Genomic DNA, 143,530 nt, shown 5'->3' on the forward strand with positions numbered 1-143,530 from the left:
TAGTACTTAGAAGTAACTAAGTCCACTTTCACTTTACAAATCAAATCCTTTGAAATTAAATATTTGAGATATCTAACACCGATTACTTTTAAGAGTAAACGACTTTTTCCCACCTAAGGTTTGCCTTAATTAATGACACTTTTCCTATCCAAAAAGTTTTAAAATATCACTTTCTCACCCAAAATTTATATTCCGTTAATACCTAAAATACGCTTCACTTTCTCAGCCGACGTTCAATGAGTTACCAGGAGCTAAAGTAAGAGGGTTTTTATAGAGTAGAGACTGGTGGATCAAATGATGGTGACCAATCGGATATTCGCCGTATAAAATCAGCTATGAACAGGAAACTCTAACTTTGCGGTGACCAGCAACCGACAAGAAATCAAGTGTCAGAATGAGAAAAGTTTTGTAAAGAGGAGATAGGAGGTTTAAATTGTGGTGACGAATAGAATTTTTGCCATCGAAATCAGCCAGAATCAGCTTTAAGTAGTAACAGAATATTAACTTTGGGTGAGAAAGTAATATTTTGAAACTTATTGGGTGGGAAAGAAATTGTTTACTCTTACTTTTAATATTTAAGAAAAAATTATCTTGACGGCTTAACAATAATATTTAAATTCCAACACTACGTACATAATTTATAAAAGCATGTAGAGATCTCAGCTGTATTGATTAAAGTTATATTTTATTTCTTCAATTTAGAGTCTAAATTAGTATATCACTTTTATGAAATATAATTAAAGTTTTTAATTCATTGCATTTTCAATGCACGTTTTGTCTTTATTTTAGTTTCAAAAAACTAATTTGATGACACATCTTTGAAATACAACCATCTCAAAATAACCAAAATTTTTTTTCTTTTAAAATTTATATTACAATATCTACACTAAATGATAAAAATACCATTGAAAAGATGGATTGCTGGCACATCAGTTCCATGAAATTAATTAGCATTTTTTGACTTCCTCTAGTGATGTATCCAACTTGCTGGACAAGTTGCATTCACACAGTTGTTTTTGTTAGAAGACTTTGACCAAGTTTTAGCGAGCAGTCCACTAATTTTTTGTGGTGTCTGCTGTATAGATTGAGACTTTGGATTTGTTTCTACTACTTTGGCATGTAAATGTCATAGTGTAGATTTTATGGTACTTAATAAAATGATTTGAGAAAACTTCAGAAAACTTTGAGGCAAAACTACTGTTTTTCTTATTCAATTTCAGATTACAGTATTTCTTTTATATACAATACAAATATGCCAGGTTGGCAATCCTTGCCAAATTTAGATCAACAAACACAAATTACTTAAAAGAAACACAAATCAATAAGTTTCTAGACGTTGATTCTAAACCCAGAATGATGAACACTAATGTCTTAAAGAAAGGACACCCTTCCTATTGATCTGAAAGTGTGGAACGTTTCATTTCAATTGTGTAGAATGAAACGCTCTCGTTCTACTTAAGTGACTAACGGAATAATAAGAGAAACTACATTTCCGTCTTCTTATAACTGAAAGTTAACTACACTCATTTTCCAGTTATAAGACTTCTTCAAACTTCTACATTTCTTCATTTCTTTCTTCTGCAAAATTAATCTTTTCCTCTTAATTTGAATTCATCCACAATATTCATTTTATGAAAGTAAAAACATGGTTTGAAAAACTCCAATGACGATCTTTTATTTGTAAATAATATTCACGTTAATTTAATCCTATCTCTTGTAAATTTATCATTTCAAATACCATATTCATATGTGTGTTCTAAGTAACATATATATAGTACTAGAGAAATTTATCAAAATTTAATTGGAAATTGCTTACTAATGATTTTAATAAATAGAAAATAGAAATTTAAGGTACATATAAAACAACTACATATTTTGATCACAAAATTGTCAAAGAAATAGTCTATAATAAAATATGGAGGAAGTTATCAAGTGAGGATTTATAAGAGGACTACAAAAAACTAACTAAATTAGTTAAATCATGGTAAAACTAATATAAAAGATGCCTATGTCAATGAAGTTACTATCTTCATGGTCATTACTATTGAAGTTGTAGAAAAAATCCAAGCTCTCAACTTGCACAGGTTTGATACTGTTAATTTAATCTCATTAAAACGCTTAAACTTGTATGAGGTTTCACATATATTAGACCCAATAGGCCCCTCACAACAAACTTGGATTTTTTATTTTTTTTTTATTTTCTTTATCCAGTTTGTATTTGGGGATTCGAACGTGAGACTTTGGCTTTGATACCATGTTAAATTGCCTTCCCACATAAAAGCTCAAGCTTTATTCTTCAATTTAATAGGACTAAGTTGTATCAATTAAAATTATATTTTATCTCTTCAATTTATTCTAAATTGTGTACCACTTTTATGAAGAAAATCCAAACTTTTATTGTAAAAATATGTAGTGATTTCTCTTTTTATATTTGTCATAAGTATAACATAATTTTTCACAAATTCAAGAGTTAATTAATGTAGCTAGCTTATTATTTTGTTCTTGATACACATCATATCAATACTCCTCCCTTTATTCGATTCATTTGTGTTAATAAATGATTATTAATCATAGTTTACCATTAAAGTAACTATTGTAACTATTAAAATTAAATTTTGCGTAAATAAATGATTTATCATCACAGTTTAGCATTAAAATAACTATTAAAAAAAAATTTGTGTAAACAAATGATTTATCAATTACAATTTAATACAACCTATAACACGGCTTGATCTCTTAGTGATCTATCCATCTCACGTAACCAAAATTTATTTTCTTTTGAAAGTTTTATTACAATTTTCACACTTATTAATAATATATATGAAAAAACAATGGAGAATTGTTGGCTCATTAGTTTCATAGATCAATTAACACGCTTGCCCCTCCTCTTATTACAATTTCCACACTTATTTTCTTTTGGAAGTTTTATAAAATTTCCAACTTGTTTTTATTACAATTTGCACACTTATTTTTTTATGGAGACTTTGAATAACTTCAGTCATAGTCTATTAACTTTTGCAAGTGATTTTTGTTTCAATGTTCTTGTAGTATTATCTAAAATGTTATCAAAACTCTAACTATAATCGAACATGTTGATCTAGATAAAGCAAAGTTTTTGTACAAATTCTTCTCTTTATTTTTGAAACCAGTATAAGTACCAGATAGCCACAGAGAAGTCTGTGAAAATATATACATACTAGACATTTAAGAGTTTTTTGGCTACCCAGCAATCCTTGAAGGATTGCCATTGCCTTTGGAGAGAAGGAGAAATGGAAATGGCAAGTCGTCACGATGTTGAAGACGCTTCTGTTCCTCATAGTAAGTATTCTCAAACTCATAAAACTGACATCATTGTCAGAGGAATTGCGCTTTCATGTCTTCGCTTGTGAAGGATTCGGTAAACAGTTTCAGCTTCCCTGGTGACTCACACTAGCCTGTTTCATACCATTCTCTTCATATCCTGTTGGGGTGATTCAGGCAACCCAAACATGGTATTTTCCATAATTTATCTAATTTTACGCTTATTTGACACAACAACTCAGAAGCTAATATTTCTCAATGAAATTGTGTATTAATCTGCAGCAACTAGGGCTAAATGTGATTACAGAGGTAATCATTGGGTACATGTATCCTGGTAGGCCTATAGCCAATGAGTTTTCAGACTTACGGCTATATAGGTGGACGCAAGCTCTCAGTTTTATTGGAGATTTCAAATTAGGCCACTATATGAAAATCCCTCCCAAATCCATGTTCGTTGTACAGGTAAATGTAATTCACTAAGTTTTCAGATTTTTTTTTAATGCTATAATTTCTGTCCTTTTACCTTTGTCATATGTATTTTCAGTTAGTAGGAACTAAGTTGCTTCAACTGTCTACTTTGGCACATCCTGGTGGCTTCTCAAACCATTCCCAACATTGTGACACAATTTGCTGCCAGAGGGAGTCCCTGGACATGTCCTGCAATGATGTTTTCTACAATGCTTCACTCATCTGGGGCGTTGTAGGACCTCCAAATGTTCACGAACCGAGGCGTCTACCCGGACTCAACTGGTTCTTCCTAATAGGCCTCCTCGCCCCAGTTCCCGGGTGGCTCCTCTCACGAAATACCCAGAAAAAATGGATCAAGACCATCCACACACCGATCATCCTGGCAGGGAGACTCTACATGCCATTCGCTAAAGCTGTGCATTACCTTAGCTGGGGAGCTGTTGGAATCTTCTTCAACTACTACATTTTCAAAAGGTATAAAATGTGTGGGCTAGATATAATTACATTTTATCAGCTGCTTTGGATGCCGGGCTTGCCTTCATGGTGTTTTGGTCTATTTCACCCTTCAATCACATGACATTTTTGGCCCAGAATGGTGGGGTTTGGATACACTGACCATTGCCCTCTGGCTAAGTCCCCATCGCTCCAGGATTGAAGTCCATGGTTGCCCTGTGCTTTGACATTTCTTAAATGCCTGAGAAAGCTTGAGAAATTCTCCTCTCAATCTCCAAGGATGACACAGATTGTGCATATTATTCGCATGTAATTTGTCAATAGTTTAGGTTGTCTTGGACGGTAACCAAAATCCAAGTGTTTGATAAATGGATTTGCTTGATCAAATATCAAAACTTTATAATGTATACATCTATTGCATGTATATAGAGTTATATTGAGTATGTTTATAGTCACATGATAAGATTATTAAAAAGAGTTAACAACTTTTTCCTACCCAAATAATGGTTAGACAATTTCCTACTCACAGACTTTTAAACTACCACTTCAATATCCAAATCTTATATACGGTGGCAAACGCGGTCTAACCTATTGGGGTTTTTTAAGAGGAAGGTTGATGAATCTTTCAATGGTAGAAGATTAGATTTTACTGGTTGGGATCGATCGGAATTTGATTTGGAAGTGGGTGGTTGCACAAACTCTAATTGCTTGATTGTCGATAATTAGCCGGGTCGACGAGATAGGGTTTGAGGTCAGTGTGTATTGCACGAATTGAAATCAGAAAAAATATAAATCGGGATAATAAAGTGGTATTTTAAATTCTGTAAATGGAAAAATGTCATTAAACCATTATTTAGGTGGGAAAAAGATGGTTTTACTCCATTAAAAAATAAATAATAAAAATGAGTTACATCAACATATTACGGACCTGTGAGTCTGTGACACCTGCCAAAATGGACCGATGACTAGTTTTGAGAATTATTCGAGGCCTTTGGATCAGGCAGTGTCATGGAATCTAAGGCAAGTGACAGACAACCAATGTTCAAGAAAGTGACAAATGGTTCTAGCCTCTTGTTTCAACATCCAAGCCCACCTAGATTGCTTCCCTTTCACCATTATTAAACTTGCCTAACAGTAGCATTAGATATCTATTAATAATCTATTAGCTAATGGTCTTCATCATTTATAAAAGATCAGTGCACACAACTGGTAAGATTTTGGATATCTTTAACGATAGAAAATAGATACCAACTCGTAAGATCGACATTATCTCAACTAAATAGACATGTTTAAAGTGGAATTAAGAGAATCAAGATTAGGAGTTAAATCAATATGTACAATTGGACTTTTGGCGCATCCTTATCTCAACCACTACACATTCTAGGCCATGAGAGAGCTTCTTTTAGTACTTAGAAGTAACTAAGTCCACTTTCACTTGATAAATCAAATCCTTTGAAATTAAATAATTGAGATATCTAAGACCGATTACTTTCAAGAGTAAACGACTTTTTCCCACCTCAGGTTTGCCTTAATTAATGACACTTTCCCTACCCAAAAAGTTTTAAAATATCACTTTCTCACTCAAAGTTTATATTTCATTAATACTCAAAATATACTTCACTTTCTCAGCCAGCGTTGGGCAAGTTACTAGGAGCTAAGGTAAGAGGGTTTTTGTAGAGTGGAGACCGATGGATCGAATAGTGGTAACCGATTGAATATTCGCAATAGAAAATCAGCTAAGAATAAGAAACCCTAACTTTATAATAACCAGTAATCAATGAGAAATCAGGTGTTAAGGTTAGAGAAGTTTTGTAGAAAAGAGACCGAAGATTCAAATGGTGGTTACGGAGAGAATTTTTATTGCCAAAATCGACTTTGGGTAGTAACGGAATATTAACTTTGGGTGAAAAATGGTATTTTAAAATTTTTTGGATGAAAAGTGTCATTAAGGCAAACCTTGGGTGGGAAAAAGTGGTTTACTCTTACTTTTAATATTTAATATAAAAGTACCCATCACCTATCATAAATCCTGCATATGCTATGTTCTCTATACAACTGTCATGTTGAAAACCATTTTCAAAGCTACCATTCACATTGATGGTTAAGATTTGGAGTTTTATTGACATAACACAAATAACGTGATACGGTTGATGACTTGATATACAATAGACCTTTCACTATCTAAAATGAATTAAAATATGGTACGTCCGATATACAATAGATTTTTCAGTTGCATAGTAGGCTTTTGCAACCTGCTACATATGATGTAAGGAAGATTTTTCTATGGTTTCCAACCCTCACCCTCACGGTTAAAGACTTATGTAGATCTCCAACACTCTCTTTCATGGTCAAGCCCATACGAGGGTCATGCATACGATTAGAGATAGTTTGACAATCCACCGTTGGTAGCTAATTCCTTACCCAACAAGACCTTATTGAATGGAATGATTATTTTCTTTTATAAACAAGTTGGTTTAAGCGTGTTTAGTCGATGTGAGATCTTCAACAAGATTATCCCGGCCGTGATACTTCCTATGTATAATGGGATTATTATTTTTCTCTTTTTTCGGCTGTCTGAGGTGGGCAATGAGGCCACACCTGCAGCCGCTTATGCGGCTGTATTCTTTTTTGTCTTCAAGCTTTTGCCCCTTACCTTAATGAACAATCACATACTCCTGATCTAGCCACAAGACTAAGGATGAGGTCAAATACAAGAAGCTAAAAGCAATCAATCTATGTAACTCTGATTAAAAGAATCAAACAGAACCTAAAGCTACCCAGCCTCAGACACCACCCGTGCTGCAAATATTCCACACACTGTGGTACCAAAACCTGTGGGTACCATTTCAGTCAAAGAACAGTAATTTGAACGTCTAAAATTGCGGGCTTTTCAGATTTAAAACGTTTCTCAACTCTTTCATTATCTCCTTTCACTCCAAAGATGACCAAGACTTTTAAAAGTATAAAATTGTTGAAAAATGCTATCCTTACAAAGACAATACAAAGAGGGTTACAAAGTGACATCAACAGGAAGGAAAAAACAAAGAAAAAACGAAAAAAGAGGGAGAGAGAGAGAGAGAGAAATCATGAAGATGAAGGGTGAAAATTGTCTTTGTATGTCCTCTTTGTTTTTGTCTTTGTAAGATTAGTATTGCTGAAAATTGTTTTTCGACAAATAACCTTTATCATAATTATCCGGATCCAACCAAGTATATATTGTCTATATCCTAGCATCAGGGACATCTGTAATGACTTCACAACTCACAAGGGAGCGAAATCTAAGAGTTGGGGGATTTGTCACATTGCTAGCAAAATTTCAGGAATTAGTAGACGCGTTTTGAGTAAAAGATGTTTGTGTGAAACTCAAAAGCAAATCCGTGTAAGCTTGGACTCAAAGCTGACAATATCTTCTTGGTTGAACCTTGATTTAACATTAACCCATACAAGTTTAATTTTTGGTTTCATGCCATCCACCCAAAAACAGATGAACAAAAACTTCCCCACCTTTCATGAGATAATCCTTTTATATAAAGAAAATATTTTATACAGTATGGGCTAGCTGATTTATGTCAGCCAAAGATCACAGTAGAATACAAAATTTCTGACAAAATTTTGAGAAACTGTCATCTCATTTCTATAAAAATTTATACATTATGGCAGATTTCAAGCATGAAAACTGGCTTCTCACCATAAAAGGCTCCATATTTCTACAGTCTGTAACATGGCAACTTGCAGGATTGTGAACAAGAGAACAAGAAAGGATTGAGATGGACCAGCTTATCAGTCAACATAGTGGGAAATAATATAATTCAGGATATTAATTATTATATCTATCTTGATAATTCAGTCACACAAACTCATATTCAAGGCCTACAATTGTTTATTAACATAATTAATCACCATCTTAGTTAGTACAAATTCATCGAAATCAACGTGCCCGTCACGCGATTAAGAGATTAAACACCAGTTAAACATCTCTTAATCAAGAACACTATCATTACAAATCAAATTCAATGGTACGCCATCCCTGCATTCAGAAAACTATAAAAAAAAAAAAAAAAAATTAATTAAAACTTTCTGTTTTCTTCAGCTTATTCACATTGGAACCATCTTTTGCAACAAGAAATGAGACAAGTAAAACATCTTATCAAACTTGTAAACTTCACCAACAGTTTTCTAAAGACAAGGATTTCACATCTTTCTCACCATTTTCTTTGATTATTATTATTATTTTTTTTTTTTTTTTTAAGTTTTTAACTCCATTCTTTCCGGACAGATCAGATTTCCAGAGAAGACAATGCTATAAAGAACAAACAGTCAACAGCAACCAGAATCTACACTGGCTAATATGCCGGCCATCTGGTATTTGCTATTCCCCAAGGGGAAAGGATTTCATCCCGTCTATATATTCATGTGTATTTCCGAAGTATAATAATAATAACCAAAAATTCAAACTAAAACATAAAATATATTATTTACGAAAAGGTTAGCCGAACAGTCAGCTCTGTGGTTTGCTCTTACAAAAAGACTTATAGATAATATATCGAAAATCTCAATTATTTTAAACAAGGGATATATTCAAAGCTCTGCAAGTTTCAGAAGAGGACTAACATATTAGGCAGGCATTACATATGTGAAAAGGCTTCCTAGATAGAATAGAATGGTCCTATCCTACCCTTTATCATGTGAGTGGGGACAATTGTCCCCATGGCATTTAGATAGAAGTGTGGTGGGGTTCAGTTGATATATCTAAGATTTCTTGGGGCTTTTTTTAACTGCCCCTCATAAGAGAAAGACAAAAAAATTGCAAGTTTGAATGCAGAAAATGAAAATGTGATAAGATCAGCATTATTGCTAGAAATAAATGCATGAAAACAAGATTTTTCCATCACGAATCTTTAGAAATAAATGCATGGAAAGGGATTTTTTGTGGAAATGTTTCCAGCTAATATATGAAACTTCTTTCAGTGGCTTACAACTTGAAATATATAATTGAAAATATTTTACTCTTTGCCAACTACATCAAGAAATATAGGATGAATATTTAATGAATGAAGTTAATGTTTGGCGTACTAACTTAGAAAACGATATAATAGCTTTAAAACAAGAAACTATAGTGAAGACAAGTACTTGCATCTATAAATGTGTATCCCTACAGGCATTTGTAAATCTAATAAGCATTGCCATCTTTGTCCCCGAAGAGAAGGGGAGAGATGGGAAGCTTTGTTGAAAATGGAGTCCCTGATGACAAGTCACTTGAGACTGAGAAGAAACGACAAACTGATATTTATGTAGATGGTAAATTTTTTTTTCACTCTCCCTCAAAACTGGACTTTCATGCATGATTTTGATGAATGCTGCATATATATATATATAAGAAATGTATTTTGCAGACTTTGGCCTACGTTTTAGTCACTCTTTAGAAGTGTGAAAGCAGGCAGTTTGTTGCACAATGTTGTAATTACATTTAGCAAGTCATGTTATTGTCAATTTGTTGATGCAGGAGATGAGAAAGATGAGAACTTTAATGACAACCCAATTGAGGAAGTGAGGCTTACGGTTCCTATCACTGATGATCCTTCGATGCCAGCGTTAACCTTTCGAACATGGGTTTTGGGGATAATATCATGTGCCTTGCTTGCCTTTGTGAACCAATTCTTTCAATATCGCCAGAATATTCTAAATGTTGGCCCAGTTTCAGCGCAAATTCTTGTGCTCCCAGCAGGAAAACTAATGGCTGCAACGCTTCCAACAAAACCAATTCGAGTTCCATTCACACCGTGGTCCTTTTCATTGAATCCAGGGCCCTTCAATATCAAAGAACATGTGTTGATCACAATTTTTGCCAGCTGTGGATCGAATGGTGTTTATGCAGTAAACATAATTACAATTGTCAAGGCTCTGTATCTCAGACCTCTGAATGCAGTAGCAGCCATGTTGCTTGTACAAACTACTCAGGTGGGTTTAAATAATTTTGTTGCAATACTTTCAGCTGCCATTGAATTTTCTCCAACAGATACCAAAAATAATAACTGTACAATAACATGTTATTAAGAGGTTTTTTTTTTTTTTTGTTAGGGCTCGATATAATTACATTTTATCGCTGCTTTGGATGCCGGGCTTGCCTTCATGTGTGTTTTGGTCTATTTCACCCTTCAATCACATGACATTTTTGGCCCAGAATGGTGGGGTTTGGATACACTGACCATTGCCCTCTGGCTAAGTCCCCATCGCTCCAGGAATTGAAGTCCATGGTTGCCCTGTGCTTTGACATTTCTTAAATGCCTGAGAAAGCTTGAGAAATTCTCCTTCTCAATCTCCAAGGATGACACAGATTGTGCATATTATTCGCATGTAATTTGTCAATAGTTTAGGTTGTCTTGGACGGTAACCAAAATCCAAGTGTTTGATAAATGGATTTGCTTGATCAAATATCAAAACTTTATAATTAACATCTATTGCATGTATAATAGAGTTATATTGAGTATGTTTATAGTCACATGATAAGATTATTAAAAAGAGTTAACAACTTTTTCCTACCCAAATAATGATTAGACAATTTCCTACTCACAGACTTTTAAACTACCACTTCAATATCCAAATCTTATTACGGTGGCAAACGCGGTCTAACCTATTGGGGTTTTTTAAGAGGAGAGGTTGATGAATCTTTCAATGGTAGAAGATTAGATTTACTGGTTGGGATCGATCGGAATTTGATTTGAAGTGGGTGGTTGCACAAACTCTAATTGCTTGATTGTCGATAATTAGCCGGGTCGACGAGAGTAGGGTTTGAGGTCAGTGTGTATTGCACGAATTGAAATCAGAAAAAATATAAATCGGATAATAAAGTGGTATTTTAAATTCTGTAAATGAAAAATGTCATTAAACCATTATTTAGGTGGGAAAAAGATGGTTTACTCCATTAAAAAATAAATAATAAAAATGAGTTACATCAACATATTACGGACCTGTGAGTCTGTGACACCTGCCAAAATGGACCGTGACTAGTTTTGAGAATTATTCGAGGCCTTTGGATCAGGCAGTGTCATGGAATCTAAGGCAAGTGACAGACAACCAATGTTCAAGAAAGTGACAAATGGTTCTAGCCTCTTGTTTCAACATCCAAGGCCCACCTAGATTGCTTCCCTTTCACCATTATTAAACTTCCCTAACATAGCATTATATCTATTTAATCTATTAGCTAATGGTCTTCATCATTTATAAAAGATCAGTGCACACAACTGGTAAGATTTTGGATATCTTTAATGATAGAAAATAGATACCACTCGTAAGATCGACATTATCTCAACTAAATAGCCGTTTAAAATGGAATTAAGAGAATCAAGATTAGGAGTTAAATCAAGATGTACAATTGGACTTTTGGCGCATCCTTATCTCAACCCCTACACATTCTAGGCCATGAGAGAGCTCTTTTAGTACTTAGAAGTAACTAAGTCCACTTTCACTTGATAAATCAAATCCTTTGAAATTAAATATTGAGATATCAAGACCGATTACTTTTCAAGAGTAAACGACTTTTTCCCACCTCAGTTTGCCTAATTAATGACACTTTCCCTACCCAAAAGTTTTAAAATATCACTTTCTCACTCAAAGTTTATATTTCATTAATACTCAAATATACTTCACTTTCTCAGCCAGCTTTGGGCAAGTTACTAGGAGCTAAGGTAAGAGGGTTTTTGTAGTGAGACCGATGGATCGAATGTGGTAACCTGAATATTCGCAATAGAAAATCCTAAGAATAGAAACCTAACTTTATAACCAGTAATCAATGAGAAATCAGTGTAAGGTTAGAGAATTTTTGTAGAAAAGAGACCGAAGATTCAAATGGTGGTTACGGAGAGAATTTTATTGCCAAAATCGACTTTGGGTAGTAACGAATATTAACTTTGGGTAAAAATGGTATTTTAAAATTTTTTGGATGAAAAGTGTCATTAAGGCAAACCTTGGGAAAAAGTGGTTTACTCTTACTTTTAATATTTAATATAAAAGTACCCATCACCTATCATAAATCCTGCATATGCTATGTTCTCTATACAACTGTCATGTTGAAACCATTTTCAAAGCTACCATTCACATTGATGGTTAAGATTTGGAGTTTTATTGACATAACACAAATAACGTGATACGTTGATGACTTGTATCAATAGACTTTTTCACTATCTAAAATGAATTAAAATATGGTAGTCCGATATACAATAGATTTTTCAGTTGCATAGTAGACTTTTGCAACTGCTACATATGATGTAAGGAAGATTTTTCTATGGTTTCCACCCTCACCCTACGGTTAAGACTTAGTAGATCTCCAACACTCTCTTTCATGCAAGCCCATACGAGGTCATGCATACGTATGAGGTAGTTTGACAATCCACCGTTGGTAGCTAATTCCTTACCCAACAAACCTTATTGAATGGAATGATTATTTTCTTTTTAACAGTTGGTTTAAGCGTGTTTAGTCGATGTGAGATCTTCAACAAGATTATCCCGGCCGTGATACTTCCTATGTATAATGGTTATTATTTTTCTCTTTTTTTCGGCTGTCTGAGGTGGGCAATGAGGCCACACCTGCAGCCGCTTATGCGGCTGTATTCTTTTTGTCTTCAAGCTTTTGCCCCTTACCTTAATGAACAATCACATACCCTGATCTAGCCACAAGACTAAGGATGAGGTCAAATACAAGAAGCTAAACAATCAATCTATGTAACTCTGATTAAAAGAATCTAACAGAACCTAAGCTACCCAGCCGCACACCACCGTGCTGCAAATATTCCACACACTGTGTACCAAAACCTGTGGGTACCATTTCAGTCAAAGAACGTAATTGAACGTCTAAATTGCGGCTTTTCAGATTTAAACGTTTCTCAACTCTTTCATTATCTCCTTTCACTCCAAAGATGACCAACTTTTAAAAGTATAAAATTTTGAAAAATGTCTACCTTACAAAGACAAATACAAGAGGGTTACAAAGTGACATCAACAAGAAGGAAAAACAAAGAAAAAACGAAAAAAAGGGAAGAGAGAGAGAGAGAAATCAGAAGATGAAGGGTGAAATTGTCTTTGTATGTCCTCTTTGTTTTTGTCTTTGTAAATTAGTATTGCTGAAAATTGTTTTTCGACAAATAACCTTTATCATAATTATCCGGATCCACCAGTATAATGCTATATCCTAGTATTAGGGACATCTGTGATACTTCACAACTCACAAGGGAGCGAAATCTAAGAGTTGGGGGATTTGTCACATTGCTAGCAAAATTTCAGGAATTAGTAGACGCGTTTTGAGTAAAGATGTTTGTGTGAAACTCAAAGCAAATCCTGTAAGCTTGGACTCAAAGCTGACAATATCTTCTTGGTTGAACCTTGATTTACATTAACCCATACAAGTTTAATTTTGGTTTCATGCCATCCACCCAAAAACAGATGAACAAAAAACTTCCCCACCTTTCATGAGATAATCCTTTTATATAAAGAAAATATTTTATACAGTATGGGCTAGCTGATTTATGTCAGCCAAAGATCACAGTAGAATCCCCTATAATAAAATAATAGGAGGAAGTTATCAAGTGAGGATTTATATAGAGGACTACAAAAAAACTAACATAATTATGTAAATCATGGTAAAACTAATATAAAAGATGCCTATGTCAATGAAGTTACTATCTTCATGGTCATTAACTATTGAAGTTGTAGAAAAAATCCAAGCTCTCAACTTGCACGAGGTTTGATACTGTTAATTTATAATCTCACTTAAAAGCTTAAACTTGTAAGTGAGGATTCAACATATATTAAGACCAATAGGCCCCTCACAACAAACTTGGATTTTTTATTTTTTTTTATTTTCTTTATCCAGTTTGTATGTGGGGATTCGAACGTGAGACTTTTGGCTTTGATACCATGTTAAATTGCCTTCCCACATAAAAGCTCAAGCTTTTATCTCTTCAATTTAATAGGATCTAAGTTGTATCAATTAAAATTATATTTTATCTCTTCAATTTATAGTCTAAATTAGTGTACCACTTTTATGAAAGAAAATCCAAACTTTTATTGTAAAAATATGTAGTGATTTCTCTTTTTATATTTGTCATAAGTGATAACATAATTTTTCACAAATTCAAGAGTTATATTAATGTAGCTAGCTTATTATTTTGTTCTTAGATCACATCATATCAATACATCTCCACTTTATTCGATTCATTTTGTGTAAATAAATGATTTATTAATCATAGTTTACCATTAAAAGTAACTATTGTAACTATTAAAAATTAAATTTTGCGTAAATAAATGATTTATCAATCACAGTTTAGCATTAAAAATAACTATTAAAAATAAAATTTTGTGTAAACAAATGATTTATCAATTACAATTTAATACAACCATATAACACGGCTTGATCTCTTAGTGATCTATCCATCTCACAGTAACCAAAATTTATTTTCTTTTGAAAGTTTTATTACAATTTTCACACTTATTAATAAGATATATATGAAAGAAACAATGGAGAATTGTTGGCTCATTAGTTTCATAGAATCAATTAACACGACTTGACCTCCTCTTATTACAATTTCCACACTTATTTTCTTTTGGAAGTTTTATTAAAATTTCCAACTTGTTTTTATTACAATTTGCACACTTATTTTTATTAGGAGACTTTGAATAAGCTTCAGTCAATAGTCTATTAACTTTTGCAAGTGATTTTTTGTTCAATAATGTTCTTGTAGTATTATCTAAAAATGTTATCAAAACTCTAACTATAATCGAACATGTTGATCTAGATAAAGCAAAGTTTTTGTACAAATTCTTCTCTTTATTTTTGAAACCAGTATAAAGTATCCAGATAGCCACAGAGAAGTCTGTGAAAATATATACATACTAGACATTTAGAGAGTTTTTTGGCTAGCCCAGCAATCCTTGAAGGATTGCCATTGCCTTTGGAGAGAAGGAGAAATGGAAATGGCAAGTCGTCACGATGTTGAAGACGCTTCTGTTCCTCATAGTAAGTATTCTCAAACTCATAAAACTGACATCATTGTCAGAGGAATTGCGCTTTCAGTCTTCGCTTGTGAAGGATTCGGTAAACAGTTTCAGCTTCCCTGGTGGGGACTCACACTAGCCTGTTTCATACCATTCCTCTTCATATTACCTGTTGGGGTGATTCAGGCAACCACAAACATGGTATTTTCCATAATTTATCTAATTTTACGCTTATTTGACACAACAACTCAGAAGCTAATATTTCTCAATGAAAATTGTGTAATTAATCTGCAGCAACTAGGGCTAAATGTGATTACAGAGGTAATCATTGGGTACATGTATCCTGGTAGGCCTATAGCCAATGTAGTTTTCAAGACTTACGGCTATATGAGGATGACGCAAGCTCTCAGTTTTATTGGAGATTTCAAATTAGGCCACTATATGAAAATCCCTCCCAAATCCATGTTCGTTGTACAGGTAAATGTAATTCACTAAGTTTTCAGATTTTTTTTTAATGCTATAATTTCTGTCCTTTTACCTTTGTCAATATGTATTTTCAGTTAGTAGGAACTATAGTTGCTTCAACTGTCTACTTTGGCACATCCTGGTGGCTTCTCACAACCATTCCCAACATTTGTGACACAAATTTGCTGCCAGAGGGGAGTCCCTGGACATGTCCTGCAGATGATGTTTTCTACAATGCTTCACTCATCTGGGGCGTTGTAGGACCTCTCAGAATGTTCACGAACCGAGGCGTCTACCCGGGACTCAACTGGTTCTTCCTAATAGGCCTCCTCGCCCCAGTTCCCGGGTGGCTCCTCTCACGAAAATACCCAGAAAAGAAATGGATCAAGAACATCCACACACCGATCATCCTGGCAGGGAGACTCTACATGCCATTCGCTAAAGCTGTGCATTACCTTAGCTGGGGAGCTGTTGGAATCTTCTTCAACTACTACATTTTCAGAAGGTATAAAATGTGGTGGGCTAGATATAATTACATTTTATCAGCTGCTTTGGATGCCGGGCTTGCCTTCATGGGTGTGTTGGTCTATTTCACCCTTCAATCACATGACATTTTTGGCCCAGAATGGTGGGGTTTGGATAACACTGACCATTGCCCTCTGGCTAAGTGCCCCATCGCTCCAGGAATTGAAGTCCATGGTTGCCCTGTGCTTTGACATTTCTTAAATGCCTGAGAAAGCTTGAGAAATTCTCCTTCTCAATCTCCAAGGATGACACAGATTGTGCATATTATTCGCATGTAATTTGTCAATAAGTTTAGGTTGTCTTGGACGGTAACCAAAATCCGAGTGATTTGAATAAATGGATTTGCTTGATCAAATATCAAAAACTTTTATAAGTAATAACATCTATTGCATGTATAATAGAGTTATATTGAGTATGTTTTATAGTCACATGATAAGATTATTAAAAAGAGTTAACAACTTTTTCCTACCCAAATAATGGATTAATGACAATTTCCTACTCACAGACTTTTAAACTACCACTTCAATATCCAAATCTATATTACGGTGGCAAACGCGGTCTAACCTATTGGGGTTTTTTAAGAGGAGAGGTTGATGAATCTTTCAATGGTAGAAGATTAGATTTTACTGGTTGGGATCGATCGGAATTTGATTTGGAAGTGGGTGGTTGCACAAACTCTAATTGCTTGATTGTCGATAATTAGCCGGGTCGACGAGAGTAGGGTTTGAGGGGTCAGGTGTGTAATTGCAACGAGATTGAAATCAGAAAAGAATATAAATCTGGATAATAAAGTGGTATTTTAAATATCTGTAAATGGAAAAATGTCATTAAACCATTATTTAGGTGGGAAAAAGATGGTTTACTCCATTAAAAAATAAATAATAAAAATGAGTTACATCAACATATTACGGACCTGTGAGTCTGTGACACCTGCCAAAATGGACCGATGACCTAGTTTTGAGAATTATTCGAGGGCCTTTGGATCAGGCAGTGTCATGGAATCTAAGAGCAAGTGACAGACAACCAAATGTTCAAGAAAGTGACAAATGGTTCTAGCCTCTTGTTTCAACATCCAAGGCCCACCTAGATTGCTTCCCTTTCACCATTATTAAACTTGCCTAACATTAGCATTAGATATCTATTAATAATCTATTAGCTAATGGTCTTCATCATTTATAAAAGATCAGTGCACACAACTGGTAAGATTTTGGATATCTTTAATGATAGAAAATAGATACCAACTCGTAAGATCGACATTATCTCAACTAAATAGCCGTTTAAAATGGAATTAAGAGAATCAAGATTAGGAGTTAAATCAAGATGTACAATTGGACTTTTGGCGCATCCTTATCTCAACCACTACACATTCTAGGCCATGAGAGAGCTTCTTTTAGTACTTAGAAGTAACTAAGTCCACTTTCACTTGATAAATCAAATCCTTTGAAATTAAATAATTGAGATATCTAAGACCGATTACTTTCAAGAGTAAACGACTTTTTCCCACCTCAGGTTTGCCTTAATTAATGACACTTTCCCTACCCAAAAAGTTTTAAAATATCACTTTCTCACTCAAAGTTTATATTTCATTAATACTCAAAATATACTTCACTTTCTCAGCCAGCGTTGGGCAAGTTACTAGGAGCTAAGGTAAGAGGGTTTTTGTAGAGTGGAGACCGATGGATCGAATAGTGGTAACCGATTGAATATTCGCAATAGAAAATCAGCTAAGAATAAGAAACCCTAACTTTATAATAACCAGTAATCAATGAGAAATCAGGTGTTAAGGTTAGAGAAGTTTTGTAGAAAAGAGACCGAAGATTCAAATGGTGGTTACGGAGAGAATTTTTATTGCCAAAATCGACTTTGGGTAGTAACGGAATATTAACTTTGGGTGAAAAATGGTATTTTAAAATTTTTTGGATGAAAAGTGTCATTAAGGCAAACCTTGGGTGGGAAAAAGTGGTTTACTCTTACTTTTAATATTTAATATAAAAGTACCCATCACCTATCATAAATCCTGCATATGCTATGTTCTCTATACAACTGTCATGTTGAAAACCATTTTCAAAGCTACCATTCACATTGATGGTTAAGATTTTGGGGTTTTATGACATAACACAAATAACGTGATACGGTGTGACTGTGTATACAATAGACTTTTTCACTATCTAAAATGAATTAAAAAATGGTAGTCCGATATACAATAGATTTTTCAGTTGCATAGTAGACTTTTGAACAGCTACATATGATGTAAGGAAGATTTTCTATGGTTTCCAACCCTACCCTCACGGTTAAAACTTATGTAGATCTCCAACACTCTCTTTCACTGTCAAGCCCATACGAGGGTCATGCATACGATTAGAGGTAGTTTGACAATCACCGTTGTAGCTAATTCTACCCAACAAGACCTTATTGAATGGAATGATTATTTCTTTTATAAACAAGTTGGTTTAAGCGTGTTTAGTCGAGTGAGATCTCAACAAGATTATCCCGGCCGTGATACTTCCTATGTATAATGGGATTATTATTTTTCTTTTTTTCGGCTGTCTGAGGTGGGCAATGAGGCCACACCTGCAGCCGCTTATGCGGCTGTATTCTTTTTTGTCTTCAAGCTTTTGCCCCTAACCTTAATGAACAATCACATACTCCTATCTAGCCACAAGACTAAGGATGAGGTCAAATACAAGAAGCTAAAAGCAATCATCTATGTAACTCTGATTAAAGATCAACAGAACCTAAAGCTACCCAGCCTCAGGCACCACCGTGCTGCAAATATTCCACACACTGTGGTACCAAAACCTGTGGGTACCATTTCAGTCAAAGAACAGTAATTTGAACGTCTAAAATTGCAGGCTTTTCAGATTTAAAACGTTTCTCAACTCTTTCATTATCTCCTTTCACTCCAAGATGACCAAGACTTTTAAAAGATATAAAATTGTTGAAAAATGTATCCTTACAAAGACAATACAAAGAGGTAAAAGTGACATCAACAGGAAGGAAAAAACAAAGAAAAAACGAAAAAAAGGGAGAGAGAGAGAGAGAGAAATCATGAAGATGAAGGGTGAAAATTGTCTTTGTGTCCCTTTGTTTTTGTCTTTGTAAGATTAGTATTGCTGAAAATGTTTTTTCGACAATAACTTATCTAATTATGGATCCAACCAGTATATATTGTCTATATCCTAGTATTAGGGACATCTGTGATGACTTCACAACTCCAAAGGAGGCGAAATCTAAGAGTGGGGGATTTGTCACATTGCTAGCAAAATTTCAGGAAATAGTAGACGCGTTTTGAGTAAAAGATGTTTGTGTGAAACTCAAAGCAATCCGTGTAAGCTTGGACTCAAAGCGACAATTCTTCTTGGTTGAACCTTGATTTAACATTAACCCATACAGTTTAATTTTTGGTTTCAGCCATCCACCCAAAAACAGATGAACAAAAACTTCCCCACCTTTCATGAGATAATCCTTTTATAAAGAAAAAATTTTTATACCAGTATGGGCTAGCTGATTTATGTCAGCCAAAGATCACAGTAGAATACAAAATTCTGACAAAATTTTGAGAAACTGTCATCTCATTTCTATAAAAATTTATACATATGGCAGATTTCAAGCATGAAAACTGGCTCTCACCTAAAAGGCCACTATTTCTACATCAGTCTGTAACATGGCAACTTGCAGGATTGTGAACAACGGAACAAGAAAGGATTGAGATGGACCAACTTATCAGTCAACATAGTGGAAATAATATAATTCAGGATATTAATTATTATTCTATCTTGATAATTCAGTCACACAAAATCATTCAAGGCCTACAATTGTTTATTAAACATAATTAATCACATCTTAATTAGTACAAATTCATCGAAATCACGTGCCGTCACGCGATTAAGAGATAAACACCAGTTAAACTCTCTAATCAAAACACTAATATACAAATCAAATTCAATGGTACGCCACCCTGCATTCAGAAAACTATAAAAAAAAAAAAAAAATAATTAAAACTTTCTGTTTTTTCAGGTATTCACATTGGAAACCATCTTTGAACAAGAAATGAGACAAGTAAAAATCTTATCAAACTTGTAAACTCACCAACGTTTTCTAAAGACAAGGATTTCACATCTTTCTCACCATTTTCTTTATTATTTTTTTTTTTTTTTTTTTTAAGTTTTAAACTCATTCTTTCCGGACAGATCAGATTTCCAGAGAAGACAATGCTATAAAGAAACAAACAGTCAACAGCAACCAGAATCTACACTGGCTAATATGCCGGCCATTGGTATTGCTATTCCCCAAGGGGAAGGATTTCATCCGTCTTATATATCATGTGTATTTCCGAAGTATAATAATAATAACAAAAATTCACAAACTAAAACATAAATATATTATTACGAAAAGGTTAGCGAACAGTCAGCTCTGTGGTTTGCTCTTACAAAAAAGACTTATAGATAATATATCGAAAATCTCAATTATTTAAACAAGGGATATATTCAAAGCTCTGCAAGTTTCAGAAAGAGGACTAACATATTAGGCAGGCATTACATATGTGAAAAGGTCCTAGATAGAATAGAATGGTCCTACCCCTTATCATGTGAGTGGGGACAATTGTCCCATGGCATTTAGATAGAAGTGGTGGGGGGTTCAGTTGATAATCTAAGATTTCTTGGGGCTTTTTTAACTGCCCCTCATAAGAGAAAGACAAAAAAATTGAAGTTTGAATGCAGAAAATGAAAATGTGATAAGATCAGCATTATTGCTAGAAATAATGCATGAAACAAGATTTTCCATCACGAATCTTAGAAATAAAATGCATGGAAAGGGATTTTTGTGGAAATGTTTCCAGTAATATAAAACTTCTTTCAGTGGCTTACAACTTGAAATATTAATTGAAATATTTTACTCTTTGCCAAACATCAAGAAATATAGGTGAATATTTAATGAATGGAGTTAATGTTGGCGTACTAACTTAGAAAACGATATAATAGCTTTAAAACAAAACTATAGTGAAGACAAGTACTTGCATCTATAAATGTGTTCCCTACAGCATTTGTAAATCTAATAAGCATTGCCATCTTTGTCCCGAAGAGAAGGGGAGATGGGAAGCTTTGTTGAAAATGGAGTCCTGATGCAAGTCACTTGAGACTGAGAAGAAACACAAACTGAATTTATGTAGATGGAAATTTTTTTTCACTCTCCCAAAAACGGACTTTCATGCATGATTTTGTGAATGCTGCATATGTTATAATAAGAAATGTCTTTGCAGACTTTGGCCTACGTTTAATCACTCTTTGAAGTGTAAAGCAGGCAGTTTGTTGCACCAATGTTGTAAATTACATTTAGCAAGTCAGTTATTGTCAATTTGTTGATGCAGGAGATGAGAAAGATGAGAACTTTAATGACAACCCAATTGAGGAAGTGAGGCTTACGGTTCCTATCACTGATGATCCTTCGATGCCCGTTAACCTTTCGAACATGGGTTTGGGGATAATATCATGTGCCTTGCTTGCCTTTGTGAAACACATTCTTTCAATATCGCCAGAAATTATATGTGTGGCCCAGTTAGCGCAAATTCTTGTGCTCCCAGCAGGAAACTAATGGCTGCAAGCCTTCCAACAAAACCAATTCGCAGTTCCATTCACACCGTGGTCTTTTCATTGAATCCAGGGCCCTTCAATATCAAAGAACATGTTTGATCACATTTTTGCCAGCTGTGGATCGAATGGTGTTTATGCAGAACATAATTACAATTGTCAAGGCTCTGTATCTCAGACCTCTGAATGCAGTAGCAGCTATGTTGCTTGTACAAAATACTCAGGTTGGTTTAAATAATTTTTTTGAATACTTTCAGCTGCCATTGAATTTTCTCCAACAGATACCAAAAATAAAACTGTACAATAACATCTTATTAAGAGTTTTTTTTTTTTTTTAATGGAATCAGCTGCTAGGATCGGGTGGGTGGTTTATTCAGAAAATACCTTGTTGACTCCCTTACAGTGGTGGCCTTCAAACCTGGTTCAAGTCTCCCTGTTCAGGTACTCATGCTCTCTCCATATTTTACAAAATCATATGGCAGATGATGAAGTTCAATGAAGAGCTACTTTCTGGTATTGAGAAACTGATAAACATGCAAACTGCAGAGCATTACATGAGACAGAAAAAGAGATCAAGGGAGGACTAAGTAGACTACAGTTCTTCCTTCTTGTTTTCATATCAAGCTTCGCGTACTACACTGTGCCAGGCTATCTTTTCCTCCACAGTCAGCTCTCCTTTGTATGTTGGATATGGAAGAATTCAGTAACAGACAACATATTGGTTCAGGCCTCCAAGGCTTCGGCATTGGCTCCTTTGGCCTTGCTGGTCTACTGTCGCTACATGGGAAGTCCCCTAGCCTCACCCTTCTTCGCCATTGCCAATATCTTTGGTGGTTGTTTGTTCTCTATGTTCTTTTCCCATTGCTTATTATACAATCTTTATGAAGGCAGCGATTTCCCATAGTTCTCCATCACCTATGACTCTGTGGCCAACTTTACAATTTACCCGGTCCCAATCAAAAAGATTTGTCTTATCACTTTGGCTATAAAATTATAGCAAAGTCACCTCGGTGTTGTGTTTGCCTTCACTCGGATTGAGCTTTGCAACACTATGGCTTGTTTGTCACAATTGTGCACTCTTGAAGGAAAGTGAATGTCAGTACTCCAATACTCATTTATCATCTTCTTTCTTTCTCGGAAGAATTTTCTTGTAGTATGTTGTGTAATAATGATTTTTTTCCTTGTAAAACAATGAGCAGAAAAATTTGGGGATGTGGAAAAAAAACAACTTCTGCAGTTAAAGATCAGTTTGTGATGTGCACACAAGATGATGAAGAAAAACTACAAAGAGTACTCATGGGGGTTCCACATTGATTAATAGTGACATTGCTCTTTCAATCTTCTGTGAAGGTTTGAAAAGCTTCAACTTCCAGGGGGAATTGTGCTAGGTTGTGCCTGGCATTCTTTCCATTACCTTTGTGTGATTCAAGCCACACTAACATGGTATACTTCCCAATTACGTTATTCTATATAATATAAAAAATAAACCATTAGGGTATAAATTATTTTCAATATGCTAAAAACTGTTTCTAATGGTGTTAATCTGCAGCAACCAGGGCTAAACGTGATTACAGAGCTGATTATCGGGTATATGTATCCCGGTAAGCCCTTGCAAAGTGGCTTTCAAGACCTTGGTACATCGACATGACACAGGCCTCATTTTTTTGGCGATTCAAATAGGTCACTATATGAAAATCCCTCCCAGATCCATGTTCTTTGTTCAGGTAATTCAACTATTCCAGAGCTTATGTAATTGCTTCTCTGTATATATATAATTTATTTTAATTTTTTATATGTACTTTAGTTAGTGGGAAATCTAGTTGCTCAACTGTCTGCTACGGCACAGCAGGTGGCTTCTTACATCTATTCCTTCACTAATGTAACAAACATTTACTACCAAAGGGAAGTCCATGGACAGCCTGCGATGTTCTTTTCTTCACAATGCTTCGATCATCTGGGGAGTTGTTGACCTTAGAATGTTCACAAACCAGGTATTACCCACAGATAATGGTTCTCTTGATTGGTGTACTTCCCCAGTTCCGTATGGCTGCTTTCGCGCAAAGTTCCTGAAAAGAAATGGATCAAGTATATCCAATGCCCCTAATCTTGGAGGAGCAGGGGTTGCCATTTAATAAACCTGTCATTATTGGGTGGGCAGCTGTTGGAATTTTCTTCAACTATTTCTTTTCAAACAGTACAAGGGATGGTGGGCTAGACATAACTATATCTACGCTGCTTGTGATGCAGGACTTGCATTCATGGGTGTACTGTCTATTTCGCCGTTCAATCCCATGATGCTTTGGTCCAGACTGGTGGGGTCCGATAACGGTGACCATTGTCATTGGCAGGCTGGCCTAGTGCTCCAGGGATTGAGTTGAAGGATGCCCTGTGGTTTGAGGTGAAAAGTCCCGTTACTGAAGTTATAGCTAAGGCTGCGTGTGCATGAAGTTTGAAAATAACTGCAGCCCGGGCTTTACACGAGGAAGTGAATGGAGAAGACAAAGCTGTAAAATCTCAATAACAAAAGATATCGTAGATTCACATACGACATCATGTTGTACATTAACATGTGATCATTTAGTTATTGAAGTTTCAAATCATCAAAATGCTATGAGAAAAAATTTGCTTTTTAAGCGAAGGGTCATGAAATATTAGAATGATACAGTGATATAGATTTTAATTAACAGTGCAGATGTCAATACATTACCAATAATCCTTGCAGAACAAGAGCCATCTTTGAAACAGGGAATTGGTTCCGATCACGCCCAACTATCTCACGATTAACAATTTCTGATATCTTTTGTTATAACCGAAACTAATTAGATCTATACCCAACACAAAACAATCACACCAAGAAACAAGAAACACCACAAGATCAAACACACAGACAAGCCACGATTTACGTGGTTCATTATCCTTTATAGATAAGCTAAATCCACGTTGAGCTCAAGAACGGTATGAGCTCGCTGCACTTGATTATCAGAAAAAGTCAAATTACACAGATTCAACACTCACCAGATCTACCGATTACAACAGCAACCAGCCTTACAAGATAGTCTGAATATCCCTAACCGAGAGAACAACACTCTCACCTGAATGATTAAACCCCCTAATCACTCGACTGATTAACTGACAATCTGGAAGAAATAATCTCAACCCTAACACAGAGAAGTGCAAACCCAGAGAACCCTAACGTTTGTTCTCTCTCTCCCCAATCTGAACGAAAGTGCACTTATATATGTTGTGACTTGTGGTTGATCCTGGCCGTTAGATCTGGAGTGCATCCTGTGGTCTGAATTTGTCTGTTAATATGCCTAAAACGACGTCGTAATGTTACTTAAACGACGCTGTTCAGGCTTCCATATTAAAAAGTTTTAATGCAGCATGACAGTCGTCATAAAACACAAGATTCTTCATGATCGACTTGGTGTTCCAGGAATTCTGTTATCAATCCAATCTAGAGCCAATTTTTCACTGTGCTGTTTTCTGTGTTAAGCACATATCCTGTAAAACTCCTACAGAAAATTTATCATACTTGTAAACTTCACCAACAGTTTCTAATGGCAAAGATTTCACATGTTTCTCACTATCTTTTTCTAGTTTATTTTAAAGTTTTTACTCATTTTTTGCAGACAGATCACATTTCTAAGAAGAGGCCATGTATACAGAGCAAACAGTTACTAGCAACCGAATCTACACTGTCTAATATGCCAGCCATCTGGTATACCCCAAAACTGTGAGCCTAGTGGTTTGCTTCAAACAGAAAAATTGTAGGGTTCGATTAAGACTCCAATTTCAAACTCAAGTTTGAGTTTTTTATAGATTAATTGGACTTGAGCCTAACTCCTCATCCAACAAGGCATTATTGAGACCTTATTGAAGGATAATTATTCTCTCTTATAGACCAATGGCTTAAGCATTAAACCAGTTACTAGTTGGTTTGAGCGTGTCTAGTTAAATGGTCTTATTGAATGAGAAGATTATCCCCTCTTATAATCAATTGGTTTGAGCATGCTAGTCGAATGACCTTATTAAATGAGAGGATTACCCCCTCTTATAAAACTATTGGATTGAGCATGCTTATGCTAGTCGAATGATCTTATTGAATAGAAGAATTATCCAATCTATTAATGTTGATGTAGTGATGCTGTGCGGAAATATTGCAAGTGGTCAAGTCTGCAAGCTTGGGAGTGGAAGATGCAGAAGGTTACATGCAGCAGTGGTCTTTAACGTGCATGGGAGTGCTTTTGTGTAATAAAGTGTTTAGAGAATTAAGGGTATTTAAGTAAAGTGTATTAGAAGTAACATGTGTGGTGATTTTTGAATTTTGAAAGTTGTAATGTCTGCTGTAGTTGGTGTAATTAGCAGAGAGTTGTTAAGTGCTGTATATCGTCCATGATCAATGAATATGCAGTAAGCAGTTTTTTCGTCTTATGGTGCTCTGTTTTTCTCTTCATTCTCATATATCATCTCTGGCTGAAACCAACAATGGTATCAGAGCCAACGCAAAAAAAAACCAGAAACTTAGTACTCTAAACCTTTCGTTATTACAATACACTCCATACTTGTCAAAGATTTTTAACTGCGTCTGCTTTCTTTCTCCTCTGCATCAGACGTAAAAAACAGAGCATGACAACTCAATCTGCATTGATGGCTCCACCGGTTTTCAATGGAGAACATTATCACATCTGGGCAGTAAAGATGAAAGCCTTCCTTCGTGGACAGGGACTGTGGCAGTATGTGGAAAAAAACCGGCAGCCACCACCACTTGGACAGAATCCCACGTTGAACAGTTGAGGGATGCATGAGGAAGAAAACAGCCAAAGCTCCGAGAGCTCTTTCTACACACACATGCTGCTGTGACTGATCTTGTTTTACAGAAATCATGGCATACGAAAATCCAAAGAAGCATGGGATAAATTGAGAGAAGAGTACATGGGAGCACTACCACAAGGAACATGCAGATTCTTAATTTAAGGAGGGAATTTGAGATGCAAGAATGCGGAAACTGAAAAAGTAAAGGATTATTTGATAGACTAATGAATGTTGTCAAACAAAATCAGGCTCATGGGAGTGGAGTTGGCTGAACCGAAGGGTTGTGGAAAAGGTTTGGTAAGTCTTCCAGAAAGATTTGAGGCCAAAAATTTTCCCTGGAGGACTCTAGGACATGACTAGATCACATTGACTGAGCTTGTTCTTCTCTTCAAGCGCAAGAACACAAGGAGACTAATGAGGCAAGAAGACATTAGTGAAGGTGCATGGTGTCAAGCTTCAAAGGCAAACCTGCCAAGACACAACAAGGAAGTATGCTGGAGATAGAAAGGGGAAGAGAAGAGTAGTAATCAGTGGGAAAGGGCTGGTGGAGTGAAAGAATTTCCAGCCTGTACTCATTGTAAAAGGAAAGGGCATCCGGAGAGAAGATGCTGGTTCAGGCCTGGCATACAGTGCAGAAGTTGCAAACAATTCGGGCATATTGAAAAGGTGTGTAAGAACAAAGGAAACCAGCAAACGCAGCAAGCAGCAGTTGGAGAGGACAGCAACAATGTAAAGAGGCTAACAACTGTTGTGGCCACTTGTTACACGGCACAAACAGCAGTGAATCTTGGTTAATTGACAGCGGCTGCACAAATCATATGGCAGCAGACCTGCAAAACTTTGTGAACCTGGATAGTTCATTGTTCCAAAGTAAAGATTGGAAATGGTGAGCTCATGGAGGTCAAAGGCATGGGGGATGTTGCTGTCCAACTGGTCAGGTACAAGTTAATCTCTCATGTGTTAATGTTCCTAAACTTAGCCAAAATTTATTGAGTGTGGGGCAGAGTTAGAGAAGGGTTATCATTACATTTTGAGAATCAAGCATGCACTGTACTTGATCTAAGAGTGAGTGAATGATGAGGGTTAAAATGCTAAGGAAAAGTTTTGGTTGAGTGGAAAACTAGACAAGAATCTGCCTTGCTAACTAGAAATGAGGAGTCAGAAATGTGGCACAAACGACTTGGACATACATTTAATGCTCTTAAAGAGTTGAGAAAGGGAACATGGTCCAGGACTTACGAAATTAAAGAAAAGAGTACCCTCTGTAGTGTTTGTCAAATTGGCAAATTAAGTAGACCTTCATTCCTTCGGATCAGTCTTGGAGAGCAACAACAAAACTTCAGCTAACCATTCAGATGTTTGTGGTCCTATGCAGACAGCATCATTGAGGGAAGCAGGTATTTTATACTTTCATAGTGATATACACGGAGGACATGGGTGTATTTTTTGAAGCTGAAAAGTGAGGTTCCTGCAGTGTTTAGAAAGTATAAACTGATGGTTGAAAATGAGGCTGAAGTAAGAATCAAAATGTTTAGAAGTGACAATGGAACTGAATTTACTTCAAAGAATTCAGTTCTATTGCCTTGAAGCAGGGATTAGGCATCAATTACTACAACCATACACCCACCAGCAAAATGGGTTAGTGAAAGAAGAAATAGGACCATCATGGAATGGCAAGGTTCATGTTGGCAAAAAACAACTTCCTAAGTGTTTTTGGGCTGAAGCTGTTAACACTGGAGTTCATCTTCTGAATAGGCTGCCAACAAAGTCAGTTAAGGGACAAACTCCAGTTGAAGCGTGGACTGATATAAACCTGCAGGGGGTATTTGAAAGTGTTTGGAAGTGTAAGTTATGTCATGGTTCGGAGTGAAAAGAACTAAACTTGATGATAAAGTGAAGTTGGTATTCTCATGGCTACAGCAGTAAATCAAAAGGTTACGAGTGTACATTCCTGAAACAAAGAATATTGTGATAACAAGGGATGTTAGGATTGATGAAAATGCAATGTGAATTGGGAGAGTAAACAGATTGAGGTTGACAGGTACCTGCAGCCGATCGAAAATGTGTTGATGAAGGTGAAATTGAAGTTGATCAGGAATCATCAGTTCGGGGAACTAGAACCTTGGCTGATGTTTATGCAAGGTGCAATGTGGCTGCCTTGGAGCCAAGAACATATACTGAAGCGCTGGATCAGATGCTTGGAAGAAGCTATGCAAGAAGAGATCTCTATGATTGAGAGAACAATACAGGAGACTAGTTGAAAGACCTGAAAACAGAAGAATAATTAGGTAAAGTGGATTTACAAACTAAAGTTAAATCCTGATGGCACAATCCACAAACACAAAGCAAGACTTGTGGCAAGGATTTGCGCAACAACAAAGGGTAGATTACACTGACACATTTGCTCCAGTAGCTAGACATGATACTATAAGGTGTGATTCTTGCCATGGCAGCCCAATTTGGTTGGAAAATTTTCCAACTTGATGTCAAATCTGCCTTCCTAAATGGCTGCCTGGAGGAGGAAATTTATGTGGATCAACCTGAAGGCTACCAGTGAAGGGTGAAGAAGGGAAAGTGTACCTGTTAGAGAAGGCTCTGTATGGCCTGAAAAGGCTCTGTATGGCCTGAAACAGGCACCTAGGGCCTGGTTAGCCGCATAAATGAGCATCTTAACAGTCTAGGTTATGTACGAAGTCCAAACGAACAACCTTTATGTTAAAGAAGCTGAAGGTGAACTAATGGTGGTGTCTTTGTACGTGGATGACCTTCTGGTGATAGGGAGAAATTCAGACCAGTTGAAGATGTCTAAACAATCCATGCAATCTGAATTTGAGATGACGATTTGGGGGAGATGACATATTTCTTGGATGCAAATTTTCAGTCCAAAAGTGGAATATTGTGCATCAAGAAAAGTATGCAAATGAAATTCTCACAAAGTTTGGAATGGAGAATTGTAAACCTACAGATACACCCTTGTTTCTAACCTGAAGAGTAAAAATGATGTGAAAAGGAGTGGATGAGAGTGTGTTTAGAGGCCTGGTAGGCTGTTTGTTGTACTGACAGCCACACGGCCAGACCTGATGTTTGCAGCAAGTTATCTCTCTAGATTCATGAGCTGTCCAAGTGAATACATCAGAGAGCAGCAAGAGGGTGTTAAGGTATGGGAAGGAACTTCAAATGGGAATTTGGTTTAGAACAGCAGGAAAATTATTTTTGCAGGGGTACACAGACAGTGACTGGGGAGGCTCCGTTGATGACATGAAAAGTACCTCTGGGTATGTGTTTACATCAATAAAGGAGCCATTGGTTGGTTGTCAAGAAAACAAGACTCAGTGGCTCAGTCCACTGCAGAGGCAGAATACATTTCTGCGCCAGAGCAGTGAATCAAGCTGCATGGTTTAGAAAAATTTTGGCTGATTGAAGCAAGATCAAGTGAGCCACCTTATATGGTGTGATAATCAATCGGCAGTGGCAATGGCAAAGAATCCAGTTCTCTATGGCAGGACCAAGCATATTAAGATTAAATTTCATGCAGGTAGGGAGGCTGAATGAGGGGGAAGTGACCTTGCTACCCTGCCGGGGTGTGGACCAGATTGAGACATTATGACTAAGAGTCTGCCTAAAGCAAGTTTGAGGAACTAAGACCAAACTTGGTGTTTCCAGCATGTGCATCAAGGGGGAGTGTTGATGTAGTGATGCTGTGCTGGAAATATTGCAAGTGGTCAAGTCTGCAAGCTTGGGAGTGGAAGATGCAGAAGGTTACATGCAGCAGTGGTTTAACGTGCATGGGAGTGCTTTTGTGTAATAACGTGTTTAGAGAATTAAGGGTATTTAAGTAAAGTGTATTAGAAGTAACATGTGTGGTGATTTTTGAATTTTGAAGTTGTAATGCTGCTGTAGTTGGTGTAATTAGCAGAGAGTTGTTAAGTGCTGTATATGTCCATGATCAATGATATGCAGTAAGCAGTTTTTTCGTCTTATGGTGCTCGTTTTCTCTTCATTTCTCTATATCATCTCTGGCTGAAACCAACAATTATCTGTTGGCTCAAGTGTACTAGTTAATGTGGGATCTCCAACAATTATTATAAATAAAGACAAAAAATGTTTCAAGATTTTGACAAGTCAAGGATGTAAAAACGCACCCAAGTTATGTGATAATATATCGTAAATCTCAAACATTGTAACAATGCATGCAAGCTCTGCAAGTTCAGACAGGACTAGCATAGGCAGCGTACATTGTCAAGAGGCTTCCTAGATAAAAAAGAACGGTCTTTCCCTCCATCATGTGAATGGGGTCGATTGCCCCCATGAAATTTAGATACAAGTGGGGAAGCGTTCAGTTGATATATCTGAGATATTTGGGGGCCTTTTAGCTGTCATAAGAAAAGAAAGAATTTGCAGGTTTTCAGCAAAACTCCACAAGATAAAATAAAAAGTTGATTGGAGAGCATTATTGCTAGAAAATTGCATGAGAGCAAGATTTTTCAATGACAAATTTGTGGAAATAAATGCATGGAGAAAAAGATTTTTTTGTGGATAAATACCAGCAAATAAATGAAACGACTTTTCAGTGGCTTACAAATTGGACTATTTATTGACTTGGCCAATACGTGAAGCAATTATATAATGTTAAATATTTTAATGGAATAAGGTAACGTTTGGCGCACTGACTTAGAAAAAGATAAATAGCTTTAAAACAAGAACTATAGCAAGGCGAGGACTGGCATCTGTAACTGTTAAAATGTAGGCATTTGTAAATCTAATAAGCACGTTTCTCCGTCCAAGAAGAGAAGGAGAGAGATGGGAAGCTTTGTTGAAGATGGAATCCATGATGCCAAGTCACTTGAGACTGAGAAGAAGCAACAAACTGATACATGTAGAAGGTAATTCTCTGTCACTCTTCCTCTAAACTGGTCAATTTTGCTGTTTTATCGACATGAAACAAATAGGCCTGAATTTCAAGCTCTGGAAGCTAAGTTTTGATACTATCTCTGGCATGATTGATGCATGCGCATATATATATATATAAGAAATGCTTTTGTGCGGACTTTGGCCTAGTTTTAGTTAACTGTTTGGAGGGTTGAAAGCTGCAAGATTGTTCCATAATGTGAATTTACATTTAAAAGTCATGACATTCAATTTGTTGATGCAGGAGATGAGAAAGATGAGAAATTTAATGATAACCCGATTGAGGAAGTGAGGCTTACAGTTCCGACCATGATGATCCTTGCTGCCAGCTTTAACCTTTCGAACATGGGTTCTGGGGATAATATCATGTTCCTTGCTTGCCTTTGTGAACCAATTCTTTCAATATCGCCAGAATCTGCTATATGTGGCCCAGTTTCAGCTCAAATCTTGTGCTTCCAGCAGGAAAGCTAATGGCTGCAACACTTCCATCAAAACCAGTTAAAGTTCCACTCACACCATGGTCGTTTTCATGAATCCAGGGCCTCAATATCAAAGAACATGTGTTGATCACCATTTTTGCGGCTGTGGATCCAGTGGTGTTTATGCAGTAGGCATAATTACAATGTCAAGGCTTTTTACGAAAGACCTATGAGTGCAGTAGCAGCTATGTTGCTAGTACAACAACACAGGTAGGTTGAATAATTTTGTTGGAATATTTCAGCCGCCATTGAAATTTCTCCAACAGCTGTCAAAAATAGTAATACGTATAATAAAATCTATTATGTTTCTTTTTTTTTTTTTTTTTTTTTTAAATGGAATCCAGCTGCTAGGATACGGGTGGGCTGGTTTATTCAGAAAATACCTTGTGACTCCCCTTACATGTGGTGGCCAAGACCATGGTTCAGGTCTCCCGTTCAGGTACTTATCTCTTCCCATATTGAACAAATCATATGCCAAATGATGAAGAGCGCGCGAGCTACTTTCTGAGATTGAGAAACTGATAAACTGCAAACTGCGGCATTACATGAAGTGGAAAAGGACTAAGGGAGGATTAAGTAGACTACAATTCTTCCTTCTGTTTTCATATCAAGTTCGTGTATATACAGTGCCAGGCTATCTTTTCCCTACACTGTCAGCTCTCTCCTTTGTCTGTTGATATGGAAGGATTCAATTACAGCACAAAGATTGGTTCAGGTTCAAGGCCTTGGCATTGGCTCCTTTGGCCTTGACTGTCCACTGTTGTACTGGGAGCCCCTAGCCTCACCCTTCTTTGCTATTGCAAATTACTTAGTTGGGTTTGTTTTGTTTCTCTATGTTCTTGTTCCCATTGCTTATTGGAATAATCTTTATGAAGCCCGTCGATTTCCCATAATGTCTCCATACACCTATGACTCTGCTGGCCAACTTTACAATATTACCCGTGTCCTCAATCAAAAAGAATTTGATCTTAATCACGTTGGCTATGAAAATTATAGCAAAGTCTACCTCAGTATCGTGTTTGCCTTCCTCTACGGATTGAGCTTTGCAACACTAATGGCTAGTTTATCACATGTTGCACTCTTTGAAGGAAAGTAAGCATCTTCAATAATATCTTTCTTTCTTTCATCATAAAGAATTTTCTGTTGTATGTCCTATTGACAATTTTACTTTCCTCGTTAAAACAATGAGCAGAAAAATTTGGGAAATGTGGAAACAAACAACTTCTGCAGTTAAAGATCAGTTTGGTGATGTGCACACAAGATTGATGAAGAACAACTACAAAGCAGTACCTCAATGGTGGTTCCAAATTGTATTAATAGTGACATTTGCTCTTTCAATCTTTGCTTGTGAAGGCTTCAATAGACAGCTTCAACTTCCATGGTGGGGAATTGTACTAGCTTGTGGCATGGCATTCTTTTTCACATTACCTGTTGGGGTGATTCAAGCCACAACTAACATGGTACTTCCTTTCCCAATTAAATATTGTTTCTGTATATTAAACAATAATAAAACCATAAGGGATGTTTCTTAATGGTATGTGTTAATCTGCAGCAACCAGGGCTAAACGTGATTACAGAGCTGATTATCGGGTATATGTATCCTGGTAAGCCCCTTGCCAATGTGGCTTTCAGGACTTACGGCTACATCAGCATGACACAAGCCCTCAGTTTTCTTAGCGATTTCAAACTAGGTCACTATATGAAAATCCCTCCCAGATCCATGTTCATTGTTCAGGTAATTCAACTATTCACAGAGCTTATGTTAATTGCTGTCTCTGTAAATAAATAATTTATTTTAATTTTATCAATATGTATCTTTAGTTAGTGGGAACTGTAATTGCCTCAACTGTCTGCTACGGCACAGCATGGTGGCTTCTCACATCTGTTGATCACATATGTAACAAACATTTACTACCAAAGGGAAGTCCATGGACCTGTCCAAACGATGTTGTCTTCTACAATGCTTCGATCATCTGGGGAGTTGTTGGACCACTCAGAATGTTCACGAGCCACGGTATCTACCCGCAGATGAACTGGTTCTTCTTGATTGGTGTAGTTGCCCCAGTTCCAGTATGGCTGCTCTCGCGCAAGTTCCCTGAAAAGAAATGGATCAAGTATATCCACATGCCCCTTATCTTGGCAGGACCAGGGGGCTTGCCATCAGCCAAAGCTGTGCATTATTGGAGTTGGGCAGCTGTTGGAATTTTCTTCAACTACTACATTTTCAAGAGGTACAAGGGATGGTGGGCTAGACATAACTATATTTTATCAGCTGCTCTGGATGCAGGACTTGCATTCATGGGTGTACTGCTTTATTTCGCCCTTCAATCTCATGATGTTGATGGTCCAGAATGGTGGGGTCTTGATAACAGTGACCATTGTCCATTGGCAATCTGCCCTACAGCACCAGGGATTGAAGTCGATGGATGCCCTGTGTTTTGAGGTGGGCAAGAAATTGCCCTCACCAAAGTTATAGCTGAGGCTGTGTATGGAGAAGACAAAAGCTGTAAAATTTCAGTAGCAAAAGCTATTTTATAGATTCACATACAACAAAAATGTTGTACATTAAGAAGCTATAACTTGTTGTTGATGTTTCAAAATGCTGCAAAAGAAAAAATTCCGATCACACACAACGATCTCACAATTAAAACAATGGAATCAAATTACCAGTAATCCCTACAAGAACAAGAACCATCTTTAAAACAATGGAATCGGTTCCGATCACGCACAACGATTTCACGATTAACAATTTCTGATATCAATTTAAATGCAGCATGACAGTCCTCGCAAACACGAAGATTCTTCATGATCCTAATTGGTGTTCCAGGAATTGTGTTTATCAATCCAAATGCCAGAGCCAATTTCTCACTGTGCTTGTACAAAAATTTCTCCTTCTCTTTCTCTTCCAAATCCAACAGAACAACTGATGTGTTAGGCACATATCCTTTTAGCTTCATGTCTCCTAGTAGTTTTTCCCACATTCTGAATATCTCCTCAGCTTGAGGATGTGTCTCATCCCCAGCCACAAACTCATGAATCACACCATCAACTGAGATTGAACTCCAGCCAGGCGTCTTCTTCACCCCTTGATTTCTCATCAACTTTCTAACTCTTGCAACATCTTCCCAACGCTCCGCTTCTGCATAAATGTTCGATAATACCACATAGTATCCATCATTAAGTGGGTCTAACTGACCGAGGTGTCTGGTAGCTTCCTCAGCTAGATCAATATTTTTGTGAACTCTGCATCCACCAAGAAGAGCTCCCCAGACGACCCCATTCGGTTCTATAGGCATGTTTATGATGAACTCATAAGCTTCTTGAAGGAGTCCTGCCCGGCTTAAAAGATCAACCATACAACCATAATGCTCAATCTGGGGAACAATCCCATAATCTTTAGTCATGCTGGCAAAAAATCTGCGCCCGTCCTCAACTAACCCCATGTGGCTACAAGCATGCAAGAGTCCAACAAAGGTTACCCCATTCGGCTTCATGCCTATTTTAATCATTTTATCAAAGATCCTCAGAGCTTCCTCACCCCGACCATGAATTGCAAGACCTTGAATCATAGCCGACCATGAAAAAATTGTTCGTTCTGCCATCTCATCAAACACTCGCTTAGCATCCTCCAAGCACCCACACTTCACATACATGTCAATCAACGTGTTACAAACTGTAACATTTCTCCTGAACCCACTTCGATTCGAGTACTCATGAACCCTTCTACCTAAATCTAAGGCACCCAAATCCGCACAAGCAGCAAGAACAGCCACTACAGTCACTTCATTTGCCCTAACACCCACGTCCTCCATTTCTACAAACAACTCTACCGCCTCCTTCGGCTTCCCACACTGAACATAACCCGAAATCATTGCTGTCCACGACCTAATACTTCTCTCAGGCATCCTTCTAAATAAACCACACGCCTCAGCAATTTCCCCCCTCTTTATCAACTGGGTTATCATTATATTCCACGTCACAACATCTCTCTGCGACATTTTATCGAACAACAACCTAGAATCACCCATTTCTCCACACAAAGCATACAAGTTCAAGATCACATTTTGCAAATACAAGCTCCATCCAAACCCTAGTTTCTCCACATACCCATGTACAATTCTCCCATTTTTAACATCCAACATAGCCGTACACGCTTTCAACACAAAAGAACAAGTGAAATTATCAGGCAAAACATCAAATTCACGCAACTGATAAAACAAAAATATTGCCTTAATGGGGTCATCACTTTCAGCAAAAACTTTCAAACAAGAATTCCACACAACAATCTCGGGTTCATTAACGTGTTTAAATATTTGTTGAGCATAACTGAAACTGGGAGTGAGAGCAGAGACCAAAGCAACACGGGTTAAGGGGAGGACAAAGAGAGGACTGCTGGTTTTGATGAGGTGGGCATGAGCTTGTTTGAGCTCAAATGGGGAGTTGAAGTCGTGGAGAAGATGAGTTTTGAGGTTGTGTGAAGTGGGTGATGAGTGTAAGTAAGAGTTCGTTAATGGGGCTGGGGAGTTGAGTGAAGAAAGAGAGGGAAGCATTTTAACGGTTCTTTGAAAAGAAGGGGCTGGAGGTGTTTGCGAGGGTTTAGGAGAAATAAGATTGCACAATGTCAAACTCTATTCATGGTGCTTAAGGGTAACGATACCACTATCATGTATCATTGGACTAGCTACGCGTACACGTAATACATGAACATAAGTGTATAAAATACGTGAAACATTGTATCATATCATATGTACGTTTATCTAATTAAATTGTGGTAGAAAGCCAATAGATGAATATATGGATAACGTATTACATTCTTTCACATATCCTTTTGTCAAACACCTAATGACCCAAAAGTGAAATCTTGAAATTGGACAACCAAAGAGAATATATATATATATCTAGAAACAGAAGGGGTTTCCATCCCACTTGTGAAAAAATAAACATCTGGGAACTTCAGTAATTTTTAACACAGAATGGATGATAGTTTAAGAGAATATTTTCACTACAAAATCTTCTTCTCAGAAAAATAATAAAACTCCACAACTCCATGATCCCACAAATTTTTTGTTATGTTCGTCGTTTCTCGAGCATAAGTAAATGCATCATGGGTTGACATCAACCATTAACAGTCTGGAAATAATGGCAAAAATACTGACATCCATAGCCATTCTTTACTTGAAGAGTTCCGGGTTCAGCCAGTCCCTGCAATAGTAAAAACAAGGCCAGGTTATATTTTCCGTCTAAGAAATTTGATACTGATGGCATAGCCATCGAGATCAATTTAAAAAAATAAGTAGACATTTAGTACGAATGCTTACTTGCTAAGGTCATCAAGGTGATCATCGAAATCAACAATACCCTGCCATTTCTCAGTGGTAATATAATCTAATAGAAGTGTATTTGCTGCTGGCTCCTTAGTTACCAATCGGCTGCCACTATCTGATCCAACGAGCTTCCAGTTCTTGGATGCATCCCTTATATAAAGCTAGTCCATGAAATATAATAAATTTAGGTGAAGCAAAATAGAAAGAATATTGAGGAGGAAAAATGACTTAGAACTCTAACAGAAGTTTGGATCCAGCATAACAGCAAATGTAGCACGCAACAAACAGAACAATAACAGACATGATGACTCTACAAATCATCTTAAGGATATTATCATACATTCTAATTGTGATAGTAACATAAAGAAACACAAACTTTTGGAAAGTCTAAAATCAAGTAGAACCATTGATAAAGCAATGTGCAAGAATGACTAACCCTTAGCTTTCTTAACATTAAATTAATTAACAACCAGCTATTCTTTTCATTTTGAAAGGTATGTAATTAGAGGGTAGAGTTCTTGAAAAGCAGTAGAACTAGTGCATCTTTTACAATTAGAGACATAAGAGTGAAGTACACTTAAGCACTATACAAGAAGCATGCTGAAATTGCATTAAATGCCATGCTATGGGAAATTTTGAAGAAACATAAAATTTCAGTTGGAAACCTATTGATTACAGGATTCAAAATTTTGGAAACTAGAATCACATGACAATCAGATAAAAAAAAAATCTACAAAATCGAAGGAAACCATGTAACAGCACAAACCAATCTCCAAAACAAACAATCATGCAATACAGGGACAACGGTGTGTCAACCAAAAATAATATAACATTTTGATAAATGTTGCAAGTCTATATTTCTCCTCAACAGGTTCAATGTAATTCAATCAATCTGAGCCCAGATCCAGGAATTCAAGTTTGCAGAAAAAGAAACACCAAAACTTTAAAGCTACTACAAAAGCATTTGAATGGTATAACCAAATAAAATGTTCAACACATTAATAGCTTAATTCAGATCATTTTGGCAAATCAGATACACAAAATGATCAGAACCACAAGAGACACTTAAATATCAGCAACTCAATCACTGAAACCTTGTCATAACCTAAAATCAATTAACACCATTATACCATATGTCAGCACAAATAGCAATAATACTAACCTGCATTACAGGTCTTTGGTCAATCTTCTTGGGCAATACTTCAAGCTTTTTGCTATCCAACTGTAGCAGTATAATATAAGAGGTTAAAAACCACCAAGAATGTCGAGCAATAAACAGAAGCCACAGTAACATCAAAATGCACAATGCTTACCAAAAGTACAGCAGCTTGGGGAAAGTAACGACAGATGTGATCACCAATATTCTTAGCCACACCATTAAGCTCCGCATCATCATATCTTTCATTAGCATGAAAATACCCAACAATGAAGAGACCTTGAGCACTATAATGCTCTTCTATCTGATCAAACCAAAACAACCTACATGTCTCAGACTCCACTAATTTTGAATTTCAATGCAAAACAAATCCATAAAAATCTGCCAAACAAAAGCACCAAACACCACTACCAACAATCCAAAAACATAACAGTTTCCATGAAACCACACTCACAGAGGAAAAAAAAAACACCTAGAAAACTCTCTCAAAAACATAACTCTCCGAGGAATCAAACCTAACCCAGATCACAAAACAAAACAAAAATATTCTCCGAAACACGAATTAACATTTCAAGAAAACAAATAGGCTCCAAATCATAAAACCTAGAAACAAAACTTCTCAGCTAAATCTCAAAAACACAAGCCAGATCATAAATCTTCATATACTTAATTCACGTGAATTAAAAAAAAAAAAAAAAAAACTGTCAAACCACATATAATTAAGAAAAGGGCATGTACGTAAACATACCAAGATAAGGGAGATCTCGAGATTGGGGAGGAGACCAAGGTGGGAGTGAAAGAGAGGGACGGAGTCAGTGACCTCCACAACGTCGTCGTTTCGAGGAGAGACTCGTCCAATTAAAACACCGTTGACCGCAGCTGCCTTGTGCTTCTGTGCGTGTAACACGAGCTTAATGTAAGCGTCTTGAGAAATTTCATATCTCAACTCGCCCATCTCTCACTCACTGAGGTAAGTGTGAATACTGTGAGTGTTGCTGTAGAAATTCAACAAATAAATAAATACATAAAAATTGAATCACGAGATACATTAATAAATAAACAGACAAAGAGAGAGACGGAGATGGTTTACCAGAATGAATCAACGATGGGCGTCAACTTCAACCTGAAAACGAAGCACGAAAACAACAAAAACCAATATAAAAGGAGCTGGTTAGAAGACGGTGGCTGATGTTGGATTGTTTGAGTATTGGGCTATTCGGATACTTTTCAGCCCGGCCCAGACCGGCCCATAATATAAAATCGAATACCTTTAGGGTGCGTTTGGTTTAGTATTTTGGATAGGATTTTAGGGATAGTATTGGGTTATTGGATATGGGAGTATTACGAGGTAAATTTTAAAAATTTATAAAAAAGCCCTTAGGTTTACTAATTTAACTAAAGACCCTAACATGTAAAATGACAAAAACACCCCCACCATCTGCAGTGTCAGATTCCGGCCACCACCGCCGGAATCTGGCCGGAAAATTTCGTTACGGCACAGACTTGTCGGATCTGTGCCGTAACACGTCGTTATGGCCTTTTCCGGCTAGATCCATGGTGGATCTGGCCGGAAAAGGCCAGATCTACGGTTTGTTTTGGCCGTCGACGGCCGGAAAAGGCCAAACGACGGCCATCTTTGGCCGTCAGCGACGGCCAAAGATGTGGCCGTCGTTTTCGGTCAACGACGGCCAAGATTTGGCCGTCGTTGACCGTCAACGACAGCCATTTCTTTGGCCGTCGCTGACGGCCAGATCTGGCCTTTTCCGGCCAGATCCGTGGTGGATCTGGCCGGAAAAGGCCACAGCGGTGAACTTCCGGCCATTTCTGGTCGGAAGTTTGGCCGTTGTACAGATTCCGGCTATCACCGACGGTGGTTGCCGGAATCTGACAAGTTGGGTTGATGGGGGTGTTTTTGTTAATTTTTAAACTTTTTTTTCAGGGGGTATTTAGTGAAATTAATAACCTTATGGGGTTAAAATGTAATTAAAAAAAATAGGGTAATATTTTGAGAATATTGTACCAAACGCTATTTGAAAAATAGGATCCAGAATAGGGATAAAAATATTAAACCAAACGCATACATAATTGCCCACATATCAAAGGGCCATATTAAAACTTAAAAGAGCTAAAACTATACATTGTTTTGAATGTGATTTTGTTACCTTGAATGTTTTAGTTATCATCAATGATTTTTCGAAACAACAATATTATTATATTTCTTTTATTTTATAGAGACTTGATCATGGTTGAAGCTTTACGAAGAAAACTGCAATTACTCAAAAGCCCTTCTCGAACTCTACAATCTTAAAGAAGTGAGAAACACAACTTTTGAGTTTTGATCATATAAATGCCTACCTAATACGGGATCGTTCAACTATGACTCTCCCACTCTAAAAACCATATTGTTACAATGTTTCTATACACAAACCGGATTGTTCCTGTCAATTCAACTCCGAGTTAATTCAATTTAATAGCTACAACAAATTTTAGTCATTCAATAGACAAGATTAAGGATTTGTTCTCGATAGGTCCAGGTTTTAAAACCATGTGAACCCCTTTTGTGGTTTAAGAGTTTCATGAGTGTATTTGTTTTAGTATTTTAAGTAATATTTTTAAAATATTATTGATAGATAAAGTTTATTATGAGATAGAATTTAAAAATAAACAAAAAAAAACCCCCTAAGTTTGCTAATTTAACCAAACACCCCAATATATAAAAATTTTACAAAATGACAAAAACACCTCCACCCACCCACACTTGCTTTATTCCAACCACCACTGCCAAAATCTAACGTTACGATACACAACTAGTTCCAACCAGACCCACCATGGATTTGATCAAAAAAGACCAAATCGACGATCAAATCTAACATTTTCCAACCAAATCTATTGACCAATTCCGACCGATAGTGCACCGTTGTGATAGATTTCAACCACCACCAACGATAGTTGCTGAAATCTGACAATTATGGGTGGATGGAAATGTTTTTGTCAATTTATAAATTTGTTTGTTGGAGGTGTTTTCGTCAATTAACAAACCTAAAGGGTTTAAATAATTCCTTAATTTAAGATATAATTTTGAAAATAGATAGACATTCGCATATTTGTATCCGGAATAGGTACAGGATAATGGTGAACTAATAAAACAAATGCAGCAATCACAATCTAAGATGTTGGATCATTATCTCCAATGTGTGTGATTAAGCTTAATACTTCAATGTCAACTGTTCTATAATGCATTATAGGTATTTCATCATGCCCCTTTCTGGTTTGAATGTGGCTATGTTGGGAATAAGTTTCAGCAAGTTGTGCTTCAAGACTCTAAACAAGTTATCATAATGTCCAGAAACATCTCAATAAGAGTCATAATCATAAATTCACCATAAATACTTGCATCTTTTATCGCAATGAAACAGTTAACTCACTGTGGAATTACAAGGATCAATTGTCAAATGATCATAAATAACATTAATCTATCTGATTCTTGGTGCCACAAACTCAATGTTCGAATGCATTTTTAGCTGTAAATACGGATACCATCATCATTGAATGAAGTATACTATTTTGTGCAGGGAACACATGAAACAATGGGACAATCTCCAAAGCAAAAAATGTGGAAGAATCGAAAATGTACCCAAGAATTGCACAAACTTTATTATTATTATTATTATTATTTCTCATTGCAACAGAAACTATATGAGATATGATATCCATTACAATGTGAATGAAACCTAAGTCAGAAATCTACAGGCTACAAATAGGAAGCAACCACCGCCTGTGTTTCCTCGCCACAGCATATAATCAAGAAATCACAGATTGTGTTAAGGAATGCATGAAAAAAGATTAAAATCCCAGTCACTTCATGAACCCTTTGTAAGCCAAAAAGATTGGTGTCAAATCCATAAATAAAAATGACAGTAATGTTAGAAATGCAAAACGAATCCGCGCAAATCTTACGCCATTTAGACCAAATTGAAACCCAGTCAATCATCAAACTTGGTAAAGGAAACCCAACATAAAAGACGTTAGAATAGCAAAGCAAATGCATGTAAAGGGAAAGGGAATAAGGCAACCACATTCACTTTACACCCCGATGAAAAACTTTCAAAAACATGAAAAGAAATTTGAAGTGAAATGCTCACGAGCAACCCAAACAAAAAATGAACTCTGCTTTACAAAATAGTAACCTTAGAAGAATTCACTGAACTTAACCCAAGATCTACCAGAATCGGGGCTGCTGGATGAGAGTTAAGTTCACCACTAAGGTAACCTTAAACAAAGTCATATTGGTTTATGAGAATGTTATTAAATCTATGTAGAATAAGCAAGCAATCGAAAATGAAAAGGCCTGCCCTCCCACAAAGAAAACAAAGCAAATCTCTTGTATGAACAATGCATTTGTAAAATGTAATGCCTACTGCCAAAATCATAAATTCCCACCAAAGTCTATCTCTAGACAACAATAGAAAAAACGACTATCTGTATCAAACTAATGGGACCAGTTGCTAACAGAAAACATATAAGCTAATAGAAATTAAGTGTACAGAAGGGTCTATCTAGATCAAACTTAAAAAATAACAAATTCCAAAAAGAAAAAAAAAAAAAGAAAAAAAAATTTCTATAGTCTACACAACAAGAGCTATATCGAAAGGTCAAACTAGAAAACCATAGAATAGAACACCAAGCACTAGTTTGAAGCAATCTAAAGTTTTGTCTATGACATACAATAGAATAAGAATCTAATGATAACAGGTCTTCTGATCTTGAAAAGCTTCCCCACCTGCTGCTATTATAGGAGACTTCTAGTACTTGAGTGGGAGTGCCTAACAATGCACGATTAAAGCCTACAGGAACCTGAGTGATACTTCTAAGATCTGGCATAAGGATGGTAACGACTACTGCCACTATAGCCTCCCCTTCCATATAGCCCACCAGCTCCACCATAACTGGCACCTGGACCAGAATCATAGCCACCACTGTAGCCTGAACCTCCATAACTACCATAGCCTTCGCCTCCTCTACCATACCCACCTAGACCACTTCCACCATAACCACTGCCAAATCCGCCACCATAGGGTCCAAAGCGACCAGAATAACCAAGGGAAGATTCACCTCTGTACCCTCCTAAGCTATTACCACCAAAACCCCCATAACCTCCACCAAAGTCTCCACTAGCACTACCATACCCATATCCACCACCAAGCCTACCACCAAGACTTGCAGGTGTCCTATAAGGGCCAGGACCAAAGCCTCCATCAAAACCCCCATAAGAACTGCCAAATCCACCATAGCCATCATTGAAAGAACGGCCCCTAGAGTTGCTACCATATGAAGGAGGAGGTGGGGGGTTTGAGGCTTTCTTTGGTTCAGCTTTCTTGATCTCCACCTACAACAAAGCAATTTAGTTAACCTAGGTTCTGCTGCAAGGAAACTAAAATGATAGCCCTTTCCTGGTCTGTCTATACCTGTAACAATCTCCATCTACAGTCATTAGGAAAAAAACTGACTAAAATGCTATCTACTTATGTACATATAACTAACTTGAATAACTAACTCATGGCTCATGTATCAGTTTGGCAAAAAGAGAATGTAATAAAGCATGCATGATAACCAACAATAATCTGTTTACAAGCTGACTTCTTGCAGACCATACTAATAAGCTCACCTGGGTACCAGCCATATCAATCATATTTCCCTTTGATAACATTTCATCCACAACTTCTTCACTGTCAAAAATTACAAATCCAAAACCTCGCGAGCGATTAGTTTCATGGTCACGTATTATCTGGTGTTCTAGAACTTTCCCATACTTGGAGAAGAAATTCTTGAGTTCATCTGAATAATAAATGCACAAGTTAAAAAGGGTGAAAAATTTTACAAGCTTCACGGCAAAAAGTGTAAGCATTTAGCTACATCCTACAAATCAAAGATAAAACACCATCACCTAAATGCATACCTTCAGTGACCGAAGAGGGTATACCACCAACAAATATCTTCTTTGTCTTAAAATCCTTTGATTGACCTGAGCCTTTAGGAATGGTTCTTTTGATCTCAACCTAATCAAAGTTACCGGCCAACTAGTTACTCTAAAATGACAATTTTATTAAGGAAAGCCATGCAATCACTGAAACATGGAGCTCAAGTCCCTTAAAACTGCAGCTCAAATTATGACAAAACTAAACCACCTTACTCACAAAACCAATCAATAAAAGCTAAGCACATGTGTCATCTATTTTTTTTAAATCACACAAAACCCAAAAGATCAACTATTTACCCAAAGTAAACCTAATAACAGCTACACATCCCACTAAATAAACTTACTCCAAGCCACACACTCAGAAATATGGTATCTTGAACCCATTAAACACACAATATCTGTTTCCATTAAAATAGCAATTAAATCACCAAAAAAAAAAAAAAAAAAAAACAACAACAATATTAGACCCCAGTTACCTGTTTTCCATTAATTATATGAGTATCATCAATAACCTTATCCACAACCGAAGGATCAGCATAAGTTATAAAGCCGAAACCCCTTGGTTGCCCCGTGTACCGATCTTTCATGATAACCGAATCCGTAATATCCCCATACTTCCCAAAGTGCTTGTTAAACGTAGCTACAACTCATCAAACAAAACAAATTCAAAACCCTAATCAACAATAAAACTCCTAGTAAATTAAATCCCACATCAAAGATCAATCAACCTAATTAAAACTCACCGTATGTCGTGTCTTTAGCCAATCCACCGATGAAAATCTTCCTGCAAATTCCCAAAACGCCATCGTTTAGTTTCCGTACAAATTATCGAGAAAATACACGTGAATTAACCAAATCGAGTTCTTTTGTACCAAAAAGACACGTGATTTAAACCAAACAAAAAAAACACAACACAATCGAGAGAGACGAACCCAGGGCTGGCACCGTCGCCGGAGTGAGGATTATCGAGCTTGGATTTAGATCCCATGGCGTGTAATCCGGTGTTTGGCTAGTCGGAATTTAGAATTTTCTCGAGAAAGAGAGAGAAATTCGATTCGAGGGATAAATTAGAGTTGAAAGAGTTAGGGTTTTGAAGGGAACGTGGGTGGAGGATAACATATAAAACGATGGTGAGAAGATTCGTATGACGATTTTGCCCCCCTGGAAAATTTTTTTTCCACCGACTCCCACTATGCTCCGGTTCCAAGTGTTTTGGGCCTTCTAGGAAAAGCCCAACAACCAATACTGTATTGGCCCGTTAATATAATCGGGTTAGTATAGCTCTTCGAGTCGGGCTGAACTTGAGAGTTAAGGGACTGTTCGTTTATCAATTCGTTTTGTAATTGTGGGAGAACGTTGAAAATACAAAAAAAATTAAATCAAATTATGTGATTTTTGAGTAACTCGATTTCTTTGTGTGTCCAATTTCAAGTGTTTTGGGCCTTCTAGGAAAAGCCCAACAACCAATACCGTATAGGCCCGTTAATATCACCGGGTTAGTATAGCTCTTTTAGTCCGACTGAACTCAAGAGTGAAGGGATTGTTGTTTATGAATTCGTTTGGTAATTGTGGGAAAACGTTGAAAATACGAAAAAAAAAAAATGAAGTCAAATTATGTATTTTCCGAGTACCCCGATTTCTTTGTGTGTCCAATTTCAAGTGTTTTGAACCTTCTCGAAAAAGGTTAACAATTAAGTATATCTCTTGAGTCCAGTATTGTAGCGGGTTGAACTCGAATTATTTTACATTTTCGGGAGAATGTGAAAATTATGGAAAAAAAAAAAACTCTGATTATATATTTTCAAACCCTTCAAAAGAAAAAGGAATAAATGTTTGTTACTAAGCATTTTATTTTCATATAATTTATTAGGTGCTTTTACAAAAGCGCTTTTTACTATCTTGGAAGTGCTTTTGATGATAATATAAGCTACTTAATTTAACCTTTATGTATATTTTTGTGATATTAATTTATCTTTTTTAAGCTTTTTTATTATTTTATTTTAATATTTCTCTTTCCACTTTAAAAAAGAAAAGCCTTTTTCTCTCTTTTTTTTTTTCCAATTAATTTCCTTTTTAATTTTTTTTTAAATCCAACTATAAAACAAGAAAAATCTTCAATTTTTTTATTGGTAATATGTTCATTTTGGAAAAAACAAATTATATACACTTGTGAATTAAATCAAGTGAATTTAAAAAATATATTTTTTTAACTAATTATAGCATTTCCATGCACAGATATGACAGAAAAAATTCATGCTAGTAAATGGTTTATAGATGAATTAAAATATGAATAAAAAATCAATAAAAGGGTCATTAACAAAATAGTAAAATACTTGGACCATAATGAACTTTTACAAAAGTTAAATGAGAAATTAAGTTGCAATTAATCCTTAATGGGGGGAAACAATGTCCAATTCATTAAGATAAACCTTAATTAATATATGAGAAGGGCTAGTCTTACAAAGACAAATACAAATAGGGTATACAAAGACAACTCCTACCCTTAATCTTCATGATTTCTCTCTCTCTCTCTTTCTTTTTTTCTGTTTTTCTTTGTTTTTTTCTTCACTTTGTAACCTTCTTTGTATGAGTCTTTGTAAGGATAACATTTTTCTTAATATATTAATAAAACACATATTTTGAAAAAATTTAAATTTTTGCAATTCTAGTGTTTTCATCCGAGCTTAATTGAATATATTGTTTATTTTGCGTTTGGTCTGCAGAAATTTATTTTGAAGCTTCACGACTATTTTTCATCTGAAAGACGTGTATGGAATACAAACACTCAAGTTCTTTAGATAATTGAATAATTGATGCTAGAGTTTTTGGCCAATTTTCTTAATGACATAAGGGTAATCTGACATATTGATAGAATGTAAACTTCGGAATCCTCTTCTTATGATAGGATTGAACTGTTCATATCCCATAATATTGGGGCAAAGTGAATAAATCCCAAATTTAGGGGATTAAAGGAACTAAAGAAAACCAAAAATTTCCCTTCTTTCTATGCAAACCCAAAACAAACACACAACCGCTCTCTTTCCTCCACATAATTGCCCCAAAAACCAACTCCAATCAACATTGAATAATGCAATGCTTACAACTGAGTCAAACAACGGAATTATACAATCAGATAAAAAATAAATGATAAAGTGGTAATTTTTCATGAATTTTGTGCAATTTTTGTTTAGTTGTATGACTCAGTTATAAACTCAACATTATGTCCCTCTTTTATCCCCATATGATTGGCCCAAAATAATATCTTTGCCTATTATACAACATTGTATAATTGTATTTTGCAAGTCTTAGAGTTAGTTTTGGATTGTTTTAGCTCTAAATTTAATTAGCTTTTACTCGGTTTTAGAAATAATCAAATTTAAGAATAATTTGAAATGTGTTCGGTAAATGTTATTTTCATCGTTATTGTGATTTTTAAAATCTATGATTGTGTGTTTGGTCAGTTAGATTTTGAAATTGTTGTTGTATGCATAATGACTAGAAGACATTTTATTTTTTAAAATATTTTTATAATTTAAAATTATTATTTTGGGTAAATATCAATATAATATATAAATTATTACAACTAATAATTAAAAAAATATAAAAGAGCTATTGATTAGTCGACGCCGATCAACGATAATCAACCGTCCGTCAAAGGTAGCACGTTTGCATCGCCTCTGATATCAGAACAGAACAATTCAATCTGTTTGAAGATGGTGAAATCACTAGATTTCAACATCTATTTTGGCCGTAGAAGGCGAAAGTATATTCGATCACCTTTTGTGGCCAAAGAGACGTTGGAATCTAGTGATTTCATCATATTCTGAATGATCGAAAGATTTCGATCTTGATAGGATTGGATATGGCATCAACATGCCCATGTTAACCTACAATTGACTCTTGTTGATGGTGTTATCGTGTTAGCAATCACTCCGATTTCAATTTTTTAAATTTATAAATAAATTATTGAAATTATTTATTTAATAAATAGAATGTTTATTTAAGTTAACTTTTTAATTTAAGAAATTATTAATGGGTATATTTTCCATTTACACATACAAAATCAACTTTGAAAATAATTAGATTTTTTTAAAAAGTTATCTAGGGGTAGCTTTTAAATCCTTTTTATAAAGATGGTTATTTTATAGTCAGCTTTAAATTTTGTTAAATTTCAAAAGTTGTTTATCAAACACTTTTATCGTTGTAGCTTAAAGCTTAACCGACTATTTCTTAAGCTACAACGACTCCAAACACACACTTATAAAATTTCAGCTTGATACGAGATAGATTAACACTAACTATTGTTATATACAATGATCACGAGAAAATAGATGAATATCGGAAAGCTTACTCCAAAGTTCCTTATCATATATCATCAAAAGTAGAGGCATAAGCATAAGCAAAGGTGATCTTGCATTATAGAGAATCCTCCTTGAATTTTGGTAAATATATATATATATACACCGTCGTTGGTCTCGACCTTATATAATTTGATCTACACACAAATTTATTTTACTTTCAAAATAATATAAGAGAATTCATATGTAGCTAGTAACATAATAACGTTATCGGTATAATATTTTGATAAATATAATTTCCTTTTTGTTTAAAATCATATTGGGTTTTCATAGTGAAAAACGATTTTTCGAGACTTCGTAATTATATAACTTTGTGCTCAAAGTTTCAAATTGAATGAATTTATCTAACTTGCTTAACTTTTTGAGCAATAATTTGTGATTATTATGATTTTAAAAAAGAATCAAATTAAGATTTTATAGTGAAAAAAAGATTTTTTTTGATACTTCCTTAGTCTATAACGTTGTGCTCGAAGTTTCAAACTGAACGATTTTTTCTAAATCGCTTAAGTTTTCAAGCCGAATTATAAGTAAATTGTACAAAAATGGTGATATTCTTTCTCAATTGATAAAAAAATTCAATTTTTGGAAAGTATTATGATCAAATTTCTTTTTCTAATTTTTACTATAAAATAATATAAATGAAATAATACGTTGGTCTCATTTAAATTTTTTCAAAAATATAATAATAGCATTAAATATATTAAAATCCAACTCTAAATTCTTCTCCTTTGACCCCCCCAAAACACTGTCACAAACAATTTCCTCTTTGTTTACTCAAACTTTCTATATAGCCAAACACCCCTTAATCCATTGGTCTAAAGTCTAAACCTTTCACAAAACAGGCAATCTATTTTTATTGGTGTAATCCTTAACGTTTAAGTTTCTGTAAGCAACTCAAACAGAAGCACTTTCACAAAACGTTTTCTTTTTCTTTTATTTGTTTTTGTAGTGTTCCTCCTCCTCTTTTGCTTCCCTAAGAAGGGCACCATGAGCAACAGGAGCAGCAGCCGGAGCAAGGGCGGCGATGAGGGGGCGTTTAGGGTTACGATCCCGGCCGACATACGGCCCACCATACAGACCATACGGGAGACCACAGGGAGGCAGCACAGCGATGAGGAGATCTACTCTGTTCTTGAGGATTGCTCAATGGATCCTAATGAGACCGCTCAAAAGCTTCTTTATTTAGGTATTTATGTGGAGCAATTTGTGTTTTTGCATTAGGGTTTTATATCAATGTAGCTCCTTGATGAGGCTTTTAATAGGAAAGTTTGGTGTTTTGCATCTGGGCTTTGTGCAAAAGCTTGTTTAGAAGGATAAGAGGGAGTTTTACATTGGCTTTTTATGGTTTTTTGTAACTGGGAATTGAGCAAAAGCTTCAGTATTTTGCTGTATATATGTGTTAACAATCATGAGTTTGTGTGTGCGTTAGGCTTTTACAGGAATATGAGTGAGTTTTACATTGGTTTTTGTGTGTTGGAGCTGTAGATTGGTGGCCTTTTTTTTTCATCTGGGCGTTGAGCGAAATCTTCGATATTTATCTGTGTATGTGGGTTTACAAACATGGGTTGAGTATGCATTAGGGTTTTACAAGAGCATTAGTTAGTTTTACGTTGGAGTTTTATGCCGGTGTTATACGTTATGGTGTTGTAAATTGGGGTGTTTTTGCAACCTCATGTTGTGCAGAAGCTTCAATATTGAGCTTGGTGTTGCAAATTGGGTTTTTTTGGGGCAACTGGATGTTGCGCAGTAGCTTCAATATTCAGCTGTGTATATTTGTTTACAAATATGGGTTTGCGTATGCATCAGGGTTTTGGATGAATATGAGTGAGTTTGACACTGGCCTTTTATGTGTTGATGTAAATTGGTTTTCTTCACTACTGGATCGGGTGCAAAAGGTTCAATATTTATCTGTGTATATGTAAGGGTTTTGCACAGATATGAGTATCAGTGGTGTTTTATGTTCTGATGCTGTAAATTGGGGTTTTTGCAACTGGGTATTATGCACTTTTTCTTCTCTCAATGCCGATACAATTCGATATGAAAATTCTCATGTTTCTTATGCAGAATGTCTGCTGGGTTGGTCTATTTCTTTTTATTGATGAAGACGCTCACCCTTTTTTTTGCTTCTCAGATACATTTCATGAGGTGAAAAAGAAACGTGATCGGAAAAAGGAGGTAGATATTTTTTGCCCGCTGTGTGTGTCTGGCTTCCCTTTGAATTTTATACTCTCTGCTTTATGGTCGTGAACCTATTATTGAGTTCACTAAGTAATGTCGTTATCCTCATCAAATTGGCTATTTTGGTACTTGTATATAGCAGGGACAAGGGGCTAGGGGTGGTCGAGGGAACTATTATTCTAATTATAGCCCTCCTGGTAAGTTTAAACTTTATGAATCGAAGCTTTTTAATTGTCGTGGTTATGTTTTATATAATTTATTTTGATACCCCTTGTTGGACTCTTGAGTTTAAAACTAAAATAATTGTATGTGCTTTGTACCCACCCTTTCAAGGGTGAAAACACCTATTCTAGGTTTCATTCATAATCTGATTTTAGGGGCATTATATTTCGTGTGTGGGCGAGATTTAGATGTAACTTGTTTGCGTCTACGACGATCCTAGCCGCGTCCCCCCCTTAACTATTTGTGGAGAATTTCAGTTTTCTTGAATGTATAAAAAGATGTCTTGTGTAATTGTTGTCTATAAATTTATGCCTTGCAAATTGCTCTTTCAGCTGCTGGCGGTGGGAAGAATGTGGCTCCACGAAGGGAAAATGGACTCACAGAGAGAGGTTCAGTTTTACGGAAAACGAAAAATAATGTAGTACCTCATGTGACAAAGTAATTATGTAACCAAACTTCATTATTCTGTGGTCTTTATCATTTAAAAGAATTTTTTTCTACAATTTCTCCTGAGTAAAAAAGTGTATTGCTTTTAAATTTTTTACTTAGTTTGAAATGGTTTACAGAGCTTCAACTGCTGTATCCAATGGCGCTTCAAGTCTATCCAATGGAAGCTTTAGTCATGGACATGTCAATGAATTGTCTGTGGATGGTGTGATTCCTGAAAGTAAAGATAATACTACTATAGATGCAAAAAAGCTGGAGACTGCACCGTTGCTACCTACTCCCACCTTTGCGTCGCTGATTAGAGCTTACCAGGAAAAGTCCTCATTGAGTTCTAATCACCTTCCTATCTCTGCCAATCCAGCGTCTGTGTCTGGTGTCTATTCCTCGGCTTCAGATCCAGTACTGGCATCACCAGTGCCTCAGAACCCTGCTGCTGTGGGCACAATTATGCGTGAAGTAGGGAGCCAGCGCAAAGCTGCTGAGTCTAACAATATTAAGGGAAACAAAAATGTCTCCTATGATGTGGACTTGGAATCATCCAAGAGTGAAAAGACAACCTCAAACACTTCAGATGCTATCCACAAAAAGAAGGATGAAAGCCAATCAGAAGAAGTGGAAAAGAATCAGCTGTCTGAGCCTTTACAATCTTCTTCCTTGTCAGCCCATGACAGTTCTTTGCCTATCCATTCTTCTGACAATGATAACCAAGCACTGCAGGAGTCTGTTACAATTTCTGAAGGTATAGTCCACTTTTTCCATGAAAATGAATAATAAAATAAATAAAAAAGAATAAATTACGTTTCCTTTTCCTTCTGATCCAATTATTTTTCTGTTGAATTCTCTTTTGGGCCTCTGGTTTCATTTTGAGTCGTTTTCCTGTCTCTGTGGGTAGGGATGGCACTGAGGCAGTTTGAGTTGGGTAATAATTTCCATGTTCTCCATGATTCCTGCAGGGGACTTTTCATAATTTTTATATATGCTGTCTCTTGTTATTTGTGATAAATTAGTGCAAACGTAGCTAATCACAAAAAGCTAAGAAATGGAAAAAAAATCTTCAGTGGATTTTTTTTAACTCTAAATCGCCATATGGGTTTACTTTTCCTCCTTTTAGAGTGGCAAAGTGGTCTACATGTCATCTATGTGGAATTGCATATTTTGGTTATAAGTTTTTCATTTTCTTATGGTTTTTTACTATCCAGAGCATAATATTTGAGTTCTACCATCTTGGATTAGAAATACTTTTTTTTTTTCACTTTCCACTTTCAGTCTCTGTTTGTGATCTGTGATCCACAGTATGTTGTTTCTGTTTGGTTTTTGCTTCTAAATTTGGCATCTTTGTGTTGCTCATTCTTCTTCAACAGAAATTTCAGCGGTTACAACTGTCACAGTGAAAGCCAATTCTCAGGTGCATCCTGATTCATCTGTTTCTGATGGTCAACATGTTACTTTTCCTAGTCACTTCAAAGTCTCGGAAGCAGTGAAAAATGGGTTGACTTTTGGAAGCTTTGATACTTGTCTTGGATCCGAGACAAAGGATGTCAATGGCACTGGTGGTGAGATTAACTCTATATCTGCCACTGAATCATCTTCTGCAAGTGATGAAACTGCTGGGGAACCTTCTCCTAGGTTGGTCAACCTTGCACTATGTATTTGGGCTGATGTTATGCTGAGTTTATTTTCTTGTTCTTGGCTAGTGCTAAATGACTATAAATTTGGATATTATCTAAATTCTCTAAAAATTGGTTTCAAAAATAGGTGTTGTATTAATGCCTTTTTGTCTAAAATTGGTTTTAAAAAACGGTTTTATTCTGTTTTATTCAAGCAACTATATCCTCCACTTATGAGAATGGTTGTCTGTGCTAACCAAATGCATTGTTCAATACATATTTGATTGTTTGGGACCTTTTGCAGAAGTCGAAGCATATCCCCAACTGCTCAAGGGGAAAATCTTGATCAACCACAGGCTACGGCATTTTTGGATAATGTGCCTCCAACAATTGGCAATATCCCGACTGGCACAGTCCTGAAGGATGAGTTGAAGCAGGAGATGCCCTTGCTTCCAGAAGGCCAAGAGAAACCACCTGTTCAAAGTGTTCCAAACTATGGTCTTGGTTTCATGTTCCCCTCAGTTGTGAGCCAGCCTATACAAGTGGAAGAATCTGAGACTCAGGCATGTGATGTTTCTCTAATTTCAAACTTTGCTGTAAGGCCCTGTCCTGTTTCTCCGTGTATTGTTCATCCACTTTGTTTCTTACATCAATTTATTTGTTTCTATCGATCTTTACATTTATTCATTTCAAATTTTATTTTGTTATGGTTGATGCAAGTCCTATGATGCAATGGGGAAAGTGGAAATCACCTTGTTGGGTGTAGTTTTTAAAACAAAAACAAGAACATTTTGTTTCGATAATGCAATTTGTAAGCTGCAGCCAATGCTAGAATAAGCAGAACTGTGGCATGGTTTAATTCAGATCGTATGGGTGCTGCATGACATTATTTGATAGGAGACTTCATGAGAATAAATGGTAACTGTTTTGGTTGTTTTCAAGAAGGCCCCGCATTGGTGGTGAAGAATGAATGGTATTGATGGTATTTTTATGATAACTGAGTTCATCTAATTTGTATATTAACCCAAGGAATGCCATTATTAATACTTGTATTATGTGATATTTCTTTTAACAAATTATTTTCTGAGCAAAGTTTATATCTATATATTGCATGTAACAATAACTCAAGGATGGCTTCATTGATTTTCCTTTTCCTTTTACATCATCATGTTCTGAGTATAAAAAATATGTTGGTAGCTGTGAATTTTCCTTTTTTTTTTTTTTAAGAACATGGAAGGTAATACTGTAAATCATTTGCTTTGCCTATGGGTGCTTCCCATTATACTACTTTTCTAAGCTATTATGTGCTCCTGATACTCATTTTATTTAACGTGTAGAATGGGGTTTCTGTGCCTCCTAGCTCAAGTCCAGCTCCGACTATGCAAAGCTCTGTTGCTGCTCCACAGCCTGTTCATCTTTTCAGGCAGCCTTATCCAAGCTTCCTCCCTTATGGCCACTACCTGTCACCTTATTATATGCCACCAATACATCAGTTCTTGAACCCCAATGGGCTTCCGCAGCAGCCTTCTACTGGTAATGTATATTTACCGTCAGCAGCAGGAGCTGCTGCTGCCGCTGCTCCTGGAGTCAAGTTTCCTCTTTCACAGCTCAAGCCAGGAAGTAATGCAGGAAATCCGGCTCATATGGGAATTGCAGCTGGTTATGGTTCATATGGCTCTTCTCCTGTTGGTTTCAATCCTATTACTGCTGTGACGCCTGGAAAGTCTACCAATAACGAGGATCTTACAGCATCTCAATTGAAAGATAATCAAATCTACACAACAAGACCACTGGTTTGTTTTTGCTCCACTTTATGCTCTTGCTTCTTCATTGCTTTTCATCTAGATACTAGTAGCGTGCAATTGCTGTATAACAATATAATATTATTTGATTCGTTTATGAGTCTATCAATTTCTCTCTCTCTCTCTCTCCCTCTCTCTCTCTCTCTCTCTCTCTCTCTCTCCCTCTTTGTGTAATTTTAAGATTTACTTAATGGAATGGCTGGAATGTAATACAATAGTTGTCATTGCAGAGTGAAGGTTCAGGTGTTTGGATACCTACAGCAGGACATGATTTATCCAACATGCAGATCAATCCTCTATACAACCTTGCCCTCCAGGGACAGCACATTGCTTTCGCCCCAGCACAAACCGGTCACAATGCCTTTCCTGGAATTTATCAACCAGCACAGACATTAGCAGCCCCTTCAAATGTTAATCCACTATTGCAACAATCTCAAGCCATGGCTGCAGCTGTTGAAACGATGACACTCCCATCTGGTGCTTATCAGCAGCCGCAGGTTGCACAGGTCAATTGGAATCCTAGTTACTGATCTAGAAAAACTTCTCATGAAAAAACTCGGTTGCTCTGAAGCTCTGGGCCGATATTAGTGTAAATATAGTACATGTTGCTGACCTTTAAAAGTTATGAATGTGACAGGTGCAGGTTATCGTTGTTCATCTTGTTTTGGATTCATTTCCCTGCGATTTCTCATAGGTAGCGAACCATTTTGCTTTCTTCACCTCTTGGGTTAGACTTATTAATTCCTTGTGATCTTATAGAAAGTTAAGAGGTCAAAGAGAGGAGGTGGGATTTACCAATTTTTTCCTTTCTGTTGTCTCACCTGTAAATTAAATTTTGATAGTGAGGGATTTGGGAAGTATACCGCTGTAATTGATATATGGGAATTGGCATTTATATTTTATACTGAAATTGATGAATGCAGATCCCTCTTTTTGGTCATCATCCTCAGTGAAACTAGTTATTAAATTCTTGGGTAACTCAAACCAATGCTTTCATATTCAGAAAATCTTTATTTCTGTCTCCAAGGTTAAGTTGAACCATTTGAGTAATGTTATATCTACAATCTTTTTTCACAAACTTTCTTTCACAATCTGACAAACTTTCTTTCACAACCAGATGTGTTAGTTTGCAATTAGTCAGTTTGTAATGGGTTTTATTTGGTTCCTACTTGATAAATTGTTGTTGACTAATTGTAAACTGTCATGTCATCGTTGTGAGAAAAGACAGTGGATGTCATCGTTGTGAGAAAAGACAGTGGGTGTAGCATTTTTCGAATCATTTGACATCATGTATAGTGTTTCCAAGTAACGAGTGAATCTGGATCCTCTCTTTATGTATGGTCAAAGATCACCATTTTTCGTGAGTTTACGAGTTCAAGAATTGTTGGTATATTCTTACATGGGAATTTTTTTTTTTTTTTTTTTTTTTTTAATATAAATCCATGCCAATGTAGTTCAAGCAAGAGGGGTGATGAGAACATTGTTACACAAGAAAAGAAGCAAATAATTTTGGTTAACCAATTATATATTTGTCTCTGTACAAATCTTGCATCTTCCATTGAACTAAATTTCCTATCAAAATTCCTATGAATATTATAAAATGCCTCGGGTTGGAAACTTGGAATCTCTCTCTCTCTCTCAAGTTTAAGAGCTTTCTCAACTCTAAAATCAAGCAACAGTTGTAGCAATGGCTGCGTTTGACTCGACTCCATCTTCTGTATTGGTTTTTGGTTTCGGTATGGCTACATTTTGCTTTGGAAGCTGCTTGTTTGAACTTCCCTGAGAATCTTTCAAGCTAAGTGATGTGTAAACCGCCATTCCACACACAGCTGTAACAGCTCCACAAATGCTCACAAAGCCGGAATCTGAGTTGAGCAGAAGATAGCCTCCAAGCATAATCACACAGGTTTTGAACTGCCCTAAAACAACATGAGCTATTGCAGAAGTGGCCCTGCACAGAAATAATCATAAAAGGAATTTTACTAATGACTTGGTAATGATACTGGACCAATACTACAAGTAACAATGTTTTAGTAACCGGTGAGTTACTGGACTGGTAACATAGCAGATACTGGTAAATTGAAGTTAGAGGAATAGAGTCTCACCCAAGTGCCAAAGCACCAGACCATTGTAGGAAAAAACCAAGGAGAGCTGATATTAAAATTGCAGAAGAGTTATTAAGATCCCACTTAAACGACAACGCTCCTGGAGGATCCAACCATGGCATTAGAGCCACTAAGAAGAAAACTGTGATGGGAGTTGTCTTCCACATCAACCTGCAATCAAAATTTGTTGTTTATGCATATATGGAGTGATTTTGAGTACTGTTCTATGCTAGCAGAAACACAAAAGATTGGGATTTTACTTACGCTAGGGCAGTCCAGTTGGAATCCTTTTGGAGCTTAGACCACATAATTTTATTCACAGCACTTGGGATAATCCATGCTATTGAAATAAACGCACCAAAAAGATTGAACTCTAAATCTGTTACGGTTGCCACTGCCACCCCTGCTGATACAACAAACAGAGCCAAAATCTGTGGAATTTGCAAGGACATTGTCAGAAAGAGCTGCAAAGTGATTTAATTCTATAAGCTAAAATTTGAAGCAGCTGACCATCTGATAAGAAATGGTTTTGCGAAATAGGATGAACTCAGACACAACAATAGTGGGAGTGACTGCAATTTTAGTCATCTGGTAGAACCCAACACTGCATAAATCATATTACTAGTGAGAAAACTCGAACATAGTGACAACCACCAAGTTGCTATTTCAGTCACAGATTAAAATCCTGAACTGAAACAAACCTGTTATGCTTTAGGCTTGTATTCGCAAGGCCAGTGGCGAAAGACATGACAACACCAAGAGTAAATAGAGATGAGAAAGGAGTAGTTTTGGAGGCAGGGGAGACTGGAAGCAGTGACAAGGCCTTGAAAATGGCAAGTAGTATCCATGCGACGGTGTAGTGAATTAAGGTAAGAAAGATTGGGAAATTAAACCCAACTTTCCCCATCACCTATAAGAAGAAACATAACTGATATGAGATTGAGTGAATTTATCTGTAAAGGTCTAAAGTTTGAACCTGCTGAATTGAATGAAAAGAACTCACATATTTGTTTGTCAAAATAATTCCAACAGAAACCAGGAAATTGAAGGTCATTGCCACAGCTGGTCCACAAAATCTTTGCTGTTGGCGCTTGGCTCCTTCTGCAGATCGAAGGTCATTGTATATAGCACCTCTGAGTTCTTCCAATGCTCGACCTGATAACTCGAAAAATGAGAATTAATGAATACATCCAACAGCAGAACACATGACAAATTGTTATCAGTCAGCAGGGAAATTTTGCTTCTCCATTTACATGTACAGCTTCAGAGTAAAATGCCACTAAAGAAAACATAAAAAGTTTCAATCTGCTAAATGGTTTTGAGTCTTTCCAAGTCTAGTGAACTGAACACAGTATTTTAACAATATTCTGAAATTTTATTGATCTAGATAAAGAGCAATTCATGAAAATAGCATTTAAACTGTTTTCCTGCGCTTCATGATAGCAATGTGAAAATAGTTTTGGTTAAATCAAACAAATAACAGAATCCCACCATGGATTACTCATCATAAGCCTTGAAAAACCAACAGAATTTCATAAAAGTTAAAAACCTTATTGAATATTATGATTTAAAGGTGATTCCACACCCACCAAACCAAATACTAAACAATCAGCAAGTGAAAGCATAATCTGAAATGAGAAAAGAAGATGAAAATAACCCAGTAAACTCAGAACATTCACATTCAAAGAACAAGCATTTTAGTAAATAACAATGTAGCTTCTGAGTTTCATTCAAAAGAACCTGCTTCTCCTGCATCACTGTCCTTGCGTTTGATAAAACTTCTGCCATGTTTCCCCAACAAAGCATCAATCCACCCCATTACCAACCAAAAGAAAAGATTACACTTGTTTCACATATTACTGAAAACACATTCTTTCATTAACAAAACCAATCTTTTACTCAATAAAATACCATAGAAAAAAAGAAAAAGAAAGAAAAAAACTAAGACGATAAGTACATTAACTATGGATTATATCAAAGATTGCGGGATAGATTATGGAGATAAATATGGAGAAAAGCGTCTAGTTAATTGATTGATTAATATCTTTAATAAATAAAATAATAACGGGGTTTTGGTTGTATGTGTTTAACACTACAGATGGAATCCAAAGAAGAGCCAATAAACGATGAGTTGAGTGCCAAATGTCTTGTTTAATGGATTTGGAAGTACTTTCAAAAAGTTTTTTATTTTTTATTTTATTTTATTGCATGGTTTCCTGAGCGGAGAAGTTAAGGAAACATCATGTAGAGTTTATCTGCAACAGTCAACACCTCATGTGATACTGTTACCCTTAACTACTTTTGTGAATTGTAGATGGGAGGTACTATCTCCTGTGCTTGCGAACATGATTAGGTGGTGTACCAATAAAAAGAAAGCACATTCATCTTATATGTTATTAAAAATATATACTTTTTTTTTTTTTTTTTTTGTGGTCAGGTTGTTTGGCCAGCTTAGTCGATTGGGTAATCCTCTAATGACGGTAATAAAGGTCGAGAGAAATTGAATTTAGGATCTCTTGAGTAATACACCTAAGAGTTTCTATTTGACCACTTAGGCATCCAAGAGTTGATTTCAATTGTTCTGTATTGTGAAGTTTAATTTCAATTTATTATATGAGTTCTATTCAATTATTCAATGAGTCCTCGATATAAGTCCCATTAGGTATCTACTTAGGTAGACCTAATTTGATTTGATTGCTTAATAAACTAGTAAATTAGCTTTCTTTTTTTTTTTTTTTTTTTTTTTGTAACCAAGATGTCCGAGTCAGTTTACGCGTATCTCGACTAATCCTCAAAGAAGATTAGTGTAGTAACCCATCTAAGCATCCACGGATGAGTCTGATTTGATTTACCAATTCTACTTTGTTAACTAATCTGATACTCAACACCAAATCCAGTTTCGTATTAGGGATTGATAATACCTAACCAAATGCCATAAAATAAGACAAAGCAAAAAGCAAAAATGCATTGAAACCTGCAGCAATGAAGGTGTTTTTAGCCTTTAGCCTTTAATGTATTTCTTAATTCTTGTGGGTTGGGGGCCCTTTAGAGATGGTGGCTTCTGAAGCAAGATATTATTTGCTTAACTAATTGGGTAAAAGGTCACTTTACACAGAGAGGTCTAAAGAGTCCTCAAAAGCATCACCAGAACAACTTATACGTTGCTCCTAAATGTCTGTTTCTGTTTCTGTTTCAATCACTTTCTCAACATTGAATGTGACTACCACCAACCAAGCCCTTTTCTGTACAAGATCAAAATAAGACATTAGGATATGGATTTCTAATGAAAATTAGTTTTATTTCTCTTGGTTTTGCTTGGTTTTGTGGAATTAGGTGTTTAAATAGGTGGGAAACGGTTACCTTTTTGTTAACAACAGGGGCATTTTAGTATTTTCTTGTTCTTGCACCAAATTTGAGAAAATCTTGAGTTATTTACACTTTGGTTCTTAAGGTTTGGAGTATACTGCACTTACCTTCAGTACTATGGTATACGAACAATTTAGTCTAATCAAGTAAGTTTTTTCAACAAAAAGTCTATAATACCCCTATGTCTTATTCATATATAATTAGGAATGAATGAAATATAAAAAAGAAAGCAAAAATTCATATAACCAACGAGACCTCTGCCATGAGAAAGTCTCGCCGCCTTCATTGTGTACTGAAAGCTTCTTCCCTCAATTGATATGGTAGACTTGATTCAGACCTCCAGATGATCAGAGCATAGATATGGGAAATATCTTAGCTAATTCATTTATTCCCTAATAAATGGGGAGAAATTTCCAATCTGAAATTCAGACTAAAAGTTGTTTGGATTGAAGTTTTGGTTTCTGTGCATGCAAATTACTAATCTCCCCATGAATCCGAGACAATTTCCGTGATGCTTCAAATCAGTACATTTACTGCTTGAGAAAAATAACACCAGGTACAAGTCTCTCACATCTGGTAAGCCATCTCAAACGAGAAGATGTTCAAAAATGAGATATGTGGATGGGAGAAATTTGTGAGGAATTTGTTAAAAGGGAACAGAGGAAAACAGGGGACTCTGTTTTTTATTGGCCAAGCTTTCCACAAAGGTTTAATCCAACAGAAACAAAATGGAATAGGCAAAACTCATAACATAAAACAATTAAATCAAGTGCATGCTGATGCAGGTTCATAGAATAAAACTCACCAAATAAATGGAAACGTGGTAAATAAATCAGGAGAGCTACTTACCATTGGCAGATGTGTCAATACATTCTTGAACTTCAATTGGAAGTAGCCACCAATAAACTTCCATTGAAAGAGAAAAGTCCCAACACAGAAAATTAAACAACATGGTAGATATAAATTAACAAACAAAACAACCATTACATTAACATGAGCAAATCAAATGTATTTTATATATTACACAAGGAAATTGATGAACAATTGCAACTAATACTTCATCTCTACTAGTGTTACCCTAATAATACAACAATCACACATTGCTGGATACTGCCACCAATACTACACCATTCACAAGAAACAAGTACATAAAATCTTGGAATTACCTGGTTTATTCATGTGGAGGACGATTTAATCATGATCTTCTCACAATCCAAGATACATCTTCTGTTCATCATAATAGAAAAAACACAAGCCTTAGTTATTTATAGGATAACAAAAAACTCATACTTCACTTGATATTATGTTCTAAAGCGCTAAAAACGTGTAAGAAATTCATCAACTAGTCGCGGGTATCGAGTGGCAGCAGGCAGTTTCTATAACCGGAGATTTTTTTGGCATGTTATGGTAACAAAATTGATATTAAAATGATCGTCTCTAAACGATTTATCTATCTATATAATTTTAAACTGGAAAAATGATTGTGTTTGGCCAAGATCTGACAGAGAAAGTGCAGCCACACGAACTGTCTCCGTCATTTCCTGGCCAAACGTTGCATAAATTGCTAAAATTAATTGTAGATATAGATAGATCGTTAAAATTGAATTATTTTGATACCAATATTGTTACTTAATATCGCCAAAACAAATTTCGGCGATGGGATCCTTGGCTGCCGGGACTGGATTCCGACAACTAAAGCTTAATCAATTAATTAAGGTAATTTAAAAAAGAATGTTTTAAATAAAATAAATTATAAGCTTTTTCCTTTTGCAATTTGACAGAAGATAAAGAATCAAGATAACGCTAAGTCTTATATAAATTAAATGGAATACCTGCTGTCACGGATGAGAGGAATTGTTACTTCACACCCGTTTTTCAATAAATTACTCAAAATTCACAGGCGAGAGAGACAAGAGATACTTAGTAGTGACATAAAATACTTCTCCTTCCTCTTCGTAAGTGACACAGACCTCCGGTATATGTCGGGTAACTTTCTTCCACTTCTCATCTTTTATCATATAACAAATTTCTTTCAACATACGACGAAACTTAAGAATCCTTAGGTTTCTCAGATGTTCAATTCCAATTGGAATCTCTTTCAATCGAGGGCATGGTCCAATAAGTAACTCTTCAAGGTTAGGCATTGCACCTTTGTCTATTATCATCAATTCCACTCCTTTAAAGTCAAAGAGGTTCAACATTTTTAGTTTTGGAAACCAACCTTCTTTGAAATGTAATTGCTCACCATGGCATGTCTCCCATAGCCTAATCTCCAATAAATTAGGCAGGTCTTGAAGGACTTTTATGGGATCATCAGTTAATCCTGACAAATCCAAACCAATTCTGACAATATATTCAAGTTTAAAAATCCAATCTGGTAGCTTCTTCATATTTCCTGTTAAGTAGAGGCGCTCAAGACCACGAGGAGGAGAAGTCATTGATTCTATATCAAGAATTTCTTCTCTACTTGTCAACTCGATAGTCAGAGATACAAGTTTATCCAAATTCCCTATGTAAGCACATAAATCCTTGCCGTTTCCATTTGTGATCCTAATTCCTAACTTTCTCAGATGCCTTAGCTTCGTAAGCTCTTTGAGTTCCTTAAAGTTAACTTCCACCAAAATTAGCTTCTGCAGCTCCATTAAAGAACTAAACCCCTCAGGTATTTTCACTGCTCTTCCATAATTACTATACTTGCCCAAATTGTATGCCGCTAGATAGCACAATTTTTTAAGATTCTTGATCTCAACAGGAAGCTCAGTGACAAGAGAACGCTTCAAATTCAAAGTCTCCAGGTTGAGAAGCTTACCAATGGACTTGGGGAGTACATTTACTTTTGTATTTTTCACACTTAAGTAGTGCAAGTGGAAGAGGTTTCCCACTCCTTCTGGAAGATACTCTATAGGACTATCTTCAAAATCAAGTACTTTTACAAGTTTGAAATCCATAAAAAGCGTAGTCAAGAAAGAGTTAGGCATCCTATCAACATTGAAAAGAGAAACAGAACGTATCTTTGAGTCCTTGATGCTCTCGAGAACATCATTAGTACTTCCTTGTATTGAAATGCGCCGAATTTTGCTAGAGAGATTTGAGTGTTCTCTGTTCACAAAATGAGAGAAGCCCAAAGATTCGGTCTTAAGGATAATCTCATGCATCAGATCATGGACTCCACAATATCTAGGTCTTCCAATGAAATCCATCTCTACCACTTGAACCAAGCTTCTGTTAATGAGATCAATCAAGAATTCTTCTGCAACTTGTTCAGATGTGCGGAGTTTGGAATAAGGGACAAAGCCTTCAGCAATCCATAGGCGAATCAGTCTTGCACAATTGATTGAGTAGCTTGCTGGAAAAAAACCAAAATACAAGAGACAAGATTTGAGATGGTGAGGTAAAGCATAATAACTTTCTAATAAAACTTTGTTGTAATCGCTTCCCAAATGTGATCCCAAGTCATCAAGTAACTTTTTCCATTCAAAAGCAACCTTATTCTTGTTTGAGAGAAGACTACCAACGGCAACAATTGCTAGTGGTAAACCTCCACATTTCCGAAGGATGTCATAAGATAGTTTCTCCAACTCGAGGGGACAACACACCTGAGGACCAAAAGCCTTTCTACAAAAAAGTTCAAACGCCAAATCTGAAGGCAAAGGTTCTAGCGGATGGACTTTAACAAAAGGAATCAGAGCAACAGTGCCCGTGTTTCTGGTTGTGAGCATAATCCTACTGCTTTTGTTGTTCTCAATTAAAGCATACTCTATATATCCCCAAAAATCAGTTTGCCACACGTCATCGAACACAACCATGTAACACTTGTCTTTTAATTGTCTCTCCAGCATGGCGAGCAGATCCTTCTCTCCCATTTTGTCCATTTCTCCATGAGTAGACCCTATCACACCCTCAAATTCTTGTATAGTTTTTCTTAGTATATCCATTTTGGTGCATTCTTTCCCAACCGTGATCCAAGCCTGGCAATCGAAATGCTTCTTCACTACATCATTCTTATAAATATTCCCGGCAAGAGTGGTCTTGCCAAGTCCTCCTTCGCCCACAACTGCAATCACTGAACGCTTGGATGTTCCACTCACCAACAGACCAATCAATTGGTCTCTAGTAGATTCGATGCCCACAAGTTCAGCGCCTGGGATGAAAAAGGAACCAACTCGAGAATCGTGCGATACAACGTCTCCTTGATCAATGGGCTTGAATTTATAGTGTTCTGCACTTCTTCGTATATCAGCAAGTGATGATTTGATATGTTTAATCTCGGATGAAATTCCATGACGCACCTTAAGTTCATTGATGAAACAACACATTTTACGAAGGAAACCAGTGAGACCTTTGCCATCATGTTCATGATGCTTCGCCTCATTAAGTATGTGCTCATCTATGACGTCTTCAATGTGATAAGCTTCTTCCCTTACTTGTTTTACCCAAGTACTTACGACACCTCCATCGCTTCCTCCTTCTTCTTCAGCCGCTGCCCTTGTATCTGCATCCGTGAGAAAAGATCTGATGAACTCCAATTCTCTTTTGATGCTTTCAACTTCTTTCTTTACACTTCTCAACAGCTTGGTTTCCTGGACAAGCAAGGAACCCAATGTTTCAATAGCAAAGTTCACAGTAAACTCTGCCATATCTCGTAAGCTTTTTGTTGTTCACTCCATCTTAATTGTTAAGATGTATGATCAAGTATACAATGTTTGGTTGTTGTGTTAAGAAACCAGTGGGTTGGACACGATGGTAGAGACTCCGTATAACTTAGTTGTAAACAGCTGGTGTGAAATTATGAATTAAAATATGATCGTTTGAATTGTCGAGAACCGAGAAATTTCATAAAGAGAGGTTGTAGGCTTGTAGCTTCCTGTTGCCATTTTGTGAATTAATTATTGGTAGACCGTTCACCCTGCATATATCAAATCAACAAAAGCTGCTTTATTCCATAACATTTTGAAATTAATTATTTATAAACAAAAGGTGCGGTTCACAAATGTGCCTAATTGTAATAGTTGATAACTAATAAGGACTTAAGTGTTACTTTCTCATTATATCGGACAAACTTTAGAGGTAAAAATGACTGAATTGAATTTTACCCTTTATTTTCCACACGCTAATCTCTTTTGTTAATAAAGAGAATCTGGTTGTCCCTGAAAAAGAGGGCTAAATTTTCCACAGGCTAATTTGTTTTGTCAATAAAGAGAATCTGTTGTCCTCTCTGAGGAAAGAGGGGGCTAAATTTTCTCTTCCCAAGAAAAAATGACGCTCTGGAATAGTTGTCCCTATCCTTGAATTTCGTAATTGCATAAGTATCACCTAGACACCCAAAAGTTTACTAGAATACCAAAATCTTCTTACATAGTTTTAAAAATATCACAAATTCCTTTAAATTTAAAAATATTATCTCACTCAACCCCAATAATTTGAAATTTTTTTGGGATGATTAAAAAATATTTAAATATCAAGCAATATTTTGGTACTATTGCATGCACATTTATGTTCTAATTAATTAATTTTATGTATTATGTTATTCAAAAGGTAAAACCAAAATGATTGTTTCTTGCCTTATCAAAGTTGTATCATATAACTTTTTAAAAAGAAAACATTACGGAGAATTTTCCATAGTTAATAATTAATCAACTTTTAGAAGATGGTGTTCTTAATTAATCTAAGGTTATGTATGGTTTTAAATATATGTTAAGATCATCAACAGTTTATCATCAAAGGGATTCTCCTATTAATAAATCACACAAAGTCCACGATCTAACTATCTGGCATTGCCATCTTAAACAACAAGAAATCGACTGTGACAATAAGTTGAGAAGGAGAAGAAGAAAGAGACTCAGAAAATGTAAAGTTTGAGAGGTTTCTTCCTGTTTCCCTCAACAGTTGCTATGAATAATAAAATAGAAAAAAAGGACATCCAAGAGTCACGTGTTCATTATGAGAGATAAAGAAAAAGTAAAATGAAAAATGGACAGTGCACTCGTAAAGCAAAGAGTCCAGCTGTCTGCAACTTTGGTTTTAAAGTCTTGGCTCCACCATTGCAATAATTCAACTTCAAATCAAATGAAAAGAGCTAAAAGCTTTGGTTGCTTTTCTAATTTCTTGTTTTTTCTTCCAAGTGGTCCATACTGTGTTTGTTTTAAATAAAGGGTGAGCAGGCGTGGCAGGCAAAATCAGAACCCTGAGGTAGAACTGAAATCAGAACTGAAATTTACCTAGAATCAATACTGGGTAAATTTTGGTTCTATTTTTTTGGAATTGATACAGTACAGTTATAGTTTCTATATATAGAGAAACTAGAATTAGAACCGAAACCTTAAAAAAAAAATCTGTAGTGGGTATTCAACTTAAAACCTGCAACGAATACTTGATTTACCATCTGTTTTATAACATGGGCTGAAATAAAATTATCTTTAAAGAATGGGGGGTCTAATTTTACATATAAAAAAAAATTTTAAATGGAAAAACTTTAAATTTTTACAATAACCTAATTAATTAAATAAATAAACAATTATTCTTATTACATATAAACTACACCATATAAGAAACTTTAATATATTATAATATATTAATATTAAAGTTTTGATGAATTAAATATATAATTAGAATTAGGACAAATTAAAAGTGTTTTAATGTTAATAATATAATATTTAGTTATTTACTTCAATTATCAAGTTCTAAATATATCTATAGTAAATTAGCAATTAATTAATTATATATGATATATTAATAAATATTAATACATTGTTAATTAAATGATTACTTAATTAATATAAGTTTATAACATTACATTAATAATTTAGTACATCACTTAATTAAATAATTAGAAAATTAATTAATTATAACATTACATTATAAAAACAACGTATTTTCTTAAGATTCTTGATCTCAACAAGAAGCTCAGTGACAAGAGAACGCTTCAAATTCAAGGTCTCCAAGTGGAGAAGCTTACCAATGGACTTGGGACGTACATTTACTTTTGTATTTTTCACACTTAAGTAGTGCAAATGGAAGAGGTTTCCCACTGTTTCAGGAAGATACTCTATAAGACTATCTTCAAAATCAAGTACTTTTATAAGTTTGAAATCCACAACCAGTGTAGTCATGAAAGAGTTAGGCATCCTATCAACATTGAAAAGAGAAACAGAACGTATCTTTGACTCCTTAATACTCTCAAGAACACTATCAGTACTTCCTTGTATTGAAATGCACCGAATTTTGCTAAAGAGATTTGAGGGTTCTCTATTCAAAACATGAGATAAGCTCAAATATTCGGTATTTCTAATGATAATCTCATGCATCAGATCATGAACTCAACAATATTTAGGTCTTCCAATGAAATCCGTCTTTACCACTTGAACCAAGCTTCTGTTAATGAGATCAATCAAGAACTGTTCAGCAACTTGTTCAGATGTGCGGTGTTTGGAATAAGGGACAAAGCCCTTAGCAATCCATAGGCAAATTAGTCTTGCACAATTGGTTGAGTAGCTTTCTAGAAAAAAAAAAAAAAAAAAAAACCAAAATACAAGAGACAAGATTTGAGATGGTGAGGTAGACCATAATAACCTTCTAATAAAACTTTGTTTCAATCTTTTAGATAAGAATCACTTCCCAACTGTGACCCCAAGTCATCAAATAACTTTTTCCATTTAGAAGCAATCTTGTTCTTGTTTGAGAGAAGACTGTTAGCCAGACTGAAGAAAGGGCAGTTTTGTAAAAACTGCAGATCACAAATGAATGAATGGTGTCGTTTTGTAAAGTGAAACTTTACTCTTCATCAACTGAGCTGGGTTTACTCTTTTGGCAAAACTATCCTTGTATATAAACGAGAGTTTTGTTTCAACTCATTTTTTAATCAAATTCAATAGAAGTAATTCACGAGTTCTAAATGTTTCAAGAACTCTTTCAATCTATACTTTTCGGTTTTAGTTCCACAATCTACTCAATCTGCTCAAAATTGTGTATAGAAGTATCAAAAGATCATCTCTGAAACAGTGTAAAAATCTGCTCAAAATTGTGTGCTTAGAAGAATTGTGTTGAGTTACTATTGTGTTGCTACTATAATGTTGTTTGTGATACAATGATATCAATGCTGAGAATGATGAGTGTGTTGTTGCTGTAATACTGTTTGTGGTATGATGATGTGAGTGCTGAAGTGTAAGCATGAAATTGAAATTCTAGTTGTGGTATAATTGTGTGTATGTTGACTGTTTGTGTTATGCATACTAAGTGAAAGCATGGAATTGGAATGTAGTGTTGAGGTGTAATGGTGTGAGTACTGCTGATTGTAATGGTGTTAGTACTGCTGATTGTGGCATAAGAAAAATGTGGTGTTGAAATGTAATGGTGTGAGTACTGCTGAGTGTTGAGGTGTAATGGTGTGAGTACTGCTGATTGTGGCATAAGAAGAATGCTGAGTAGAAGGCATTGATTAGTAGGAATCAGTTTTTTGTTTCAGAAGCATTATTGTGTAGAAGGCATTATTGAGTGTTGAGGTGTAATGGTGTGAGTACTACTGGAAGAATGATGAGTAGAAGGCATTGATTAGTAGGAATCAGTTTTTGTTTCAGAAGCATTATTGTGCAGAAGGCATTGTTTATTAGGAATCAGTTTTTGTTTCAGAAGCATTGTGCAGAAGCATTATTGTGTAGAAGCATTATTATGCAGAAGGCATTGGTTTAGTAGGAATTAGATTATTGTGCAGAAGGCATTGGTTTAGTAGGAATCAGTTTTGTTGCATTGTTTAGTAGGAATCAGTTTTTGTTTCAGAAGCATTATGCAGAAGCATTATTGAGCAGAAGCATTATTGTGTAGAACGCATTCATTGATTTTTGAGAAAATGTAGAAATGAGAAAGTACAGAAGGTGCAGGGTTTGCGGATGAATGGCATGACCGAGTTTATTTTTTTTGTCAAGATAAGTGTAGAAGAATTGTGCAGGAGCATAGTGCAGAAGTCATTTATTTTTGAATAAGTGCAAAAATGAGAAAAACTAGCATTAAGGAGGAATCAGCTTGAAAGTGCAGAAGTATTCTATACAAAATAAAGTCTAGAAGAAAATCCAGCCAAAGTCTTGAAGGATTCAGCAACCGTGGTTCAGTCTGAGGGGGAATGTTAACCAGACTGAAGAAAGGGCAGTTTTGTAAAAACTACAAATCACAAATGAATGAACGGTGTCGTTTTGTAAAGTGAAACTTTACTCTTGGTCAACTGAGCTGGGTTTACTCTTTTGACAAAACTATTCTTGTATATAAACGAGAGCTCTGTTTTAGCTCATTTTTTAATCAAATTCAATAGAAGTAATTCACGAGTTCTAAATGTTTCAACTCTTTCAATCTCTACTTTTCAGTTTCAGTACCACTGACCACCAACGGTTACAATGGCTATTGGTAAACCTCCACACTTCCCAAGGATGTCACGAGACGGTTTCTCCAATTCGGGGGGGCAACAACCTTGAGGACCAAAGGCCTTTCTACAAAAAAGTTCAAACGTCTTATCTGAAGGCGAGGCTTGTAGCCTATGGACATAAACAAAAGGAATTAAATCAGCAATGTCCTTGTTTCTGGTTGTGAGCATAATCCTACTGCTTTTGTTGTTCTCAATTAAAGCATACTTTATATAAACCCAAAAATCTATTTTTTACACGTCATCGAACACAACCATGCAAAACTTGTCTTTTAATTGTCTCTCCAATGTGGTGAGTAGACCCTTCTCTTCCATTTTTTCCATCTCTCTATGAGTAGACCCTATCACACGGTCAAGTTCTTGTACAATTTTCCTCAGTGTATCCAATTTGGTGCATTCTTTCCCAACTGTGATCCAAGCTTGATAATGGAAATGCTTCTTCACTGTATCATTCATATAAATTTTCCCGGCAAGAGTGGTCTTGCCAAGTCCTCATTCACCCACAACTACAACCACTGAACGGTTAGATGTTCCACTTACCAACAAACCAATCAATTGGTCTATAGTTGATTCGAAGCCCACAACTTCAAGCACCTGGGATAAAAAAGGATTCAACTCGAGAGTCGTGCGGTACAACATCTCCTTGATCTATGTGCCTAAAATTATAGTTTCTCTCTCTTCTCTGTATATCAGCAAGTGAGTTTGATATCTTTAATCTCAGTGGTGATTCCATGTCGTAGTTTTAGAATCTTTATAAAGTAGCACGTTTTATGAATGTAACCAACGAGACCTTTGCCATGAGGAAGTCTCGCCGCCTTCATTGTGTACTCATCAATGGCATCTTCAATTCGGAAAGCTTCTTCCCTCAACTGTTTCACCCAAGTTTTGACACCTTCACTGCTCCCCTTTTCTTATTCTTCTTGTGCAGCTCTTGTATCAGCATCCTTGAGGAAATATTTGATGCTCTCCAGTTCACGTTTGATGTCTTCAACTCCTTTTTTTGCATTTCCCAACAACTTGATTTCTTGGACGAGCAAAGAACTCAAGATTTGTATTATAGAGTTCACTGCACCCTTAACCATATCTCAAATCTCACATTTTTCTTGTTACTCACTGCATTAACATCAAAAGTTTCTAAAAATTCTGCTTCACTAGTATTATTTTTTTATTTTTTGCTTTTTCTGTTATAATTCATAACATATCTTCTAATGGGGAAAGCACAATATGATTTATTAAATTTATTTATATTTTTTCTACCACTATATGATTTTTTTTTCATCATATCATCAAGGTTCGCCTAATACAACCTAAATTAATTGTAGTGATTTTGTTATGAAATATATAGTTTTTGAAATTCATATTTCTTGTAGTGATAAATAAGCATCAGTTTAACAATAAATTGGGTTTAATTATCTGCTTTATAAATTATAACTACCAAATAAGTTAACTTTAATTGATTACCTGTTACTGGATGATATTTGAATGTGATCTAAGAAATAACACTTACTTCTTCTTTGTTATAGAAGCCTGTTGATTTAATTAAAAAAAAAAAAAAAGGAAAGTTAAAAGACTTAATTACATTTATCAGAATAAAATAAAATATAACAAAAAAAAAAAAAAAAAAAAAAATTGAGGAGGAAGGCATATGACTGGCACCTTCAAAATTTTCTGAGCCACCAAAGAAAATTCAAAAAATTATCAGCTGTTTAACTTAGAAATATTGGATAGTTCAGAATTGTAGTTGAGAAAAGAAGCCAAGTTGTATAAGAAACATCAAGTACGAGGGGACTTCCTTTGGTCTTTACAAATTAGTTTTCAGAAGGTGGGAATTGGTTGGAACTTGGAAGGGAAAATAATTTTTCTTTATTCATCTTCTGGAGATTTGAAGCAAGGTATCTATGCTTTATTTAATTTCCAACCAAACACTTGTAAGGGAAAAGAATTTTTCTTTATTCATCTTTTGGTGATTTGAAGTAAAGTATCTATGCTTTATTTAATTTCCAACCAAACACTACATTAATTTTGAGTTCGTTTTATGCCTTTCCCTGCTCACTTTTTCATTTGAATTACTCTGGGGAACATTATGTGAGGTTTATCTTGCTCCAAATGCATGATTCCTCAAGGAATATATACAAATAAAAAGCTCTCTATGCAGATAGAGCAAAATAGAAATGCTATAAAAACCCAAGAGAAAGAAAAGAAATCAATATCTCTTGATTCTTGAAAAACACAGTGGATATAAATTAACAAACACAACTATGACATCAGAAACAAGACACTCTTAGTTCATATTACAAGTGAATTTAACTGTTAACTCTGTGTCTTGATACCATATCCCATCATACTATCAATTACCTGGATAATGTAACAAGTAACACATTGACAGATTAGCTAGTAATATTACAGTAGATACTACAGTCTGATAGGAAGCAATACTGCACCACTAGGAAACTTAATTTAATTATTTATTTTGTTTTATTTAAAAAAAAAAAAGACGAATATTAATAAAAACAAGTGTCTTAAGGGAAGTATTCTGTGGAAACCGGGCAAAGAATATCAATAAAAAAAAGAGACGAATATTAATAATAAAATTAAAAAGACAAATTGATTAAAAAGTTGAAGGAAAGAATATGCATCATAAATGATTTTCCAGTTGTGGTTCATGAATATATATATATATATATGGATTGAGATATACAAAAGAGCATACCATCTCAATTTTCCTTGATTACCAATATTTCAGTCAGTACAATATTACAAAAGAAAAATTAATTTAGTAGTTTAAGTAGTAAAATTTTCCCATTTTGTGAGGCCTTTGTGAAAACGGAACAGAAGAAAACAGGAGACCCTGTTTTTTTATTGGCGAAGCTTTCCCCAAAAGGTGTATACTTTACTGGAGGAAGTTTCAGTTTCAGCATGGAGAATGAAGGTTTGAAATTATCAACTACTTCATCCAATGTACATTTCAAATGTGCACGCCTTGATTAATGTTTAACACAATATCAATGCCAAACTGTAAGAGGGTGAAGTTAAATTCTGTAGCCCCCAGTAAGCATAACATCATCAATACACTTGACGAACAAAAAAATTATCGTTTTAGCAGACTGACCTCTTGATTCTGTGATGAGGCTGCTCGTTAGTTGGCGTCTATAGTTTTAGTAAGCTTTTCAAAATCTTCAGCCGAAAGAGATGACAGATATGTGGTAGGGTAAAAAAAGTACTGTTTATTTATTTGCTTATAACTGACCTGTACTTGTAAAACATGTTTAGTAGCCTTCTCCCAGTTCTCGTCTTTTATCATATGACAAATTTCCTTCAACATCATACCAAAAACAAGTTGCATTAGGTTTCTGAGAAGCTCAATTCTAGTTGGAATTTCCTTCAACCGTGGGCATTGTCCAATCCTCAGCAATGTAAATTAGGCATCGCACATTTCTCTATCATCATCCATTTCAATCCTATGAAGTCATTCAGATACAAGTTTTGGAGTTCTGGAAACCAACCTTCTTTGAAGTGCGATTGTCCATCACAAGTCAGTCGCAATGAGAATAAACACCAATAAATTAGGCAGAGCTTGAAGCACTGTCATGGAATCATTGACTGATCCAGCCAACTTCAATTCTAATCTGATTATATTTTGAAGTTTAGTAATCCAAACTGGTAGCTTCTTGATATTCACACTCAAGTCCAAGCATTGATGACATTGCGGAGGAGAAGCCACGGATTCGATATCAAGAATCTCTTCTCCACTTGTCAACACCAATATACTCAACAGTTCAAGGTTTTCCATATTCTCTACAATAGAAAACAGATCCTTCACATCTCTATATCCAAGCCTAATGCCCAACTTTCTCAACTGCTTTAGTATCCTAAGCTCATTAAGTTCTTCAGTATTTGCATGCACTTGAAGTAACTTCTGCAACTCCCTTAAAGCCCCAAAATCCTCTTGTATTTTTGCTCTACTTCCATAAGGACCTAATGAGCTTAGGATGCTAATTCAAGCTCAATATCAGTGAATTACTGTTGATTACAAAATGGTGCCAAAACTAGTTGGGTATGGATCATATGCCAGTGCTTCATGAATAGGATATTGATCGTAACTTATGGCTGGCCACTGCGTTAGAGTCACTGCCTCTTCTTTCTTCTTCTCCTTTTTCTCCTCCGTTGGATAGAGTGTATATATTATACTTAATTTCTCATAAAATTGTCTTTAGCGATTTTTTTTGTGCATTCTTCACAGACAGTGATCCAGGCCTGTAAATCGACGTACCTTTTTACAGCTTCAGTTTGGAAAACTTAATACTGGCAAGAGTGGTCTTGCCTAGTCTTTCTTGGCTGGTCCAAATTTTTATTAAATCTATTTCAAGCTACACATTATTAGGTGTTTGATGAAAAATTAGATGTGGCAGTTTTTGATTCATAATAAATTTCAGTTATCAAATTCTGTATTCCAATTTATATCAATGGGATCGAGTTCTCACGGGTTTCATGGTGGTGTATGGCTTCTTGTTGTGAGCAAAGGTTATACTTTTGGGTGATATATAATTATAAAAGAGAGGCCTCAGCTATCGAGGATTTCATAGAAAAAAACAACAAATCCATGGAAACAGGGTAAAACAGTGGAGCTGTATTTGATTGCCAGCGGTGTATTCTCGAAAAGGCTTATACTTTTTTCAACTTCCAATGGAAGAAGCCATCAATAAGGATCTATTAAAAGTACTAAACAATCCAAAAACAAGAAAAAAAAATACATCTGACATAAGAAATTAAGAATGCTTTAGTCTGCCACTCCATCTTAATTCATAAGATGTATATGTAATTTAAATCTGATATAAGAAATTAAGAATGCTGCTATGGTTGCTCTAAATTGATCATCAGAACAATTCCATATATTTTGAGTGTTGATTTACCCAGAGTTAAAAGTTATAGAGAAGTAAAGCAGAGAACATGCATCCTATATAAATCGTACCCTGGAATTTCACAGTTTGAACACTGCAAAAGGTTGCCTGATGCTCACTCATGCATTTGCTTGCACCTGATAATGATTTCTTTTTTATCTAAGGAAGTAATCAATGTACATTGATGATTAACTCTAGGAAATATTAATGTTATTGCCTAAATGCCCATGAGATTGACTGGAACATGAAATTTTGTTCATTAATAAAGTTTCTTTTCTACAAATTGTTCATCTACAACAATCGATAATGAAAGAATTTCAAATTAGTTAGAACCTGCATGATCACCATTAATTAAAGCTTTAAGCAGTAACTGAGACACCATAAATGACCAATCATCACTAAAATATTAACTAATTAATACTAACAAAGGTTTGTTAATCATGTCCAGCATTAATCACAACAAGTTTTCAATTATCAGACTAAAGATTCAAAAGCAAATAAACATGCCAGAAATAAAAAGGAAACTCAGTAATTGAAGGTTTAATAATTAAATACCTCCATCGCACAAAGAGAATGTGAAACTTCCATCATTTGTTCCTCAATTTTAGCTTTCTCATTCATCAAATCTGTATACATCTCCTGCCGAACAAAAACAATCCAACACCTAAAGTGTTAGATAAACAACACACTCTGGATCAAATCCACTGTTCACTAGTTAATCATTTACCTTCAATGGAACCAAGAAGTTGTCATCATCAAAGTCAAGAGAATGTGAAACTTCCATCATTTGTTCCTCAATCTTAGCTTTCTCATTCATCAGATCTGTATACATTTCCTGCCGAACCAAAACAATCCAACATCTAAAGAGTTAGATAAACAACACTCTCGGGATCAGATCCACTGTTCACTAGTTAATCATTTACCTTCAATGGAAGCAAGAAGTTGTCATGATCGAAGTTTTAACTCATAACACAAGAACTTGGACTGTTCACAAGAGCAACATCATCCTCTTTCTTCTTTAACAAGAGCTCCTGCATGTTCCTGTAGATTTCCAAACAAAACACAGATATAATAGTATTATTCAACAACAATTTATCATAAGCAAATTAACAAGCTGCAAGCACGTAGTAACCTTTCCATTCTGGCCATGGCTTCCTTGAGCATATTGAACTCCATAGCACAAACAGGATCCTGAGTCGGATAATCACCATCCAATTTCTCCTTCTCATAATATCTCAGGAACTGAACATTCATCCTCTTACCCCACTTGAGCATCCCTCTACTCTTAAGCTCATTCCAGCATCGCCCCTTCGTGGAAGGTTCATGACCGGCTTCCATGGTGTACTTTTTGTATATCAGAAATAGAGATTAGAACGAGAAAGCACGTACCTCGAAAGCTTCGTTGACTATGACGGAATTTCTAGAACTGATATTAAGAAGAAGCCGTTTCTCAAGTTCAACTGTTGAGTTGTGTTTTGGTTTGAGAGGAAAGAGGACAATAACAACTTCAATGGTGAAGTGGGAGAGAAAATAAAGAAGCACGAGGGGTTGGGTTGGGTTTGGTTAGGCTCGTAACCACTACACTCTTCCATGTGATGTTTTTGGCAATATCCTAAAAAACCACACACTCTTCCATGTGTTGGTCTTTATCAAATATCAAATATTACTTGGGATTTTTTTTTCCCTCTGGAAGCCGGTTTAAAAAAAAAAAAAAAAAAAAAAAAAAACTCGGTAGATTTCACAAGTGCAAACTTGTCAAATCAAATGTATTAATTATTACATAAGGGTTGTTGAACATTGCAATTAATACTACTAACATTACCCAGATAATTGAAAAATAACAAATGGACACAACCGCAACCAAATCAAATAATACGTTACACATTTTATCCAATGATCAGATCCAGCAATACTACATCATTCCCAAGAAATGATCACAGGAGATATGACAAGTTTCTTCATACAAGCTGCACAATTTTGTGGTTCAGAAGTCTCATAACATAACCATCAGGACATTTTTGTTCTAAAATTGGCATTTACTGCTTGAGAAAAATAACACCAGGTACACGTCTCTCTCGTTTGGCAAGCCATCTCAAACAAGAAGATGTTCAAAATGAAATATGTGGATTATCAAAAGGGAACAGAGGAAAACAGGGGACTCTGTTTTTGATTGGCGAAGCTTTCCGCAAAGGTTTACAATTCATTGACCTTTTTATTGAAAGAGTAAGCATAAAAAGCATTTTATAATATCAACCAATAAAATTTGCAGAGCTCTCGACAAAGGTTTAAACCAACGAAAAGAAAATGGAATAGACAAAACTCATAACATAAAACAATTAAATCAAGTACATGCAGGTTCATAGAGTACTCACCAAATAAAGAACATGGTAAATCAAGAATGTTGTTTATTATTGGCAGAGGTGACATACTTTCTTGAACTTCAAATGGAAGTAGCTACCAATAAAATTCCATTGAAAGAGAAAAGTCCCAAGATAGGAAATTAAACAAACCATTAGAATTACATGACCAAATCAAATGTATTTTACATATTACACAAGGAAGTTGATGAACAACTGCAAGTAATACTTCATCTTTACTACCATTCCCCGGACAATACAACAATCACACATTGCAAGATGTCGCCACCAATACTACACCATTCACAAGAAACAAGTACATAAAATCTTGGAATTACCTGGTTTATTCATGTGGACAACGATTTAATCATGATGTTCTCAAAATCCAAGGTACATCATCTGTTCATGATAATAGAAAAAAACAAGTCTTAGTTATTTATAGGATAACAAAAAAAATCATACTTCACTTGATATTTGGTTCTAAAATGTTAATATGTGTTAGAAATTCATCAACTAGTCACCAGTATTCGACGGTAAGGGGCAATTTTCGGTAATTGCAGATCTTTCAGCATGTTACGGTAACAAAATTGATTTGATAATAAAATGATCTCTCAAAACGATCTATCTATCTATATAATTTTAAACTTGAAAAATGATTGCGTTTGTCTAGGATCTGACCAAGAAAGTGTGACCACCCGAAGTTTCTCTGTCAGATCCTAGCAAAACGTTGCATATATTGCTAAAAATAATTGTACATATAGATAGATCATTAAAATTGAATTATTTTGATACCAATATTGTTACCTAATATCACCAAAACAAATTCTGAAAATGAGATATGCGGCCGGTACTGGATTCCGTTAACCAGAACTTAATCAATTAATTAAGGTAATTTAAAAAAAAAAAAATGTTTTAAACAAAATAAATTATAAGAACATTTATATTTAAGTTTACATTTATAAAGAAATTTAAGATTTTAGAAGTCAAAACACACCCTAAGTATTGCCATGAAAAATTATAAGATTTTTCCTCCTATAGTTGGACAGAAGATATAAAATCAAGATGAAACTAATTCTTATATAATTTAAATGGAGTACCTGTTGTTCACAGATGAGAGAACTAGTTACTTCGCTCCACTTCTTCAATAAATTGCTCAAAAGCAACAGGTGAGAGAGACGAGAGATACTTAGTAGTTTCATAAAAAAAATTTCCTTCCTTTTTGAAAATGACACGGACTTGTGGTATATGTTGGGTGACTTTATTCCACTTCTCGTCTTTTGTCATATAATAAGTTTCTTTCAACATAAGAAAAAACACAAGAGTCTTTAGGTTTCTTAGATGTTCAATTTCAGTTGGAATCTCTTTCAATCGAGGGCATTGTCCAATAAGTAATTCTTCAAGGTTAGGCATTGCACCTTTGTCTATCATCATCCGTTCCACTCCTTCTAAGCTGAAGAGTTTCAAAATTTTTAGTTTTGGAAACCAATCTTCTTTGAAATGTAATTGCTTATCATGGCATGTGTTCGATAGCCTAAGCTCCAATAAATTAGGCAGGGCTTGAAGGACTCTTATGGGATAATCACTTAACCCCAACAAATTCAAACTAATTCTGATTATACATTCCAGTTTAAATACCCAGTCTGGCAGCTTCTTCATATTTCCTTTTAGGTAGAGGCGTTGGAGACAATGAGGAGGGGAAGCCATGAATTCTCTATCAAGAATTTCTTCTCCACTTGCCAACTTAAGATACAGAGATTCAAGTTTTTCCATATTGGCAATGCAAGCACACAGATCCTTCGCATTTCCATTCGTCACCCTAATTCCTAACTTTCTCAGATGCCTTAGCTTCCTAAGCTCTTTGAGTACTTCGAAGTTAGCATCCACATAACCTAGCTTCTGTAGATCCAATAAAGAGCNTCGCTCCACTTCTTCAATAAATTGCTCAAAAGCAACAGGTGAGAGAGACGAGAGATACTTAGTAGTTTCATAAAAATTTTTTCCTTCCTTTTTGAAAATGACACGGACTTGTGGTATATGTTGGGTGACTTTATTCCACTTCTCGTCTTTTGTCATATAATAAGTTTCTTTCAACATAAGAAAAAACACAAGAGTCTTTAGGTTTCTTAGATGATCAATTTCAGTTGGAATCTCTTTCAATCGAGGGCATTGTCCAATAAGTAATTCTTCAAGGTTAGGCATTGCACCTTTGTCTATCATCATCCGTTCCACTCCTTCTAAGCTGAAGAGTTTCAAAATTTTTAGTTTTGGAAACCAATCTTCTTTGAAATGTAATTGCTTATCATGGCATGTGTTCGATAGCCTAAGCTCCAATAAATTAGGCAGGGCTTGAAGGACTCTTATGGGATAATCACTTAACCCCAACAAATTCAAACTAATTCTGATTATACATTCCAGTTTAAATACCCAGTCTGGCAGCTTCTTCATATTTCCTTTTAGGTAGAGGCGTTGGAGACAATGAGGAGGGGAAGCCATGAATTCTCTATCAAGAATTTCTTCTCCACTTGCCAACTTAAGATACAGAGATTCAAGTTTTTCCATATTGGCAATGCAAGCACACAGATCCTTCGCATTTCCATTCGTCACCCTAATTCCTAACTTTCTCAGATGCCTTAGCTTCCTAAGCTCTTTGAGTACTTCGAAGTTAGCATCCACATAACCTAGCTTCTGTAGATCCAATAAAGAGCCAAACCCCAAAGGCATTTTTACCATTTCGTAACGATCACTACCTTCCCAACGGTACATCATTAAATAACGCAACTTCTTAAGATTCTTGATCTCAATAAGAAGCTCAGTGACAAGAGAACGCTTCAAATTCAAGGTCTCTAAGTTAGGAAGCTTACCAATGGACTTGGGAAGTACATTTACTTTTGTATTTTTCACACTTAAGTAGTGCAAATGGAAAAGGTTTCCCACTCCTTCAGGAAGATACTCTATTGGACTATCTTCAAAATCAAGTACTTTTATAAGTTTGAAATCCACAACAAGTGTAGTCATGAAGGAGTTAGTCATCCTTTCAACATTGAAAAGCAAAACAGAACGTATCTTTGAATCCTTGATGCTCTCAAGAACACTATCAGTACTTCCTGGTATTGAAATGCGCCGAATTTTGTTAGGGAGATTTGAGTGTTCTCTATTCAAAACATGAGAGAAGCTCAAATATTCGGTCTTTCTAATGATAATCTCATGCATCAAATCATGGACTCGACAGTATCTAGGTCTTCCAATGAAATCCATCTCCACCACTTGAACCAAGCTTCTGTTAATGAGATCAATCAAGAATTCTTCAGCAACTTGTTCAGATGTGCGACGTTTGGAATAAGGGACAAAGCCCTCAGCAATCCATAGGCGAATCAATCTTGCACAATTGACTGAGTAGCTTTCTGGAAAAATACCAAAATACAAGAGACAAGATTTGAGATGGTGAGGTAGACCATAATAACCTTCTAATAAAACTTTGTTGCAATCTTTTAGATGAAAATCGCTTCCCAACTGTGACCCCAAATCATCAAGTAACTTTTTCCATTCAAAAGCATCCTTGTTCTTGTTTGAGAGAAGGCCACTTACGGCAACAATTGCTAGCGGTAAACCTCCGCATTTCCCAAGGATGTCACGAGATAGTTTCTCCAACTCGGGGGGGCAACACTCGTGAGGACCAAAAGCCTTTATACAGAAAAGTTCAAACGCCTTATCTGAAGGCAAGGGTTGTAGCCTATGGACATGAACAAAAGGAATCAGATCAGCAATTCTCTTGTTTCTAGTTGTGAGAATAATCCTGCTGCTTTTGTTGTTCTCAATTAAAGCATACTCTATATATCCCCAAAAATCAGTTTTCCACACGTCATCGAACACAACCATGTAACACTTGTCCTTTAATTGTCTCTCAAGTGTGGCGAGCAGATCTTTCTCTTCCATTTTGTCCATCTCTCCATGAGAAGACCCTGTCACACGCTCAAATTCTCGTATAGTTTTCCTTAGTATATCCATTTTGGTGTATTCTTTCCCAACAGTGATCCAAGCTTGGCAATCGAAATGCTTCTTCATGGTATCATTCTTATAAATTTTCCCGGCAAGAGTGGTCTTGCCAAGTCCTCCTTCGCCCACAACTGCAACCACTGAACGATTGGATGTTCCGCTTACCAAGAAACCAATCAATTGATCTATAGTAGATTCGATGCCCACAACTTCAGTGCCTGGGATTAAAAAGGAACCAACTCGAGAGTCATGTGGTAGAACATCTCCTTGATCTATGTGCTTGAAGTTATAATCTTCCGCTCTTCTCTGTACATCAGCAAGTGATAGCTTGATATCTTTAATCTCAGTGGCGATTTCATGTTTCAGTTTTAGAATCTTTATGAAGTAGCGCGCTTTATGAATGTAACCAACGAGACCTTTGCCATGAGGAAGTCTCGCCGCCTTCATTGTATACTCGTCAATGGCATCTTCAATCTGGAAAGCTTCTTCCCTCAATTGTTTCACCCAAGTTTTGACACCTTCACTGCTCCCTTCTTCTTCTTCTTCTTGTGCAGCTCTTGTATCAGCATCCTTGAGGAAAGATCTGATGCTCTCCAATTCACGCTTGATGTCTTCAACTCCTTTTTTTGCATTTCCCAACAACTTGATTTCTTGGACGAGCAAAGAACTCAAGGTTTGTATTACAGAGTTCACTGCACCCTCTGCCATATCTCAAATCTCACTTTTTTCTTGTTACTCGCTGCATTGACATCAAAACTTTCTAAAATTTCTACTCCATTAGTAATTTTATTTTATTTTTGCTTTTTCTGTTTTAATTCATAACATATCTATTAATGGGGAAAACACAATATGATTTATTAAAAATTTTCCGGTCAATCTACGATTTTTTTTTTCATATCATGAAGTTTGCGCTTAATACAATCTTAACAAAGCATATATCCCTATGTCCTAAACAGAAAACAGAATTAAAAATCTAATCCAACCTAAATTAATTTCTAGCCAATCTATTTCTAGCTAAACTGAAAACTACAATGATTTTGTTATGAAATTCATATATCTTGTAGTGATAAATAAGCATATTAGTTTAACAATAAATTGAGTTTAAATATCTACTTCAGAAACTCCAACTACCAAAGAAGCTAAGTTTAATTGATTACCTGTCACTGGATGATATTTGAATGTGATCTAAGAAATAGCACCTCTTCTTCTTTGTTTATAGAAGCCTTTCAATTTATCAAGCAGGAGGGGACTTCCTTTGGCCTTTACAAATTAGTTTTCAGAAGGTGGGAATTGGTTGGAACACTATAACATCAGAAACAAAACACTCTCGGTTCATACTACAAGTGAATTTAAATGTAAACTCTATGTCATGATACCAGATCCCATCATGTATACAATAATTGATTGTTGTGTTAAGAAAGATAAAGAAACGGTCCAGTGGGTGGGACATGAGGATGAGACGATGAGTACAATTATTTAGATGCTTTTGTTGACTAATAAAAGAGATGGGTCCCATATATCAAATCAACAAAGCTACTTTATGACTATTATTCTAAAGAGACAAGAGTCCACGTCTATTACTTCATAAAAAATATCTAGACTATTAGATCGAGATCAAGTAACAGTTGACTATGATCCAAGGGTCTATGTTAATTTGATGTTTGTGTAGTCAACAAAGCTAGCGGGTACAGGCACACTATATAGCTGCAAAATTCATATTTGTTTGATAGTGATAAATAAGTGTATCAATTTAACATTAAATTAAGTTTAAATATCTAATTTATAAATTATAACCATAAAGAAGCTAAGTTTAATTGATTACCTATTACTCCGTGATATTTGAATGTGATCCAAAAAATAACACTTCTTCTTCTTTGTTTATAGAAGCCTTCAGATTCAATTAAAAAAAAAAAAAAAAAAAGAGTTAAAACTTCATTAAATTTGTCAGAATAAAAAGAAAACAGACAAGAAAAAAAAAAATTTGTAATAACAGAAGAACACTGGCACCTTCAAAATTTCTGAGCCAAGATAACAAAATTCAAACTATGAACTGTTTAACTTAGAAATATTGAATAGTTCATAAGATAGTCGAGACAAGAAGCTAAGTTAGTATAAGCGATATCAAGCGGAGGGGACTGACTTGGCTTTTAGTTTTCAGGAGGTGAGAATTGGTTGGAACTTGGAAGGGAAAAGAATTTTTCTTTATCTTTATGTTTTTGGCAATTTGAAGAAGTATCGATGCTTTATTTAATTCCAACCAAACTTGGAAGGCAAAATTTGTCTTTCTCATCTTTTTGGGGATTTGGAGTACATTATCTAATTTCATTCCAACCGAACACTTGGAAGGGCAGAGAATTGTCTTGCCTTATCTAATTTCCAGCCGAACACTTGGAAGGGAAAAGAATTGTCTTCCTCACCTTTTGGTGATTTTGAATTAATCATCTATGCTTTATTTAATTTCCAACCGGACATTGGAAGGAAAAGAATTTTATTTTCCTCACTTTTGGAGATTTTGAAGTTAATTATCTATGCTTTATTTAATTTCCAACCGAACATTGGAAGGGAAAAGAATTTTTTTTTCTCATCTTTGGTGATTTGAAGTAAAACATCTATGTTTTATTTAATTTTCAAGCAAACACTATCTTAATTTTAAGTTCGACTTGTGTATTGCCTGATGCTTACTCTTTCATTTGAATTTGAATTAGAGAACATTGTGTGAGTTTGTTTTCCGAAAAATTCTTGCTTAAAATGAAGATTCCTGAGGGAACAACATAGTGAATATAAATTACAAACACAACTATAACGTCAGAAACAAGAGACACTCAGTTCATATACAGGTGAATTTAAATGTTAAGTCTCGTCTTGATACCAGATCCCATCATACTACAAATTACCGGACACGTAACAAGTAACACATTGACAGTTTGCTAGCAATATTACAGTAGCTATTCTTCCAATGCAAGAAACACGCTGACAGAAATAGCCATTGCATTCCTGATTGATGAATTCGGAAGTTGATTCATTAATTTATTCTCACGATTGTAGACTATTCATCTATTCATGGCAATCATTTCAAGAATAATTAAAAAACAATTGTGATGGATGTCATGCAAAGGGAAAGAACGGTAAATATAGGCAAGTGAATTGAGACATTGCCAAAGACGACATGAAAGATTTAGCAATGGCAGCAGGCTACTGGCTATGCGTGGAAGAGAATTAATCAGGACTGACTTGATGTGACGAGCCTCCAAAGATTGTTTATTATGACCAAGGGTCTATTCTCATGCTCGGGCATACCATGCAGAAGATTTCTTCCAATTTGATGAGCTTGTGAATTTCTTCGGGGCCTTGTTCAATTTCATAGATTTTCCTAAAACTAGCTTCTGAAACCGATTGGGCTTGAATTTTAACTCCTCCCCAATATACGCATCAACCAATCGAAGCTCCAGTGACGAAGGCAAAGCTTGAATGGCCTCAAGAGGGCAGTTCAACAATTTTGACCCTTTAAGACGTATCTTAGCGAGACTGTGTACGGAGCTAATCCATTGAGGAATGTACTGTAAACGACCTCCCAGATATAAACTACAAGGGAGATGAATCATCCAGAGAGAAACTCATTTGTTGATGACACATGTAAAGAGGAAAGATCTTCCTTGTTTTGAATAGATGCACACAAATCCCTTCCATGACCACTTTCAAGCTTTGTGATCCCCAGTTTCCTCAGTTGAACCAAATTTCCCAACTCTCAACAATCTTCTTGCTTGCCTTGACAAGTGACAGCTTCTGTAGAGATTCTAAACTTCCAATTCCTAGAGGCATCTCTGCTCCTACAAGAGCTTGATTCTCATTGATTGAGTCAACAAAGAGGTAAAGCAACTTGCAAAGTTTACAGATCTTCTTGGGCAACTTCTTGACATGTGTTTGTCTAAGGTCCAAAGTCACAAGGTTTAGGAGCTTCTTACCAAATCTTGAAATTGTTTTGATCTTTGTATTTCTCAAACTTGGGTACCTCAGGAGCGTGAGAGCATCTATCTCATGTGGAAAACATTCCAAAGCTGCATCTTCCAGATCTAAAACTCTTAAAAACCTAAAGATATCAAGTGGCTTTCCAGACAATAATTGATTACAACTCTCTCCCCCAAATGAGATGAGGGTACAAACATGAGATAAGTCTGTCTCTGCAGGTAACAATTTGTTGTCAAAATTGTTGATAGGTAAGCGTCTAGAAGGCTGATCAACTATAATTCTGTTTCTTTCTGTGAAAACCTGACTGAAGTTATCTCCCTTGGGCTTGGAGATGATAACCTCTCACACAAGAGTTTGAACCCAGCAACTTCTTACTCGCCCTTGAACCCAGCAACTTCTTACTCGCCCTTGAAGATCCCTTTGACTTGCATGAACTAGGTTAATTTGAATGACATTGAGGTATTCATTGATCATATCCTCCGCTGTCTTGTTCTTCTCTCCTCAACAAACTGTTCAGCTATCCACAAGTGAGCCAATCTTCCTCATGAAACAGAACGATCCTCTGGGAAATTGCAAAGTTACAAGAAGCAGCATCTGAGATTATAGGAAAGATGGAAGTAACTTTGTTGTAATATCTTTTGCAGGACTGATAAATGGTCACTGCTTCCTAGCTCATGACCTAAGCTATTATGCAATTTCTCAAATTCTGAGGTAGTTTGCCCGCTTATTTGACAAAAGGCTGGCTGCAGCAACTAATGCTAATGGCAATCGTTCACATCTTGTGAAGATACACTCAGAACAGCCAACCAAGCGTTCAGGGCATTTATTTCCTCGGAAGGCCTTATGATGGAAAGTTCCCATCCCTCATCCCATGTTAGAGCTTCGAGAAAGTAAATGTGATTCCAAGGCTTTGCACAATAAGAAGCTACATCACCTTTATGTGTGGAAATAATTGTCCTACTACCAGGGCGACCATCAGGTAGAGCACACTGAATATGATTCCACTCATCATTGCTCCCAATTCCATCTACAAAAATAACGTACCTCTTTCGCTGTAAGTATCTCCATTGCTGCACAAATCTTATCTGATATGCCCTCCACAGGCACAGGGTGAGGAACTGAAAGCAAGGCATGACACTCAAAATCTTCCTTCAACTTTCTATAAACTTCCGTGATGAGAGTGATTTTACCTGAGCCACGAAGTCCAACCACTGGAAACCAGCATCTTCCCATGTTCTCCCATTTTTATGAGATCAAGAAGCTCATTTCTACATTTCTCAATGCCTACTAATTCATCAACCATGGCTTCGGGATAACGAACTGTGCCAGAACTATTCAAGGCATGTTCAGGGGGAAGTATGAGAAAAGCATCTAAAAATATCTTTTATCTTGGCTTTGATAGTCTCCATGCGAGAGAACCGACGCGAAGGGTTTCTTGTCATTTACAGAGTGAGCCAAATCATGAAGAAATTGAGAGATCTTATGTTCATGAAAGTGATCAGGTACCTCAAGCATAAACTCTTCAATTGCATCCTCTATTTCATATGCTAAATCACGCACTTGTTTAAGATGATTCTTCCCAGCAACCAAGCTTGTCATAAGAACTTGGAGAACAGCAAGCAGATGTGTAAATGTTTTTATGGCATTTTTTATTTGGCCCTGTGCAATCTGGTGTTTAGCTTTAGTTTGCCATCATTCTCCTAGCCAGGGCCCAGCTGTCTGATGGTTGCAGTCGCCACATCTCCCATGAAATTGGAATGTAATTTCCGGCATAAGTTATTCCTTAAAAATCTGATGAGAAGAAAGAGCAGTATAATCTCAACCCCGACGACTTCATCTTTTTCCTCTGATGATCAGTACTTTACATATTCTGCCCTGCCGCAAAAATACGAAGACACAGGAGATGAGCAATACATCATGCACAACTTGAAAGCCTCATACGACAGTACTACTTACGATTATTATCCCAAGCCAGCAGAGCTTCTAGCAGGCTAATTGATTTTTTTTTTTTTTTTCCTTCTTTTCTTCTTTTTGTTCTTGTAAGAAACATTTACATAACAGCAACTGTTTCTGAGATCGACAATCCCATTTGACTACCTTCAGAAGAATGGACTTAAATAACAATAATCTGAGAATATTGTTAGGAGGGAAATTGCATCATAGGTGCTACACAGCAGCTATGTTTCCCTGTACAAGTTGAGATAGATACAGTTAATCCTGATCTAATTTATCCAACTCAAAATGCTTATAGGAGCGGACACTAAAAGTACTAAGCAGCGTTTACCTTCTAATATCTTGGCCAAGTGCAAAGTTTAAGACATGCCTTCCTCACCCTTTTTCTCCAACTATGCCCACTTCATCACTTTTTTCTTCCTCTGATATTGATGACAATAGTTGGATTTCCTCTGCCTCAGGTACTGCATTCATAGGCGATTCCTCGAACATCACCTTCACCAAATCTTCTACTTCCATTGGAGCACTTATATTGGTTGCCAGATTATCAATTTCTTTTCTCCTGGCTTGATCCCAATGATTGTGCCAAGAATGATGATCTGAAATACAAAAAGATAATGAACAAACCTATAGCAGTTGCTTGTTGAACACTTAAGTTTACACAAATAACAATTGGCTGATACAATTGTTGGATTATTAAAGTTGCTGGGCAGCAAAAAACAAGAAGCCTAAATACAAAGTCAAACACTGTAAATCAATTGGAGGATTATTAAAGAAACATGTCCCTAACAAAGTTACTGCGTAGTATGTCAAATGCAAACTGTTAAATAAACAGCAAAAAACAAGAAGCATAAATACAAAGTCAAACACTGTAAATCAAATAATTAGTACCTGTGGAGTGCCATCCAGAAGCAGAATAAGCACAGAAAGCCATCATAAGGAACCTGCAAATCAAAGCATGATGCCAAAGAGAAAATTAGTGTCCCTCACCCTCAGTCCCTAAATTAACATCTTCTATGGTTTCCAGGGAAACAGGGTGATGATGATGATGAGGATGATACTAAATGTTCAACCCCGTTACTGCAAATTGATTCTGTTTCGATTGTTTTCTCCACTGATGATTTTAGCTTCTCCATTAGAACCTGCATGATCACCATTAATTAAAGCTTTAAGCAGTAACTGAGACACCATAAATAACCAATCATCACTAAAATGTTAACTAATTAATACTAACAAAGGTTTGTTAATCATGTCGAGCATTAATCACAACAAGTTTTCAATTATCAGACTAAAGATCCAAAAGCAGATAAACATACCAGAAATAAAAAGGAATCTCAGTAATTGAAAGTTTAATAATTGAATACCTCCATTGCGCAAAGAGAATGTGAAACTTCCATCATTTGTTCCTCAATCTTAGCTTTCTTATTCATCAAATCTGTATACATCTCCTGCCAAACCAAAACAATCCAACGCCTAAAGAGTTAGATAAACAACACTCTCGGGATCAAATCCAGTGTTCACTAGTTAATAATTCACCTTCAATGGAAGCAAGAAGTTGTCATCATCAAAGTTAAGAGAATGTGAAACTTCCATCATTTGTTCCTCAATCTTAGCTTTCTTATTCATCAGATCTGTATACATCTCCTGCCGAAACAAAACAATCCAACACTTCAAGAGTTAGATAAACAACACTCTCGGGATCAAATCCACTGTTCACTAGTTAATCATTTTTCTTCAATGGAAGCAAGAAGTTGTCATCATCAAAGTTCTGACTCGTAACACAAGAACTTGGACTGTTCACAACAGCAACATCATCCTCTTGCTTTTTTAACAAGAGCTCCTGCGTATTCCTGTTTATTTCCAAACAAAACACACATATATTAGTATTATTCGACATCAAATTATCATAAGGAAATTGACAAGCTGCAGGCTAGTAACCTTTCCATTCTGCCCATGGCTTCCTTGAGCATATCACAAACAGGATCCTGAGTCGGATTATCACCATCTAATTTCTCCTGCTCATAATTTCTCTGGAACTGAACATTCATCCTCTTACCCCACTTGAGCATCCCTCCACTCTTAAGCTCATTCCAGCATCGCCCCTTCGGCGAAAGTTCATGACCGGCTTCCATGGTGTACATTTTGTAATCAGAAATAGAGATTAGAACGAGAAAGCACGTACCTCGAAAGCTTCGTTGACGATGAAAGAAATTCTAGAACTGAGATTAAGAGGAAGCCGTTTCTTTCCTCTCTATGCCAAAGAACTAAACTGCTGAGTTGTGTTTTGGCCTTAAATGGTAAAGTGGGACAGAGAACAAAGAAGCACGAGGCACGAGGGGTTGGTTTTTTTTTTGGTTTGGATTGGCTCGTAAACACCACACGCTCTTCCATGTGATGTTTTTGGTAATATCCTAAAAAACCGCACACTATTCCATGCGTTGGTCTTTATCAAATATTAAATATTATTATTATTTTTTTTTTTTTCTGGAAACCGGTTTTAAAATGACTTGCGAAATCAAATCTATATAAACAAACAAGGAAGTAACAGACTGCTATTAATACTGCATCTCTACTGCAATTAATATGTCATCTTTTTGGTCTAAGCTACTGCCACATTCAGTTGACTTTATGTTCTTCAAGCAAGTAGCAAGCGAACTCCTTTGGTATTAGAAGTTACTTTCTATATTTGATTCCAAGTTCATTTAGTACCTGGTTGGTGAGCCAGGGTGCTAGGACATTTGCTCATGCAGCATCGTGAATAAATCTGCTGTAAGGCTATTAAATGACTTTTGTTTCTCCATTGTAGGTATGGAGGCTGTTGGAGAGGTAATTGCTGTGGGCGCTGTGCTTACTGGCAGGGAAGTTGGAGATATCGTGGCTTATGCTGGCAATCCAATGGGTTCATATTCTGAAGAGCAGATCCTTATTGCAAACAAAGTGGTTCATACTTAACGTTCAGTTTCTACTTCGTCGTTGCTTCAAGGTAGGTATCATGATTCATGTGCATCTTGGAGCATTTGCTCTTCCAATTTCCATTATCATGGTACAAAATAGTTCTTGGCCAGAAAAAACATATAATCTAATTAAGTTATCCTTGAATTGGACGTCTCTTTACGGCTAGCAAAAACAAAAAAGTTTGGCATATGAAAGACTGTTCGAATAAAATGCCTTCATCATGAATGTTTTATTTATCTTCAAAATTTCATTATTTTAGTAATTTTAATAATGATGTAGCAGGTGTTGGATTTGGTGGAGAAAGGCAAAAGGAATTAAAGTCGGCAAATATTGAAGCTCAAAGATAAAAAGTAATTAAAGAAATGCAGGAGCAAAATAGTCAAATAAAGAGGCTTTTAAAAGGCTGAAACATGATTAACACCACTCTTCACGTTCACTAAAAAATAGTAACTAAGCATAACAATAGGAACTAAACAGCTAAATACATTTTAGACTCTTTCAACCAATGTCTAAAGACTTATTTAACCCTGCTGACTAAAAGGATCATATTCGGGGATCACTGGCATGCTTAAAGCTAACATACTGAATTTTGGGCAGTCTTCTACTAACACACTAGATCCAGTTCCCTTATCAGTACTGGCCCCAAAATCTCTGTTCTTGACGGGGCCTTCTCTCATGCAATACACGACAACACTGGATGAGCTGCTGCGGAGGTATTTGCCGACGTTGCATCAGGTGTCTTGCTAGTTCGTGTAAGTCATACATACCCCTGGGCACATGCAGACTGTTTCATGTTCACAGAACAGATAGAGATTGTTTGGTTAAGTGCGTTGTGAGGCTTGCTATGTATGCAAAGATCCATGTGCAATGACTATACTTTATCACCAAGGGAAGTTGTGTGGTTTGTGATATAGTAGCAATGATTAAATTTGTAATTTACTTTAAATTTGGTTTAATTAATTGAATCTTCAAATACTAATTAAAGATTAAGTCAAACTCTGCCACTCTCACTCTCTTCTTTCTGTTACACACTTTTCAGACAAATCAGCTTTTCTTGTTATTCTCTGCATTTAGTCAAACAGATTATTTATTTTTATTATTAATGCAAATAATTATTAATTTATACTAAAACGACGCCGCAAAACGCTTGGTTTAAGCAGACAATTCACTATATACTGAAATCTACAGGAACATGCAGGAGCTCTTGTTAAAGAAGCAAGAGGATGATGTTGCTGTTGTGAGCAGTCCAAGTTCTTGTGTTACGAGTCAGAACTTTGATAAGATTCTAGAAAGATGGAAGTAACTTGTTTGTAATATCTTTTGCAGGACTGATAAATGGTCACTGCTTCCTAGCTCATGACCTACTTATGCATTTCTCAAATTCTGAGGTATTTTTGCCCGCTTATTTGACAAAAGGCTGGCTGCAGCAACTAATGCTAATGGCAATCGTTCACATCTTGTGAAGATACACTCAGAACAGCCAACCAAGCGTTCAGGGCATTTATTTCCTCGGAAGGCCTTATGATGGAAGTTCCCATCCCTCATCCCATGTTTAGAGCTTCGAGAAAGTAAATGTGATTCCAAGGCTTGCACAATAAGAAGCTACATCACCTTTATGTGTGGAAATAATTGTCCTACTACCGCGACCACAGGTAGAGCACACTGAATATGATTCCACTCATCTTGCTCCCAATTCCATCTACAAAAATAACGTACCTCTTTCGCTGTAAGTATCTCCTTGCTGCACAAATCTTATCTGATATGCCCTCCACAGGCACAGGGTGAGGAACTGAAAGCAAGGCATGACACTCAAATCTTCCTTCAACTTTCTATAAACTTCCGTGATGAAGTGATTTTACCTGAGCCACGAAGTCCAACCACTGGAAACCAGCATCTTCCCATGTTTCTCCATTTTTATGAGATCAGAAGCTCATTTCTACATTTCTCAATGCTACTAATTCATCAACCATGGCTCGGGATAACGACTGTGCCAGAACTATTCAAGGCGTTCAGGGGAAGTATGAGAAAAGCATCTAAAAATATCTTTTATCTTGGCTTTGATAGTCTCCATGCGAGAGAACCGACGCGAAGGGTTTCTTGTCATTTACAGAGTGAGCCAATCATGAAAAATTGAGAGATCTTATGTTCATGAAAGTGATCAGGTACCTCAAGCATAAACTCTTCAATTGCATCCTCTATTTCATATGCTAAATCACGCACTGGTTTAAGATGATTCTTCCCAGCAACCAACTTGTCATAAGAACTTGGAGAACAGCAAGCAGATGTGTAAATGTTTTTATGGCATTTTTTATTTGGCCCTGTGCAATCTGGTGTTTAGCTTTAGTTTGCCATCATTCTCCTAGCCAGGGCCCAGCTGTCTGATGGTTGCAGTCGCCACATCTCCCATAAATTGGAATGTAATTTCCGGCATAAGTATTCCTTAAAATCTGATGAGAAAAAGACAGTATAATCTCAACCCCGACGACTTCATCTTTTTCCTCTGATGATCAGTACTTTACTATTTCTGCCCTCGCAAAAATACGAAGACACAGGAGATGACCTACATCATGCACAACTTGAAAGCCTCATACGACAGTACTACTTACGATTATTTCCAAGCCAGCAGAGCTTCTAGCAGGCTAATTGATTTTTTTTTTTTTTTTTCCTTCTTTTCTTCTTTTGTTCTTGTAGAAACATTTACGTAACCAACTGTTTCTGAGATCGACAATCCCATTTGACTACCTTCAGAAGAATGGACTTAAATACAATAATCTGAGACTATTGTTAGGAGGGAAATTGCATCATAGGTCTACACAGCAGCTATGTTTCCCTGTACAAGTTGAGATAATACAGTTAATCCTGATCTAATTTATCCAACTCAAAATGCTATAGAGCGGACACTAAAAGTACTAAGCAGCGTTTACCTTCTAATATCTTGCCAAGTGCAGTTAAGACAGGCCTTCCTCACCCTTTTTCTCCAACTATGCCCACTTCATCACTTTTTTCTTCCCTGATATGATGACAATAGTTGGATTTCCTCTGCCTCAGGTACTGCATTCATAGGCGATTCCTCGACATCACCTTCACCAAATCTTCTACTTCCATTGGAGCACTTATATTGGTTGCCAGATTATCAATTTCTTTTCTCCTGGCTTGATCCCAATGATTGTGCCAAGAATGATGATCTGAAATACAAAAAGATAATGAACAAACCTATAGCAGTTGCTTTGTTGAACACTTAAGTTTACACAAATAACAATGGCTGATACAATTGTTGGATTATTAAAGTTCTGGGCAGCAAAAAACAAGAAGCCTAAATACAAAGTCAAACACTGTAAATCAATTGGAGGATTATTAAAGAAACATGTCCCTAACAAAGTTACTGCGTATATGTCAAATGCAAACTGTTAAATAAACAGCAAAAACAAAAGCATATACAAAGTCAAACACTGTAAATCAATAATTAGTACCTGTGGAGTGCCATCCAGAGCAGAATAAGCCCAGAAAGCCATCATAAGGAACCTGCAAATCAAAGCATGATGCCAAAGAGAAAATTAGTGTCCCTCACCCTCAGTCCCTAAATTAACATCTTCTATGGTTTCCAGGGAAACAGGGTGATGATGATGATGAGGATGATACTAATGTTCAACCCCGTTACTGCAAATTGATTCTGTTTCGATTGTTTTCTCCACTGATGATTTTAGCTTCTCCATTAGACCCTGCATGATCACCATTAATTAAAGCTTTAGCAGTAACTGAGACACCATAAATAACCAATCATCACAAAATGTTAACTTTAATACTAACAGGTTTGTTAATCATGTCAGCATTAATCACAACAAGTTTTCAATTTCAGACTAAAGATCCAAAAGCAGATAAACATACCAGAAATAAAAGGAACTCAGTAATTAAAGTTTAATAATTGAATACCTCCATTGCGCAAAGAGAATGTGAAACTTCCATTTTGTTCCTCAATCTTAGCTTTCTTATTCATCAAATCTGTATACATCTCCTGCCAAACCAAAACAATCCAACGCCTAAAGAGTTAGATAAACACACTCTCGGGATCAAATCCAGTGTTCACTAGTTATAATTCACCTTCAATGGAAGCAAGAAGTTGTCATCATCAAAGTTAAGAGAATGTGAAACTTCCATCATTTGTTCCTCAATCTTAGCTTTCTTATTCATCAGATCTGTATACATCTCCTGCCGAAACAAAACAATCCACACACTTCAAGAGTTAGATAAACAACACTCTCGGATCAAATCCACTGTTCACTAGTTAATCATTTACTTCAAGCGATATCAAGCAGGAGGGGACTGACTTTGGCTTTTGTTAGTTTTCAGGAGGTGAAAATTGGTTGGAACTTGGAAGGGAAAAGAATTTTTCTTTATCTTTATTCGTCTTTTGGCAATTTGAAGCAAGGTATCGATGCTTTATTTAATTTCCAACCAAACACTTGGAAGGCAAAAGAATTTGTCTTTCCTCATCTTTTTGGTGGATTTGGAGTACATTATCTAATTTCCATTCCAACCGAACACTTGGAAGGGCAGAGAATTTGTCCTTGCCTTATCTAATTTCCAGCCGAACACTTGGAAGGGAAAAGAATTTGTCTTTCCTCACCTTTTGGTGATTTTGAAGTTAATCATCTATGCTTTATTTAATTTCCAACCGGACATTGGAAGGGAAAAGAATTTTATTTTCCTCACCTTTTGGAGATTTTGAAGTTAATTATCTATGCTTTATTTAATTTCCAACCGAACATTGGAAGGGAAAAGAATTTTTCTTTTCTCATCTTTTGGTGATTTGAAGTAAAACATCTATGTTTTATTTAATTTTCAAGCAAACACTATCTTAATTTTAAGTTCGACTTGTGTATTGCCTGATGCTTACTCTTTCATTTGAATTTGAATTAGAGAACATTGTGTGAGTTTTGTTTCCGAAAAATTCTTGCTTAAAATGAATGATTCCTGAGGGAACAACATAGTGAATATAAATTACAAACACAACTATAACGTCAGAAACAAGAGACACTCAGTTCATATTACAGGTGAATTTAAATGTTAAGTCTCTGTCTTGATACCAGATCCCATCATACTACAAATTACCTGGACAACGTAACAAGTAACACATTGACAAGTTTGCTAGCAATATTACAGTAGCTATTACATTCCAATAGCAAGAAACACGCTGACAAGAAATAGCCATTGCATTCCTGATTGATGAATTCGGAAGTTGATTCATTAATTTATTCTCACGATTGTAGATACTTCATCTATTCATGGCAATCATTTCAAGAATAATTAAAAAACAATTGTGATGGATGTCATGCAAAGGGAAAGAACGGTAAATATAGGCAAGTGAATTGAGACATTGCCAAAGACGACATGAAAGATTTAGCAATGGCAGCAGGCTACTGGCTATGCGTGGAAGAGAATTAATCAGGACTGACTTTGATGTGACGAGCCTCCAAAGATTGTTTATTATGACCAAGGGTCTATTCTCATGCTCGGGCATACCATGCAGAAGAATTTCTTCCAATTTGATGAGCTTGTGAATTTCTTCCGGGGCCTTGTTCAATTTCATAGATTTTCCTAAAACTAGCTTCTGAAACCGATTGGGCTTGAATTTTAACTCCTCCCCAATATACGCATCAACCAATCGAAGCTCCAGTGACGAAGGCAAAGCTTGAATGGCCTCAAGAGGGCAGTTCAACAATTTTGACCCTTTAAGACGTATCTTAGCGAGACTGTGTACGGAGCTAATCCATTGAGGAATGTACTGTAAACGACCTCCCAGATATAAACTACAAGGGAGATGAATCATCCAGAGAGAAACTCATTTGTTGATGACACATGTAAAGAGGAAAGATCTTCCTTGTTTTGAATAGATGCACACAAATCCCTTCCATGACCACTTTCAAGCTTTGTGATCCCCAGTTTCCTCAGTTGAACCAAATTTCCCAACTCTCAACAATCTTCTTGCTTGCCTTGACAAGTGACAGCTTCTGTAGAGATTCTAAACTTCCAATTCCTAGAGGCATCTCTGCTCCTACAAGAGCTTGATTCTCATTGATTGAGTCAACAAAGAGGTAAAGCAACTTGCAAAGTTTACAGATCTTCTTGGGCAACTTCTTGACATGTGTTTGTCTAAGGTCCAAAGTCACAAGGTTTAGGAGCTTCTTACCAAATCTTGAAATTGTTTTGATCTTTGTATTTCTCAAACTTGGGTACCTCAGGAGCGTGAGAGCATCTATCTCATGTGGAAAACATTCCAAAGCTGCATCTTCCAGATCTAAAACTCTTAAAAACCTAAAGATATCAAGTGGCTTTCCAGACAATAATTGATTACAACTCTCTCCCCCAAATGAGATGAGGGTACAAACATGAGATAAGTCTGTCTCTGCAGGTAACAATTTGTTGTCAAAATTGTTGATAGGTAAGCGTCTAGAAGGCTGATCAACTATAATTCTGTTTCTTTCTGTGAAAACCTGACTGAAGTTATCTCCCTTGGGCTTGGAGATGATAACCTCTCACACAAGAGTTTGAACCCAGCAACTTCTTACTCGCCCTTGAACCCAGCAACTTCTTACTCGCCCTTGAAGATCCCTTTGACTTGCATGAACTAGGTTAATTTGAATGACATTGAGGTATTCATTGATCATATCCTCCGCTGTCTTGTTCTTCTCTCCTCAACAAACTGTTCAGCTATCCACAAGTGAGCCAATCTTCCTCATGAAACAGAACGATCCTCTGGGAAATTGCAAAGTTACAAGAAGCAGCATCTGAGATTATAGGAAAGATGGAAGTAACTTTGTTGTAATATCTTTTGCAGGACTGATAAATGGTCACTGCTTCCTAGCTCATGACCTAAGCTATTATGCAATTTCTCAAATTCTGAGGTAGTTTGCCCGCTTATTTGACAAAAGGCTGGCTGCAGCAACTAATGCTAATGGCAATCGTTCACATCTTGTGAAGATACACTCAGAACAGCCAACCAAGCGTTCAGGGCATTTATTTCCTCGGAAGGCCTTATGATGGAAAGTTCCCATCCCTCATCCCATGTTAGAGCTTCGAGAAAGTAAATGTGATTCCAAGGCTTTGCACAATAAGAAGCTACATCACCTTTATGTGTGGACATATTGTCTCTTAATACCCCCCCCCCAGGGGGGGGGGGGCGCGACCATCAGGTAGAGCACACTGAATATGATTCCACTCATCATTGCTCCCAATTCCACTACAAAAATAACGTACCTCTTTCGCGTAAGTATCTCCATTGCTGCACAAATCTTATCTGATATGCCCTCCACAGGCACAGGGTGAGGAACTGAAAGCAAGGCAGACACTCAAAATCTTCCTTCAACTTTCTATAAACTTCCGTGATGAGAGTGATTTACCTGAGCCCCGAAGTCCAACCACTGGAAACCAGCATCTTCCCATGTTCTCCATTTTTATGAGATCAAGAAGCTCATTTCTACATTTCTCAATGCCTACTAATTCATAACCATGGCTTCGGGATAACGAACTGTGCCAGAACTATTCAAGGCATGTTCAGGGGGAAGTATGGAAAAGCATCAAAATATCTTTTATCTTGGCTTTGATAGTCTCCATGCGAGAGAACGACGCGAAGGGTTTCTTGTCATTTACAGAGTGAGCCAAATCATGAAGAAATTGAGAGATCTTATGTTCATGAAATGATCAGGTACCTCAAGCATAAACTCTTCAATTGCATCCTCTATTTCATATGCTAAATCACGCACTTGTTTAGATGATTCTTCCCAGCAACCAAGCTTGTCATAAGAACTTGGAGAACAGCAAGAGATGTGTAAATGTTTATGGCATTTTTTATTTGGCCCTGTGCAATCTGGGTGTTTAGCTTTAGTTTGCCATCATTCTCCTAGCCAGGGCCCAGCTGTCTGATGGTTGCAGTCGCCACATCTCCCATGAAATTGGAATGTAATTTCCGGCATAAGTTATTCCTTAAAATCTGATGAGAAGAAGAGCAGTATAATCTCAACCCCGACGACTTCATCTTTTTCCTCTGAGATCAGTACTTTACATATTCTGCCCTGCCGCAAAAATACGAAGACACAGGAGATGAGCCATACATCATGCACAACTTGAAAGCTCATACGACAGTACTACTTACGATTATTATCCCAAGCCAGCAGAGCTTCTAGCAGGCTAATTGATTTTTTTTTTTTTTTCCTTCTTTTCTTCTTTTTGTCTTGTAAGAAACATTTAGTAACAGCAACTGTTTCTGAGATCGACAATCCCATTGACTACCTTCAGAAGAATGGACTTAAATAACATAATCTGAGACTATTGTTAGGAGGGAAATTGCATCATAGGTGCTACACAGCAGCTATGTTTCCCTGTACAAGTTGAGAAGATACAGTTAATCTGATCTAATTTATCCAACTCAAAATGCTATAGGAGCGGACACTAAAAGTACTAAGCAGCGTTTACCTTCTAATATCTTGGCCAAGTGCAAAGTTTAAGACATGCTCCTCACCCTTTTTCTCCAACTATGCCCACTTCATCATTTTTTCTTTCTGATATTGATGACAATAGTTGGATTTCCTCTGCCTCAGGTACTGCATTCATAGGCGATTCCTCGAACATCACCTTCACCAAATCTCTACTTCCATTGGAGCACTTATATTGGTTGCCAGATTTCAATCTTTTCTCCTGGCTTGATCCCAATGATTGTGCCAAGAATGATGATCTGAAATACAAAAAGAAGAACAAACCTATAGCAGTTGCTTGTTGAACACTTAAGTTTACACAAATAACAATTGGCTGATACAATTGTTGGATTATTAAAGTTGCTGGGCAGCAAAAAACAAGAAGCCTAAATACAAAGTCAAACACTGTAAATCAATTGGAGGATATTAAAGAAACATGTCCCTAACAAAGTTACTGCGTAGATGTCAAATGCAAACTGTTAAATAAACAGCAAAAAACAAGAAGCATAAATACAAAGTCAAACACGTAAATCAAATAATTAGTACCTGTGGAGTGCCATCCAGAAGCAGATAAAGCACAGAAAGCCATCATAGGAACCTGCAAATCAAAGCATGATGCCAAAGAGAAAATTAGTGTCCCTCACCCTCAGTCCCTAAATTAACATCTTCTATGGTTTCCAGGGAAACAGGGTGATGATGATGATGAGGATGATACTAAATGTTCAACCCCGTTACTGCAAATTGATTCTGTTTCGATTGTTTTCTCCACTGATGATTTTAGCTTCTCCATTAGAACCTGCATGATCACCATTAATTAAGCTTTAAGCAGTAACTGAGACACCAAATAACCAATCATCACTAAAATGTTAACTAATTAATACTAACAAAGGTTTGTTAATCATGTCGAGCATTATCACAACAAGTTTTCAATTATCAGACTAAAGATCCAAAAGCAGATAAACATACCAGAAATAAAAGGATCTCAGTAATTGAAGTTTAATAATTGAATACCTCCATTGCGAAAGAGAATGTGAAACTTCCATCATTTGTTCCTCAATCTTAGCTTCTTATTCATCAAATCTGTATACATCTCCTGCCAAACCAAAACAATCAACGCCTAAAGAGTTAGTAAACAACACTTCGGGATCAAATCCAGTGTTACTAGTTAATAATTCACCTTCAATGGAAGCAAGAAGTTGTCATCACAAAGTTAAGAGAATGTGAAACTTCCATCATTTGTTCCTCAATCTTAGCTTTCTTATTCACAGATCTGTATACATCTCCTGCCGAAACAAAACAATCCAACACTTCAAGAGTTGAATAAACAACACTCTCGGATAAATCCACTGTTCACTAGTTAATCATTTATCTTCAATGGAAGCAAGAAGTTGTCATCATCAAAGTTCGACTCGTAACACAAGAACTTGGACTGTTCACAACAGCAACATCATCCTCTTGCTTTTTTAACAAGAGCTCCTGCGTATTCCTGTTTATTTCCAAACAAACACACAATATATTAGGATTATTCGACATCAAATTATCATAAGGAAATTGACAAGCTGCAGGCTAGTAACCTTTCCATTCTGCCCATGGCTTCCTTGAGCATATCACAAACAGGATCCTGAGTCGGATTATCACCATCTAATTTCTCCTGCTCATAATTTCTCTGGAACTGAACATTCATCCTCTTACCCCACTTGAGCATCCCTCCACTCTTAAGCTCATTCCAGCATCGCCCCTTGGCGAAAGTTCATGACCGGCTTCCATGGTGTACATTTGTAATCAGAAATAGAGATTAGAACGAGAAAGCACGTACCTCGAGAGCTTCGTTGACGATGAAAGAAATTCTAGAACTGAGATTAAGAGGAAGCCGTTTCTTTCTCTCTATGCCAAAGAACTAAACTGCTGAGTTGTGTTTTGGCCTTAAATGGTAAAGTGGGACAGAGAACAAGAAGCACGAGGCACGAGGGGTTGGTTTTTTTTTGGTTTGGATTGGCTCGTAAACACCACACGCTCTTCCATGTGATGTTTTTGGTAATATCCTAAAAAACGCACACTATTCCATGCGTTGGTTTTATCAAATATTAAATTTATTATTATTATTTTTTCTGGAAACCGGTTTTAAAATGACTTGCGAAATCAAATCTATTAAACAAACAAGGAAGTAACAGATGCTATTAATACTGATCTCTACTGCAATTAATATGTCATCTTTTTGGTCTAAGCTACTGCCACATTCAGTTGACTTTATGTTCTTCAAGCAAGTAGCAAGCGAACTCCTTTGGTATAGAAGTTACTTTCTATATTTGATTCCAAGTTCATTTAGTACCTGGTTGGTGAGCCAGGGTGCTAGGACATTTGCTCATGCAGCATCGTGAATAAATCTGCTGTAAGGCTATTAAATGACTTTTGTTTCTCCATTGTAGGTATGGAGGCTGTTGGAGAGGTAATTGCTGTGGGCGCTGTGCTTACGGCAGGGAAGTTGGAGATATCGTGGCTTATGCTGGCAATCCAATGGGTTCATATTCGAAGAGCAGATCCTTATTGCAAACAAAGTGGTTCATACTTACAGTTCAGTTTCTACTTCGTCGTTGCTTCAAGGTAGGTATCATGATTCATGGCATCTTGGAGCATTTGCTCTTCCAATTTCCATTATCATGGTACAAAATAGTTCTTGGCCAGAAAAAACATAATCTAATTAAGTTATCCTTGAATGGACGTCTCTTTACGGCTAGCAAAAACAAAAAAGTTTGGCATATGAAAGACTGTTCGAATAAAATGCCTTCATCAGAATGTTTTATTTATTCAAATTTAATATTTTAGTAATTAATAATGTGTAGCAGGTGTTGGATTTGGTGGAGAAAGGCAAAAGGAATTAAAGTCGGCAAATATTGAAGCTCAAAGATAAAAGTAATTAAAGAAATGCAGGAGCAAATAGTCAAAAAAGAGGCTTTTAAAAGGCTGAAACATGATTAACACCACTCTTCACGTTCACTAAAAATAGTAACTAAGCATACAATAGGAACTAAACAGCTAAATACATTTAGACTCTTTCAACCAATGTCTAAAGATTATTAACCTGCTGACTAAAAGGATCATATTCGGGGATCACTGGCATGCTTAAAGCTAACATACTGAATTTTGGGCAGTCTTCTACAAACACTAGATCCAGTTCCCTTATCAGTACTGGCCCCAAAATCTCTGTTCTTGACGGGGCCTTCCTCATGCAATACACGACAACACTGGATGAGCTGCTGCGGAGGTATTGCCGACGTTGCATCAGGTGTCTTGCTAGTTCGTGTAAGTCATACATACCCCTGGGCACATGCAGAACTGTTTCATGTTCACAGAACAGATAGAGATTGTTTGGTTAAGTGCGTTGTGAGGCTTGCTATGTATGCAAAGATCCATGTGCAATGACTATACTTTATCACCAAGGGAGTTGTGTGGTTTGTGATATAGTAGCAATGATTAAATTTGTAATTTACTTTAAATTTGGTTTAATTAATTGAATCTTCAATACTAATTAAAGATTAAGTCAAACTCTGCCACTCTCACTCTCTTCTTTCTGTTACACACTTTCAGACAAATCAGCTTTTCTTTATTCTCTGCATTTAGTCAAACAGATTATTTATTTTATTATTATGCAAATAATTATAATTTTACTAAAACGACGCCGCAAACGCTTGTTTAAGCAGACAATTCACTATATACCGAATCTACAGGAACATGCAGGAGCTCTTGTTAAAGAAGAAGAGGATGATGTTGCTGTTGTGAGCAGTCCAAGTTCTTGTGTTACGAGTCAGAACTTTGATAATGACAATTTTGTGCTTCCATGAAGGTAACTGATTAACTAGCCAGTGAACAGTGGATTTGATCCCGAGAGTGTTGTTTATCTAACTCTTTAGGTGTTGGATTGCTTTGTTTTGGCAGGAGATGTATACAGATTTACTGAATAAGAAAGCTAAGATTTAGGAACAAATGATGGAAGTTTCCCATTCTCTTTGTGCAATGGATGTTCTAATGGAGAAGCTAAAATCATCATTGGAGGAAACAAACGAAGAAGAATCAACGGCCAGCAACGATACTACAAATCAAGGTTAATAGGATATAGTTTTGTCTTTTAGGATTAACTTAGAATTATTTTATTGTTTTTATATTATTATTAATCTTTTAATATGTGGATGGATCATGGGATCATATTCTTCAATATAATTCTAGACTGTTAGATCGAGGTCAAGTCAACATTTGACCATGATCCAAGGATGTATGTTAATTTGATGTTTGTGTAGTCAACATTTGGCCATCATAAGGGTTCATGTCAGATTTTGAGGAAAAGCTAGAGGGGCACAGGGACACTATAATTCATTTTCTTTAGAAAACAGAGGAAAACACAGGGACACTGTTTTTGACTGATGTAAATGCTTTGGTGTAATTGCTTGAAGATCGGTGGAAAGCATGACGTGAGCTGTTGAAGAAGATGAATTTGGCATTTTCTCGGGATTGTTTGGTTGCTGAGAAAATGAAGGAAATTCAGGCTTGATGTTATAAGTATTTATATAGAACACAGACTAACATTGACTTATACATTTTAAGTATAAAACTTAAAAGCTGCTGTTAGTTAACAGCAGTTTATTCCTTGACACCATGAAACAGTCGATCAGCTGAATATCATAATAGACAAGGCTAGTCAAATCTCGAGTTTCTTATTCATACCACTCTAATAATAGATTTAGGCCATGGACCAAGTAACATCCACAACACCACCTCAGCATTGAGCCCCAAAGCATGCCATACCGCGCGTCAGACCCATCAACAATATCATTTCTACAAGGTGGCTCTTCATCACATCCATTCACTGAGTCACAATCATCAACAACCTTTGCTATCACATTCTTTCCATTACTAGCCCTTATCTTTATATTCTTCCCACACCTTGACCCTCCATTATACCACCCAGTCGATAGCGCCACAATCAGTTCCGAGTTATTATGATACTTTTCATCACACTCCGATGGACCTCCCCCCTCGCCACCTTTGCTAAAATCATTGTTTGTTTGTTTAGCTTTCGTTGAGGAGGTGACGGTAGGGGAGCATTTGAATTGAGGAAACTTTTTGCTGTTTCATCTTAGTGTACCTGAGGACTGGCATTGACCGCTGGCCGTAGGGCCAGGTTTTGCACATATATGGGTACCAAAGTCGGGATCGTCGTTGCACTTGCCGTTGATGCAAACGAACAGACCGTCGCAGTCGTCAAGGGTTTTGCATGGGCCATTGTAGTGGGAGATGGCATTTGAAAGTGATGGGAGGTTCATGGTAAGAGAAAGAGAAGCTAAGAATAAGATTGTGGTTGCCATGTTTAGCTTGGAATTAGCTTTAAGTTTAAGAGTTAGAGATTGGTGATTGAAGAGAGGGTTTCGTTGAATTTGTTTGAAGTTTGAAGTTCTATATATTTTTTATATTAATAATGACTTCATATATTTGTTTTATCAGATTTTTTCTTTAAACTCTTATCAATAGAACTTTGGTTGATTCAGCAACTTGACAAATGATTAATATATAATTCATTCGAGCTAGACCGACTCTTATCTTTTTCCTTTTTTAACTTGAGTTAGAATGAATATTAGTTAATTAAGTAATTAATTCACTAACTTTCTGTATATTTATCAAAATTCCTGAACTACAATAATTTTTTTTTTTTTTTTTTTTTTTTTTTTTTTTTTTTTTTTTTTTTTTTTTTTGATATTTAACTCTGTAATGGTTTTGAACTTAGCTGAATTTGCCTGCAAATTCAAGCACTCAGAAACGTGTTGAACGTTTGTAAAACAACAGTCTACAATCCATACTCATTGACTCAGTAAGATTCTGGGCTGGGTTTTCAATTTACCATAATTTTGTACAAAATTTTGGGGCTCAACTCTATTTCATCATCAACAGGATTGTCCAGAATTGATCTAATGATCAATAATTCTCACTCTTCGTGTTATGCGTTTGAATTCTACCGAGAGAGGATTTAATTGATAAAGGGAACAGAGCATCGAGTTCGCACAGGTCCTCATGGTGGTGTATGGCTTGTCATTGTGAGCAAAGGTTGTACTTTTGGGTGATACATAATTATAAAAGAAAGGCCTCAGCTATCTAAGATTTTACAATTGGGAAATTACCCTTATAGAACAAATTCATTTTGAAGTTTAATTAGGTATAAAATTATTTTTATGTATATGCAGGTTCGTAGAAAAAACCAACCAAATCCATGGGAACAGGGGAGCTGTTTTTGATTGGCAGAGCTGTATTCTCAAAAAGGCTTATACTTTCTTCAACTTCCAATGGAAGTAGCCATCAATAAGCATGTATTGAAAGTGATAAACAATCCAAGAAAAAGAAAAGAGTTTAATATGTTTTGAACAACACAGTTGATAGAAGTTAAGAAACATGAAGACTATCACAATAACATCAGCAACAATAATAAACTCAGTGGAAATTACGAAGGAATTTTACTAGAAAGTTGATGAACAAAGTGCCTGCAGCAACACTGCATCTCTACCAGCATTTTCCAGAGAATAGAACAATATGACGAAGCTGAACCAATGCAATGCAACACCATTCACAAGAATCTTAAAGGTTTCTTAGAAGCTCAATTCCAACTGGAATCTCTTTCAATTGAAAGTCCAGTCTGGTAGCTTCTATGTCGAGAATTTCATCTCTATTTGTCTATTGTACAGCCAAGGACTCAGGTTTTCCCATCGTAGCAAGGCAAGCTCACAGATCCTTCTCATTTCCATTCGTCATCCTAATGCCTGACATTCTCCAACACTTAGGGTGCAAAGTTCAGTTCAATAATCAAAACGCACTGCTTCAATTAACAGTCCAATTATCAAAACGTAGCACTACAAGTACCAAACTCACCACCTTTCACTCACACTCAGCAACTCAGCATGAACAATAATCCATTAACTCACAACCAAGAAACAACAAGAATAAAAATGGAACAATCTCAGAAGAAAATAACAGATGGTATTAATATTCAATAGAACAGTAGTTCAACAAGCAAAATAAGCAAATAACAACAGACCCCAAATGCAAAATAACGGCTGGACTTCGAGGGCCAGTACCTCCAGACACCTGTTGCTTTTAGTAATTCCCTTTTCTGCCCGTTCCTCTTTTGCATTGTTGAGACACCACGGGTCCATCATAACATTACCAAACTTAACTGATTTTTGAACTGTAAGCTAAAAAGTCAACAGCTCTCATTTCTTCACTTCATCAGGTCAACAAATGGGAAAGATTCTTCAACGTGTCCGCAGCTGTTTGATCTCTGTTCATAGCAATAGATGAAATATAATCAAATTTAAGTAATGAAAAGGTAATCCGTAAAAATAATCCATAATTCATGTTTAATTTATAATTATATATATATTTATGCACATATTTAAAGTCACCATCAAACATTGTCGTCGATCTTAATGGTATCGACAGTGTTGTGACCAGTAACTTCATCAACCAGTTTTCAATCTTTATAACATAAAATAACATTTCTAAATTGGCTTTAAGATCGTTTCTTATCTGGTTACTCACTGACTCAAGTAAGATTCTGGGCTGGGTTTTCAGTTAAAAAAAAAGTTCTAAATAAAATAAATTATTAGAGTTCTTTTAATATTTTTATTTAAGTTTGCATTTATTATGATAATTAGAGTTGCCATTTATAAAATTAAAAAAAAAAAAATCAGATTTAAGAAGTAAATTAAAAAATTATACTTTTTTCTATTAAGTGAAAAGTCAAAACACACCCTAAGTAATTGCCATGAAAAAATTATAAGATTTTACTTTTATAGTTGGACAAAGGATATAAAATTAAGATCAGGCTAAGTCTTTTATAATATAAATGAAATACCTGTTGTTCACGGATGAGAGGACTCGTTACTTCGCTCCACTTTTTCAATAAATTGCTCAAAATCTTCAAGCGAGAGAGACAAGAGATACTTAGTAGTTTCATAAGTCCTTTTTCCTTTCATTTTGAACATGACACCAACATAGGGTATATGTTGGGTAACTTTCTTCCACTTCTCGTCTTTTATCATATAATAAATTTCTTTCAACATAAAATAAAACAGAAGAATCCTTAGGTTTCTTAGATGTTCAATTCCAACTGGAATCTCTTTCAATAAAGGGCATGGTCCAATACGTAAGTCTTCAAGGTTAGGCATCGCACCTTTGTCTATAATCATCAATTCCACTCCTTTAAATTCACTGAGGTACAAAACTTTTAGTTTTGGAAACCAATCTTTTTTGAAATGTAATTGCTCATCATGAGATGTGTTAACTAGCCTAAGCTGCAATAAATTAGGCAGGGCTTGAAGAACTCTTATGTAATCATCAGTTAATCCTGACAAATTCAGATCAATTTTGAAAAGATGTTCAAGTTTAAAAATCCAATCTGGCAGCTTCTTCATATTTCCCATTAAGCGAAGGCACTGAAGACCACGAGGAGGAGAAGTCATCGGTTCTATATCAAGAATTTCTTCTCTACTTATTAGTATAGTTAAAGATACAAGTTTTTCCAAATTTCCGATGCAAGCACATAGATCCTTCCCATTTCCATCTGTGATCTCAATTGCTAACTTTCTCAGATGCCTAAGCTTCATAAGCTCTTTGAGTACTTCGAATTTAGCTTCCACATAACCTAGCTTTTGCAAATCCAATAAAGAGCCAAATCCCGCAGGTATTTTTACCATTCCGTAACGCCAATCACTTCTCACATAGTATGTTAATAGATAACGCAATTTCTTAAGATTCTTGATCTCAACAGGAAGCTCAGTGATAAGAGAAAACTTCAAATTCAAGGTCTCCAAGTTGAGAAGCTTACCGATGGACTTGGGAAGCACTTTTACTTTTGTATTTTTCACACTTAAGTAGTGCAAATGGAAGAGGTTTCCTACTCCTTTAGGAAGATACTCTATATGACTATCTTCAAAATCAAGTACTTTTATAAGTTTGAAATCAACAACAAGGGTAGTCATGAAAGAGTTAGGCAAACTATCAACATTGAAAAGAGAAACAGAACGTATCTTTGAGTCCTTGATGCTCTCAAAAGCACTATCATTACTTCCTTGTATCGAAATCCGCCGAATTTTGTTTGGAAGATTTGAGTGTTCTCTGTTCACAAAATGAGAAAAGCCCAAATATTCGGCCTTTCTAAGGATAATCTCATGCATTAGATCATGGACTCGACAATATCTAGGTCTTCCCATGAAATCCATCTTTACCACTTGAACCAAGCTTCTGTTAATGAGATCAATCAAGAATTCTTCAGCAACTTGTTCAGATGTGCGGCGATTGGAATAAGGGACAAAGCCCTCAGAAATCCACAGGCGAATCAATCTTGCACAATTGATTTCATAGCTTTCTGGAAAAAAACCAAAATACAAGAGAGAAGGTTTGAGATGGTGAGGTAGACCATAATAACCTTCTAATAAAACTTTGTTGCAATCTTTTAGATGAGAATCACTTCCCAACTGTGGCCCCAACTCATCAAGTAACTTTTTCCATTCAAAAGCAACCTTGTTCTTGTTTGAGAGAAGACCACCAACGGCAACAATTGCTAGTGGTAAACCTCCACATTTCCTAAGGATATCACGAGACAGTTTCTCCAACTCGGGCGGACAACACCCTTGAGGACTAAAAGCCTTTCTACAAAAAAGTTCAAACGCCTTATCTGAAGGCAAAGGTTGTAGCCTATGGACATTAACAAAAGGAATCACATCAACAATGCCCCTGTTTCTAGTTGTGAGCATAATCCTACTTCCTTTGTTGTTCTCAATTAAAGCATACTCTATACATCCCCAAAAATCAGTTGTCCACACGTCATCGAACAAAACCATGTAACACTTATCTTTCAATTGTCTCTCCAGTGTGGCAAGCAGATCAGTCTCTTCCATTTTGTCCATCTCTCCATGAGTAGACCCTGTCACACCCTCAAATGCTTGTATCGTTTTTCTTAGTATATCCGTTTTGGTGCATTCTTTCCCAACCGTGATTCGAGCCTGGCAATCGAAATGCTTCTTCACTACATCATTCTTATAAATATTCCCGGCAAGAGTGGTCTTGCCAAGTCCTCCTTCGCCCACAACTGCAATCACCAAACGCTTGGATGTTCCACTCACCAACAAATCAATCAATTGGTCTCTAGTAGATTCGATGCCCACAAGTTCATTGCCTGGGATGAAAAGGGAACAAACTCGAGAATCGTGCGATACAACATCTCCTTGATCTATGTGCCTCAAGTTATAGTCTTTCGCTCTTCTCTGTATATCAGCAAGTGATGATTTGATATCTTTAATCTCAGATGAAATTCCATGACGCACATTAAGTTCCTTAATGAAGCAACGCATTTTACGAAGGAAACCAGTGAGACCTTTGCCATCTTGTTCATGATGCTTCGCCTCACTAAGTATGTGCTCATCTATGACGTCTTCAATGTGATAAGCTTCTTCCCTTACTTGTTTTACCCAAGTACTTACGACACCTCCATCGCTTCCTTCTTCTTCTTCGGCCGCTGCCCTTGTATCTGCATCCCTGAGAAAAGATTTGATGAACTCCAATTCTTTTTTGATGCTTTCAACTTCTTTCTTTACACGTCTCAACAGCTTGGTTTCCTGGACAAGCAAGGAACCCAATGTTGCTATAGCAAAGTCCACTATTAACTCTGCCATGTCTAGTAAGCTTTTCTTGTTCACTCCATCTTAATTGTTAAGATGTATGATAAAGTATACAATGTTTGATTGTTGTGTTAAGAAACCAGTGGGTTGGACACGATGGTTTTGTTGACTAGCTAGTAAAACTTTTGGGATAAGAATTGAACGATGGTAGAGACTCCGTATAACTTAGTTGTAAATTCATAAAGAGCGACAGGTTGTAAATAGGCAACCATTCATAATTCTGTGATTCACATTTGATAACTTTTTTAAATTGTAACATGAATATTATGCCGTTATCGATATCATTGACTATAATATATTTTCGTTCTACAGTTTTTCAATTACATTAACGATAAATAAAATATTTATAAGTGATGTAAATGCATTGGTTAGTGATCATACGAACAAGTGATATCTACTAATATTAGTGATCATACTAATATTATTATTAATAATAAGAACTCTTAAAATTAATTCATATAAAGAGTGCAGTTAACTTTTAATGAGAAATATAATATATGAGAAAGTTTCATGATTTTTTTCTTAACCACCACTGAGTGGTCCAACAGTCAACTAAGACTCTAGAGTGTATTACTCAAGAGGTCTTGAGTTTGATCCATTTTGATTGTTAATAGAGATGGTCATGATCGAGATTTACCTAATTGTTAACTTTAGAGCCCTAAGGAATTAGCTAAGATGTGCGCAAACTGACTTGAATACCCCTAGTCATAAAAAATAAAAATAAAAATTTCATGTCTTCTGAATAATAAAAATAAAATTATAAAATTTGTTAGAAACACGGGATTTATCAAGAAAGTCCTAAATAACTAACAACATAGCACATCTTTCCACGGACAACACGAGCACAGCATCCCAATTGCCAGAGCATGTGACAATTTTCTCACTTTTCAACTCCACTTGCAACTTCTTCTCATTTCTCTTCTAAAGTATACTGTACATTATCCAATTAATTTTATTTTCCAATTTTAACTTATGATAAGAAAAAAAATATTTAATATAATCATGATTTAAAGGTCTATATATATACACACACATATACAACAATCAAATAATTATTAGAAATTTCGTAGAATATTAAATACAATTATAGGGTAAATTATTTAATCATATAGCATTATAAATCTTAATTAAGTAAGCAAAAGACACGCTATCGGCCGCTGATTTTTCTCAACTTTAAATAATAATTAAACATCCAACCATTAATTCATCATCACTGTAACCAATCTAGTTGAAATAAGTAGCAGCCTTCTTCATCTTAACACGACAATAAAAATAAAACTCATTCTTCCCCAGAGTGCGCCTACGTGTATATCGCAACACATTAAATATATATGTCTCACCCTGTTGCGTTTGTGTTGCTGTATAAATTGCCTATTCACATTAAATGAATGAATTGAATTTTATCCTTTATTTTCCACAAGCTAATCTCTTTTGTTGATAAAGAAAATCTGGGCTCCGTTTGGTTCACAATTTTGTGTTTTTGGGAAAAATTTCTTTAAAAAAGATAAAAAAAAGTTGAATTAGGCAGGTATTATGATGTAGGATTTACAAATTATAAAATATGCCCTGTGTTTATTTTTTTACAAAATACCCCCCTATAATAAAACATTAAAAGTTAATAAAAACACCCCCAATCTACCCTCAAATACGGACTGTCGGCCACCACCCCCGGAGGGTGGCCGGAGTCGTTGTATCGGCACATGACCGGCTAGATCTTGCCTGTCGTGCTCCGATATGGCCTTTTCCGACCAGATCCATGATGGATTTGGTCAGCAAAGGCCAGATCTACGGCTAGATCCGACCATTGACGACAAGATCTATGGCTAGATCCGGCCATTGACGGCTAGATCTGACCGTATTTGCTCGTCAATGACGGCCACCAAACGGTCGTCGTTGATGGTCAACGATGACTGTTTATTGGCCATCGTTACCGACTGGTTACGGCCAAAGATTTGGCCGTCAACGGCCAAATCTTTGGCCTTAGATCTGGCCTTTTTCGGCCAGATCCACCGTGGATCTGGTCGAAAAAGGCTAGATCGGCGCACTACCAGCCAAATACAGTTGGTAGTGCACCATCCTACCAGATTCCGGCCATTTTTCGCAGTGGTGGCCGAAATCTGGTAAATGTGGATTGTTGGGGTGTTTTTGTAATTTTTTAAAAAATATTTAAGGGTATTTAATTAAATTAACAAATTTAGGAGGTTTAAAAAAAGTTGAATAATATTGAATAGTATTGTGTGTTTTTGAGTATTTTATTGTTTAACTTTTTTGGAAATACTAAAAGTAGTGGCTTCGTTTGGTTCAAGATTAGGAATATTACTCTTGATATTCCTAAAAAAGTTAAACAGTAAAATACCCAAAATCTCTCATTTTTGGGAATACTATTTTCAATATTATTCAATTTTTTTTAAACCCTCTAAATTTGTTAATTTAATTAAATACCCCTAAATATTTTTTTTTAAATTACAAAAACACCCCAACAATCCACATTTACCAGATTCCGGCCACCACTACCAGAAAATGGCCAGAATCTGGTAGGATGGCGCATTACCGGCTGAATCTGGCCGATAGTGCGCTGATCTAGCCTTTTCCAACCAGATCCACCGTGGATCTGGCCAGAAAAGGCCAGATCTAAGGCCAAAGATCTGGCCGCTGACGGCCAGATCTTTGGTCGTAACACTCGGTCACGACGGCCAACAAACGATCGTCGTTGACCATCAACGACGATCGTTTGTTGGCCGTTGTTGAGAGCAAATACGGCCAGATCTGGCCGTTAACGGCCAGATCTGACCGTAGATCTAGCCTTTTTCGGTCAGATCCACTGTGGATCTGGCCGGAAAAGGCCATATCGACGCATGACCGGTAAGATCCAACTGGTCATGCGCCCATAAGGCGACTCCGGCCACCTCCGGTGGTGGTCGCCGGCTGGGGGTGTTTGAGGGTGGGTTAGGGGTATTTTTGTTAACTTTTAATGTTTTATTATAGGGGGTATTTTGTAAAAAACAAACATAAAGGGTATTTTATTAATTTATAAATTCTACATCGTAATACCAGCCCAATTCAACTTTTTTTTAACTTTTTTCAAAAAACTTTTCCTAAAACCCTCAAATTTTGAACCAAACGAAGCGAGTATTCTCAAGATGCAACCAAACGAAGCCTTGGTTGTCCCCTCTAAGTAAAGAGGGGGCTATATTTTCTCTTCCCAGGAAAAAAATGACGCTCTGGAATAGTTGTCTCTATCCTTGAATTTCGCAATTGCATAAGTATCACCTAGACACCCAAAAGTTTACTAGAATACCAAATTCTTCTTATATAGTTTTAAAAATATCACAAATTCCTTTAAATTTAAAAATATTATCTGAATCAACCCCAATAATTTGAAATTTTTTTGGGATGATTAAAAAATATTTAAATATCAAGCAATATTTTGGTTACAGTTCCCCAAAATGCTTATCAAACATGACAAAAAAAAAAAAAAAAAACAACTATCCACTAAATACATATATAATTTTCGACCATCATTAACGTACCTATGATACTATTGCATGCACATTTATGTTCTAATTAATTAATTTTATGTATTATGTTATTCAAAAAGTAAAACCAAAATGATTGTTTCTTACCTTATCAAAGTTGTACATATCATATAACTTTTTGAAAAGAAAACATTACAGAAAATTTTCTATGGCTACTTTTTCCATAATCAATAATGAATCAACCTTTAGAAGATGGAGTTCTTGATTAATTTGCCTAAGGTTATGTATGGTTTTAAACATATATTAAGACCATCAACAGTTTATCATCAAAGGGATTCTCCTGTTAATAACTAACAGTAACCATCTGTCTATGGTGATTAAAAAATCACACAAAGTCCACGATCTAACATTTGCCATCTTAAACAAGAAGAAATCGACTGTGACGATAAGCTGAGAAGGATAAGAAGAAAGAGACTCAGAAAATGTAAAGTTTGAGAGGTTTCTTCCTTTTTCCCTCAATAGTTGACTATGAATAATAAAATAGAAAAAAGGACATCCAAGAGTCACGTGTTCATTATGAGAGATAAAGAAAAAGTAAAATGAAAAATGGACAGTGTACTCATAAAGCAGAGAGTCCAGCTGTGTCTGCAACTTTGGTTTTAAAGTCATGGCTCCACCCTTGCAATAGTTCAAACTTCAAATCAAATGAAAAGAGCTAAAAGCTTTGGTTGTTTTTCTAATGTCTTGTTTTCTCTTCCTAGTGGTCCATAGTGTGTTTGTCTTAATTAGGGATGAGCACGCGTAGCAGACAGAATAGAACCTGGAGGTAGAACCGAAATTAGGATTGAAATTTACCTAGAACCAACATTATATGGATAGATTCCGGTTCTTTTTTTTTTGGAGTAGATATTGTGCGGATTCGATTTCGATTCCTACATGTGGAGGAACTGGAATCATAATCAAAACCGGAATCGAAATCTGGAAAAAAAAAACCTATAATGGGTACCCAGCTTGGAACCTGCAGCAAGTACCCAATTTAGAACCTGTTTTGGAACCTGGGCTAAAATGAAATATCTGTGAAGAAGGGGGTCTAATTTCACATATAAAAAAATTGAAATAAGTTTAAATTTTTACAATAACCTAATTAAATAAATATACAATTATACTTATTACATATAAACTACGCCATATAAAAAGCATTAATATATTATAATATATTAATATTAAAGTTTTGATGAATTAAGTATATAATTAGAATTAGGACCAATTAAAAGTGTTTTAATGTTATTAAAATAATTATTTTTGAATAAAATAATATATTTGATTGAATAATAATATAATATTTAGTTATTTACTTCAATTATCAAGTTCTAAGTATATCTATAATAAATTAGTAATTAATTAATTATATATGATAGATTGATAAATATTAATACATTATTAGTTAAATGTTTACTTAATTAATTATAAGTTTATAACACTACATTAATAATTTAGTACATCACTTAATTAAATAATTAGAAATTTAATTAATTATAACATTACATTATAAACAAATGATTATTTAATTAATTATAACATTCTATTATAAACATTAGTACAATACTTAATTAAATGATTAGAAATTTAATTAATATAATAATACATTAAATATTTACAATATGATTACTTAATTTATTATAACATTACATTATAGTATGATCATATAATTAATTATAACATTACCTAATTAAGTGATTACTTAATTAATTATGATATTATATTATAAACATTAGTAATTTACTACATTAATACAATACTTAATTAAATGATTATAAATTTAATTAATTATAACATTACATAATTAAATGATTACTTAATTAATTATAACATTATATTATAAATTATAAATATTAGTAATTTACTACATTAGCACAACACTTAATTAAATTATTAGAAATTTAATTAATTAACACATGACATTATGGTTAAATAATTACTTAATTAATTATAACATTATTTATAGTATGATTACTTAATTAATTATAATATTCCATTATAAACATTAGTACAATGCTTAATTAAATGATTAGGAATTTAATTAATTATAATAATAAATTATAGATTTATAGTATTTAATTAATTGTTTGTGTTTTGGTTTTGATTGAGGAATTTTATGTGAATTGTGATAAACTGATTGAATTCAAGTGTTGCCTAGAGATTAGATAATTTATGAGTCACATTGGACACAAATGAATGAGTAATCAAAATTTTTTAGGGGTGTATTTGTAAACTTTTAAGGTATTTTTGTGATTTTTTAAACTAATCGGAGGGTAATTATTTTTTACATGATACCCGGGAAAGGAACTGGAACCTGCATTTTAGGTTCTAGTTCCTGAATTTAAGAACCTGCATTGTACAGTTCCAATTCCATTTCCTTTTTTTAGGAACCTGCACTGTATGGTTTCGTTTCCCTCGAAAAATGCAGGGTACCTGGAACCGCTCACTCCTAGTTTTAATAAATTTCCAAGCATCAACCCAAGTCATTTGACTTCTACTAGCCTATATAATTAGTCGGGCACCCTCCACGAAATTTCACAGAAGAAAATTGAATGATAATCCAATCTATGATTTGATTAGTGATTGATTAATTAGTTTAACAAAACTCAAGAGATAAAGGGTAGACAACAAACTGATCAACTTATAAATATTATTCTATATTGACTTCCAAGAAGCAAAACATATATGCATGTTATTTTTGTCGATTTTTCCTTATACATGTTAATCAATTCCCTCAAAATAAAATGAAATCTAGTAAAATTAGAACTTAAAAGTATACATTAGAGTTACGTGGTTCAGGCTAGTAATTGTATTCCTACATCCACAAAAGATGATTATAATCCATTATTTGAAGAGAGAAAACACAAGTGCAAAATATTCTTCTTATACACCCTCAAACAATTTTTGGGAGTTGTATGACACAAGAGCACTTCCCCATCTTTTTTTCTACTCATTTGTATCTTTCACTCCACTTACAAACCCTATTAGGAGTTCTATTCTTTAGAAAAATCCTACAACAACTCTTTATGGTACAAGTCCAAACTGGTTATAGGCTTGGGACTTGTGTGATGAACCGTCCTGTGTGACGAACCTCTTATTGTTAAAGTGATCGCTAACTGTAACATAAATAAACCTTGCTAAAGAAAATTTTGTAGTTGAATTTCATAAAATGTGTATTATAAGATAGAGAGGGGTAAGGGCAAAACTTGAGATATTGATATATAAGATTGAAAACATATACACAACGCTAAGGTTAAACTTAATTATATATAGCACTCTTCATCACAAAGCAAAAGCATTTTTCTCCATTTCATACATTTAATTTGAGCTTCTACAATAACTAATTAACTTCATCTTTAACAGTTTTATTATACCATTATTATTTAACTGATGAAATATATGCATCACAAAATTCATTTTGACAAAGTAAGTGACTAAGTGGGATGACTAAGTGATGGAGGGTTTGATTGTGAGTTGGGGGAAATGATGAACCAAATGTGGTTCCCAAAGGGACCCATTATGGATAGCGGGTGACGAAGAAGGAATCCGATGCAGATGTAAAGAAGATTTCCCGTTTCCCAATTCAAAAGAAACCCACAACTGTCTAGTCCAGACCCAGCACCCTTTAATAAGTGAGGTTACCATCTGTATCGTACAATAATTTATGCAACTTTTATTTTTTAGTACGGTCATGCTCTTGCCAATCTTAAAAAGCTTCAATCACATGAATATTATCATTTTTTTTCCTTGAATAAACATGTACTCATAAACACTTCTCACATGTTTCACTCACAAACATTGATATAGTTGCCCACATTTGGATATAGACAGAACTCATTGTAAGTTGATTAATCATAAACTGACATATCACATTGTATGAGAAAATTAGTGAGAAAAGTTTGTGAATGTAATATTACTGTATTTTCATATACCAACTTCATTTTTCTAACATTCATTACCCTCATATATTCAGTACCATGTATTCCATTCATTCTACACTTTGGCATTTAAATCCAGCTGATCATCTAGCTGTTGAGAAAAAATAAAATATCACCTCAGGAAGAACTCCAGTAACTAGTAGCTAACGAAGCCAGTTGCTATAACGTTTAAAAAAGCAGCTGCGAGTCATAGGCCAGGCTGGTCAGCATCTCAGAATCATCAAAACTCATCCCTCATGCATAGTCTTTGTAGTGTCTACCATTATTGTCTAAAGTCATCTCAACTGTGCCGTCACAAGCAGAGTGTATCATTAACTGCAGAAAACTACAGATCATGCCTTTGAAAGGCTATGTATTAATTTATAGAAGATGATTAATTAATAATTAATAAACTTTATAGAAGATGATGTTATCAATTAATTTGGCTAAGGTTATGTATGGTTTTAAACATATATTACTGTGAAAAAGTTGTACCAGTTAAACCCTTCACCCGCCGTTCAAATCAACAAAGCTAATTTGTGGAAACAGTATTTTTTTTAGCTAGGCTAAACATAAAATTTAACCTTAAGAACAGTATTTGTTGCTTTGTTATATATAATTTTGTCCTTAATTATTTACCTAGAAAAGACTCTGTATACTGTTAGGCTCTCCGGTTTTAGTTTGTCTGCCAAACTTTGAATGTATTAAATGCGTTTTGAATAGCCAACTTTAATTTTTTTCCCACTTCTTGTGACTCAAATCTCTGTATGTTTGAACCTAGCATTGCAAGCACTGGCTGTCCATAAAAGAGCGTTAGGAATATTTAGCTCTTGAGCAGCTTTAAGAGTGAAGCTCATCATGCAATCAGATACTATGCAAATGACTGGAGGAACGTTTGACTCAGATGTGTTGTTTAGACTGAATGTCAGATGGAGGTATGCCATCGGGGATGGTCTCGAAACGGAAAGTGGAGATGCCATTGAGAGAGTCAGGGCCTTGGGTTTTTAGTAGAACACTATGGATAAACTCTGTGTTTACAAAAGTGATGTGAAAGCCTCTGTAGTGCAAAAGTTTTGCTAGTTTAAGGATCGGATGTGCATTTTCTGCAAGAGGATGAACATTTTCTGAACGCAACACAGAACCCATCTGGCACTTAATGAGGCAATTGCTCATCACAAGTCAGTCGCAATGAGAATAAACACCAATAAATTAGGCAGAGCTTGAAGCACTGTCATGGAATCATTGACTGATCCAGCCAACTTCAATTCTAATCTGATTATATTTTGAAGATTAGTGCTACAAACTGGTAGCTTCTTGATATTCACACTCAAGTCCAAGCTTTGAAGACATTGCGGAGAAGAAGCCACGGATTCTATATCAAGAATCTCTTCTCCTCTAATATACTCAACCGTTTAACCTTTATTGCCTAGTCTTTCTTGGCTGGACCGAATTTTTATTAAATCTATTTCAAGCTACACATTATTAATTGTTTGATGAAAACTTAGATGTGGAAGTTTTTTATTCATAATAAATTTCAGTTATTATATTTTGTATTCCAATTTATATCAATGGGATCGAGTTATCACAGATTTCATGGTGGTTTATGGCTTGTCGTTATGAGCAAAGGTTATACTTTTGGGTGATATGTAATTATAAAAGAGAGACCTCAGCTATCTAAGATTTTACAATTGGGAAATTACCCTTATAATATGCAGGTTCATATAAAAACCAACCAAATCCACGGAAACAGGGGAGTTGTTTTTGGTTGGCCGAGGTGTATTCACAAAAAGGCTTATACTTTCTTCAACTTCCAATGGAAGTAGCCATCAATAAGCATCTACCGAAAGTGCTAAACAATCCAAGCAGAAGAAAAGAGTTTAATAATATGTTTTGAACAACATAGTTGACAGAAATTAACAAACACAAAGACTATCACAATAACATCAGCAACAATAATAAACTCAGTAGAAATTAGGAATTTTACTAGAAAGTTGATGAACAAAGTGCCTGCAGCAACACTGCATCTCTACCAACATTTTCCAGAAAATAGAACAATATGACGAAGCTGAACCAATGCAATGCAACACCATTTTCAAGAAAGGAACTATATATATAAGATGGGAAAAATAAATAAATAATATACAAATATAATTTAATATTTAGGTACCAAATTATTTTATGAACATGCAGGTTTATAGTATAAACCAACTGCATCCATGGAAACAGGGTAAAATAAGGGAACTTGTTTTTTATTGGCTGCGAAAGAGAAGAGTTTAATAGCTATTTAACAACATAACTATTACAATAACATAAACAAACAAAAAATCTCAGTAGATTTACAAGTGAGAACTTGGTAAATTACAACTATAAATACTGCATCTCTACTGGAACAATTAAATCAAGTACATGCAGGTTCATAGAATACAACTGACCAAATAAATGGAAACATGGTAAATTAGGAGAGTTGTTTACTATTGGCAGAGGTGTCATACTTTCTTGAACTTTCAAATGGAAGTAGCTATCAATAAACTTCCATTGAAAGGGAAAAATCCCAAGACAATAAATTAAACAACATTACAATAACATCAGCAAATAAAACGTATTTTACATATTACACAAGGAAATTGATGAACAACTGCAAGTAATACTTCTATGTCTTACTAGCATTACCCGGACAATACAACAATCACACATTGCCCACCAATACTACACCATTCACAAGAAAAAAGTATATAAAATCTTGGAATTACCTGGTTTATTCATGATGTTCTCGCAATCCAAGATACATCTTCTGTTCATGATAATAGAAAAAACACAAGTCTTAGTTATTTATAGGATAACAAAATATCATACTTTACTTGATATTCAGTTCTAAAGTGTTAATATGCGTTAAAAATTCATTAATATGTGACCACCTGAACTTTCTCCGTCAAACCCCGGAACGTTGCATATATTGCAAAAATAATTGTAGATATAGATAGATAGATAAATTGAATTATTTTGATACAAATATTGTTACCTAATATAGCCAAATAAATTTCAATGAGGGGATCCACGGTTGTCGGTACCAGATTCTGACAACCAAAACTTAATCAAGTAATTAAGGTAATTTAAAAAAATTATAAGAAATTTTTTATTTACATTTACATTTATTATGATAATTAGACTTGTGTATTTAAAAAAAAAAAAAAAAAAATTATTCAGATTTTTGAAATAAATTACAAAATTATACTTTTTGTATTAAGTGAAAAGTGCTAAAAAAAGGGGGGGAAAAAACAAACAAACAAACAATCAAAACATAGCCTAAGTCATTGTCATGAAAAGATTATAAGATTTTTACTTTTATAGTTGAACAGAAGATATAAAATCAAGATCAAACTAAGTCTTATATAATTAAAATCAAATACCTGTTGTTCACAGATGACAAGACTTGTTACTTCGCGCCACTTCTTCAATAGTTGTAAGAACGAGTTTTCCTGCTTCCATGTAAGTGACATAGACTTTCTGTATATGTTGGGTAACTTTCTTCCACTTCTCGTCTTGTATCATATAACAAACTTCTTTCAACATATAACGGAACATAAGAAACTTTAGGTTGCTTAGATGTTCAATTCCAATTGGAATCTCTATCAACCGAGGGAATCGTCTAATAAGTAAGTGTTCAAGGTTAGGCATTGCACCTTTGTCTATAATCATCAATTCCACTCCTCTAAAGTCAATGATGTTCAAAATTTTTAGTTTTGGAAACCAACCTTCTTTGAAATGTAATTGCTCATCATGGCATGTGTCCCATAGCATAAGGTCCAACAAATTAGGAAGGGCATGAAGGACTCTTATGGGATCATCGGTTAGTCCTGACAAATCCAAAGTAAGTCTGATAATATGTTCAAGTTTAAAAATCCAATCTGGCAACTTCTTCATATTTCCTCTTAAGAAGAGGCGCTGAAGACCATGAGGAGGAGAAGTCATCGATTCTGTATCAAGAATTTCCTCTCTACCTGTCGACTGAAGACTTAGAGATTCAAGTTTTTCCATATTGGCAATACAAGCACACAGATCATTCTCATTTCCATTTTTCACCCTAATATCTAACTTTCTTAGATGCCTTAGCTTCCTAAGCTCTTTGAGGACTTCGAAATTAGCTTCCACAGAACCTAGCTTTTGCAGATCCAATAAAGAGCCCAACCCCACAGGTATTTTTACACTTTCATAACGACCACTACTATCCAAATGGTATATCAATAGATAACGCAATTTTTTAAGATTCTTGATCTCAACAGGAATCTCAGTGACAAGAGAAAGCTTCAAATTCAATGTTTCCAAGTTGAGAAGCTTACCAATGGACTTGGGAAGTACTCCTACTTTTGTATTTTTCACACTTAAGTAGTGCAAATGGAAGAGGTTTCCCACTCTTTCAGGAAGATACTCTATAGGACTATCTTCAAAATCAAGTACTTTTATAAGTTTGAAATCCACAACAAGTGTAGTCATGAAAGAGTTAGGCAACCTATCAACATTGAAAAGAGAAACAGAACGTATCTTTGAGACCTTGATGCTCTCAAGAACGGTATCCGTACTTCCTTGTATTGAAATGCGCCGAATCTTGCTAGAGAGATTTGAGTGTTCTTTGTTCACAAAATGAGAGAAGCCCAAACATTCGGCCTTTCTAAGGATAATCTCATGCATCAGATCATGGACTTGACAATGTCTAGGTCTTCCAATGAAATCTGTGTCTACCACTTGAACCAAGCTTCTGTTAATGAGATCGATCAAGAATTCTTCAGCAACTTGTTCAGGTGTGCGACCTTTGGAATAAGGGACAAAGCCCTCAGCAATCCATAGGCGAATCAGTCTTGCACAATTGATTGTGTAGCTTTCTGGAAGAAAACCAAAATACAAGAGGCAAGATTTGAGATGGTGAGGTAGACCATAATAACCTTCTAATAAGACTTTGTTGCAATCTTTTAGATGAGAATCGCTTCCCAACTGTGACGCCAAGTCATCAAGTAAGTTTTTCCATTCAAAAGCAACCTTGTTCTTGTTTGAGAGAAGACCACCTACGGCAACAATTGCTAGTGGTAAACCTCCACATTTCCGAAGAATGTCATGAGATAGTTTCTCCAACTCGGGCGGGCAACACCCTTGAGAACCAAAAGCCTTTCTACAAAAGAGTTCAAACGCCTTATCTGACGGCAAGGGCTGTAGCCTATGGACATCAACAGAAGGAATCAAATCAACAATGCCCCTGTTTCTAGTTGTAAGCATAATCTTACTGCTTTTATTGTTCTCAATTAAAGCATACTCTATATATCACCAAAAATCAGCTGTCCACACGTCATCGAACACAACCATGTAACACTTGTCTTTTAATTGTCTCTCCAGTGTGGCGAGCAGATCTTTCTCCTCCATTTTGTCCATCTCTCCATTTGTAGACCTTGTCACACGATCAAATTCTTGTATAGTTTTCCTTAGTATATCCGTTTTGGTGCATTCTTTCCCAACTGTGATCCAAGCCTGACAATCGAAATGCTTCTTCATTGTATCATTCTTATAAATTTTCCCGGCAAGAGTCGTCTTGCCAAGTCCTCCTTCGCCCACAATTGCAACCACTGAACGGTTGGATGTTCCACTTACCAACAAACCAATCAATTGGTCTATAGTAGATTCAAGGCCCACAACTTCAGCGCCTGGGATGAGAAAGGAACCAACTCGAGAGTCGTGTGGTATAACATCTCCTTGATCTATGTGCCTAAAGTTATAGTGTTCTGCTCTTCTGTGTATGTCACCAAGTGATGATTGGATATCTTTAATCTCAGATGAAATTCCATGACGCATCTCAAGTTTATTGATGAAGCAACACATTTTACAAAGGAAACCAGTGAGACCTTTGCCATCAGGTTCATGACGCTTCGCCTCATTAAGTATGTACTCATCTATGACGTCTTCAATGTGATAAGCTTCTTCCCTTACTTGTTTTACCCAAGTACTTACGACACCTCCATTGATTTCTCCTTCTTCTTCGGCCGCTGCCATTGTATCTGCATCCTTGAGAAAAGAGCTGATGATCTCCAATTCTCTTTTGATGCTTTCAACTTGTTTCTTTACACTTGTCAACAACTTGGTTTCTTGGACAAGCAAGGAAGCCAAGGTTTGTATAGCAACGTTCACTGAACACTCTGCCATATCTGATAACCTTTTTCTTGTTCACTCCATCTTAATTCTGTGAAAAAGTTGTAGTAGTTAAACCCTTTACCCTCCGTAACTCAAGGGTGGAGATGGGTGCCATATAATTGTTAAGAAATACGTAAGGTCTTCCTTCCCACTTGGATGCATATGTATTATGTCGTCTCTGCCAAATGTTAGTTGCAATTTTTTAGTCTTTTGAGATAATTTATTTTAATTAATTAATTAAACATATATTACTGTGAAAAAGTTCTAGTAGTTAACTTAAACCCTTCACGGGTTGGAGATGGGTCCCACATATCAAATCAACAACTCTAATTTCTGAATATTATTCTAAAGAGACTGTTATCCACACTGTTAGATTGAGGTCAAGTCAACATTTGACCATGATCCAAGGGTCTATGTTAATTTGATGTTTGTGTAGTCAACATTCGACCATTATAAGTGTTCATGTCAAATTTTTGACTGATGTAAATGCAGGGGTGCGATCTTGAAAACAGTATTTTTTTGTCGTTAAATTATTTACCTAGAAAAGACCAATAATACTATTAGGCATCTAGTTTTGGCTTACGTCTGTCAAACTCCCATAGACCAACAATAAAATTATTTGTTATATGGGAGATGCCATGAGTCATGAAGAAAGATAATAAAATTGTTTTTTATATGAGAGAAGTCATAAAGAAAGATAACAAGTCCTACCTAATGCAATCCACCGACCCGGCATCTCTTTTCAAAAGGAATGCCTTTGCCTCAAATTTTGGTAATGACCTAACAATCTCTAGAAACTTATAATTAATTAACTCTAATGACTTCAGTCATTATAAAGCAAAATGCTAAGAGTCAAAAGTAGGAGTTCGTGCAGCGAAAAACATATATTTTTGAGGTTAATAACATAAGAATATAAATATATTATATAAAGAGATACGATATTTACATGGTTCGATATAAGCCGTTTACATCTACAGATGAGAGAAATCAACTGTAGTTTCATGAACATAATATATAAGAGTACATAACACCATAAACTTAATACATAATTAATAGGGCGGAATCAATCTTAGTTTCTAACCACCCTCAACCAGCTACCCAAAGCAAAAACAATCACAGTTTCTAAGACACTCTACCCATGATGTTTAATAACCCTTACATAAAATACTTTGTGTTCTCACATTTTCTAATAACTTTGAATTGGTTCTCACTCTTATATTTATAGGTAGTATATGAGACATTTTATTTTCAATAGGATTCATATTTCAATTCATAATAGTACTCTCATAATTCTATTCCTGATACAATTGTATTCTTTATTAAATAGTTTTTCTAAATATATACAATTTCACATGGGAATATATAGGAAAGAAAGTCACAATATCCCACTATAGCTAAATTTAACATTATTTGGTGTTTGATGAAAAATTACACATGGCAGTTTTTGATTCATAATAAATTTCAGTTATCATATTCTGTATTCCAATTTATATCAATGGGATCGAGTTCTCACAGGTTTCAGGGTGTTGTATGGCTTGTCGTTGTGAGCAAAGGCTATACTTTTGGGTGATATGTAATTATAAAAAAAAGAGGCCTCAAATATCAAAGATTTTACAATTGGGAAATTACCCTTACAGAACAAATTCATTTTGAAGTATAATTAGGTATAAAACTATTTGACGTATATGTAGGTTCATAGAAAAAAACCAACCAAATCCATGGAAACAGGGTAAAATAGAGGAGCTGATTTTGATTGGCAAAGGTGTATTCAAAGTACCTTTTTACGTCTTATAAAAACAACAGGCAAATTACAATATTATTCCTTTGAAATATTTTTTTAATGCTTCTATATCGTAACCCAAATGAAATAACGAATCAGAGCATGTGGAGTTTAATAAAAACAAACAACTCAGTGGTTTTGATAAAATCTATTAGTTGATCTGTGGACCTGATGAGATGAAGCTATACCTTGGTCTTGGTCCTCTTTGCCGGATCTTGTTACGTGATGAGTTGATATGTTCAATCTCAGTGGCAAGCACCCAGCAATGTGTTGAACGTTTGTAAAACAACAACTATACTGTCCATACTGATCGACTCAAGTAACATTCTGGGTTGGGTTTTCAGTTTACCATAGTTTTTCTTTTTTGCAAAGTTTTGGGGCTCAACTCTATTTCATTCTTAGCAGGATTCTCCAGAATTGATCTAATGATCAATAATTTTTTACTCTTCATGTTATGTGTTCGAATTCTATACCTTTGTTTAAAACTTCAGTATAATCATCTGGCATTCACCATATCTGACGTTTTCCATTCTAAACGAGAAAATGATCAAAATTAGATTGATTAAATATAAATGTCGGATGTCCAAGTCTTGTCTACCAAATGATAGTGTTACCAGAAGAATATTTCTTTAAGACAAAATTTAGATTAGAAAAGGTATTTTAATCATTGACCGAGTAACACCTCATGATCACAAGAAATATGACAAGTTTCTTCATACAAGTTGCACAATTTTGTGGTTCAAAAGTCTCATAAAATTACCATTTGAAATTGGAATTTTCTGAGGACTTTTTTAAAAGGGAACAGAGGAAAGCATAATACTAGATCCATAATCCAATCTCACAAGTTTCTCTCACGCAATTAGTCAGCTTACAAATGAGTCTCACCTTGCTTGCTATGGGTTCTGCTTATCCATTTGTGAACTGACCAATTGCAAGTTGTTATACCAAGGATAGTGAGAAAACATTGTAAGATTGAATTGTGAATGTAGCATTATCGTAGAGGAAAAAAGGGGACTTGGTTTTTTATTGGCCAAGTTTTCCACAATGGTTTTTCAATTCATTGACCTTTTTATTGAAATAGCAAACATAAAATCCATTGAAAGAAAATGGAGTGGGTAAAACTCATAACATAAAAAAAGTAAATGAAGTACGTGCAGGTTCATAGAATAAAACTAACCAAATAAATGGAAACATGGTAAATCAGGAGAGCTGTTTGCTATTGGTAGAGGTGTCATACTTTCTTGAACTTCAAATGGAAAAGATCTGATAACCTCCATCTTAATTCTGTGAAAAAGTTGTAGTAGTTAAACCCTTTACCCTCCGTAACTCAAGGGTGGAGATGGGTGCCATATAATTGTTAAGAAATACGTAAGGTCTTCCTTCCCACTTGGATGCATATGTATTATGTCGTATCTGCCAAATGTTAGTTGCAATTTTTTAGTCTCTTGAGATAATTTATTTTAATTAATTAATTAAACATTTATTACTGTGAAAAAGTTGTAGTAGTTAAACCCTTCGCGGGGTGGAGATGGGTCCCATATATCAAATCAACAACTCTAATTTCTGAATATTATTCTAAAGAGACTGTTATCCACACTGTTAGATTGAGGTCAAGTCAACATTTGACCATAATCCAAGGGTCTATGTCAATTTGATGTTTGTGTAGTCAACATTCGACCATTATAAGTGTTCATGTCAAATTTTTGACTGATGTAAATGCAAGGGAGCGATCATGAAAACAGTATTTTTTTGTCCTTAAATTATTTAGCTAGAAAAGACCAGTAATACTTTTAGGCTCTCTTCTGTCAAACTCCCATAAAACTAGCCACAATAGTTTTAGTTCATGTCCTGGAGACCTTATCATCTCTTTTCTATTTTTAATTTCATTATCTTCAAGACACACTCTATACTTGGCAACCTTTAAGAGGACCTCCTATTTTTTTAATTAATATTGATATTTAACTGAAGTTATAATATTGATATTTAACTAAGTTATAACTTAACAGATCATATGGGAGATGTCATAGTGAAAAATAATAAAATTATTTGTTATATGGGAAGAAAGACAATAAAATTGTTTTTTATATGAGAGAAGTCATAAAGAAAGATAATAAGTCCTACCTAATGCAATCCACCGACGCGGCATCTCTTTCCAAAAGGAATGCCTATGCCTCAAATTATTTAATTGGTAATGACCTAACAATCTCTAAATATTTATAATTAATTAACTCTAATGACTTCAGTCATTATAAAGCAAATGCTAAGAGTCAAAAGTAGGAGTTCGTGCAGTGAAAAACATAAAAATATAAATATATTATATAAAGCGACACGATATCTATATGGTTCAACATAAGCCATCTACTTCTACAAATGAGAGATATCAACTATAATTTCATGAACATAATATACAAAAGTACATAACACTATAAACTTGATACATAGTTAACAGAGTGAATCAATCATGGTTTCTAACCACCCTCAACTAGGTACCTAGAGCAAAAACAAACCCAGTTTCTAAGACACTCTACCCATGATGTTTAATAACCTTAATAACCCTTACATAAAATACTTTGTGTTAACACATTCTCTGATAACTTTGAATTGGTTCTCACCCATATACTTATAGGTAATATGTGGGATATTTTATTTCTAATAGGATTCGTATTTCAATTCATAATAATATTCTCATGATTTTATTTCTATTTACAATTGTATTCTTTATTAAATAATTTTTCTAAAACCATACAATTTTACATGGGAACATATAAGAAAGAGAGCCGCAATATCCCACTACCTCCTATCCCCCCTTAAACAACCTTCTCTCACGCAATTGGTAAGCTCGCAAATAGGTCCCACCCTGCTTGCTATGGGTCTCACAACCTCCTATTTTTTTTTTAATTAATATTTATATTTAACCAAAGTTATAATATTGATATTTAACTAAGTTATAACGTAACAGATCATGTCATAGTGAAAAACAATGAAATTATTTGTTAAATGGGAGATTTCATGGAGAAAGATAATAAAATTGTTTTTTATATGGGAGAAGTCATAAAGAAAGATAATAAGTCCTACCTAATGCCTTTGCCACAAATTATTTAATTGGTAATGACCAAACAATCTCTAGATACTTATAATTAATTAACTCTAATGACTTCAGTCATTATAAAGCAAAATGCTAAGAGTCAAAAGTAGGAGTTCGTGCAGTGAAAAACATATATTCAAGGTTAGTAACATAAGAATATAAATATACTATATAAAGAGATATGATATTTATATGGTTTAACATAAGCCACATACATCTGCAGATGAGAGAAATCAACTATAGTTTCATGAAAATAATATACAAGAGTACATAACACTATAAACCTGATACATAATTAATAGAGCGGAATCAATCATGGTTTCTAACCACCCTCAACCAGGTACCTAGAGCAAAAATAAACTCAGTTTCTAAGACACTCTACCCATGATGTTTAATAACCTTAATAATCCTTACATAAAATACTTTGTGTTCTCACATTAGCTGATACCTTTGAATTGATTCTCACCCGTATACTTATAGGTAATATGTGAGACATTTTATTTCTAACAGGATTCATATTTCAATTCATAATAGTACTCCCATGATTTTATTTTTATTTACAATTGTATTCTTTATTAAATAATTTTTCTAAAACCATACATTTTACATGGGAACATATAGGAAAGAGAGTCGCAATATCCCACTATAGCTAAATTCAACATTATTTGGTGTTTGATATTAAATGTGGCAGTTTTTGATTCATAATAAATTTCAGTTATCATATTCTATATTCCAATTTATATCAATGGGATCAAGTTCTCACAGGCTTCATGGTGGTGTATGGCTTGTCGTTGTGAGCAAAGGCTATACTTTTCAACGTGTTACGGTAGTAGAATTGATATTAAAATGATCGTCTCTAAACGATCTATCTACATATATAATTTTAAACTGGAAAAATGATTGCGTTTATTGCTAAAAATAATTGTAAATATAGATAGATCATTAGAATTGAATTATTTTGATACCAATATTGATACCTAATATCTCCAAAAAAAAAAAAAAATCAGCGATGGGATCCACAACTGCCAAATGCCAATACCAGATTCTGGCAACCGGAAATTAATCAATTAATTAAGGTTATTTTTATTTAAGTTTAAATATATTATGATAATTAGACTTGTGTATTTATAAAAAAGATTTCAGAGTTTAGAAGTAAATTACTATAGTATACTTTTCTATTAAGTGAAAAGTGCCAAAAATAAGTGGCAATTAAAAAAAAAAAAAAAAAAAAACAATCAAAACACACCCTAAGTCATTGCCATGAAAAAATTATAAAATTTTTCCTTTTATAGTTGGACAAAAGATATAAAATCAAGATTACACTAAGCCCAATATATAATTTAAATGGAATACCTGTTATTTACAGATAAGAGGACTTGTTACTTCGCTCAACTTCTTCAATGTATTGCTCAAAATCCATAGGTAAGCAAACTTGTTATCTTGCTACCCTATAATTGAAACGGACTTCCGGTATATGTTGGATAACTTTCCTCCACTTCTCTTCTTTTACCATATAATAAATTTCTTTCAACATAAGATTAAAAGTAAGAATCCTTAGATTTCTTAGATGTTCAATTCCAATTGGAATCTCTTTCAATCGAGGGCATGGTCCGATAAGTAACTCTTCAAGGCTAGGCATTGTACCTTTGTCCATAATCATCAATTCCACTCCTTTAAAGTCAAAGAGCAACAAAATTTTAAGTTTTGGAAACCAACCTTCTTTGAAATGTAATTGCTCATCGTGGCGTGTGTCCAATAGCCTAAGCTCCAATAAATTAGGCAAGGCTTGAAGGACTCTTATGGGATCATCTGTTAATCCTGACAAATTCAAACCAATTCTGACAAGATATTCAAGTTTGAAAATCTAATCTGGCAGCTTCTTCATATTTCCTTTTAAGGAGAGGCGCTGAAGACTATAGGAGGAGAAGTCATTGATTCTATATTAAGAATTTCTTCTCTACTTATCAACACTATAGTCAGAGATACAAGTTTTTCCAAATTTCCAATGTAAGCACGTATGTTTGATATTACATGTAACGTAACATGGATTATCTTTTATTTAAAAGAAGTCCCAACTGCTATAGTTAGAAATTAATAATAAATTAAAGCACAATGTTTGATACATCGGTTATAGCTAGCTTCCCAACTGCTGTTGGGACTGTTAGGATTAAATTAGTTAGATAATCCAAAGTAGGTGTTTATTATCTATATATATATTATACATTATTCTAGTACAATTCTTAGTTGAATGTAATGACAAAACTTTCCCAATTGTTCCAAAATTGCGTTAACGTTTAGAATTCCAAAATTGAAGACGGAAATTTTTTTGCTCCAAACCTTAAATATTATATTTATTTATATAATCTAACACTTCGTAGAAATGGCAAATGAACTATAATACAGCTAAGTTTAGGAATAATTATAGATAAGATCAAAGGGTGAATGCATTGTTGTTGTGAAATGAGAACATGGAAATATTCCTTAAATTCGTGAAAGACAAACATTTAGGTGCAGCCTTGAAGGCGATGAAGATATATGATTTCTTTCATAAAATATTAAACGAGCTAGCAGAGATTCTGGGCATAGAGAAGCACACCATATGGTATTGCATGCGTGTGTTCTTGTCATCTTACACAGATTTGGTGAACGTGACTAGCTTCTTTTGATCATTTATACAATGGGTGAACACGATGATAAGAATTGAACGATGATAGACACTCCGTATAACTTAGTTGTAAGCAGCTGGTGGAAAATACACTTATTAATAATGTCTTTCCATACAAACCATTAAATCTTACCGTTTGAATTATCAGATAACTGAGAAACTTCATAAAGAGAACCAAGAAAACCCACTAAACCCAGGGAAACAGGGGACTTGTTTTTTATTGGCAGAAGGTGTTCCAAAAAAGGCTTATATTTGTTTAATATCTCTTGAACGACATAGTGGAATCGGATATAAGTTACCAAACAAAATAACTGTTACAATAACAGAAGCAAACAGAAAATCTCTGTAGATGGTACCAGTAAGAACTTGGTAAATTATTAAAAAGTTCAAGAAAATTTGCCAAATCAAATATATTTGTTTATTACACAAGGAAGTTGATGAACAACTGCAGTTCATATTGCATCTCTACTGGCATTGCCTAGTTAATTGAAAAATAACACAACAACATAACTGATCAAATAATACATTACACATTTTCTCCCATGACAAATGTCGCCAGCAATACTACACCATTCAGAAGAAAGATTTCATCATCATGTTCTCACCATCGAAGAAATGTTGTCTGTTCATAATAATAGGTGAAACACAAGACAATTATTTATGGGATAGCAAAAAAAACATACTATTTTCATTTTAGAAGAGAAAAACTTACACTTCAAATTACTAGTGTTATTATTGGAGAACATTAAAGCAAATGCAAAGGGGAACTTCATATTGAAATGGTTACATTTTAAGAGACGAAAAATCAAAAAGGAGAATTCAACTGCAACTAATTTGTAAAGCTATAACAAATAATAATCACTAATGAAAAAGAATTATACCAAGCCACTGCAATGAAAATATTATAAGATTTTTTGTTCTCTCTCTTTTATTTTATATTTGGACTGAAGATATAAAACGAAGAAGCAACTTTCCCAAGTCTTATAAAGTTAAAGTGAATACCTGTCATTCATAGATGGGATGACTCGTTACTTCACTTTGCAACATTAAAATTCTGCTCAAAATCCACAGGAGAGACGGATGACAGATCCTTAGCAGTGACATAAGATTCTTTTCCTTCCTTCGAAAAAGTGACACCGACTTTCGGGATATGTTGGGTAACTTTCTGCCAATTTTTATCTTTTATCATATAATAAATCTCTTTCAACATATGTCGAAACTCAAGAAACTTAAGGTTTCTTAAATGTTCAATTCCATTCGGAATCTCTTTCAATAGTGGGCATGGTCCAATAGTTAACTCTCTAAGGTTAGGCATGGGACCTTTGTCTATCATCATCAATTCCACTCCTTTAAAGTCAGCGAGTTCCAATTTTTCTAGTTTTGGAAACCAACCTTCTTTGAAATGTAACTGCTCATCATGGTATGTCTCAATGAGCGTAAGGTGCATTAAATTAGGCAGGGACTGAAGGACTCTCATGGGATCATCAGTTAATCCTGACAAATCCAAATCAATTCTCATAATGGATTCAAGTTTAAAAATCCAGTCAGGCAGCACCTTCATATTTCCTTTTAAGCGCAAGCGCTGAAGAGACCGAAGAGGACAAACCATGGATTCTATATCAAGAGTTTCTTCTCTACTTGTGGAATATACAGCCAGAGATTCAAGATTTCCCATATTTGGAAAGCAAGCACACAGATCCTTCCCACTTGTATTTGTCAGTCTAATGCCTAACCTTCGCAAATGCTTTAGCTTCGTAAGCTCTTTAAGTTCTTCAGAGTTAGCTTCTACAAAAAATAGTTTCTGAAGATCCATTAAAGACCCTAATCCCTTGGGTATTTTCACTCCACAAATAAAATTGTTCTCAACATGGTATACCAGCAGATACCGCAATTTTTTCAGATTCTTGATCTCAAACGGAAGCTCAGCAATAAGAGAATGCTTCAAATTCAATGTCTCTAAGTTGAGATTCTTACCAATAGACTTGGGAAGTACTTTTACTTTCGTATTTTTCACACTTAAGTAGTGCAAATGGAAGAGGTTTCCCACTCCGTCAGGAAGGTACTCTATAGGACCATCTTCAAAATCTAGCACTTTTATAAGCTCAAAATTGGTAATAAGTGCAGTCATGAAAGAGTTGGGAATTTGATTAATGTTGAAGAGAAAAACAGAACGTATCTTTGAGTCACCGCTGCTCTTAAGAACACCATCAGTACCTCCTTGTATGGAAATGCGCCGTATTTTACTAGACTTACCCGAAACTTCTCTGTTCACAACATGAGAGAAGCCCAAATATTTAGTCTTTCTGAGGATGATCTCGTGCATCAGACCATGGACTCGACATATTCTAGGTCTCCCAGCAACATCTGTCTTTACCACTTGAACCACGCTTCTGTTAATGAGATCAGTCAAGAATCCTTCAGCAACTTGTTCAGCATCTTGTTCAGATAAGCGGATTTTGGAGTATGAGACAAAGCCCTCAGCTAACCATAGGCGAATCAGTCTTGCACAACTAACTTTGTAGCTTTCTGGAAACAAACCGAAGTACAAGAGACAAGATTTGAGATGGCTAGGTAGATCATAATAACCTTCAGATAAAACTCTATTACAATCTTTTAGATGGGGATCGCTTCCTAACTTTGAGCCGAGTCCATTAAGTAAGTTTTGCCATTCAGAGACAACCTGGATCTTGTTTGAGAGAAGACCACCTACCGCAACAATGGCTAGTGGTAAACCTCCACATTTTGCAAGAATATCTTGGGACAATTTTTCCAACTCTGGAGGACAACCCACCCCGCGGCCAAATGTCTTAATGCAAAAAAGCTCCCATGCCTTTTCGTAAGGCAAGGGTTGAAGCTCATGGACTTTAACAGAAGAAACTGAATCAGCAACCCTCCGATCCCGCGTTGTGAGTATTATCCTGCTTGTTTTGTTGTTAACAAGACTACCAAGACTAGGCTTTACATCTCCCCAAAATTCGGTTTTCCATATGTCATCGAACACAAGCATGTAACACTTGTCCTTCAAGTAGTCACTTAGTGTTTTGATCAGATGGCTCTCTTCCATTTTCTCTATTTCCACTGGAGCGGTTCCTATTGGACGGTAAACCTCCCGTATAATTGTCCTCAGGAGATCTTCCTTCACGTATTCTTTCCCAACTGTGATCCAAGCTTGGCAGCTGAAATGCTTCTGCACAGCATCGTTGTTATAAATTTTTCCGACAAGAGTGGTCTTGCCTAGTCCTCCTGCACCCACCACAGCAATCACTGAGCGATGAGGTGTTTCATTCACCAACAAACCAATCAATTCATCTCTAGTAGATTCAATGCCAACAACTTCAGCATCTTCAATGAAGAAGGAACCAACTCGAGAGTCATGTGGTATATCTTTTTTCGTTCCACTGCTTGATCCTTGATCACTGAAGTTATAGGCGTGTCTTCTTTCTTGGATACCAGCTAGAGATGATTTGATATCTTCAATCTTTGATGAAATTCCATGGGACAGTATCAGTTCATTTATGAAGCAACACATTTTACAAAGCAAACGCATCAGATCGCTATCGAAATCATGCGGATGTTTTGCCTTATTTAACATGTACTCATCGAGGACGTCTTCAATGTGATAAGCTTCTTCTCTCACTTGTTTAACCCATGTTGAGACACCTTCATTGCCTTCTCCTTCTTCTTCAACTGCTGCCCTTGCATCCGCATCCTTGAGGAAAGATCGGATGCTCTCCAATTCTCTTTTGATGCTTTCAACTTCTTGTTTCACTCTTCCCAATAACTTGATTTCTTCAAGAAGCAAAGAACTCAAGGTTTCTGTCACAATTTCCACTGCAGCCTCGGCCATATCTCTCCTTTTTTACTCACTTGATTGATATCAAACCAGTAGGTCTGATTTTTAAGATGCTTTCACTCATGCACACAATGTTTGATGGTTGAATATGACTGTAAATTTTTATTTATAGGAAGCCTGTAGGATAAGGACATAAATGTGAACATATTATACACATTATTCTCCTTTGCTTACCCCAAAAACTTGGAATTCTGTCTTCTACTAGACATAAGTAAGCATAATTTTTGTTCATTTTATTCTACAGCAAGTTTATTTATCATACCTCAATATAGTATTTTACTTTCTGGACTTTTATTTTTTATTTTTTTATTAATGTATCTTAAGTACATTTCTTGTTCAATAGGAATTAATGATCATACGTTTTGGTTGATTCCGCATCCTGAAAGATGATTAATATAATTCTCTGTAGATTTGGGGTTCATCGCATGGTTAGCCTCAACTACCTTAACCATCCACCTTCTAGTCGTTAAGAAATACGCAAGGTCCTCCTCACTATTTGGCATTTACAATCTTGAAAGGAAATATGAATCAAAATTTGATAGAGTAGGTTAAAATGTTGGATGCATAAGTCCTATCTGCCAAATATTAGTTGCAATATTTTAGTCTTTTGGGACATGATTTATTTCAAAAGAGTGGTTTAATTTATGATTGAGAAAGTAGCAGGTTATGGTCCAAGAGGTAAGGTAAGGTTTCTTTGTGCAAGTTGCACAATTATGTTGCTCAAAAGTCTATGAAGGAAAGGATTTTAACTGGTAAACAGAGAAAATTTAATTAATTTGGAAGATCACCATAACAGTCCTCTTACTAGCAATATGTTTCTTGTCAATACAAATAATAGTCGGTGAAATCAATACATCATTGAGTCCACAATCAATGAATATATTAGTAACTTTCAGCATATTGATAAATATAAGTTATCTTTACGGGAAATTGATTCACGGAAACAGGGCAAAACAGGGGACCAGTTTTTTAATTGGTGAAAGGTGTGATATCAATGCATCCCTCAAGTTATGCCAACTGGAATAAATTGTATGATTCTTTAGATGAATAAGAAATGAAAACTGTAAAACATTAACAACAGAACATTTTCGATAACGAGGAAATTAAAATGTTGACCGATGTAATTGAAAGATGTGGAGGAGAGAAATTTACGAGGTTTTTGTTAGAAGGGGACACAGGAAAACAGGGGACCCTGTTTTTTATTGGCAGCTACTTCCCCAAAAGGTGTATACATTATTGGAAGAAGTTTCAGTTTCAGCATGGACAGTGGAGGATTGAAGGTATCAAAAACTTCATCCAATACTTAATTTTTAACAGAATGATCACATAGGAAGGGCTTGACAGAAACTGTCACAAGGTCAAGTTAATTTCTGTACACTGTACCCACCAGTAAGCTTCACATTATCAATTCACTCAACAAGTAAAAAATGTCATCAAGTACAAAACAACCACAAGAGAAAGAAAATGCTTTAGTATAAATTCACAACCATGTTCAAATAGGAGAAAATATATATCATATAGAAATCCAAATCCTGGAATTTCGTCTTCCTCACACAAGCAATTAATAAGGAAATAACAACAGATTGACAGTACTCAGCAATAAGGAAATAGTAGATATTACAAACTGATCATTTAAAAATAAATAGCCAAAGAAATACTTGTTTATCAATGGAGAAGATGATTCACCGGTTCATCCTCATGCTTTAAGATTCTTCATCTATTCATGGGCAATAGAAGAAAAACAGTTTTCAACTAAATCTGAGTAACGAAAAGAGTGTATAATTCATAGATAATTAATGATTAATTAGAATCAGCATCAAAAGCAATTTTACAAGTATGTAGTTTCTTACAAGCTAATCCAACTATTAAATTATTTTTAGAATATGTTTGGTGACATTCTCCCAGTTCTCATTTTTTATCATGCAATAAACCTTCAACATCATAATAAATACAAGTAACTTTAGGTTATTGAGATGCTCAATTCCAGTTGAAATCTCCTTCAACAAAGGGCATGGTCCAATATAGAGATATTTAAGACTAGGCATTGCACCTTTCTCTATCATCATGCATTTCAATCCTTTCAAGTTCTTGAGATACAACTCTTGGAGCTTACGAAACCAACCTTCTTTGAAATGCAATTTTTCATCACAGTCATGCACATTGAGAATAAGCATCAATAAATTAGGCAGAGCTTGAAGGATTATCAGGGAATCATTGGTAGATCCATTAAAACACAATTATAATCCGATTAGATTTTGAAGTTTAGATATCCAAACTGGTATAATTTCAATAAATAACCCTCGCAAATGAAATCGCTGAAGAAATAAAGGAGGAAAAGCCAAGGATTGTATATCAAGAGGCTCTTCTCCACTTGTAAACGCTGATACACTCAAATCTTCAAGGTTTTCCATATTTTGGACAGTAGCAAACAAATCCTTCTCATCTCTATTTGTGACCTTAAGGGCCTGCCTCAGTTTCCTAAGCTCTTCAAGTACTTTAGTGTTTGTATTCACATATCGTAGCTTCTGCAACTCTGTTAAAGCCCCAAAACCTTCTTTTACTTTTGCTCTACCTCCATAAGGACCTTTGTTGTCCCAGCGTCGTACAATTAGACAATGCATTTTTTTTCAAATTCTTGATCTCAAACGGGAGCTCAGTCACATAAGTCCACTTCAAATCAAGAGTCTCTAAGTTGAGAAGCATGCCTATGGACTTTGGAAGTTGTTTAACTTTTGTATTTTTTGAACTTAAATAGTGCAAATGGAAGAGATTTCCCACTCCATCAGGAAGGCAATCCAAAGGGAAATTTTCTAAATCAAGTCTCTTCAAAAGCTTAAACTCAGCAACAAATGTAGTCATAAAAGACTCGGGCAATTTGTCTACACTGAAAAGACAAATAGATCTTTGAATTTTTTATGCTCTTTAAAACACCATTAGTGCATTTGTGTATTGCAATACACCAAGTTTTGCTAAAGTGACTCAAGTCTTTTTTATTAAAGAAATGACAACAATCACATTCCTTCATCTTTCTGCTAATAATCTCGTAAATCAGATCATGAACTCTACAACTTCCAGCTTATCCAGAAGCATTTTTTTCTGAAACTTGAACCAAGCTTCTATCAATAAGTTCTTTCAATTATTCTTCTGCAACATGCTCAAATGGAAGGTGGTTGTTTGGACAAAGCCTTCAACTATCCAGAGGCGAATTAATCTCCCAAATTTAATTTCGCAGCCTTCTAGAAACACACAAAAGTATAAGAGACATGACTTGAGATGGTGAGGGAGATCATAATAACCTTTAGACAAAACTTTGTTGCAATCTTTAAGATGGGAATCACTGCTTAATTTTGAGACCAAACCATCAAGTATATTTCCCCATTAAGAAACAATCTTGTTTTTTCTTGAGAGAACTCCACGTATCGCAACAATTGCTAGGGGTAGACCTCAGCATTTCCAATGATATGTTCCGACAATTCCATCAAGTTTGGAGGACAATAGCCCTCAGAGCCAAATGCCTTTCTGCAAAAACAGCAAATTAGTTTTTAGGAGGTGTGAATTGGTTGGAACTTGGAAGGGAAAATAATTTTTCTTTATTCATCTTTTGGTGATTTGAAGTAAGGTATCTATGCTTTATTTAATTTCCAACCATACACTTGGAGGGAAAAAGACTTTGTCTTTCCTCATCTTTTGGTGATTTGAAGCAAATTATCTATGCTTTTATTTAATTTCCAACTGAACACTTGGGAGGGAAAAGAATTTTTCTTTCCACATCTTTTGGCGATTTGAAGTAAATTATCTATGCTTTATTTAATTTCCAACCAAACACTATGTTAATTTTGAGTTCGTTTTGTTCTTTGCTTGATGTTCACTGTTTCATTTGAATTACTTAATTTAGAGAACATTGCCTGATGCTCAAAATGCACGATTCCTTAGAAAGCAACATAGTGGATATAAATTACAAACACAACTATAACATCATAAACAAGACACTCTCAGTTCATACTACAAGTGAATTTAGATATACCAGATCCCATATACTATAAATTATCTGGACAACGTAACAAGTAACACATTGATAAATTTGCAAGCAATATTACAACACATATTACATTCTAATAGCAATTAACACATTGACAAGAAATAGCCATTGAATTCCTGATTGACGAATTGGAAAGACGACTCATCAATTTATTCTCACGACTGTAGATACTTCATCTGTTCGTGGTAGTCATTTCAAGAATAATTAAAAACAATTGTAATGGATGTGATGCAAAGGGAAAGAATGGTAAATATAGCCAAGAGAAATGAGACATTACCAAAGATTACATGTCAAGTAACAAGAAATAGCCATTGCATTCATGATTGATGAATTCAGAAGACGACTCATCAGTTTATTCTCACGACTGTAGATACTTCATCTGTTCATGGCAATCATTTCAAGAATAATTAAAAAATAATTGATGGATGTGATGCAAAGGAAAAGAATGGTAAATATAGGCAAGTGAATTGAAACATTACCAAAGACAACATGTCGAGTAACTTTCTTCCATTTCTCATCTTTCATCATATAATAAATTTCTTCTAACATAAGATAAAACACAATAATCCTTAGGTTTCTTAGATATTCAATTCCAATGGGAATCTCTTTGAATCGAGGGCTTGGTCCAATAAGTAAGTGTTCAAGGTTAGGCATTGCACCTTTGTCTATAATCATCAATTCCACTCCTTAAAAGTCATAGAGTTTCAAAATTTTTAGTTCTGGAAACCAACCTTCTTTGAAATGTAATTGCTCATCATGGCATGTGTCCCACAACCTAAGCTCCAGTAAATTAGGCAGGGCTTGAAGGACTCTCATGGGATTATCAGTTAATCCTGACAAATCCAAACCAATTCTGACAATATATTCAAGTTTAAAAATCCAATCTGGCAGCTTCTTCATATTTCCTCTTAAGTAAAGGCGCTGAAGACCATGAGGAGGAGAAGTCATCGATTCTATATCAAGAATTTCTTCTCTACTTGCCAACTTAATACTTAGAGATTCAAGTTTTTCCAAATTTTCAATGCAAGCACACAGATCCTTCCCATTTCCATTTGTGATCCTAATTGCTAACTTTCTCAGATGCCTTAGCTTCCTAAGCTCTTTGAGCACTTCGAAGTTGACTTCCACATCACCTAGCCTCTGCAGATCCAATAAAGAGCCAAAGCCCATAGGCATTTTTACCGTTTTGAAACCATCACTAATGTTGCAACGGTATATCAATAGATAACGCAATTTCTTAAGATTGTTGATCTCAACAGGAAGCTCAGTTACAAGTGATTGCTTCAAATTCAATGTCTCTAAGTTGAGAAGCTTACCAATGGACTTGGGAAGCACTTTTACTTTTGTATTTTTCACACTTAAGTAGTGCAAATGGAAGAGGTTTCCCACTCCTTCAGGAAGATACTCTATAGGACTATTTTCAAAATCAAGTACTTTTATAAGTTTGAAATCCACAATAAGTGTAGTCATGAAAGAGTTAGGCATCCTATCAACATTGAAAAGAGAAACAGAACGTATCTTTGAGTCCTTGATGCTCTGAAGAACACCATCAGTACTTCCTTGTATTGAAATGCGTCGAATTTTGCTAGGTAGATTTGAGTGTTCTCTGTTCACAAAATGAGAGAAGCCCAAATATTCAGTCTTTCTAAGGATAATCTCATGCATCAGATCATGGACTCGACAATATCTAGGTCTTCCAATGAAATCCGTCTCTACCACTTGAATCAAGCTTCTATTAACGAGATCAATCAAGAATTCTTCAGCAACTTCTTCAGATGTGCGGCGTTTGGAATAAGGGACAAAGCCCTCAGCAATCCATAGGCGAATCAGTCTTGCACAATTGATTGGGTAGCTTTCTGGAAAAAAACCAAAATACAAGAGACAAGATTTGAGATGGTGAGGTAGACCATAATAACCTTCTAATAAAACTTTGTTGCAATCTTCTAGATGAGAGTTGCTTCCCAACTGTGATCCCAAGTCATCAAGTAACTTTTTCCATTCAAAAGCAACCTTGTTCTTGTTTGAGAGAAGACCGCCTACGGCAACAATTGCTAGCGTTAAACCTCCACATTTCCCAAGGATGTCACGAGATAGTCTCTCCAACTCTGGGGGGCAACACCCTTGAGGACCAAAAGTTTTTCTACAAAAAAGTTCAAAGGCCTTATCTGAAGGCAAGGGTTGTAGCCTATAGACAATAACAAAAGGAATCAGATCAACAATGCCCCTGTTTCTAGTTGTAAGCATAATCCTACTGCTTCTGTTGTTCTCAATCAAAGCATACTCTATATATCCCCAAAAATCAGTTTTCCACACGTCATCGAACACAACCATGTAACACTTGTCTTTTAATTGTCTCTCCAGTGTGGCGAGTAGATCCTTCTCTTCCATTTTATCCATTTCTCCATGAGTAGGCCCTGTGACACTCTCAAATTCTTGTATAGTTTTTCTTAGTACATCCATTTTGGTGCATTCTTTCCCAACAGTGATCCAAGCTTGGCAATCGAAATGCTTCTTCACTATATCATTCTTATAAATTTTACCAGCAAGAGTGGTCTTGCCAAGTCCTCCTTCACCCACAACTGCAACCACTGAACGGTTGGATGTTCCACTTACCAACAAACCAATCAATTGGTCTATAGTAGATTCGATGCCCACAACTTCAGTGCTTGGGATGAAAAATGAGCCAACTCGAGAGTCGTGCGGCACAACATCTCCTTGATCTATCTGCCTCAAGTTATAGTGTTCTGCTCTTCTCTGTATATCAGCAAGTGATGATTTGATATTTTTAATCTCAGATGAAATTCCCCGACGCACCTTAAGTTCACTCATGAAGCAACGTATTTTACGAAGGAAACCAGTGAGACCTTTGCCATCATGTTCATAATGCTTTGCCTCATTCAGTATGTACTCATCTATGATGTCTTCAATGTGATAAGCTTCTTCCCTTACTTGTTTTACCCAAGTACTTACGACACCTCCATCGCTTTCTCCTTCCTCTTCGGCTGCTGCTTTTGTATCTGCATCCCTAAGGAAAGATCTGATGCTCTCCAGTTCACGTTTGATGCTTTCAACTTCTGTCTTTGCACTTCTCAGCAACTTGATTTCTTGGACAAGCAAAGAACTCAAGATTTCTATTACAAAGTTCACTGCAGCCTCTGCCATATCTCACCTTTTTCTTGTTACTGACTGCATTGATATCAAAAGATTATAAAATTTCTGCTTCAATAGTATTTTTTTCTTTTTCTCTTTTAATTCATAACATATCTACTAATGGGGAAAGCACAATATGATTTATTAAATTTGTTTACATTTTTTCTGCCACTATATGATTTTTTTTGTTTTCATATCATCAAGGTTTGCTTAATACAAGGCACATATCCTGGTGTCTAAAAACAGAATCAAAAATCTAATCCAACCGAAACTAATTTCTACTAATCTATTTCTACAATACTTATAATAGAATGCATTCAGTAACTTACTTGTAGTCAGTATTGCAACAAATTCATGGTAAAATATCTTATTCAAAAATTACAATGATTTTTTCACGACACTCATATTTCTTTTAGTGATAAATAAGCATATCAGTTTAACAATAAATTGAGTTTAAATATTTGCTTCATAAATTATAACTACCAAAGAAGCTAAGTTTAATTGATCACCTGTTACTGGATGACATTTGAATGTGATTTAATGACTAGCACCTCGTTCTTCTTTGTTGATAAAAACCTTTCAATTCAATAAAAAAAAAAAAAAAAGTCAAAACTTAGTTACATTGACAGAATAAAAGAAAAGATAACAAAATAAATAAATAAATTGCAGAAACAGCAGAAAACTGACACCTTCTAAATTTTCTGAGCCATTAAACAAAATTCAGACTATTAACTTAGAAATATTGAATGGTTCAGAATTGTAGTTGAAACAAGAAGCCAAGTTGTATAAGCAACATCAAGCAGGAGGGGACTTCCTTTGGCTTTTACTTATTAGTTCCAGAAGGTGGGAATTGGTTGAAACTTGAAAGGGAAAATAATAATATTTCTTTATCATTATCCATCTTTTAGCGATTTGAAGCAAGGTATATATGATTTATTTAAGTTCCAACCAAACACTAGGGAAAAGAATTTGTCTTTCCTCATCTTTTGGTGATTTGAATTAAATAATCCATGCTTTATTTAATTTCCAACTGAACATTTGGAAGTTGGAAGGGAAAAGAATTTGTTTCCTTCATCTTTTGGCGATTTGAAGCAAGGTATCTTTGATTTATTTAATTTCCAACTGAACACTTGGAAGGGGAAAAAAAAAAAAAAATTCTTTCCTCATCTTTTGGTGATTTAAAATAAATTATCTATGCTTTATTTAATTTACAACCAAACACTATCTCAAAATGCATGATTCCTCAAGGAACAACATAGTGGATATAAATTACAAACACAACTATAACATCAGAAGCAAGACACTCTCAGTTCATTGTCAGTTCATATTACAGGTGAATTTAAATGTTAACTCTTTGTCTTGATACCTGATCCAATCATACTACAAATTACCTGGACAATGGAACAAGTAACACATTGACAAATTTGCTAGCAATATTACAGTAGATATTACATTCTGATAGCAAGTATCACATTGACAAGAAATAGCCATTGCATTCCTGATTGATGAATTCGGAAGTCAATTCATCAGTTTATTCTCACGGCTATGTAGATACTTTATCTGTTCATGACAATCATTTCAAGAATAATTTAAAAAACAATTGTAATGGATGTGATGCAAAGGGAAAGAATGGTAAATATAAGCAAGTGAATTGAGACATTACCAAAGACAAAATGTAAGATTTAGCAATGGCAGCATGCTACTGGCTATGCCTGGAAGAGAATTAATCAGCTCTGACTTTGATGTGACGAGCCTCCAAAGATCGTTTATTATGACCAAGGGTCTGTTCTCATGCTTGGGCATACCATGCAGAAGAAATTTCTTCCAATTTGATGAGCTTGTGAATTCCTTCCGGGGCCTTGTTCAATTTCATACATTTTCCTAAAACTGGCTTCTGAAGTTCAGGAAGAGCTTCTTCCTCCACGACAACCTTGCATAATTCATTGAATTGTTCGAATCTCTAATATCACTAGCTTCTGAAACCGATTGGACTTGAATTTTAACTCTTCCCCAATATACGCATCAACCAATCGAAGCTCCAGTGACGAAGGCAAAGCTTGAATGGCCTCAAGAGGGCAGTTCAACAATTTTGACCCTTTTAAGACATATCTTAGC

The 143,530-nt window shown here is 35.5% G+C and overlaps 13 protein-coding genes and 3 pseudogenes across 22 annotated transcripts; 5 read left to right on the plus strand and 11 right to left on the minus strand.

Annotated features, from left to right (window-relative positions):
• The first annotated feature begins 3,291 nt into the window (after window positions 1-3,291).
• On the plus strand, window positions 3,292-4,448 carry LOC116122292 (annotated as a pseudogene).
• A 10,732-nt stretch (window positions 4,449-15,180) lies between these two features.
• LOC116122293 (oligopeptide transporter 1-like) lies at window positions 15,181-16,552 on the plus strand. The gene is made up of 3 exons (XM_031408160.1): window positions 15,181-15,408; window positions 15,502-15,684; window positions 15,768-16,552. Exons 1-3 carry the CDS (start codon window positions 15,181-15,183, stop codon window positions 16,386-16,388), a joined length of 1,032 nt encoding a protein of 343 aa, XP_031264020.1. The 3' UTR covers window positions 16,389-16,552.
• A 2,275-nt stretch (window positions 16,553-18,827) lies between these two features.
• Window positions 18,828-24,163, plus strand: LOC116122294 (annotated as a pseudogene).
• An 8,241-nt stretch (window positions 24,164-32,404) lies between these two features.
• LOC116122296 (oligopeptide transporter 1-like) lies at window positions 32,405-34,559 on the plus strand. Its single transcript, XM_031408161.1, has 5 exons — window positions 32,405-32,413; window positions 32,568-33,079; window positions 33,180-33,447; window positions 33,540-33,722; window positions 33,809-34,559. Exons 1-5 carry the CDS (start codon window positions 32,405-32,407, stop codon window positions 34,427-34,429), a joined length of 1,593 nt encoding a protein of 530 aa, XP_031264021.1. The 3' UTR covers window positions 34,430-34,559.
• On the minus strand, window positions 34,553-36,537 carry LOC116122297 (pentatricopeptide repeat-containing protein At4g21065-like). The gene has a single exon (XM_031408162.1). The coding sequence runs from the start codon at window positions 36,535-36,537 to the stop codon at window positions 34,651-34,653; it is 1,887 nt and encodes a 628-aa protein (XP_031264022.1). The 3' UTR covers window positions 34,553-34,650.
• Window positions 36,538-36,832: 295 nt separating this feature from the next.
• LOC116122340 (ER membrane protein complex subunit 8/9 homolog) lies at window positions 36,833-39,641 on the minus strand. Its single transcript, XM_031408203.1, has 6 exons — window positions 39,558-39,641; window positions 39,216-39,462; window positions 38,625-38,771; window positions 38,474-38,533; window positions 37,306-37,472; window positions 36,833-37,189 (listed from the first exon to the last, which is right to left on the minus strand). The coding sequence occupies exons 2-6, from the start codon at window positions 39,420-39,422 to the stop codon at window positions 37,159-37,161; spliced, it is 612 nt and encodes a 203-aa protein (XP_031264063.1). The 5' UTR covers window positions 39,423-39,462; window positions 39,558-39,641; the 3' UTR covers window positions 36,833-37,158.
• A 3,291-nt stretch (window positions 39,642-42,932) lies between these two features.
• On the minus strand, window positions 42,933-45,543 carry LOC116122328 (heterogeneous nuclear ribonucleoprotein 1). The gene is made up of 6 exons (XM_031408185.1): window positions 45,377-45,543; window positions 45,188-45,228; window positions 44,921-45,084; window positions 44,424-44,523; window positions 44,133-44,302; window positions 42,933-43,853 (listed from the first exon to the last, which is right to left on the minus strand). The coding sequence occupies exons 1-6, from the start codon at window positions 45,430-45,432 to the stop codon at window positions 43,335-43,337; spliced, it is 1,050 nt and encodes a 349-aa protein (XP_031264045.1). The 5' UTR covers window positions 45,433-45,543; the 3' UTR covers window positions 42,933-43,334.
• Window positions 45,544-49,628: 4,085 nt separating this feature from the next.
• Window positions 49,629-56,001, plus strand: LOC116122331 (GBF-interacting protein 1-like). Of its 3 annotated transcripts, none has more exons than XM_031408190.1 (9): window positions 49,629-49,988; window positions 50,934-50,977; window positions 51,120-51,177; window positions 51,535-51,640; window positions 51,769-52,388; window positions 53,011-53,275; window positions 53,561-53,852; window positions 54,594-55,049; window positions 55,289-56,001. In XM_031408190.1, exons 1-9 carry the CDS (start codon window positions 49,790-49,792, stop codon window positions 55,586-55,588), a joined length of 2,340 nt encoding a protein of 779 aa, XP_031264050.1. In that variant the 5' UTR covers window positions 49,629-49,789; the 3' UTR covers window positions 55,589-56,001. The 3 variants fall into 3 exon arrangements, with proteins under 3 accessions (XP_031264050.1, XP_031264052.1, XP_031264051.1); XM_031408192.1 differs by having other exon boundaries at window positions 53,561-53,819; XM_031408191.1 differs by having other exon boundaries at window positions 51,123-51,177.
• Window positions 56,002-56,512: 511 nt separating this feature from the next.
• Window positions 56,513-65,380, minus strand: LOC116122346 (nucleotide-sugar uncharacterized transporter 2). Of its 5 annotated transcripts, XM_031408212.1 has the most exons (8): window positions 62,362-62,494; window positions 61,696-61,756; window positions 58,167-58,318; window positions 57,865-58,073; window positions 57,674-57,767; window positions 57,428-57,594; window positions 57,164-57,334; window positions 56,513-57,009 (listed from the first exon to the last, which is right to left on the minus strand). In XM_031408212.1, the coding sequence occupies exons 2-8, from the start codon at window positions 61,706-61,708 to the stop codon at window positions 56,727-56,729; spliced, it is 1,089 nt and encodes a 362-aa protein (XP_031264072.1). In that variant the 5' UTR covers window positions 61,709-61,756; window positions 62,362-62,494; the 3' UTR covers window positions 56,513-56,726. The 5 variants fall into 5 exon arrangements, 3 of the variants coding, with proteins under 3 accessions (XP_031264072.1, XP_031264071.1, XP_031264070.1); XM_031408211.1 differs by lacking the exons at window positions 61,696-61,756; window positions 62,362-62,494 and adding an exon at window positions 58,904-59,180; XM_031408210.1 differs by lacking the exons at window positions 61,696-61,756; window positions 62,362-62,494 and adding an exon at window positions 58,843-58,980.
• A 9,312-nt stretch (window positions 65,381-74,692) lies between these two features.
• LOC116122362 lies at window positions 74,693-89,383 on the minus strand. 4 transcript variants are annotated; one of them, XR_004126884.1, is made up of 7 exons: window positions 89,041-89,383; window positions 88,639-88,952; window positions 88,467-88,550; window positions 87,994-88,244; window positions 87,434-87,701; window positions 87,106-87,336; window positions 85,537-87,024 (listed from the first exon to the last, which is right to left on the minus strand). XR_004126884.1 is itself a non-coding variant. In XM_031408223.1 (5 exons), the coding sequence occupies exons 2-5, from the start codon at window positions 88,861-88,863 to the stop codon at window positions 75,374-75,376; spliced, it is 318 nt and encodes a 105-aa protein (XP_031264083.1). In that variant the 5' UTR covers window positions 88,864-88,952; window positions 89,041-89,383; the 3' UTR covers window positions 74,693-75,373. The 4 variants fall into 4 exon arrangements, 1 of the variants encoding a protein (XP_031264083.1); XR_004126885.1 differs by having other exon boundaries at window positions 88,639-88,746; window positions 89,285-89,372; XM_031408223.1 differs by lacking the exons at window positions 85,537-87,024; window positions 87,106-87,336; window positions 87,434-87,701; window positions 87,994-88,244; window positions 88,467-88,550 and adding exons at window positions 74,693-75,472; window positions 75,561-75,668 and having other exon boundaries at window positions 88,639-88,746; window positions 88,861-88,952.
• On the minus strand, window positions 77,210-83,271 carry LOC116122361 (disease resistance protein RPM1-like). Its single transcript, XM_031408222.1, has 6 exons — window positions 83,191-83,271; window positions 83,006-83,071; window positions 82,341-82,406; window positions 79,864-81,922; window positions 78,288-79,074; window positions 77,210-77,589 (listed from the first exon to the last, which is right to left on the minus strand). Exons 4-5 carry the CDS (start codon window positions 81,889-81,891, stop codon window positions 78,310-78,312), a joined length of 2,793 nt encoding a protein of 930 aa, XP_031264082.1. The 5' UTR covers window positions 81,892-81,922; window positions 82,341-82,406; window positions 83,006-83,071; window positions 83,191-83,271; the 3' UTR covers window positions 77,210-77,589; window positions 78,288-78,309.
• A 13,874-nt stretch (window positions 89,384-103,257) lies between the features above and the next one.
• LOC116122264 lies at window positions 103,258-103,882 on the minus strand (annotated as a pseudogene).
• Window positions 103,883-105,758: 1,876 nt separating this feature from the next.
• Window positions 105,759-109,339, minus strand: LOC116122351 (disease resistance protein RPM1-like). Its single transcript, XM_031408216.1, has 2 exons — window positions 106,417-109,339; window positions 105,759-105,840 (listed from the first exon to the last, which is right to left on the minus strand). The coding sequence occupies exon 1, from the start codon at window positions 109,232-109,234 to the stop codon at window positions 106,424-106,426; it is 2,811 nt and encodes a 936-aa protein (XP_031264076.1). The 5' UTR covers window positions 109,235-109,339; the 3' UTR covers window positions 105,759-105,840; window positions 106,417-106,423.
• A 9,965-nt stretch (window positions 109,340-119,304) lies between these two features.
• Window positions 119,305-121,937, minus strand: LOC116122298 (disease resistance protein RPM1-like). The gene is made up of 2 exons (XM_031408163.1): window positions 120,080-121,937; window positions 119,305-119,463 (listed from the first exon to the last, which is right to left on the minus strand). Exon 1 carries the CDS (start codon window positions 121,935-121,937, stop codon window positions 120,087-120,089), a length of 1,851 nt encoding a protein of 616 aa, XP_031264023.1. The 3' UTR covers window positions 119,305-119,463; window positions 120,080-120,086.
• A 9,469-nt stretch (window positions 121,938-131,406) lies between these two features.
• Window positions 131,407-134,220, minus strand: LOC116122300 (disease resistance protein RPM1-like). Its single transcript, XM_031408164.1, has one exon. It carries the CDS (start codon window positions 134,218-134,220, stop codon window positions 131,407-131,409), a length of 2,814 nt encoding a protein of 937 aa, XP_031264024.1.
• Window positions 134,221-138,725: 4,505 nt separating this feature from the next.
• On the minus strand, window positions 138,726-141,994 carry LOC116122350 (disease resistance protein RPM1-like). Its single transcript, XM_031408215.1, has 2 exons — window positions 141,925-141,994; window positions 138,726-141,451 (listed from the first exon to the last, which is right to left on the minus strand). Exon 2 carries the CDS (start codon window positions 141,425-141,427, stop codon window positions 138,953-138,955), a length of 2,475 nt encoding a protein of 824 aa, XP_031264075.1. The 5' UTR covers window positions 141,428-141,451; window positions 141,925-141,994; the 3' UTR covers window positions 138,726-138,952.
• Between the last annotated feature and the right edge of the window lie 1,536 nt (window positions 141,995-143,530).

Source organism: Pistacia vera, unplaced genomic scaffold, assembly GCF_008641045.1.
Source record: "Pistacia vera cultivar Batoury unplaced genomic scaffold, PisVer_v2 Contig133, whole genome shotgun sequence".
Taxonomy (NCBI): domain Eukaryota; kingdom Viridiplantae; phylum Streptophyta; class Magnoliopsida; order Sapindales; family Anacardiaceae; genus Pistacia; species Pistacia vera.

Excerpts from the sequence above, each read along its gene's own strand:
- LOC116122293 (XM_031408160.1), top strand. The coding sequence starts at position 15,181 with ATGGAAATGGCAAGTCGTCACGATGTTGAAGACGCTTCTGTTCCTCAT. Across the intron at positions 15,409-15,501 it reads TTCAGGCAACCACAAACATG|CAACTAGGGCTAAATGTGAT; the intron begins GTATTTTCCATA and ends ATTAATCTGCAG. Across the intron at positions 15,685-15,767 it reads AATCCATGTTCGTTGTACAG|TTAGTAGGAACTATAGTTGC; the intron begins GTAAATGTAATT and ends ATGTATTTTCAG.
- LOC116122296 (XM_031408161.1), top strand. Across the intron at positions 33,080-33,179 it reads GTTGCACTCTTTGAAGGAAA|AAAAATTTGGGAAATGTGGA; the intron begins GTAAGCATCTTC and ends AACAATGAGCAG. Across the intron at positions 33,723-33,808 it reads GATCCATGTTCATTGTTCAG|TTAGTGGGAACTGTAATTGC; the intron begins GTAATTCAACTA and ends ATGTATCTTTAG.
- LOC116122297 (XM_031408162.1), bottom strand. The coding sequence starts at position 36,537 with ATGCTTCCCTCTCTTTCTTCACTCAACTCCCCAGCCCCATTAACGAAC.
- LOC116122340 (XM_031408203.1), bottom strand. The coding sequence starts at position 39,422 with ATGGGCGAGTTGAGATATGAAATTTCTCAAGACGCTTACATTAAGCTC. Across the intron at positions 38,772-39,215 it reads TCGAGATCTCCCTTATCTTG|ATAGAAGAGCATTATAGTGC; the intron begins GTATGTTTACGT and ends TGGTTTGATCAG. Across the intron at positions 37,473-38,473 it reads ACCAAAGACCTGTAATGCAG|CTTTATATAAGGGATGCATC; the intron begins GTTAGTATTATT and ends TTCATGGACTAG.
- LOC116122328 (XM_031408185.1), bottom strand. The coding sequence starts at position 45,432 with ATGGGATCTAAATCCAAGCTCGATAATCCTCACTCCGGCGACGGTGCC. Across the intron at positions 45,229-45,376 it reads GGCGACGGTGCCAGCCCTGG|GAAGATTTTCATCGGTGGAT; the intron begins GTTCGTCTCTCT and ends GGGAATTTGCAG. Across the intron at positions 44,524-44,920 it reads ATATAATTAATGGAAAACAG|GTTGAGATCAAAAGAACCAT; the intron begins GTAACTGGGGTC and ends AACTTTGATTAG.
- LOC116122331 (XM_031408190.1), top strand. The coding sequence starts at position 49,790 with ATGAGCAACAGGAGCAGCAGCCGGAGCAAGGGCGGCGATGAGGGGGCG. Across the intron at positions 52,389-53,010 it reads GTCTGTTACAATTTCTGAAG|AAATTTCAGCGGTTACAACT; the intron begins GTATAGTCCACT and ends CTTCTTCAACAG. Across the intron at positions 53,276-53,560 it reads GCTGGGGAACCTTCTCCTAG|AAGTCGAAGCATATCCCCAA; the intron begins GTTGGTCAACCT and ends GACCTTTTGCAG.
- LOC116122346 (XM_031408210.1), bottom strand. The coding sequence starts at position 58,969 with ATGCTTTGTTGGGGAAACATGGCAGAAGTTTTATCAAACGCAAGGACA. Across the intron at positions 58,319-58,842 it reads AAAATGCTTGTTCTTTGAAT|GTCGAGCATTGGAAGAACTC; the intron begins GTGAATGTTCTG and ends TCGAGTTATCAG. Across the intron at positions 57,335-57,427 it reads TCCAACTGGACTGCCCTAGC|GTTGATGTGGAAGACAACTC; the intron begins GTAAGTAAAATC and ends TTTTGATTGCAG.
- LOC116122361 (XM_031408222.1), bottom strand. The coding sequence starts at position 81,891 with ATGGCAGAGGGTGCAGTGAACTCTGTAATACAAACCTTGAGTTCTTTG. Across the intron at positions 79,075-79,863 it reads ATCTACAGAAGCTAGGTTAT|GTGGATGCTAACTTCGAAGT; the intron begins GTGGATGCTAAC and ends AAGCTAGGTTAT.
- LOC116122362 (XM_031408223.1), bottom strand. Across the intron at positions 75,669-88,638 it reads ACTTCTTGCTTCCATTGAAG|GAAATGTATACAGATCTGAT; the intron begins GTGAATTATTAA and ends TTGGTTCGGCAG. Across the intron at positions 75,473-75,560 it reads ACTTCTTGGTTCCATTGAAG|GAGATGTATACAGATTTGAT; the intron begins GTAAATGATTAA and ends TTTGTTCGGCAG.
- LOC116122351 (XM_031408216.1), bottom strand. The coding sequence starts at position 109,234 with ATGGCAGAGTTAATAGTGGACTTTGCTATAGCAACATTGGGTTCCTTG.
- LOC116122298 (XM_031408163.1), bottom strand. The coding sequence starts at position 121,937 with ATGCTTACAACTAGAAACAGGGGCATTGTTGATTTGATTCCTTCTGTT.
- LOC116122300 (XM_031408164.1), bottom strand. The coding sequence starts at position 134,220 with ATGGCCGAGGCTGCAGTGGAAATTGTGACAGAAACCTTGAGTTCTTTG.
- LOC116122350 (XM_031408215.1), bottom strand. The coding sequence starts at position 141,427 with ATGGCAGAGGCTGCAGTGAACTTTGTAATAGAAATCTTGAGTTCTTTG.